Source organism: Cavia porcellus, unplaced genomic scaffold (genome assembly GCF_034190915.1).
Source record: "Cavia porcellus strain 051 isolate PalLab524CR breed Dunkin Hartley unplaced genomic scaffold, mCavPor4.1 scaffold_27, whole genome shotgun sequence".
NCBI classification, from domain to species: Eukaryota; Metazoa; Chordata; class Mammalia; order Rodentia; family Caviidae; genus Cavia; species Cavia porcellus.
This window is the reverse complement of record NW_026947510.1, coordinates 25,417,655-25,542,962: the sequence shown is the minus strand read 5'-3', so window position 1 is coordinate 25,542,962 and position 125,308 is coordinate 25,417,655. Positions and strand designations below refer to the sequence as shown.

The following is a 125,308-nucleotide window of genomic DNA, read 5'->3' as shown; positions in this document are numbered from 1 at the left end:
ACTGCATTTCCATAGTAAAGTTCCTTCACACTGGCACCATGACGGTTTACAGTTTCTTTGGCAACCCAGACACAAACTGAATATGGTCAGATGTTGTTGGGGAGGGGCGTGGCCACAAAATGGGATGCTTCTTGAAGAATCATAATATTCTGCTCATTCACCTGTCTGCTGGTTCCTGCACTCTCCCTGTAGTCTACCTGATCTTCCTTCCTTCGCTCATTGGGGCAGGAGGGGGCTCAAATTAAAGGTTAGACTCCGGCTTCCTACTTTCACTGGCCACTGAGTGGACACATGTCAATCTAATTGTTCTCTATTGTCCTAATTGGCTCTTTCTGGGGAAAAAGAATCCAAGTTTTGGGGAAATTCTCAGTAACATTCGGCTCTCCTTGAGTGCCCCCTGGTAAAGCCAGGGGTACAGAGAGAATGATGGGGACCTGTTCACTGGGGTCCTCAGTATCACCAAAGGCTTGTTTCAGGATGATGTTATAAACACATCCTTCTGGATAAAAATTTATAACTGGAAACTGGTCCCTTGTTACTAGGGACTTGACATGCTGTAGAAATTAGTATTATCTGTATAGATCCTGTGACTACCTTATGAAAGCACCATCATATTGTATCCCATTTGTATATGTAAAAAGTATCATTTTGCTTTAAACATTTAAAACAGACCACCAATTTTGCAGCCAACTCTACTATTCCCATTTTATAATCCACCTGATGCTTTCTTCTCCCAAAGATGTATGTTGCCCAGACTTCACTCGCTATGCAAGCCCTGGCTGTAGCCTCAATCATGGTCTCTGCCAGGGTTTGAGGATGGAGCTAATTCAACTGAAATCCTGGAACACATCTAGGGAGATCAGAGTCGATGGATGGAGAGGGGAAGTTGGTTCCTGCTCATGCCCAGGACCTATTTGGTGCCCCTTTCCTTGCCCCTGCCAGCAGATTGGAGCTGACCTGCATTTCCTTCTCCACACTGCCTCCTTCCTTTCTGTACTCACCACCTTGTCCTGCAGCACACAGACTACCCAGTTGGTGCCAGGCCACCTTTGGCACTGAGACCTGGGGTAGAAGGAGAGAGATGCAGTCCTGCCTCTCAGGAACTTCCCAGCACGGTCAGCGTAGGAGAGAGTGACCACAAACAAGGGGACAAGATGCCATGGGGAGGGTGCTCTGGGACTTCCTCCCATCTTAGAACCATGAACCATGCACGACACTGCCTGGGATCTGCTGATTCGTGGGACCTTGAGCAAAGGAGAAAGTCACAGTGCCAGTGATCCCAGAGTGTGGCGGGTATGACCTGTTTCTCTGCTCTTGTCAGCCCTGTCCCTGTGCTTCTGTGCCATGGGCACCAGGGACACTGAGTGAAGGGATGACCTCAGCCTTGCCATCTGTCTTGATTTACTGGTTTTCCTTGACCTCTATTCCTGCATGCTGGGTTGTTGCAGTTCCAGCAAAATCTCTGGAGCTGAAGGTCACAAGATTCTGCCATCAGCTGAGAAGCCACAAAAACTAGTCCTCCTGCTCATTGGTGGTGGTGAAGCTGGGGACAGTTGGCCCCACCAGACTTGGGAGGCCTCTTACTCAACAACCATGGACGGCTCATTGATGGGCATCGACTGGCCAGTCCCTGGAGACACCAGGAACAATAGACTGGCCTCTACCCACTTAGAATTCTGCTGGGGAGACCAAAGTGGATAAGTGAGTGGACCAGCAGGCACATGACACAGAAGTCTCACAAGGCCCATGCTCAGAAGGATCCATACTCGGGTCAAGGCTCTGCTGTCTGTCTTGACAGTCTCAATTTCTGAACAAGAGACACGGCGTTTTTATTTTACACTAGGTCTGCCAGGTCGTGAGACCAATCCTGGAGAACAATAGGGTGCTGGTGAGTATATAACAGCAAGGAAAGCCTGGCACAGTCATGCCTACCTGTTAATCCCAGCGTTCTGGGAGGCTGAGGCAGAAGAATGGTAAGTTCTACCCAAGTCTGCAAACTTTAGCCATTTGGCAAGACCTTGTCTCAAGATAAAAAACTCTTGAGTAGGGGGATGTATTTCAGTGTGAAAGCTCTGGGTTCCACTCCCAGTACCACAAAAATAACAACAAAACAGCAGAAATTAAGCACTACTGTCGTCCCGTTTGCATGGTGTAGGTGTGCTCCACCATGCCCAGGTTTCCAGCTGTGGTGTGACTTCAGGGACTACGGGTGGTGGCCATCAGAGCCTACGCAAGCAGACTCCAGACCCCAGTGATGTGGGCAGAAAGCAAGCAGTGGGTCCGTTTGAGATTCAGACAAAACCTGACAGGGACAGTAATGCATAAGTAAAAACATTTCCCTTGAGTAAATAAGAGGAAGGGGCAGGAAGCAAAGGTTCCAGCTGCACGCACCTCCCTGCTCTAGGTCAGGGTGTGTACCTTCCAGCACCCTCCATCAGAAGCAAGGAAGTGTCTCCTTCCCCACATGCCACACCTTGCTGGCTTGGCCTGACCCACCATCCACCTGGTTCTGTGAGCTCTGTTGCCACATCCTCTGGCATCCCTGGCTTTCATCCCCACCATCGGCCCCCAGATGTGCTGAGTTCTTGAACCTTCCTCCCAGACTCTGACTCTTAGCCACTCAGCATCTCTCAAAGTCCCCTATATGGAGCCTTTGATTAGGCACATGATGATCAGATTGGGCAGGCGGAGGCAGGAGGGGGTGCTTTGGTCACACAAAGGAGTCAGAGAAAACCGAGGCTGTCTACCTCAGACGCTGTACCTGTCTAAACTCCACAGTGCCTGATGAAAGAACTCGAGCCTCTGGGTTCTCACCAACACTCTGGAGATGTTGTGAGATGGACCCTGTCTCCTCACGCCCCTCCTGGTGCCAGGCCAAGAACACACCACAGGGGACCCCTGTATACCAACCTCAATCTCTAACTGTCCCTGAGAAGGGACCTAGGACTCATTCCCTCTTAGGGACAGGGCGTTGTCATGATGTGTCCTAGCACCCGATAGCTCACAGCTCAGACTGTCCTGGGAAGCTGCCGGTGCTCATATGCGCTGCCCTGGAAGATGCAGGCGATGCTCCCCTGCACAGACAGCCCTTGTCCTGGGACTGGGTCTGCACAGCCATAGCACAGCCTCTCTCTCTGTCTCTCTGTCTGTCTGCCTGTCTGTCTCTGTGTCTCTCTGTCTGTCTCTGTCTCTGTCTCTCTCTCTGTCTCTCACTTTCTCTCTCTCTCTCTCTCTCTCTCTCTCTCTCTCTCTCTCTCTCTCCCTCTCTCTCTGCCAACCGTGCCTCCTCACGCCCCTGCTGGTGCCAGGCCAAGAACACACCACCGGGGACCCCTGTATACCAACCTCCATCTCTAACTGTCCCTGAGAAGGGACCTAGGACAGCCCCTTTCTGCTGCTCTTCCATCCCTGTCTTCACCCCATTTCCTTTTTACCTTCTTTTACTGGATACGCACTCTATTCTGTGACTCTAGTTAAGGTCTCCCTATGTTGCGTACAGAGAGATTCTAAAATCCAGGAGATCCATTAACTGCTTTTCCAATATTATACTTACCCACATTCAAGACCAAGTACTTTAAATTTAATTGCAGGGGGAAAATATATAAAAGAAGATCTTTGTACCTCAAAGGAAATAAAGGTAACAAAAACTTCAAGAGGGGACAGAGAAAAAAACAATATTACGTATAAATTAATTTATTCAGGGTCTTAGTAAGAGCGCCATCTTTTCACTATTACAGTCTATTGTAGGAAATTCATTTCTTCCTCCTTACAAATGTTCTCCCCAGAGCTCTTCCACTTGCTTTTGTAATCTGAGCTGGCTGCTTCCTGGGCCCACTGCTCAGCTAGCACCAGGGATTTCTTGGCATCGCACTTGCGGACCAGGTCCACTATTCCTTGGACCTGTGAGCTCTTGTTTGAGTCCATTTTCTATTTTGTAGAGCACCTCCTCAAGCAATTCTCCCAGTGACAGGCGGGGAGAAAGCCTTTGAGTCCTTATGTGCCTGAAAGTATGTATTTTGCCTACATACTTCATTGATACTTTGGTTGGGTATAGAATTCCTGGTTAAAAATCACTTTCCTCAGAGCTTGGAAAGGTTTTCTTGTTTCTCCTCTCTCTCTTAGTGCTGCTGATGCTAGTTTATGTCTTGTTCCTCTGAGGAAGAGATTCTCTTGTGGGTAGAGTAGTGTCCCTGATGGTGGATATTTTTGGTCATCCCAGTGACCAGGGAGACTGTAATATTCAATGGGCAGATCCGAGGGGCTTAGGCTACAACACGCAGGGAGGTCCCATCCAGGAAAAATTTTCGTACCAATTTGTGTAATATTACCTTATGTGAAGATTGTGATATGCAAGACTAATAGAGACAAGGCAGAACCATGAAAACATAGATGCATAAATTAAGAGCAAGGGAGAGTCTAGAAATGGACTCCCACTTCTCTGGCCACGGAATTTTTGACAAAGATCCTAAGCCAACTCAGTAAAGGAAAAGATAATATTTCAGTGTTAGTTTTGAACTTATATATCCATGTACAGAGGAATGACCCTTGACCCAGACAGTACAAAATCTATAAAAGTAAACTTGGACAAGATTGGAGACCTAAGAACTAATATATAGAACTAAATATATAGAATTCTATGATAAAAGAAGAGAAAGTCTTAATAATCTTGAATCTAACAAAGATATCTTAAACACTTCAGCAAAAGCATTAACTTTAAAAGACAAAATCAATAAATTAGACTTCATCAAAATAAAAAAACTTGCTCTTCAAATGATGCTCTTGAGAAAAAGAAAACACAAGCTGCAGCCAGACAGAAAATATTTGCAGACTGTACACCTGACAAAGGACTTAGAACTATCCACAGAACCCTTACAACTTAATAATAAAACAACTAAATTAAAATGAGTATGAAATTGTGACATATTTCACCAAAGAATATAATACACAAATGGCAACTCGGAACATAAACACACCATTAGTCATTAAGAAGATGCAAATTAAAACCACACTGATCTATGCAGGGTATCAAAAGCGCAAGCAACAAAAGAACAATTTAATAAATTGGACATTATCAACCTTAAAAAAACTTTTGTGCTTTAAAGGACAAAATCAAGAAAAAAATGCTAAGACAACCCACAGAATGGGGGAAAAATTTTTGGCAATCATCTGATTACATATTGCATCTAAAATATAAAAGAATGGTTGCAACTCAATAATAAAAAAGACAAATAACCCAGTTCAAAAATTGGCAAAGGATCTGAATATACCTTTCCTAAAAGAAGATATATAGTAAGCACTAGAAAGATGCTTACTATCATTAACCATCAGGAAAATGCCAGTGAAAACCACTTGCATCCACTAGGTTGGCAAGAATAAAAACTGAAGACGGTAACAGGGATTGATAAGCATACGGAAAAACTGGAACCTGCACCGCTGCTGGTGGGATGGAATAACGGAACAGCTGCAACAATCTGGCAGCTCTTCAAACATTTAAACATTTCAACCATATGACCCAGAAATCCCACTCCTGGTTACAAATGTACAAGAACTGAACACATCATGAATCTTGAAGACATGTTGTGTAGAAGAAGCTACTCCAAAGAGCTACATATTGTGTGGTTCCATTTATATGCCATGTTCAGAATAGATGAAATGATACAGACAGAGGAAATGAATGTTGTCAAGACTTGGAGAGATGGTCGTACTGGAGGATAATGATTTCTCTCTGGGGTGATGAAAATGTTCTGAAATTGATCATGTGGTGATGGCCTCATATATCCAGAGATATTAAAAGTCATTGAATTGCACATTTTTAAAAAGTGGTGAATTTTATGTCATGTTAACTGCATCCCAGTAAAGCTGTTGAATAGCAAAATTCACGAGACACCACTGCCTGCCAACTAGAATGGCTTAAATTAAGAATATCTGTGATCTCAGCACTCTGGGAAACTGAAGCAGGAAGACTGCAAGTTTGAACCCAGCCTGGACAATATAGTGACTTAGCAAGATCCCCTTTCAAGAAAAATGTAAAGAGCTGGAGATCTAGTTCAGTGTGAAGACCTTGGATTCAACCCCCACCGCACGTGCGTACACACACGCACACATGCACATGCACATGCACACGCACACACACTGAGCTGCTTCTCCAAACTTCTTCAGGCTAAGAGTCTAAGCCACTGCTCCTCCTTTCCTTGCTCAGATAGGATGGGAAATGGAGCTGGCTTTGAACAGAGCCAGTTTCCCAAGACTGTCTCCAGCAGGCAGTACGAACCTGAGTGATGTGCAATAGTAGAGGGACGGTGAGTGAGGAACCAGCCCTCCCAGGCATCCTGGGCTGGACTCGAACCCTGGTCACAACTGCCACTGGCTTCTCACTTGGCCACCTCCAGCCAAGGGCCTGGCCCAGAGAAGCCACAGCACATGTGTTTCTTGCTGAAGGGACCAAATGCGTAATCCACTGCAATGGAGACAATTGAGACTGGATTCTCGGTCCTTATCACTGAACTGGACCCCGGACAGAAGTTACAGAGAGGGGTGGCTCTCTGTCCCAGCACAAGATGGGAAGTGTTTTAAAATAATGAGTGTCAGCTGTCAACTTTTTTATTTTTAACCAGGGACCAAATACACCAAATGCCTCATGTTTGGCAGGTAGGTGTTGTGTCCCTGAGCTAAATCCCTTGCCTCAGTTGTCAACATTTTAAAGGCAGACTTCACATTTTAAGAACAGAAAAAGAAAAACTACATTTGGATGGTGGTGCATGCCTGTGATGCCAGCAGTCAAGGAGGCTTCAGCAGATGGAGCTTCTCTCAGCATAACCGAGGTAACCTTATGAGACTCTGTGTCACAAAATAAAATAAAGCTGAGGGTGTAGCTCAGCTGATCCTTTCGAGCCTTCACATCCTTGGTCTGATGGGAGTTTCTCAATTTTCTACCCTAGATGCCTGTGAGCCTCCAGACCCTGGAGCTGGAGGCTCTAGCATAGTCCTGACCCTCACACGTGGACGCTGAGCCACACCTGTGTGTGGGACAGGCAGGATGGAGAGTTGAGGCCACTTTACTGCTCGTGTTACAAGGGCAGAACCAGCCCCTGCAGCTGGCTCTGCCCCAGGCTGATTAGAAGCCACGAGGCTGGAGGGGAAGTCCTCCACAGAACACCCGAGTGTGGGACTGCAGGATATGCTTGGGGACCCTAAACATCTCCTGAGAGACATGGGTTTGGGACTTGGTGGTGAAATCGTTAGCAGGTGAGGGCAAGTGGATAGAAGTTAGGTTACTGAGGGTTGCCTTTCAAGGGGACATTGGGACCTTGGCTGCTACTTTTTCTCTGCTTCCCAGCAGCAATGAGGTGAGCACCTTCTGCCATGCTCTCTGCCATGACATGTTTTCTCACCATAGGCTCAAAAACAACAAACCTTTCTTCTATTTAATTGATCATCTCAGACATTTTGTTATAGTAATGGAATACTGACTCCCACACTGTACAAATGAAGAACTGAGACCAAAGTTGCTCAGAGCTTTAGGGACAAGAGGGGATCATGGCCTTGATTCCTGACCCTGGTTGAGTTGCTCCCAGTGGATTAGTGAATGCCTGCCTTGTCGTGAGCAGTTCTCACATGCTATCATCCAGAAAGGGGTACAGGGAATGTCTGGCAATGCCCTTCCCTGGGCACTCACAATCCCCCCTCACCATAACCTACATTTTCTTGTCTTGGACACCTCGTGTGTTCCCACATCTTTGCATTTTCATACATGCTAGAGGTGTGTGGGAAGGTGACTAACTCCATAGCCTTGTATAAGGTTTTATATTTTGTTTCATACCTATGGGTGATCTTTGCAGACTATAACCATAATAATAATAAGTGGACAGGCAGCAACCAATCTTGGGCTCTTTTCTTTCTTTCTTTCTTTCTTTCTTTCTTTCTTTCTTTCTTTCTTTCTTTTTCTTTCATGTTTTCTTTTCTTCTTCCTCTTCCTCTTTTCCCTTTTCCTCTGCATTTTCTTCCTCCTCCTCCTCCTATTCCCTCTATTCTTCCTCCTTCTTCTCTTCCTTTTCATCCCACTAACCCCCTCTCCCCTGACCCTCTCCCTGGAACCTTAAGGCTGAGACCATGATTGTTTATTCTCTGCAGCCTCAGCTCCCACTCAGGCCCACCAAGAAGAGCTCAGCATAAAATGAATGAACGTGGCAACAGATGGCTGAGAAACCCATGATGTTACCAAGCTGGAATGTTCCTTACTTCCTGGTACAGACCTGAGTCAGCAAAGCTATCCTTTCTTCCCAGAGCCTGTGGGCAGGAAGATACCTGCTCAGAGCTCCCAAGGATCTCAGCACTCTGAGCACACAGGGTGGAAGCCCAGATCAAGGATGACAGAGGACTCACCTCTTCCCTCATACCCTCCCTGCTGCCCCTGGTGGTCCTCTCTTCAATTTTCCTGAATTTGCCAAGAAGGCATGGACAGCTCTTATCTCTGAGCTCCAGGTTTGCTTCCTGTAAACAGGAAGTTGAATTCTCTTTGCTAGATTGCTCTGAAGATAAAGTGAGGTTACCCACAGGCACACAGAGGCAGTACCTGGCACATGGTAGGGGCATAGGACATTGGTCCTTCCTGGCCTCTGAAGTGGGATATATCAGTGTCCACCCCACCGAGAAAGAAGACAGATGCTTAAACAACACAAGGAGGAAACTGAGCTAACCTGTTCAAAAATGTGGAGGGTACAATAGAAAAACAGAAAAAGAAAATACCATTTCCAAACCACTAGGGGCAACACACACACATGGACAATTTGATCAATTATTATTATTGTTATTGGTTCTGAGAATCATACCCACAACCTCACGCTTCCCAGGCAGATACAGAGTCTGCTGAGCTATATCCCCAGCCCAATTTGATCAATTTTAAAAGGACAAAAAAGAAACATGATTAATGGATAAGGAATAGTAAGATTGCTTAGTATGTCCAAACAGAACAAAAACTACAATAAATGTAAACTTTTCCAACTTGCCTATGAAAAGGCAGAGACTCTCAGATGGCAGGTGATTTCTTTTTTAAGTTTTTCAATTTCCTGCAGGGCTGAAGATTAAACCCCAAGGCCTTGGTATCTAGTCCTTTTTATATTTTTGATTTTAAACCAGAGTCTCGCTAATTTGCCCATTTGCCTAGCTGGGCTTGAATTTGACATCCTTCTGTTTCAGCCTCACAAATTACTGGGATTATGAGCTGACTTTCCTTTAATAGGAGGGGAAGAGGTTCATAAAAGAAGTCATCAGAGTTAGAACAATAGCTGGAGAAATCTGGGCCTACATTCCCCCTTGGTATAAATGAGTAATTAATGTCCAGAGTTAATGTCCAGAGGTTTGGCTAAGGACACATGGCATGCTAGTGGCCAATTTCCCCATTGGAAGCTTGTTTGTGGCCATGTAAATACTGACTCCATGAATTTTGTTATGACTGTATACACAAAATGTGTGTTTGATTTATTTAGTTTTATTAAGAATTTTTGGCTTTAATGGGATTGAATCCAGAGCTTCACACTGAGCTATATCTTCAGCTTTCTTTCTTTTTTAATTTAGAGGCAGCATTGTGTTAAGTTCCCCGTCAGGGCTGGAGCTTGTGATCCTTCTGCCTCAGTTTCCCAAGTGATGGAATTAGAAGTGTGCACTACTGTGCCTGACTACCATGTACAATTTTTTATCATATCAGTTAAATTTAATTATATTAATAATGCTACTAAAATTTTTCTTCTAAAATGCTCTTAGTCTATATTGAAGTTTTAAGTCACTCTCCATAAATTGAAAGTAAGCCATAAAATGAAATAAAAAGAAAAATACTTTCAGTTGAAAATTTGTCAGTCTAAACGATGGGTCTGATGTCTGCTCTTTCTCCATGAAAAGTGGAGACTTTAAAGAGCTAAAATGAAAGACCTGTGGGCCCCTAAGACCTTTCCTTCCTCTAATCAGAAGGACAGAAGACCGAGAAGGGTGACCCAGCCTCTTCCTGTGCCCTGTGTCCTTTAATGTGAGTGGTCCAAGCACCATGAAAGTTTCAGACCTGTATCTCAGGGTTCCAGGCCCCATGAGGCTTGTTCTGATAGAGCCTCATATCAAGTCTGTCTACTGCGAAGGCATGGGAGCCATGGAATTAAAGAGAGGTAACTTGTAAGTCACTGAGCACAGCATCCTCCAGTGAGACATTAATGACCCTGAAGCGGGACAGCTTTAATTAGCCCCTCCCCCAAATGCCATCCAGGCAGCCTGCGGCCCAGGAGTGGCCTGTCCTGGACTTGATGTCTCCATCCATCTCCTTGTGGGCAGGGTCCTCAGTGTGCACAGTGAAATTGAGCTCTAGAGGGGGTGGGATGGGCCTAAAGGCCACACAGTGACTGGCCAGGTTTTGCACCCCCAGGGACTCTCCCAGGCCTGCATGAATATTCACAGGCCTGACCCTGCGCTCCCCCTTCCAGAAGTCTGCAAGGAAGCCCATTATGGATTCATGCAGCACCTACTGCATTTCTAATTAAGAGAACACAGTTATTCTAATTTTAACATCACTCTGGTACTACCTCCAACCACCTCCTTCCACTTCATTTATGTGAGGGATGTTTTTGCCTTGGAAGATCAGGAGACACCCCCGGCTTTCTTGCCTATTGCTTAGTATGAGTCATCTTCGGAGGGTCCTCTGTAATGTGGGTGACTCTAGCTGCCTGTCTGGGGTACCTGACAGATGTTTCCCCCATTAAGAAAAAAACAGGCACCCAGGAGTTTCCAGACTGGGCTGCAGGCTGGAGGGTTCAGCCTCTAGATGAATGAATTCCCACTGCCTCCCAGGCCTGGCAAGCCCTGCTACTGACGCATCTTCCTCCTCCTCTCCCTCTCCCTGCTTCAGTTGAGGGCTGTCGGATAAAACACAGGGCATCCAGGTACAGTGAAATTTCAGGTAAACAATGAATGATTTTTTTTTCTCCCTTCCCCCACCCTTTTTTTAAGTGCAAAAATGTCTTAGAAGTTGAACGGAATACATTTGAAAATTTTTATCTAAATCCTGGCTTAACTGCATACCCTCTGCCTTGATTTACTTTGGCCCCCACTCCAGCCACACTGCCCCTTGTTTAAGACATAGTCACACCTACAGCTTGCTGTGGCAGTCCTGTCCCTGAATCCTACAGTTGTCCCTTGGTGCTAACTTCTTTGACATTGAGATCTCAACTCCAGTGGTGGCTATGGAGGAGGCTTCCTGAGCCCCAAACAGAAGTGGGGTCCCCGACCACCATCATCCTCTCCTGCACCTAGCTTTACGTTTCTCATGGCATTTAGCAATGCGTCTGAGACAGATGTCTTCTGTCTCCCCTGTTTGAATGTCAGCTTGGGAAGAGAGCTGAATCTTTCAGGCAGAGAGCGGGCACAGAGTAAGTACTTGACATGTTCGTCTGTGCACAAGAGGTTTCAGTCTGCCTACACTGTGGCTGGGGAAACTAAGGCTCAGAAAGAGGATGGGGACTGGCCCGAGGTCCTGACTGGCCTTTTCTGCACAGTCCCTTGTGACCCACGAGTAAGGAGCTTTTCTATGAAGCATGAGGAGAGAGAACAAGGTGCAGAATCAAGTGTAGGCAAGTGAGAGGGCTGGTTGGGCTGCCGAAAGAGGAGAGAAAAGCTCGCAGGAAGGAGCTATGTTTCCTTATTGGTGGTTCACCTGTGATGACACAGGTACAACTAGGTCCTCAATGGCGCATAGACATCACTTTTTGTAATTTTAAATTATTGTGCGTTTAGTTTGATACGCATCAGAGAAAAATATGTAGTGGATCACTAAGTTCGTGATTTCTGGGATATACTTGCTTAGGACAAGGCCAAGTTGAAAATAAATCAATTGTCAAGAAAACATTAAGAAGAACAGAGAGGGGCTGGGTATTTAGCTCAGCAACATAAGTGCCTGCCTTGTAAGCACACAGTTGTGAGTTCGATCCCCGGTACCGATAAAGAGAGAGAGAGAGAAAAAAAAAAAAAAGAACAGAGAATATCCATGAATGTAATAGATACTATAGAGATAAAAATAATCATAGTGCTGAGATTAGTAGTGATAAAAGTAATAAAAATGTGAGCTCTTGTGTCAGTCAGCTTTCTGTTGCTGTGACAAAATATCTGAGATCATGAACTTCTAAAGAGGAAAGGTTCATTTTGGCTCATGGTTTCAGGCTTCAGTCCATGGTGGCTTGGTTCGGTGGCAAGCAGCACATCATGGTGTTTGTGTGTGGAAGGGGAAGGTGCTTACCTCATGGGGTCCCCATATCCAACTCCCTCCCACTAAGTCCCATCCCCTTGGAATTTTCCCAACCATGCCACAGGCTGATGACAAAACTATGAACATATAGCTCTTTTAGGAACATTTGTCCAAAGATAGCAGGTCTTCTTTATTCTGTGCCAGCCCTGTTCTGAGCACTTTCCATGAATTTATTCATATATTTCCAAACTCATCCATGAAAGGTGTCCTTACTGACTCCATTTCCCAGGTAAGGAAATAAACACAGAGAGGTCATGTGACCCACTCACAGTCGGTCATGTGACCTATGAGAAGTGGAACTGAGATTGGGACCTGGTGTTCAGGCCCCAACACTTGAAGACAGAAAATGGTGGCCAAGGCACCCCTCACCTTCCTCTCTTTAATGCTGTGAGCATAGCCCTCTCTATAGCAGGGAGCCTCAGCCACTCTTACATCCCATCCTCGAATAATTCTGTCCCCCTCCAGCTGTCAACCAGAGTGGGATATCTCTTAGTGGGCTGAACAGAGACAGCTACATCAGGGTGCTGCTGCCAAGCAGGCCCTGCAGGAATTAAATCCTAGTGAGGATTCTGACTCAGCAGCTCTCAAAAAATACCCCAAAGAAAGTAGAGGACCAATGACATAATCAGTTAGCTCACAGTCGACTGCACAAAGATGTCCCTTTGAGTGTTGTTTATTACTGAAACACTGGAAGGGAATAAAGCTAAACACCCATCACCTGAGCACTAGTTAAGCCACTTGTGCTACACCTGTACAATGTAGCTGGCTTGGCTCACACCCATCACACCCTTCTCCCCATGCTCTCAGCCCGTCACCGACTGCAGCCAAACTCTCTAGCCCAGAGCTTGTGCACAGGCTGGCCCTGCCACTGGTGCTCCCTCCTCTCCTCTCTTTACCTGGTTAACTTTCATTCACTCTGCAAACCTAGCTGTGTCATAGCTTCCCTGAGAGCACCCTCCCTTCACATGTAGATTTTAGTTCCTCTATGAGGAGCCAACGTGGGCCAAGTCTCTCTGAAATGTGAATCTCCCAGGAACAGTTTCTAGGCCCATATACTAGAATGATTCTTGTTTTCTCTTTCTCCCTAGTTGGGCTCTAGGCCTGTTAAGGTAGGAATTGATGTTTTGTGCCCAGTGTAAGTCTAGAACCTAGCACAGGGCCTGGTAGGCATTGAATGTTCACTGGCTGACGTACAAAGAATGACTGCTGGATACAGATTCAAATGCACTGATATGGCAAGGTGCCCGGGATACATTTGTATGCATGGAGAGTGCAGGTTACAAAATCTCTACAGCTATATATATACACACACGTAAGAAAAAATCTTGGAAGAACAAATGACAAACTTGTGCAGCCATTATGGAAAGCAGCATGCAAGTTCCCCAAAAATACCCTAACTGGGTTCAGGTGTATCTGCCACCTACTGCTGTGATAATGCTGCTTAACAAACAGTCCTTAAAGTCAGGGCCTCTAAATAATGATCTGTGTTATGGGTCTGCAGGTCAACTGATCTGGGATGGGCAGATATGTTTCCTTTTCAGACTTGGGTCCTTTCTAGGTCTCTTTCTTTTGGCCAAGGAACATATCACGGCCAATGCAACTTCTGTGGGCTGGAGGAGCTGTAGAGCCTCCTAGAGAGGCTGTGAGGAGCTGGGAACAGGGAAGCAGCCTGCCACCTGCCCCCTGCAGGAAGGCACTCTGGGTTGTGGGCAGGACAGATGGCAGGAAGGCCTCTTTAGTGGCAAGAGAACTCCTATCACCCAGAGAGGTAAGACACTTTCTCTGTTGCCCCAGGACATGGTGGGCCATATTCACATCCCCTGATCTCTAAGTTCCAGTTCACCAGTCTAGAACTGTGCTGCTCAGACCCAATTCTGTGCTCTTTCTGAGTCAGTGTGTCAGACTTGCAGGTGGAAGGCTTCCAAGGTGCCCAAGGTGGCAGGACACACATGTGTGATGATGGAGCGGAGAGACAAACATGAGGCCAGGGACAGGGAGAGAGGGAAAGGCAGGGAGAGAGAAAAGGAAGCAAGGAGGAGTCAGTTAAATTTTTATCAAACTTGGGGATCCTAAACTCTCCACTCAGTACTGTATTTTTAGCGCTAAATGGTGCTAAAAGCGTTTGCTGGCACCCTTTAGAGCAGGAGAGCTGCTTCACTAGGGAGCAGAAGCTAGGCTCTGCTGTGTCACTGGATTCTCACTGCGCCTCACTGAGTGAGTGCACTTGCTGGAAAGATCCACCACTTTCCCCAGCAAGTGCATTTGTTCCCACTTTAAAAGGCTGCTTGCCCCTGGGGAGAGCACCACAGCCTATGACCTGCCAGGCTGGCTAGGCTGTAGCATCCGAGATGGGGAAGGGAGGACGCTGAGCCATTTCTATTTCATCCAAAAGGAGCCAAGGCACTCAGCTCCTGGGAGTCCAGAGGACCTTGAAGGTTTCTGGTGCACAGGACTGAGATGTCCTTATTCCTAAGCAAGATACAGGAGAGCTTGTCTCTACACCTCCTTGTGCTTCTGAGGGGCCTCGCCTAGGGCGATGCTGACATCTAAGGAGTGTGCTGTGTGCCAGGTGGCTGTGTGGAGCATCTGGCATTGGCTGAGGGTGTTGTGGGTGGTCTGGGAACAGTTACAATCAGGCCTGTTTTACCAGCCGGCGAGGGAGGTGGAGTTAGAGGATGGTGACACTGGATGGGAAGTAGTACAAAATCAGGGACCTGTGGGGCTGGAGGAAGCCCAGTGGAGCTCTCGCTGCACCCCCTCTTGGGGGTGAGAGCCTTCCTCTTGGGGACAGGCCCCCTCATCTTCCTCTTCATCTGTGACAGTCTGGCTGGCCACTTCCTCCCCAGCCAGTGGCGGCACAGTGGGATTCCTGAGGCGGGTTACCAGGGCAGGTCTGGGAGACCTCAGAGCCTGGGGTGTGGGAGGGCTGAAGGGATCTGGGACGAGTACCAGCTGGCAGAAGGGACAGAGCCCAAGAGAGAGGACTGAGGTGGCACTAGGGCAGGGCCCTGCTGTGACCTAGGATTGAGCTCTTGGAGGTGAGAGGGGAAACTCAGGAGCCAAAGATGAAGGAAGACTGTGCTACCCCAAGAGGTCCATCTGGCAATGATCACACTCCTCCTAAGAAATTATACAGAACCTTAATAAATAAAACAAGGAGAAAGGATCTTATGGACCTTCAGGTTGTCAGTGTGAGCTCAAGTAGTAGGCAAGGCACAAGTCATCTGCCCTCCAGCTTCCAGACATCTTTACGGCCTGGCTGGAGGCGGAGGTGGTTCACATTTGATTCTGAGAGGCACATGGGCCCTGTGGAGTCAGTATCACAGTGGTCCATGTGGCCAGCTCTGTGCAGCCTCCAGGTCTCCCTGGGAGTGGCATGGCTTTCTGGCTCAGAGGAGCTCTATACTCCCCGGAGCTGACAGGAGCTGGGCAGAGGAGGGCTCCCGACTGTCACCTCCTCAGGGTGTCTTTTCTGGAGGGCAGGCTGCTCCAGGGCCTGCTGGCAAGCTGCCTGGGGCCTGGACTGATCAAGGAGAGGACATCTCCTTCTGAGACTGGGCGGCAAAGGCTCAGATCTGCTAAGGTACTGCAGCGTCCCACCTATCCAGGAATGAGTGACTCTGGGTCTTTGTACTGAGGCAGAACATGGCAGCTTCACAGAACAAATTGGTGGGAGGTCCCTGCTACCAGCCAGAGGATGTCCCTTGCTGCAGAAGAGCTGAGGTCAGAGTAGATGGATCCCCACTGGGGGTGGCTCAGTAGGCATGAAGCCACATCTACCAGCTGTTTGTACAGGTTCTGAAGCACAGGCCCAGAGGACAGGAAGCTTTTCACAGTGGTCAGGAGGGCTGAGTTCTCCAGGGGTTCCAGGTGCTGCAATCCTCAGGCTAAGGCAGGCAGGCCCAGGGGAGTCACATCCATTGGCTCCCACATCTCCCAGCAACAGCCAGATGAGGAGAAGTTTTCACAGGGGGAAACCCACAACAAGGTTTGAGAGTAGCTCAGTGGGAGAGCACTTGCCCAGAATGCCCGAAGCCCTGGGTTCCTTCCCAGCATCACATACACACACCCATGCACATGCACACATGTACACATGCCAAACTCCCAAAGCAACTAGAAAGTCCTTTCCCTGAGATCACTACATGAACATCATCCTCAGACTCCTTCTAACTTGAGTTTTTAGCTGCTCCAAGTATTTAGGAGGGAGTGACTTATAGCAATGCTAAGAAAATAAAAAAAACACAATTGGGACAGTGTCCAGAAATCCTAAACAGCCAGGAATGAAGGAATGAGCCAGCCAGTCCTAGCTTTGCAAGACTTGGAAGGGAAATTCTGTTGTTGTGTGAGACAGGGTCTTGCTCTATGGTTCAGCCTGGTTTTCAATTTTCTATCCTCTTGACACAGTCTCTCCAGTGCTGGGGTTATGAGTGTGTGCCACCACACCCAGCCCTGGAGGGGAAATTATAAAAAACAAACTTAAAATTCCAACATATGAGAATTAGCTAAATAGCAAAACAACACTTCCATTCTGCAAAAGCAAAGGGACAGCGAGGGTGGCTGGGGCACAGGTGTATGGGCCTTGAGGGCCTTGTTCCAGCATGAATGTGGCAGGGGCGTTCCTGACACCAAGGCATCTGTGGGGAGCTGCCATCAGCACCTACTGAGCACTGGCTAGCAGGAGGCACAGGCTGGGCTCCAGAGCCCTGAGGGAGGACTGGCTTTGAGAGCAGGAAGCAGTTCATTGAAAGGGGTCGGTGACCTGGCAGTGAAATCTAGGGAGGAGACAGGAAAGGAACAACTCAGGTCACTGGACATTTCTCCGATGCTCATCAATCAGTTCTAGTGTCTCTGAAGTGCTAGCTACATGCATGGGACACTTTCCTAACCAAACCTTTTTTTTTTTTTTTTAAATAGTACCAGGGATTGAACTCATGACTTTGCACTTGCCAAGCAGATGCTTTGGCACTGAGCTATACCCCTGGTCCTAAAACTTTTTTTAAAAATATATTAGCAAATCTGCTTTAGAAAGTACTATACTAATTTACAGTGTACTTGGGCACAGCAATTTGGCTTTTTAAAAAGTAGCTTCATTAATTGGATCATCATTACTCCTTTTTGATAGTGCTTACTATTATAAAATGGTTCATTTTTATATTTGCATTGTTTTAACTATTACTAGTAAAATGACCATATTTCCATATATTCATATATATCAATTGTTTATCTTTGCTCTTTTATTAAGGTCTTAGTGGTAGTCATTTATATTTGAATAAATTGTTAGATATTGAATCTTCATATTATATTTATTTTAGTAATTTTACTGTTGCTTTGCTTCAGAAGAACAGAAATTACAAGTTTCTTTTTAAAAAGCCAAGGATTTTATTTTATTTTATTTTATTTTATTTTGAAAGTATACAACAGAACAAGTCAGAATAAAGCCAACTAAGAATTGTACAGTGAAACTGGTACAGAACTTCACAGCAGGTTACCGGGATAACAGTAATACGTATCATAGTATATTTTGTTATCTTTATAACAGTTGTTCTTTCAATCACGTATATCAAAATGAGATGAAATATAGAACACTATAGAACTTATCAAAACAAAATACTGAATAGAGCAGTACCATTAATCAGAAAAGAGCAAAACAGTAATAAAAATATTTGCCTTCAAAGAAATGGTAAACGGAAGTATTTGCTATGGTCAACCTCCCAGGAGATGCTCAGATTTCTGGTTCCCATTTGCTAATGGGCGGGGGGGGGGGGAGCAGGAGGATAGGGGAAGTGGGATATTTGACTCTAGGCCATGTAGCAGTAGGTCACTATTGCTAAGCAGGGAGGCAGGATGGTCATTTGTTTTCACAGCATCCTCAGTTCCAGCATGGCGTGGATCTCAGGAGACACTGCTGGTTCTCCCCCTGGAAGGGCTACAGTCTGCCACCCTGCCTCCGCTTACCAGGGAGGGGAGGTGCTGGCTTGGCTTCCCAGAGTCCTAAGTTCCAACATGGCATGGATCTCAGGAGACACTGCTGGTTCTCCCCCTGGAAGGGCTGCAGTCTGCCACCCTGCCTCCGCTTACCAGGGAGGGGAGGTGCTGGCTTGGCTTCCCAGAGTCCTAAGTTCCAACATGGCGTGGATCTCAGGGGACACTGCTGGTTCTCCCCCTGGAAGCGCTGCAGTGGGCCACACTGCCACCACTTACCAGGAAGGGGAGGTGCTTGCTTGAAAGCCAAGGATTTTCAACAGTCTGAAAATTTAATAGTGGCCATTCCCATTTTTGATTATCTACCTAAGTATCTGTGCTAGGGATCGAGCTCAAGGCCTCATGGATGCTAAACATGTAATACTGAGCATGTAAAACAGTATTTTACACTTTTAGTGGAAAAATGACGCACTTACATATAGTCTACAAATAAATATTGAATTTCATTTAGTATAAACAAAAAAATAACAATGTAAGTTAGTGAAATGTATTCTCTAAAATTTTTTTTTTCTTGCTGCTGTTCATTGTTGCAGGACCATTAAAAAGGTACATATTTGGTATTTTTCTTACCTCTATTCAAAGTCACTTTGGAAAGACCAAAATTTGTCAATTTAATATGACCCTCATTAAAAATCAGTATATTGCCTGATGTCAAATCCCTGTACATAAAACAAAAGGCAAATAGATAACTAAAGAAAAGACTAGTTTTATTTTTTAAAATTTTTTTTGTTTTTTTTTGTAACAAGTTCTTGCTATGTAGTTCAGGCTGGTTTTGAACTCACAGCAAACCTCCTGCCTGCACCTCCTGAGTGCTCAGATTACAGGCATGCACCACTGCGCCTAGTGAAAATCTAGGTGTTTTGTTTTGGAGACAGGGTTTCACAGTGCAGTTCAGTCTGGCCTTGAACTCACTTTGTGGCGCAGGCTGGTCTCAAACTTGCAACAATCCTCCTGCCTCAGCCTCCCAAGTGCTGGGATTTCGGGCATGCACCACCACGACCAGCTGAAAATCTAGTTTTAATATTAAAATAGCTGAGAAAAAAAAAAGAGTTATAGAGGAGGCAAATTCTATTTATTTCCTCTAAAATAAATGTATTTATTAGTGGCTTTGCAAACAATGGGAGAACTTTCAAAAGAAGCTCTTTGGTACATCTGAATCCACAAAATGTTAAATGATTTAATTTTAGATTATCTGTGACATTGTTATATTTTCCATGAAAAATAAATAAATCACATTACATAAAATAATCCACAAGCCAGTTCAAAATTGTGTATCTTCTTTTCTGTTAATGTAAGATTAAGCTTTAACAGAGCAGAGTAACTTAACCTTTCTTTGCACAGAACAAAGTAGTGTAAATCAGCTAGGACTATACAGTATGGAACTTTTGTATGAGGGCAAAAGAGTGGAAAAGAACTGAAATCTTTCCACTGAAATATTATGTTCATATTCAAAGTAACATAATTTCAAACACAGGGAGACAAAACAGTAGGTAAGAGAATTTCTAAACTCACACAAGTTACTATTAAACCTTAATCTGGAAATATGGGCAAATGGTTACAGTAAATATTTGATATCCAAACATTTAACACATAATTTGATTTACCTCTGGATGATTTCATGTCTATGAAGTTAGTTGAGAGCCAGCCCTACTTCAGAAATATACTTCACAGCCATCTCTTCATCAAAATAAGCATATATATGAAGAAGAGACTTGACATCTCCACCAAAAAGATATTCCATTACCTATTAAAAAGAATTTAATAGCATGAAATAAAAATATGCTTACTGGGCCAGGGATTTAGCTCAGCAGCACAAGTGCCTGCCTGGCAAGTGCAAGGAGGGTCATGAATTTGATCCCTGGTACCAATAAATAAATAAATAAATAAATAAATAAATATGCTTACTTATAGAGTATTTGGGCATTATAGTATAGTTGTGTAACAAAGCACATTGGGGGGGTCTTTTCTTGAGTCAGTGTTGCTGTGTGCAGTTCAGGTTGGCTTTAAGATCACTTTTGTAATTGAGGCTGGTCTTGAACTCACAAGGATCCTTCTGCCTCAGCCTCCCAAGTGCTTGAATTATAGGCATGTGCCATCACTCCTGGCTATAAAACACAAAGAGTGGACAGACAGCTTCAAATACACTGCTGCAAAGATGAAAAGATTGACATAGGACATATTTCAGCCTGCTCTTTAAATAAAAGCACATTCCAGATTTCACAATAGAAAATGTGAAGAGAAAAAGGAGGCTTGTTTAATGAGATCATTGGTTGTACAGCAGCTTAAATACTGATTTATTGCAAATGGATAGAATTAAATGTAACCAGCAATCGTGTGTTGCAAACTTAAATGAAAACCCTAAACTTAAGCCTGGTAAAGGTCAAATTAGTGAAAAGGGTCCAGAAGATACATGAAATGAATAGATAATACTAACGTTTAAAAATTTTAGGAATGAAATTATCAGAAAATAATGAAGTTCCCGCCTGGTTAGGTCAAACTTGAAATCAGTGCTGACAAACTAATCATTTTGCTGTGATAGAAAAATTTCAGCAATCTGTATTTCGAAGCAAGCGACAACCACCAACTACTTAAAACTTTTTGGATTTAGAAATATCACTCTGCTGTGGGTTAGACATGAATCAGAGCAGCGGATTCAAAAGTTCCTTTGCACGCAGTTTGCTCCTTCGTTAACACTGGACCGGGCGAATATGGTCAGGTGTTGCTATTTTCCCTGGGCAGTGGATGATTCCTAAGATACGGAGAGAAAGGCAGGGCAGAGGCCAGACACCTCACCGACTGCTGCGGCCAGCCCAAAACAAACAGTCGGCTCTGCAGGCTTCAGCAAGCCCTGCGGCCCCCAATCAGGGGGCAGAAAAGAAGACGGAAGGACCTAACTCCCTTTCTCACCTCTTCCCACACTTCCTACCTTGACTGCGTACAACTTGTCGCCTTTCTGCCCCAGATACACTTTCCCGAAGGCACCACGACTAATGGGCTTCACTATGGTGAATTCTTCAATGGAGGGTGGTCTTGGAACCGGGATTGTATTCATCCACTCCCCGGTCGCCGTGCCTTCTGTATACTCCTTGCTCCCGGAGGAGGGCTCCATCGCAGGACAGCGCCCTGGACTCGCCCTCAGCCTCGGCTCCCGCCAACTGCGTTCAAATTTAGGCCACGCCTACAGCGCGCGCAAGAGTGACGTCACCGCGGTGCCGCGCGCGACCCAAGGCAGCCCCGTCCATGCCGCCCCAGAGCCGCGCGAGCCGATTCCGCGAGCGCCGAGGTGCGGGCTAAGCCGCTGACCTCTCGAGGGCGGTCGCCACGGCCCACTGACATCATTTGTCATGAGGGACGAGGCACAGACAGTTGTTGGAGAAGAGTGGGGCAGCTGGGACCCCCGAGACCCGAATCACGGGTTGTATGATGCGATTGCTGCGCGACTGCGGGATCCGTCCGGGCCGGAAGTTCCCCCTCCCCGGCGGCTGCCAGCCCCGCCCCGCGAGACGCCCGCGTCAGCTGGGCTGTCCCCCAAAGCTTGGCCGCTGCTGTGCGAGTCTCGGGAGAGGGAGACGCTAGACGTGCAGGATGCGTTGACCCAGTCTAGTGTGATATTCCAGGATAGAATTCGCCTGACGTGAACGGACAAAGGCCTACAGGGAAACCTCCGATTTATCGTGAGGAAAAGAGTACACTACATTGTAGCAACCAAACGCTGTTAGCTCGCGGCTCAGCTGTGACGAGGAAATACGGTGAGAATGTGATAAGGAAGCTGGAGGACGTCTGAGAAAGGAGAAGTAGGGTGAAGCCCTTTCCTTAAAGTGAAAACACACAGCCGAGGGGCTTGGGGATCCCATTGCTTGCCAACACAAAAGCTCGGGGCCGCCTGCAGACGTACGGCTGGCCCGTGCCCCGGAAGTGATGTTGCCTCCGCGCGTTGGCTTCCGGGGCAGCCTGCAGTGGTAGCAGCCGTAGCGGGAGGCGGCCATTTTTGTTGCTGGGTAGGGAGAGGGGCTGGGTAAGAAGAAAAAGGATGTAGGGACGGGCGCAGCGCCTCCCTGCCGGGCCGAGGACGGAAGGACAGTTTCGGCTGGCGAGAGGGGTTGCTGAAGCCCGGAGGACATGTTTTCCCTGTCGAGTACGGTGCAGCCTCAGGTGAGCCCGGCCCGTGGCCGGTTTCCAGTTGCTTTCGTAGAATGTGTTTCGGAAGCGAACCGAAGAGGGAAGTGATAATCCCACGCGAGTTCTGCGGGTGAAATTGGATAGAGCTGAGAGTGGGGCCTGAAAGCTGCCAACGAAGCATTTGGGGGCGGAGGCGTGATATAAGCGTGATGGGGACCGTGGCCTACCAGGTTGATCGCGTGAGATTTCTGCCCGAGAATCCGTCGAGCATTGTCCCAATCACGATTTCCGGAGTGGGGGTTGGGGCTATGGCTGTGCCTTGTTTACAGAGGGAGCATGTAATGTTCTTTGTTTCCGACTCTTTTCCTTTTCAGTAGAATTTTAAACCGAATATTCTGTAATTTGAATAACTACCAAAAGTTTTTCTCTTTTTGGTTTGAAATAATATGAAGATTAGTAAACTTCCCGCATTTTGAATTTGGATTCAGCTTCATCTCCATCTTTTTGTAAAGCAAAAAAAAAAAAAGCAGGGAAAAATGATTTTTGGGAGCGCTCTATTACCCTTTTCCAAGAATAATCACTTGTGACAATGCTTTGTTCTTAATTCACTTCAAAAGTCTTTTTGGGTGGTACCATTTTGATAGATTTCATTTTTTCTTGAAAGTGCTCACAATTAGCAGACAGGTATTTTTTGAAACCCTTTAAATTTTGTTGTTTAAATTGACACCATTAACTTTAAGAGTATGGTTGTGTTTCTTTGTTTAGAACTCTGTGATGCTAGTAGAGTAATGACTGGATAATAGAAAACGTTGTGTTTGTTGGGTAGTGGGTGAACAAAGCAAATGTAGAATCTTTTATTAGTTAGTTCAATGAAGTAAAGAGGAGTAAGAACTAAGTGACAATGAGCAGTTATCTTAGACTTAGAGCAGGGTGTCAGAAAATCCTCCGGGAGCAAAGAGTTTTATAGATTGGAGGAACAAAAAAGACTAATTTCGCTGGAACGTTAGTGATTAAAGGTAGCAGTGTCAGGCATTAGATTTGCAAAAAGCCTTAAGAGAGTTTGCGTTTCTGCTTCATTTTAAGCCCATTAGTTACGGAGAACTGGTCTTGCTGTGCAGTTCATGCTGGCCTTGAGCTTACAATGTAGCCCAAATAGTTTCAGACTTGAATGATCCTCCTGCCTCAGCCTCCCTAGTAGTTAGGATCACAGGCAAGATTTTCAATTTTTACTAGATCACTCCGACTTCTTCCCATGTGGAATATGAGAGGGCAAGAGTGGAACTGTTAATTAAGGATGGTATTGCAAGAATCCAAGAAAGGAATCTTGCCCTACTCTTCGTGGCAATGATTATGAAAAGAGACAGTTTCATGAGAGACAGATGTTTCTGGTTTGATCATCTGGCATACAGAGGAGAAGGTGCTGTGTACTGAGATGATAGTGTCTTGAGGAGTCTTGGCATTTGAGAAAAAGTGTGACATGGCCTGTTCACATCAAGAGTGCCCAATTTTCTCTCTCAGCTGCGTGGAGAGTTAGTGCTTTGTGGTATTGATAGCGATGGCAAAGTGAGTTTGTGTCCTCTTGGCAATCTTAACTAGGCTTTCATTACCCAAAGACACATATTTTACCATAAATTTTATACTTTTTCCTCTTCTATAGTAACATAGGTATTTATAATTTTAAAAAGATCATCTGATAGTTTGTTTTGTTTATATAGCAGTATATCAGGGGTTGAAGAAGGCCTGTGTGATGAGGTGCCTTTTAACTGGAATTTTCAGTTTTATTCCCTGGGTTAGAATTCTTTCTTATGCCAGCTGTGTGACCCTAGATATGCCACTAATTTTACCTGCATTCCTACAGTCTTCCTCTGTTAAATGAGAAGTATCTTAGTCTGTATCAGCAGCAGAATACCTTAGCCTAAGCAATTTAGGTAATGTGCAGAAATTTATTGCTTCCCAGTTTTGGAAGCTAGGAAGTCTGTTACCAAGGTGCCAACGTCTGACAACATGGTAGAAGAGTACCAGAGCAAGAAGGGAGAATCTTTCGGTGATAACTCTTCTTAAAGATTTTAAAAGCAGGATGTGATGGCACATGCTTGTAGTCCTAGCACTCAAGAGGCTAGGAGAACTGGTCTTGCTGTGCAGTTCATGCTGGTCTTGGCCAGCCTGGGCTGCAAAGTGAGTTCAAGGACAGCCTGGACTGCATAGTAAAACCTTGTCTCAAAAAGACCAAAAAAAAAAAGTCTTAAAGTCTTCTTAATATATTTAAATCACAGGAAAATTATAATGGTGACTAATTTTTATGATTATTATGACGATTAAATGAGATGAGTAAAACATTACAAGACATGGTTTTTAGATCCCATTTAGCTTACTCGGTTATGCAAATATTGTTTCTTAAACATTGCTCTGTTTTGCTGGGATACAATATTGAATAAAATTGAAAAAATGTTACAATATAGAAAAATTCTTATTCTGCATGGAATTTACTTTCTAGTTGGAGACTGGTAAAATAAAAATAAAATGTTTCTCCATAATCTCTGTGGTCTTCCTGGCACAGAGTTTCTAAAATTGTTACAGTTACTTGAATTACTCCTAATTCATGATCTTTTGTTGATCACATGAGTGTTGAAGCAAATTGAGATGACTTGAACTTTAAATAGCCTCAGAATGGGACTAGGAACCAAAAAGACTAAGTAACTAGGGAATGTTCTTCCATTCTCATACCTGGAGAGGAAGAAGGGCAAGGCTGGAGTTTCAGCTGTATTAGAAACTATTTTTCTATTTTTGTTTTGAGACAGAGTCTCTCTGTGTAGTTCAGGCTAATCTTGAACTCACTATGTAGTCCAGGCTGATCTTGAAGTTAGCATGATGCTCCATCCTTAGCCTCCTAGTGATGCAACTACAGGTGTGTGCACCATCATGCCCAGCTTCCATTAGAAACTCCTACACCAGGAGATGGAGCTGGTATGGCGAGTTGCTGGAAGCAGGAACCTTGTACAAGAGATTGTTTTATAGTTTGCCTGATGTACCTTTTCATTTGGCTGTTCATTTCTGTTTTGTAGTGTAGACTGGTAAATGTAGTATTTTTCTGAGTTCTTTGAGCCAAGTAATCAAACTGGAAAGGATTGTTTATAACTGGTTGGTCAGACATGGTTGGCCTGGGAATCATTGCAGACATTTGAACCCGGGGCAGTGTTGTGGAACTAAGCTCTAACCTGTGGGTGGTTTGGGTGCCATCTCCCAGTGGTTAATGTCAGATAACTAATGATGTCAGACAGACAGCTAATAATAGTGTACAGATAATTAAGTAAATATATGTGAAATATTACTGAAAAGTGTCAAGAAGATAAATAGAGCCGAGAAACTAGGTAGGAAATAACCTTTTAGGAGAAGATTGTTGAAATACTAGGGTGGGTAGGGGACTTTAGAACATGAGCTGAAGGGAAAATGAGAGCAAGTTGTGTTCTGAATGGCAGTGCAGAGGCCTGGGGGAGCCTGTTGGTGTTGCAGGAAGAGCAAGAAGCAAAGAAGAGAGAGGATTTGATGGGTCACATTTGTTAGAACTGGCTTTTTCTGGAAGTAGAAGAGAAGCTGTTGTGGGGTTTCGAGCAGAGGAGTGATACAAACAGATTGGTTTAAATATGGTCTCTTTAATCTTGCACTAGGAATATACGCAGCCACATAAGGGCAGAAGCAGCGACTTTGGAAGAGTTGCAGAAATTCACATGTAGATGGTGGGGATTTAGAACAAGGTGGTGATAGGGAAGGAAAAGCATAGAATTCAGAAAGTGTTTATGGTTAACTTTTTTTTTAATATTAGGGAAGTATTTCACTCTGTGACAGTGTCATATATTTTACAATTCTTCTAATGGTATATTTCCCCAGCTATTGAAGAATAATATTGGTTGGGCATGGTGGTGCATGTCTGTAATCCCAGCACTTGGGAGGGTGAGGCAGGAGGATCTCTATGAGTTCAAGGCCTGCCTGAACTGTAGGCCAGTCTGCACTACACAGTGAGACCCTGTCCCCAAAACCACCTCCTCAAAAAAAAGTATTAATAAAAATTACTTCTAGGGGCCAGATGTGGCTAGAATTACTCCTGTAATTCCAGCACCTGGGAGGTAGAGGCCAGGAGGATCTTGAGTTAGAGGCCAGTTTGGGCTACATAATGAGTTCAAGGACTACATGTTTATGATAATACTTTTGATTCATAGATCAAAGTTAATAAACCTGAAAGTAGTAAATGAGTGCTTGTTGTTTTTAACATGTAACCTGTATGCTTGTGGAGGAATAGTACTGGGATCAAACACAGGGCCTGGAGTGTGCTAGGCAAGTGCCCCACCACAGTGCTATACCTCCAGCTCAAAATACAGTTTTACTATTTAGCATATTTTTAACTTTTTTTTTTAAGAGGGTAAAACAAAACAGAATAAAGCAGATCAGAAGAAAGCAATGTAAGTGACACAGGATTTCAAAAAAGAAAACAGGAGACAATAGTGGCCACCATAAAGTCTTGGCATTTAGCTAGTTGTCTATCTTGATACACAGTGAATTCATACAAAACAAAATAGTAGAAAAGTGATCAAAACAGGATAATGAAAGCATTACAGGCCTTCAAAACCAGACAATAGGAAAATCAGCAATGGCTTCCATAATGTGTCTTGTTCTCTTCAAAATAACTGTCGCTACCTTCATATATGTTCAAATTAAATAATACAAAACAGACTAAAACCACTCTAAACAAAGAATAGAAACATTACTGGATTTCACAGCATGACAATAGGAAATCAGCCATTGTTACCATAATGTCTCTTTTTCTTCAAAGTAGCTGTTTAGACCTTCACGTATAATACAATCAGTGCTGGTAAACTGCTTAGTAAAAGTTCTAGGAATGTATAAGCCTCTACATGTACATCTGTCCTTTCTGCATTAGAGGGAAAAACAAAAACAAATTACTAAGGAAACAGGAAACAAAAAGGACAACAATAGCAAAGAGCCCAAAACAATGACCTTCTAAACAAGGTGGTAGGAACATAACTAAGTATCTTAGTTACCTTTTACTCCTTGCTGAAACAAAATACCTGATGCCCAAAGTTAGGGAAGGAAAGGTTGGAAGTTGCAGTTCATAAGGAGTTGCCTCCAAGGCAGCATAGCATGGTGGGACAGGCATTCATGGCTGCTACAAACAGCAAGAGCCAAAGCAAAAAAGACACCTTCATCCTGCCAATACTTTGTATCTTGGCTCCACCCATGGATGGGTGAAACACCACGAATCAAGCACTAGACAACAAACTAGTCATAAATGCTAGACTTGGTCACATCCATAATTACATGAGGCTTGGGGCCACTGACATAAACCATGACACTAAGGTTATTTTCATAGTAATCTTCAAGGGCCGAGGATTTAGCTCAATGGCTCAAGTGCTTACCTGGTAAGCGCAAGGTTGTGAGAACCTAAAACAAAACAGTACATATTAATCTTCAAAAGAGTTCCTCGGATTACCAGACGAAAACGTGCAATGTTGATCCAATCCTATGAATGTTAACTGTTTTGTTCCAAAACTAATAGAATCGTAACACAATCATCTTAGCTATGTTAAGTGTATTTATACAATTTATATGTTTTTTCTTTTCTCTTTTTTTTTTCTCCTTTTCCCTGGGTTGTTTTTTTCCCCTTTGAGTGGATTCTCCTTTTACAGTATTTATTGAGGATTTTGTATCTTATATATTCTTAACCTTTTGTACACTAGGGAGGCAATATGGTATTTACACATGTGAGTTTGATTTATTTCACTTCCGAGTATGGTCTCAGGTTGCATCCATTTACCTATAAAAGTCTCAATGAGGTCACTTTTTTTTTTTTGTACTGGGGATCAAGTTCATGACCATGTGCGTGCAAGGCAGGCATTTATGCCACTGAGCTAAATCCCCAGCCCTAATGTGATCATTCTTTATAGCTGAGGAATACTCCATTGTATAAAAGTGACACATCTTTTTTATCCATTCCCCTGTTGATGAACACTTAGGTTGTTTCCAAGATCTGGCTATTACAAATTGTGCTGCTGTAAACATGGGTGCACATATATCATTGTGATAGGATATTTTCACTTCTTCTGGAAATATGCCCAGAATTGGAATAGCTGGGTCAAATAGGACTTCCAATCCTAGCTTTTTGAGAAACCTCTAGATTGATTTCCACAGTGGTTGTACCAGTCTGCACCCCCACCAACAGTGCAGAAGTGTTCCATTTTCCCTGCAGCCCCTCCAGCATTTGTTGTTGGTTTTCTTTGTCCTGGCCATTCTTTCTGGAGTTAGATGGAACCTCAGTGTGGTTTTAATTTGCATTTCTCTAATGACCAATGATGCTGAACATTTTTTCATGTATTTATTTGCCATTTGTATTTATTTATCTGTGAAGTGTGTATTCATCTCAGATGCCCATTTTTGGATTGGGTCTTTGAATTTCAAGGGGTCTGATTTTTTTAAATTCTTTATATGTTCTAGACATATAAAGAATTTTTAAAATACTTTATATGTTGTAGGAGTCCTTTGCGAGACAGTTTACTAAGATTTTTTCAAAATTCTAAGTTTCCTTTTACTCTGTTGGAGATTTATTTTGACATGCAAACACTTTTAATAAGACGTAATTCCAGTTATTGATTCTGGGAAGTGTTTCCCATGTGGTTTGATTTTTGTTCATGAATTCTCTTGCCTGTCCCTGTGTCTTCAAAATTTCCAACTACTTTGTCATCCAGCATGTTTAGTGTTTCTGTTTTAATATTTAGATCTTTGATCCATTTTGACTTTAGTTTTATGCATGGTGCTAGGCATGGGTATAGTTTTAGTTTGTGGCATATGGAGAGCCAGTTTTTCTAGCACCACTTATTAAAGACATTATCTTTCTTCTGGTGAATGTGTTTGGCCCCTTTGTCAAAGATAAGGTGGCTGAGTTTTGTGTAGTTGTAGTTCTATCTTACAATCTATTTCATTGATCTTCAGGATGGAATACTCTGTGCTCGACCACTAAGTGCATTTGTTCACAGATGTGATTCGGTTCTGTTATTTCTTTGTTGATTTTCTGTCTAGTTGATCTGTCTCTTATTGTCAGGGGGTGTTAAGGTCTCCCATTATAATTGTGTTATTGCTTATTTGATTTTTCATTTCTGTTAATATTTGTTTATATAGCTGGTGCTCCCGAATTTGTTGCATAGATGTTTAAGATTGTTATCTCTTCCACTTGAAGTTTTCTCCTAACTAGTACGTAGTGATTTTCTTTTTCTTTTGATCATTCTTGATTTGAAGTTCACATTGTCTGCAAACAGAGTAGTTACCCTTGCTTTTTTTTGGTGGGTAGTTCCCGTTGCATGAAGTATTGTTTTCCATCCTTTGACTTACAGTCTATGAGTTTCTGTTTGGATTAGATGTACATGATATGATTGGATGTTGTTTCTTGATCCATTCCACCAGTCTATTTCTTTGAATTGGTGACTTGAGTCCATTTGCATTAATGGTTATAACTGATATATATATGTATATATATATATATATATATATATATAGGTTTATTTTTGTTGTGTTATCTTTCTGCTGTTGATTCTTTACTTTTACCCTCTATTTGTTTGCCAGGCTTAGTGCTTTTTTTCTTGTTGGCATTCTTGAAGTTATATATTTTATGTCTATCTAGAATATCTTTCAATATTCTTTGCAGAGTTGGTTTGGTGGTTATGAAGTTCTTCAGCTGTTCTTTGTCATGGAAATATCTTATTTTTCCATCAGTTTTGAAGGACAGTTTTTCAGGGTACATCAATCTGGGTTAGAAGTCAGTTTTTTTTATGATCTGAAATACCTCATTCTGTGTTCTTCTTTACTTCATTGTTTGTGTTTAGAAGTCTGCTGGGCTTTTGCTGGGCTTTCCTTTATAGGTGATTTGTCTCTTCTCTGTAACAGTTTTTTTTCCCCCATGAATCATCAGCAATACTTTATTTTTTTTTTAATTAAAAAAACCAGAAAAAGTAGATAATACATAATTTTTAAAAAATAAACAGAAATCACTAGTTGACAATTACATATTGTCTTAGAAATAGTTGTTCAAGTTACAAAGTAAAGCATACAAAGTGGGCATTCATACAGTGAGACTGCAAACAGTTCTGTTCAGCTATCCAACAAAAACTTAGTAATATGGTTATCAATCCTATACACTTAAACATACATGCAGTTATATCCTTGGAACACTTTCTTTTCCTCTCTGTTTTATAAACACAAGTACACATTTTGGGTTTTATTACTCCTACATTTCTTATTACTTTTTATACTAGAGATACAATGTGATATTTATAAATATGATCCTTATTTATTTCACTAATAAGGATAGCCTCAAGTTGTCTCCATTTGCCTATGAAGGCCTCAAGATCATCCTTTTTATAGCTGAGTAATATTCCATTGCATAAAAATACCACATCTTTTTCATCCACTCGGTGGTTGATGGGCGTCTTGGTTGTTTCCAAGATTTGACTATTACAAATTGTGCTGCTATGAATATGGGTGCACATATATCACTGTGATATGACCTTTTCAGTTTTTCTGGGAAAATACCCAGGAGGGAAATAGCTTGATTGAATGGAACTTCCAATCCTAGTCTTCTGAGAATTCTCCATACTGATTTCCATAGTGGCTGCACCAGTCTAGTCTCCTACCAATAGTGGAGCAGTGTTCCTTTTCCCTTCACAGCCTTGCCAACATTTGTTATCAGTTGATTTCTTGATGGCAGCTATTCTTTCCGGAGTGATATGAAATGTAAATGTTGTTTTAATTTGCATTTCTCAAATGACCAGTGATGGTGAACATTTCTTCATGTATTTATTTGCTATTTGTATTGTCTTCACCTGAGAAATGTGTGTTCATCTCAAATGCCCATTTTTAGAGAGGATCTTTGAATTTGGGGGGCTTGATGTTTTTCAGTTCTTTATACGTTCTGGGTATAAGTCCTTTGAGGGGTTGTTGGCTAAAATTCTTTCCCATTCTGTAGGTTTTTCTTTTTACTCTGTTGGTGATTTCTTTGAAGTGTTTCCTGTGCAGTTTGCGTGTTGTTCATGAATTCTCCCTATATCTCCAAGACTTCTACCTACCTTGTCTTCCAGTAGATTTAGTGTTTCTATTTTAACATTTAGGTCTTTGATCCGTTTAGACTTTAGTTTTGTGCATGGTGATAGGCATGGATCTAGTTTAAGTCTTGGGCATGTAGACAGCCAGTTTTTCCAACGCCATTTATTAAAGAGGCTATCCTTCTTCTAATGAACATGTTTAGCCCCTTTGTCAAATAGCAGGTGGCCGAGTGTCTTTGAGGTTGTGCTCAAATCTTTTAATCTGTTCCATTGACCTCAGGTCTATTTCTTTGCCAGTACCATGCTGATTTTATCATTGTGGCTTTGTAGTATAGTTTCAAGTCAGAAATTGAGATGCCTCCTGCCTTGCCTTTGTTGTCCAGAATTGCCTTTGTAATTCTGGGTTTCTTCTGTTTCCAAATGAATTTTAGACGTGTTTTCTCTTGGTATTTTGATTGGAATTGCGTTAAATCTGTGTAAGAGTTTTGGGAGTATGGCCATTTTCACAGTGTTGATTCTTCTAGCCAAGAGCAAGGAATATCATTCCATTTTCTAATGTCCTCTTCAATCTCCTTTTTTAGTGTAGTATAATTTTCAGCATATAGGTCTTTTACATTCTTAGTTAGGTTGATTCCTAAGTATTTCATTTTTTTAGATGTTTTGTGAAGGATGATATTTCCATAATTGGGCTTTTTGTGTACAGGAATGCTGTTGATTTTTGAGCATTGACTTTGTATCCAGGTACACTGCTGATTTGTTTATTAGTCTTTTAATGGAATTTTTGGGGTCTTCTATATAGAGTATCATGTCATCTGCAAATAGTGATAATTTAGCTTCTTCCTTTCCTATCTTTATTCTATTTATTTCTCTCTTTCTAGTCTGATTGCTCTGGCTAGTGTTTCCAGAACTATATTGAATAGGAGTGGTGATTGTAGACATCCATGTCTTATTCCTGATTTTAGTGTGAAGCTTTCAGTTTTTGTCCATTTGGTATAATGTTGGCTGTTGGTTTGTCATACATGGCCTTTTTAAGGTTTGGTAGGCACCATGTATTCTGGGTTTCTGAAGGGTTTTTATTATGAACATGTATTGGACTTTATTGGGAGATTTTTCTGCATCTATTGAGATGACCATGTGGTTTTTGTTTTTGGCTCTATTGATGTGTATTACATTTATTTATTTGCGTATGTTAAACCATCCCTGCATTCCTGAGATGAATCCCACTTGGTCGTGTTGTATAATCTTGATGACTTGCTGCATTCTCTTTGCCAGTATTTTATTGAGAATCTTTGCATTAGTGTTCATTAGTGAGATTGGCTTATAGCTCTCCTTTTTGGTTGGGTCTTTCTCTGGTTTTGGTATGAGAGTAATACTGGCCTCCAAGAATGATTTAGGGAGGATTGCTTCCTTTTCCATTTTATTGAAGAGTTTAAGGAGTATTGGCATCAAATCGTCTCTAAATTTCTTGCAGAATTCAGCTGTGAACCCATCAGGACCTCACTCCAAGCTCGTCTTAACCTGAAAATTTGTGCTGAAAAGTCTGCCGTATTTCTAATAGGCTTTCTTTAACAGCTTTTTAGTGTCCTTTTTCTATGCTATATGTCTGAGATATATGTCTGGGTGTAGATTTATGTTGATTGTGACTGTTTGGCATTCTGTATGCCTCACTTATTTCTATATCACATTTTTTTCCCTATTTGTGAGAAATTTTCTGCTATTCTGTGAATAGTTTAGTTACGTCATTTGCATTGAATCCTGCATCTTCACTGATGCCTATTAGGCTTATATTGTTTCTCTTGGCATCATCTTGAAGCTGCTGGATTGTCATTTCATGCTGCTTTGTTTTTTTAAGTTCTACCTTTTTATGATCTCTATCTGTGATCCTGTCTTCCAGGTTTGAAATTCTATCCTCAGCTTCATTTAAATGGTTTTGCCAGCTTTCAATAGTTTTTGTTTCTTGGCTATCTCTTTGAATTTGTTTAATGGATTCTGCTTGTTTTCTGCATTGTTCATTCAAAGTTTCAATCAATTTCCCAAGCTCCTGTATTTTTTTTTTGTCTATTTCTTGTCTAGCTATGTTGAGCAATTTATTTACTAAGGTTACTTCTGTCTTTACATAAGACATTATTTCTAATTTGGTTTCCTCTGTAGTCTCATAGATTTGTTTCTTTGCTTCATTTGCTGTCTTTTCAGAGGTTCCTGGTGTATGACTTTTTTATAGTCCTCTATTTCAGTGTTGCCTGGACTTGCTCCTGATGGACTAGATGTTTGAGATTACACTTTGCCTTTTCGTTTTGTTATTTTTACCTTTTGGATAAATATTTGGTCTTTCAGTCCGAACAGTTTCAACTGTCTATAGTATGAGTTTTTGGGTCCTACTGTGCGGGTGTCGTTTGTCCAGTTGTTGGATAAGACAATGTAGAGGAGAGCCAGTCACCTGAATTCCTCCTACAGGGCCTGTTGGGTGAGTCCTATATTCTTTCTGGGCTAACTAGCCTAGTAGTATTGATGTAGTTCAACTCTTGGTTCCTGCTGTTGCTATGTCTTCAGGTTGTTGCAGGTCAGCAGCTCTCCCTGCCTATAGTATTTGTGTCAGCTGAGGCCCTACTGTGTCACTGGAGGTCTCATAAGCTCTTTTAATTTTCTGCAAGTTGGCGGAGGCCTTATTGGCTCACTCCTCAATCTGTTTGATGTTATCTGTATGGAGGAGGGGATTCCCACTCTCTTGCCAGGTTTGTCAAGGTCTTATAGTTGGAGGGAGTTTCACTTCTACTCTTATTTACCCTCTGCAGATCTCTATTTTAGGAGCATACTCACCACACTGACTGGAGCCTGCTGAGGTCTTCTGTTTGGGTAAGGGGTTCCTGAGTCTCCCATCCATCCAGCACTGTACTTCCTTGTAGTCCAAAGTTCTGGGAGAAGGGGTTGGATACAAAGATCCTCTGCAGTACTAGGTCCAGGAGGTGGGTGGTTTCCCTAAGGGATGGGCCCACAGTGGTAGTCCTAAGTGATTAGGTTGTGCTGGGGCATCCCAGGTGTTCATAGGTAAGGGATGGGCCCAGTGGTGGCAGTCCCAGGTGGCTAGGTCTTGCCAGGGCTTCTCAGATTTTCACAGCTTAGGGTCAGGCCCAGTGAAGGCAGTTCCAGGCAACCCAGGCCTGCTGGGCCAGCCCACTGCGGAGGGGCGGGCCCTCTAACAGCTTTTAATATTCTCTTCTTATGTGGAATTTTTCGGATGTTGATTATTATACGTCTAGGTATCGTTTTATTTTGGTTTTGACTATTTGGAGTGCTGTATGCTTCACTTTATCTGTATGTTCAGTTTCCATTCCAATTTGGGAAATTTTCGGCTATTGTATAAGTAGTCTTTTAATATCATTTGTGTTGTCACCTTTTTCGTTTATATGTATCAATCTTATGTTGTTTTTCTGTGCATCATCTTGTAGCTGTTGAATTGTTATTTCCTGACTCCTTGTTATTTTTAAAAGATCTTTCCTTTGCTGTTCACTAGCTGCAGTCTTGTCTTTGGAGTCTGAAAGTCTATCTTCACTTTCATTGAGGGGGGGTTTTCCCAACTTTTGATGGAAGTTTGGTTTTCTGGATATCTCTTTGAATCTGTTTCATGCATTCTGTTTGTTTCTTATATTAATTGAAGGTTTACATCCTTGTACAGGTTCCTCTATTTTTAAACTATGTCTTCTTTAGATGTGGCCATCATTTCTTTTACCTGGGAGATTATTTCTGATTTGAGTTCCTTTATAGCTTTCTGGAGTTATTTCTTTACTTTACTTGCTATTATTTCGAGTTTCAGGTGTATGGCTTACATTTTCTTCTATGTCCATGTCTCCTAGGCTTGCCTGGGATGGGCTGGAGGTTGAGATTACATTTTGCGCTTTCATTTTGTGATTTTCCTATATTCCCTCAGGGAAGCTGAAGGCAAGGTCTATCTCTACTGTAGGAATTTCCCCAGTTGAGTGTAGGTCCTTAGACATACCTTACCAGGTGGCTCCCAGCCACTTGGGGTTATTGGGCGAACCCCAAGTAGACCCGGAGGGACCTTCCTGAGGATCCTCTAGTGATGGGGGATGCTGCACAGTCCTCCCAGTCTCCAAGTGATGTGCACAGGCTGCCCAAGGGGATAGAGATCTCTCCGGGGGCTTTTGGCTCTCAAGGCAGAGTGCAGGCAGCTCCAGGCCACTTGGGGGTCCATAGTTTTAACTTTCAACATATCCTAAATTCTGACAACACAAAGGAGATTTAAAAACATATGCTACTTAATTAAAACTTTTCTTTTTTTCTAGGTTACAGTTCCTCTCAGTCATCTTATCAGTGCCTTCCATTCACCAAAACCTGTGTCTGTTTCAGTCAGTGCATCAGTTTCTCCAAACAAGCATCGAGATGTAGTTCCAGAGCATGAGGCTGCTGGCAGTGAGGTAAGAGTTTTTACCCTGGTTGTGTGAGGAAGTCTTTCTGATGCGATAATTTATAATATTGTTTGTTGAAATATCAGCCAGCTATCACTACCTATTGCTCATGAGTAACTCACTACTATTACCTTCCAAGTCTCAAGGAAGTCAGTATAGTAAGACATCATTTGCTAACTCTCAGAAGCTTTGAGTAGATTAATCTAGGTTTTGTTAAAAATTTTTTTCTTTTCTTTTGGAGATACAGTCTCGCTATGCAGTTCAGTCTGGCCTTGAATTCACTTTGTAGCTCAGGCTGGCCTCAAACTCCCAGAAATCCTCCTGCCTCAGCCTCCCAAGTGTTCAGGTTACAGGTGTGTGCCACCACATCTGGCTTAGTCTAGGTGTTTGAAAGTAAAATACACAAGGTAGAAAACTGTACTTCAGTATTCATATGATTAGAAATCCAGTGATTTCTGGGATATGGGGAATTATGAACCTAAGAACCTTCCTGTTTCCAATTAAGGTAGTTACTTACAAACTCTGAATGTGGTCTATTTCGGGGGGAGAGGAGGGTACTGTGAATGGAACTCAGGACCTCAGGCTTCAAGCACTGCACCACTGAGCCAAATCCCTGGCCCCAGAATATGTTTTTAAGAAAAGATACTATGGGGGCTGGGAATTTAGCTCAGCAGCATAAGTGCCTTCCTTGCAAGTGTGAGTTAGATCCCTGGTACTAATAAAAACGAAAAAGACCAAAAGAAAAGAAAAGATAGTATAATAGTTGAGGTTCTGAACAGCCTCTTTAACCTGATGCTTTTAATTCTGAAGTCAGGAGTTCTGGCAGAGGACAGTGGAGGAATAGTAGAAAGTGAATTCTAGGTACTTTTTAAGGCCTGTCTTAGAAAAAAAATTGTGATTAGATGAAAAGGTTGTCGGGGCTGGGGATTTAGCTCAGCGGCATAAGAGCCTGCCTTGAAAGCAGGCAGTCATGAGTTCGATCCCTGGTACCGATAAAAAAGGAAAAAGACAAAAAAAAAAAAAAAAAAAAGATGAAAAGGTTGTCATCTTTACACTGTCTTTTTTTTTCTATTTGCCTGTTTACCATTGTTTTTCTTTTTTCTTTTTTTTTTATCGGTACCAGGGATCAAACTCATGACTGCCTGCTTGCAAGGCAGGCGCTTATGCTGCTGAGCTAAATGCCCAGCCCCTTACCATTGTTTTTCTATAGGCAGTCCATTGTCTCTCTGCTGTTCTGACACCCTTCACTCAAATTACAGTCCAAGTGCAGGGTGGTGTGGTGGTGCATGCCTACCATTCCAGCACTCAGAAGGCTGAAGCAGGAAGATTGCTACCAATGGAATGCCAGCCTGGATTACATAGTGAGACCTAATCTCAAAAAACAAAATCCTCAAAACACAACTACTCATAAAATAGAGTAGTTAAATCAGTGTAGTAAAATGAAAATTGTATGAATGTGGTGTTTCTCTCAAAATAACGTATTGCATGTTGTGTAGTGGGATAATAGAGTGGAGGAAGATTGCAGATCAGGAGTGTTACATATGTCAAAATTGCTATGTACAGCTGGGCAGCATAAGCAGCTGCCTAGCAAGCACAAGGTCATGGGTTGGATCCCTGGTATCAAAAAAAAAAAAAAAATGCTACATGCAGCAGAATTACGCTCACTAGACATTTTGGAAAATATTAGTGTAGGTGAAATAAAATTACTCTGTGGTTGTATTCTCCAGAGATAATGCTGTTAACATTTTACATTTATTTTCAGGTCTGTTGATCTTTTTGTACTTGGTGATAGTTAAATTAGACTGTACATGCTGATATTTAAAATTTTAAAGTTTTATGTGTCACGAGGTTTGAATCCAGGGCCTTGATTGTGCTAGGAAAACATTTTATCACTAAACTACTCCCCTAGCCCTTACAGGTTGATTTGAATTCCTGTTTGTTCATTTAGAACTCTCTATGAAATTGTTTATGCTAGGTATTTTCTATATTTTTATTTATTGATTTTTTTTTTTTTTTTTTTTTTTTGAGATGGGGTTTGCCTTTGTTGCCTAGGCTTGCCTCAAACCAGCAGTTGTCTCCTGCCTCAACTTCCTAAGCACCTGGAGTTACAGGCATGTGCTACTGCACCCAGCTTTTTTTTTTTTTTTTTTTTTTTTGTCTTTTTGAGACAGGGTCTCGCTATGCAGTTCAGGCTGGCCCTGAGCTCACTTTGTAGCCCACGCTGATCTCAACTCACAATGATCCTCCTGCCTCAGCCTCCCAAGTGCTGTGATTATAGGTGTGAGCCACCACACCTGGCCGTCTCCCAGCTCATTTTTAGTAGTTTTAATGACTGTAGTATAAACTTAGTGTGATGTCTTATGTTGGGTATTGTTATGGATTAAAAACTGGTGGTCAACTTAACGCCAGCTGGATTACATCAGCATGGTGTTGAGTGTAGGTGTCCCATCTGAGGAAAGTTGCCAGCATAAATAGAGACGTGGAAAAGGAGAAACTAAGCGTTGAGGCGTTGAGGTGTTGAAGCATTGTGGGTTCTCCTACATGTTGCTGTTTGAGCCATTGGTTCTCCTGGAGAAGCTCTGGCCCTCACATTGAGCATTGCTTCCTGGCTCCGGAGAGAAAGACGTGTGCTACTTGGTCTCCAGGATGGACTCGTCTTGCTGGATTCCTGGCATGTACCTGACTGTGCTTATGGTCAGAAGAGCTCAGGGCCTCTGTGTCGCTGAGGATGGCCATGGTGCTTTTCAGGAGAGCCCTGGTCTTTGTTGTGAGTGTGACTTCTCGGCTCCATTGTGGAACCCTCAACCTACCAGCATAGCTCCTTTACCCCGCTGGCATAGAATTTTCTTCTAGCTTCCACCGCTGACCTTTGGGCCTTCCCAGCACAAATCTGTAAAAGAGACTGGTGTGAATCCTTCTTGTGGGCTCTGGACCTCCAGTTGGACTCTTTTTTGTTTTTTTTTTAAGGAGAAAAAGGAAAAAAACAGAAAAAGGGTACAAGTAATACAAAATTTAAAAAATAAACAGTAAGAAATCACTAGTTAATAGATTACATATTCTCATCTTAGAAATAGTTGTTCAAGTTCCAAAACTGAAGCATATAAAGTGGACCTTCAGACAGTGAGAGTGCAAACAGTTTTGTTCAATGATCCAAAAAACACTCAGTAATATGGTTATCTATCTTACACACTTAAACATATATGCAGTTACAACCTTTAGAGCACTTTCTTTTCTTTTCATTTCTTTTGTACAATGACAATTACACATTTTGGGTTTTATTACTCCCACAGTTCTTATTTACTTTTTTTGAAGAGAGTAAAACCAAATGCGACATATCAGAACAGAGTCAGTCAAATCAAAAGGATGCACATAATAGATAATGTAAAAACAAAATATAAGTTGATCAACAGTGGTTACCATACTGCCTCTTGCTATTTTAAGAAGAATTGGCAGTTATAATAAAATTGAACTAAACAGTAAAGAATAAAACCAAAGCATTGGAGACATTACAGGACTTTAAAAGAAAATAATAGTCAACCGGAATGGGCATCATAATGATTCTTATTGTCTTCACAGTTTTGCCTATACTTTCGAACTTGGTACTATCAAGCAAAGCAGAATAGAGGAAAATCAGTCAAAACAAGATGGTGAGGGCAATACATGATTTCAAATCAAGTTAATAGGAAATCAAAGTAGGTTACTATAATGTGACCTGCTATTTTTTATTTATTTTCCCTTAATTAAAAAATAAAATAAAAAAGTAAATAATTAAAAAATAAAGGGGGGGGGCTGAGATAAAAGAGGGCATAACAACAGAACAGCGCAGGTCAAAACATAACCATTTAGGCATAATAGTGTTTCACCACAAGATATCCTGACATAAAAATAGTTACCATAGTGTCTCTTTTCTTGAATTCTTTGAGCGTAACTTCTTATACTGTAGTACCAAACATATCAAGACACTATAAAACCATTCAAGAGAATGACATTATTGCAGGGTATTTAGAACCAATTAACAGAAAATGAACAATGATTTCTATATAAACTCCTTGTCTATAAAAGTTTTTGCTTATATTATCATATATAATAAAATCCAATAAGATACAACCTTTTAAGACCAATGGAGACAGAAGAATACCAGTTTGATGGGACTTCAAAGCCAGATGATACTAAATCAGCAGTAGCTATTATGATGTCTTGTTTTCTCCAAAATAGCTGTTTCTACCTTCCTATCTTCTCTGCCTCATTTCTGTTGAGCTCTTTTTCTGTTGTTTGTTGTCAGCTTGTCTTCTTCATTTTGTTTTCTGCCCCATTCATTGTAGCCTCTCTGCCAATTTTTCTGGAATCTTGGTATTTTCCTTTTTTAGACTATCCTGCAGTATTCTCTGTAGAGTCGAATTAGTGGTTGCAAATTCCCCTAGTTCCTCTTTAACCTGGAAGCACCTTATTTTTCCATCAATTTCTAGGGACAGTTGTGCAGGATATATCAATCTTAGCTGGAGGTTATTATCTTTCAAAGCTTGAATTATTTCCCCCCACACTCTTCTTGATTTGATGGTTTGTGCCGAGAAGTCTGCTGTAATTCTGATGGGTGTTCCCTTGTAAGTGATCTGTTTCTTGTCTCTGATGGCCTTTAATATTCTGCTCTTATATTGGATTTCTGAAATTTTGACTATTATATGCTTGGGTATAGCTCTTTTTGGGTTGTAGGTGGCTGGAGTCCTGTATGCCTCATATATCTGAGTATCTTTGCCATTTGCTAAATTAGGGAAACTTTATTGGATTATTTCTGTGAATAGTTTTTGTAGTCCATTTGTTTGTGTCCCCACTTCTTCTCTTATGTTCTTAATTCTTAAGTTGTAGATCCTCTTATCATCTTCTAGTTTTTGTATTGTTGCTGTTTGTTTTTTTGTTATTTTTAAGAAGTTTTTCATTTCATGCTCCCATATTACAAATCTGCCCTCCAGTTCAGATAATCTGTCCTTAGTTTCTTTCAAGCTGTTATGCCAGTTTTCGATAGAGTTTTTAGTTTCCTGGTAATCTCTTTGAACCTGTTTTACGTATTCTATGTTTTCTGTATTTTCTCCATCAGACAATTCTCCCCTTTTTTTCTGTTCTTCCATTCCACCATCTGTTTTTTCTTGGGCAGTGCTTAGCATTTCTCTAACTATTCTGCTTATGTCTTGTTTCAGGTCATTAATAACTTCATTCCTGAACTTGTCTATGAGCCTCTGGAGATAGCGCTTTATGTCTATTGGTGCCGTGTCTGCTATTGCATGTTTCTCAGGATTGGGGGCCGAGGACCCTTTCTTGTTGCTCCCTCTTCCCATATTCTTTGTTCCTTATATTTAAGCATTTATAGGAGGCCCAACTTCCTTCCCTGTCCACCACAATCTGTTTGAATTGCGTCGGCTAGGTGTTCCCGCCCACCGCAACGGCACCAGGGAGACACAGACCTGGGCAGTCTATGCCGGGCCCGCCCCTCCAGGTCAACCTACCAAAGGCTTCACCGCTAGTGTGCACAGGGACCTGAGTTGGGCTAGCCTGTTGGGTCTCAGCCAGCGGCGTCTCGCAGGCCAAGCACTCCCCACCAATCCCGCTTGAGAGGGAGATATGTGACTGAAGTCAGTGCAGCATCTCATTCTGGGAAGTCTGCCTAGTCCGAGTATGTCCTCTGCTGAAGCCTCTTTCTCTATGGAAGGGTCCCAATTTGCTCACTCACCGCAGGTTGATGCAGGGCGCCCGGCCAGTCCCGCTCCCAACTCCTTCCGATGCTTCTCATTCTCCGAGCTTTCACGCCTCTCTCCCCGCTGTGCTGACAGGGACCAGGGATGCAACAGCTACTGCAGGTAATTCAAATCACAGTTTCCAGTAACGTGGGGCCCGGCTTCCATGCTGAGACCTTATCTGTTCCTGCTGTATCACTGGGATTACGTTTTCAGTTGGTTTCTCTTAATTTAGTTCATTCCTGGGTCGGCAAAGAATTTCCCCCCTTGCCTAGGGCTTCCTGCCCGGCACCATTCCTAGATTTCAAGTGCGGTTTCTCAGAGACCCTGCGAGGCTGCTGCTATCTATCTGCCATGTTCTTCCAGTTGGACTCTTGGGAGACACTGTCGTGAGCTCTGGGTTTTCATCTGGACTCATGTGAGACATTGCTGTGGAATTCAGGCCCTGGGCTAAATATTCTATGTCTTTGGTGTCATGGATAGATTTCCTGCATTTTCTTGTGTTAACTGTGAGTGACCATCACAAAAGTAATATTAGAAACTCTGTGTCCTGATTCTAATTGTTTTCTGCACAACCCCTGACTACAACAGGTATTATTTCTTTTTTGTTGTTGTTGCCAGAAACAATACCATTGTTTCCATCCTTCATTGGTAAATCTTTATTTTATCAAGTGAAATTGCTGAGTTGATGTTAAAGGGCATTTTTGGTGCTTGAAAAGTAACTAGAAGCCTGGGTGCAATATAAGACTAATGGTGTGAAACACAGATTGATATCCTTCAGGACCTCGTTAGTCCTTGTATTTGTCTTTGGAAAGTACCATGTTATGTCAAAACCTTTCATATTGCTGAACACCCTAGTTGATCTTACTTTCTTTACTATGTGATGACTTCTTTGCTTTCATCAGGCACTGCTTACCCAAACATCCACTCCAGAATGGTAACAATAAAACATAACAAAGTAAAACTTCGTGGCAGCAGTGGTGCCATACCAGTGATACCAGCATACTGGGAGGCTGAGGCAGGAGAATCACAAATTGAAGCTTAGTTGGGCAGTTTAAAGATGTAGAGACCCTCTCTCAAAAAATTACAAAAGGGCTAGGAACATAGCTCAATGGGAAGCACTAGGTTCATTTCTCAGTAGTATAACAAAGAAAAACAGTAACTTTTAAGTTTCTTTTCCCTTTGTATCCGCACCCCCCAACCCTCCTCTTGTTTTTTTTCATCACAGGACACTAGGCAGGTGCTCTATTACTGAGCTGCATCCACAGTCATTATAAATGTTTGGCTGATTGTTGATGAATTAACACTAAGTGAGAGTACCTTAAGTGATAAGAAGGGGAAACTATAAAACACTTAACCTCATTTGTGAATTATAATGCTTAGTTCAATGATGATACTGATTTGAATAAAAAGGTACATTTTTTCCTCATTCATACTGAAATGTCATTTTCTTATTTAAGAATACCGTTAGGGATATACTTTTTCAGCCTTTTTCAAACTTCACAGGACCTCAGTGAAACTAGAACTTAAGGATATATGTTATTTTTATTTTATAGAAAAAATAACACAATTTTGTAGCAAAATAATAGAATAGGAATAGTTAATACATTACATGGTGTTATCTTTAAAGTAATTACTCAAAGTATAAGATACGGGTATAAAATTTCTCCAATATTAGCACATAAGTTCCTTTTTTAATGAGCTAAGAGAATCTTAATAGTACAACTGACTTGCATCTTTCCCCTTTTACCTCTCATCCTTTCTCTTTCCCCAGCCTTTTTCTTTTTCCATTTGAACAGTTTCTTCCCATTTCACAGTATCTATTGTATATTTTAGACCTTATTTTACTCTTTTGATTTCTTATGCAAGGGATCCAGTATGATGTTTGATTAATTTCACTTATGAGTGTGGTCTCAAGTTGTATCCATTTACCTATAAAAATCTCATGTGTCCTTTATGGCTGAGTAGCACTCCACTGTATAGAAAGACTACATCTTTTTTATCCATTCTCTGGTTGATGGGGAGCTTAGTATTTTTATCAATTATATTTTAAATATTAAGAAATTAATGTCTTCGATTTGAAAAATTTTTTTAGGTCATAAATACTCTTCAAGTGTCTCAATAATGTTACTGTTTGGTTAACTTCATCTTTTACAGCCTGCACTTAATTTAAGGGACCTTGGATTGTCTGAATTAAAAGTTGGACAGATTGACCAATTGGTAGAAGATCTACTTCCTGGATTTTACAGAGGCAAAAGTATTTCTTCCCACTGGCACACATCTCATATCTCTGCACAGTCCTTCTTTGAAAATAAATATGGTATGTTTATATATTTTTGGTTCTAATGAAACTAAGCCATGTAAGTATTATTAAAAAAATAGTTAGAAATCATTTATTAGCATTTACTATGGACCAGGTTCTTAAGGTTTTTTTTTTTTCCTTTTTCTGGTAAGTTTTCATATTCAAACAATGTTAGATTTACAGAAAAATTTTAAAGGTAGTGTCAAGGGTTTTTGTATACTCTGCACCTTACTTCCCTTTAATTTTGACATTTTCCATAACCATGGTACATTTATTAAAACAAATTCACATTTGATATATATGTAGTATATATGTTTATATATTATATGTATATATTTTACTTATTTAGTTGTGAAACTGGCCTCTAACTTGGGATCCTCTTGTCTCCCAATAGTGCTGGGATTATAAGGTGTGTACCACCATGACTTGTAACAGTGTTTTTAATTAAGTGTGAATTGTTTGGATTTCAGCAAAATTTTCTTTAAATCACTTTTTTTTATTGCTGATACTCTGTTCCTGGATCTAAAGCACTATACTGTATCACATTTAGAAAAAGGTGTTTTATTTATTCATTTGTTTTTTAGAGTGGGTCTCACTCTGCAGTTCAGGCTAGCCTTGAACTCACTTTGTAGCCCAGACTAGTCTTAAATTTGCAATGATCTTTCTGCCTCAGCCTCCCAAGTGCTGGGATTACAGGTGTGCACTACCACAACCAGGGAAGAATGTGTTTTTTATTGTCCTTATTTAAACTTAGTGAGAATACATTGATAAAGAAATATTCTTTGTATGAGATGTCTGCATCTTTTTGAAGCTTTTAACACGCTGACATAATAAGTAGGTTTGCACTGCAGTCTGTCAGGTTAGCTTCCAGAAGATCTTTTTGGATAGCACAGAAGGAATATTGGGGCTTCCTCAAAGGTTTCAGTAGTTGATGATTTGATTCGAAGCTATACTTTGCATAAACAATTCATTTGCTAATTCTTTTCTTTAGTCTTTCATGCAGTATGAAGATACAAAGAATACAAGAGTGAGGGGAAAAATAGTTTTGAGCTTGGAGACTCAGATTGACAGCCCCCTTTTATTGTTTATATAAAACTCTTGAAACACTTGCTCTGTGTTGTGTTCAATAGGATAAACTTTTTAGTATTTATATTATTATTGCTCTTCTAATCTGCAGCATGTAATTCTAATTGGTATATATCAATAATAGCTACTATTTATTGGCTACAAAGCAAGTCCCTGGCATCTAAAAAGTAGGAAAGGGTTGACATTACTTAAGAGGAGGAGTTGGAAAGGATCACTGTATTCATGCTCACAGCTTTGGAGGGAACTGTTTACATACTCACTGGTTATGAAAACTTGAAAAGGGAAAGATAGCAATAGCTGTGGTTTGCCTTTTTTTTTTTTTATCACTAAAGCTTTTGAAATTGTCTCTACCGAAGAGCAATTTCTTATCTTTATGTTCTAAAGGTAATTTTCACTTGAACATATATACCTTATACCTGTATTGATTAGAATTTATACCTCATACCTCTATTGATTAGAATGATAGCTGTATATCAGATGTAAAAGTAATGTGTTAAGTGAGTGTAACATGAAGAGCTCTTAAACTAATGATACTTTAGATACTTTTATGAAAGCAAGGTCATATCACAGACCAAAAATTGTGAAACTTACATTGTGACTTTTCTGGGGCTTTTTGTGGTTTTTTTTTTGTGTCTTTTTCCTTTTTATCGGTACTGGGAATCGAACTCACGACTGCCTGCTTGCAAGCCAGGCGCTTATGCCGCTGAGCTAAATCCCCAGCCAATATGTGACTTTTCATAGCATTTGATAAAAATTCTTAATATTTCATGTGATTTTTATGTTTTTGGTATGGAAAAGCTGGAAACTTACCTTTAACAATTTCCCTCCAGGTCACTTAGATATGTTTAGTGCTTTACGTTCCACTTGCTTGTTTCGACAACATCCAAGAACTCTTCAAAGAATTTGTTCAGATCTTCATTACTGGCCAGGTATGAAGCAACACTTGTAATTGTTTTGAGAAATGTAATAGGTTGCTTAACATTTTAAAATTTGTTTTAATGATGCTAGTGATTATGACCACTCATTTGCAATAGACAGTAGGACTTAAAGAGTGTTTGAAATCTATCAGTTTAGGTAGTTCTATGTTATTTTAGATCAGGAAAATGTATAATAGGAGGTATAAATTTTGTGTGTGGGTGACAAATATCATAGTAAATCCAGCTCCTAGATATATATCTACAACTATTTCACAATAATTGACTAAAATTTGTTTACTAGCCCTCATCAAAAGCCCATTGAAATGAAAGAAAAAATATTAAAAGGAGATAAAAAGTCTAGAGGAACACCAGAAGAGTTTTAGTAAATTAAAATATGTGAAAATAAATTGAGAGTAAGATCAAATTTTATTTGTTATTCATCAAAATTTTTTTTAATGTAAAAGATGATTTGAAGAAAGGGGAAAGAGAGAGATGGCAGACAGGTACTCTGAATGAGTAGGAAGTGTTCAGAAGAGAAATATTCATCATTCATTAACTGGTTGCGAGGCAGTAGCAATAGTTGTTAAGTGATAGTGATAGCTATGAATGAAAAAGACGTCTTCATGGAATTTAGGATCATGTGTCATGAAAGATGTGTATGTTTCTAATTCTAGTAGAACTCAGGAAAACCTCTAGACTTGGAGTCAGTAAGAGTGAGCTTTGGTTATAAACAGTTGAAAGATTGCCAAAAATAGTCTTTTCCTTCTCTTCCATTTCTTTTTTTTCTTTTTTTATTTTTGGTACTGGGGGATTGAACTCATGACCTCACACTTAACAGGCAAGTGCTTGAGCCACTGAGCTGAATTCCCCGGTCCCAAATTGCTGAAATAGGAACGTGAAGAATCTCCATTTCTGTTTTTAAACAAGATAGCAGTGATCAGTACTCACAGCAGATGGGTTTCTTCAACAGTACTATGTAGTAAATGTATGTGAGCTACAAATCACAGACTACTGTGAATGAGCATGACACTACAATTGTGTGTGTGATTCATGACTGAAGCAACCTATTTGTGTTTGTCATCAGTGCTCAGTCCAGGAATTTCCAGACAGGTTCCCGTAGACACATGCACATTCACATTTACTCCTCACTGCAATGTGTTTTTTGCCAATTGTAGCCTAAAGTTAAGCCACATCTGCTCCAGGATTGGCCCATTCTTGAGATGGAATTTTGTTTAAGTGGCTCATGCTGGCTTCACACTTTGTCTTTTTGCTCCAGTCTGCTGAGTATATGGAATTCTAGGCATGTACCACTGCATGCAGCTGTGCTGATTTTTTTTGTTTGTTTGTTTGTTTTGATTGAGACAAGGTCTTACTGTGTTGTGCAGGCTGGCCTTAAACTTGCTTATGTAGCCCAGGCTGGCCTCAAACTCATGGTGATCCTCCTGTCTCAGCCTCCTGAGTGCTGGGATTATTGGGCATGTGCCACCAATGCTTCAACCATGTGAAATAATAAAAATGTGTTGAAATAATTAGATGTAAGTTGACAAAACTGACCCAAGAATAGGTAGGATAATAACTGTTGATTGAAGAATAATAATTTTTAAAAACTTCATTACTCCAAAGTTCAGGTAATTTTTGTTTGTTTGTTGAGACAAGGTCTCACTATGTAGTGCACGGTGGCCTTAAACTCAGTTGTGTACCCCAGGCTGCCCTCAAACTCGCAGTGATCCTTCTGCCTAAGCCTCCTGAGTACTTCAGATGATTTTATAATTAGATTGTTTATCTAGAATGATAAATTTCCTGTTGTTTAAAAGATTTTCTTTATATGTGAGTATGTGTATTTATGACTAGCTGCTAGGTAGTCTGAAGCAGAAAAATTGAATGATTGTATCCTGCTTAGGGTACATAGTGAGACACCATGCTGAAAAGCATTTTACCGCTAAACTATAGTCCCAACCCTAAAAGTTTAGTAAAAAGCTGGGCACAATGGCATGTGCCCTTGGTCCAGGCTGCTATGGGAGCTGAGGTTGGATCATCACTTCAGTCCATGAGTTCACGGTTACTTAGGGCAACATGGCAAGACCTCGGTCTTCCCTATTTAGGTTGTAAAGTTGCTGCTGTTACTAAAATTGATCATTAGCAGAAAAAAGAATGCAGTATGTCAGTTTCTTAATAAATACCAAAATCCTAAGTAAAATCTGACAAAACCAAGTCTAGACTTGTGCTAAAAAAAAATGATCAAGGAATATAGATATAATTTTACACTAGTAAACCTGTTAATTCATGTTGATTGGAGACGAAAAATGCTATGGATTTTGTGTGATATATTTTAATTGCTGTGTTTTGTGAAAACTCTTAGAAAAGTTAGAAACAGGGTAAACCTTTTAAAAGTGTCTTTTTTTTTTTTTTTTCTTCCGGTACTGGGGATTGAACTCAAGACTGTGCTTGCCAGGCAGATGCTTATTCCGCTCAGCCAAATCCCCGACCCTTTTTAAAATTTCTTAACATCTCTTATGTTGCCATCAGTGTGAGAAACAAGATGGCTAGTGCCTTGTTTTTAGACAGGATTTGGGAGTTCTGAACATTATGATTAATGAAAGAATTGAGTCATTAAAGGAAGGAGCAAAGTTTCAATTTGTAGAACATACAAGTATTTGCCAGAAAATCAAAGGGTGTTCAGATAGTGAGTTCATTTTTTTTCATACAAATAGATACATGAAAACAACAGCTTTCTGTTAGCAGATTTTAGTAACAGTTTGTTCAAAATCCAGTGTTTATCCTGACAAGAAATATATGTTTATACATATATACATGTGTGCATGTAAAGCTTTACTGACAAAAAGAACTAAGAGACATTCTCTAAACAAAAGAGAATGTCAAATGAATGGGAAAGCATGGCATTATAGCAGTATCCATTCATGTCAAAGTTTATAAAGTTAGCATATGTCTAGTAAAATCTCTAAAAGACTTGTAGAAATTTGGAATCATAATTTTTAGCAGTAGAAATCAAAAGAATAGTATCATGAATAACTGTAAAACTACAGAATTTAAACTGGTACTGGCCTATAATATAAAAAAATTAAGAGTTTGAGTCAGTGAACAAGTGGTAGGTTATCAATAAATGTGTTAGGTTAGCTGGCTATCCATTTGGGAAAAAAGATAAGTTCTTATTTTATATTGTACCAAAAAATAAATTCCAGATTTTAAAGTTTTGAATGCAATAAATAAATAAAAATCTTAGTTTGAGAGTGGGGACTCAAGACAAAAATAGAGAAAACGTTACATATTTTAAAAGTATGGTTACATTAACATATACATTCTTGTGTTATATAATTGAAAAACATAATTAAAACATGTTTACAGTGTACTTCTCTAAATATATACCCATACATACTGTATATATGAAATATATGTGCACTATAAAAGATTATTACCTGTAACATCTATAGTCTACAAAGAAATAAAAATGTGAAGTGTGCAAAGGACATAAATGGTCACTTAAGAAAAATAGTAAATAAAAATACAAAAGGATCTTTTTAAAATTTTCTTAGAGTTTTAATCTGGAGTTTCTAAGATACCAATTTTTTTTCTTTTTGCCAAATTTATGTAAATTAAAAAGGTTTTATGACCTAGTATTGGTGAGAGTATGAAGAAAACACACTTGTTCATAACTAGGCACATACAATAACAGCTTCTTCAAAGGCAATTTCTTAGTGTTTCACTTCTAGTAATTTGTTCTGCATGTGTTGAAGGATGTATGAAAATGTTCACTACAATGTTGATTTTAGCAATAAAAAGGTAATGAGTCTGTAGCTTGTTGGTAGAACATGTGCTTAGCATATGTGAGATGTTGGGTTTAATCTTCAGACCAAAGGAACAAAAAGAAAATAATAATAAAAGAATAATGCCCATAAGTGAAAAATGGTTGAGTAAGTTGTAGTTAGATAAAACAGAAAACTGTTAACTGACATTTAAATGGAATATACTGTCTGTCCTCTTCTGAGGTATATACTATTAAGGAAAGAAGTTGGATTAAGATTTGAAGAATTAGGAAACACTGATTTTTGACACTTTTTTGTTTTTAAAATATTTTGTAATTACCAAGAAAATACCAAATTAATTTTGGATTTGCTACCTTTCAATGATCTACATGTTTTAGAAAAAGCATTAAAGTTTGAGTGATTCCTGGTACCAGAAAAGAAAGAAAACAAAAGATCAGAAAAAAAATTATCAGTTTTGTGGTCCTGTTTTCTAAATTATACTATGAAATAACTATTTACTCTTCTACCATGAACATGAAATAAAATATTTAAAGTTCTTTTTTTGTTTGTAAAAAAGGTTGATAGAAAAAATGTGAAGTGTATTATTGAAGTGTTTGGCAAAAGAAATATAAAAAACAAGATAAACTAAGACATACTGATAAGCTTTTTAGAGTCCTAATTAAGCATTTTAGTTTCTTTTAGCAACTTACAAAGTAAATGGTACTATTTTGTTTAGTTTTTATACAGTCTCGGGGTTTTAAAACTTTGAAATCGAGGACACGACGTCTGCAGTCCACCTCTGAAAGAGTAGCAGAAACACAGAATGTAGCACCATCCTTTGTGAAGGTAATTAGAGCTTTTTTAACATTTCAGAAAGGAATAATTTTCAAATTATTAAGACAGCAAGGACATATAATATTTTATTTCTTTTGTTGACTGATTAATTTTCTCTTGGTATTTCCTGATAATAAGAAATGAATGACTTACGTAATCATTATACCTGTTGTAATTCCCCTAAGTATGAGCCTTGTCTCTACTTGCTTATTACACAGCTGCTTTTATTTTTCCTACCAACCTATGAATGCTTTTGTGTACCTTGTATAAATAAAGTTAGAAATGCTATGGTCAGTCAAAATCTTCTTCCTTCTAGTCTTACTATGTTGTTTTTACCTCCAGACCTACCCATCAGTCTTTACAAAATAATCTAAAGTCAAGTGCTGGGGATATAGCTCAACGGCACAAGTGCCTGCTTGGTAACTGTGAGGTAGTGAATTCAATCCCTGATTAAAAAAAAATGTTAAGTAATAAAATGATGACCCAACTCAGTCTGATTTACAGGGCATTTCAAACCTTTACTGACCATTTTTTTTGGTTCTCATTTCTGGTATGCCACTTAGTCTTTTCCCTGTCCCATGCTTTTGACTGCAAGATGTGTCAAATTACACACAGTTCTTAAATGCTGTTCCGTGGCTCTGTCATGTTTTTCCTCTATATAGTTACTATGTCCATTCTCTGTAAGGTCTTTGTGGTTTTCCATATATAGAATTTCTTTTGCTACGATAACTAGATACCAAAATCTTTTTTCTTTCTTTGCACTTTATTTTTTTCAAATCCATTTTATTCAAACATAAAAGTACAATAAAATTTCAAAGCACATCAATCAGAGGTAGTAATAGAACATACATTGTACGTTGTCATCCCCAAATCATTCACCCAGAGTACAAGACATCTGTGTTCAGTTGTCCAAACAATACCAATACAGATCTTTCTCTTCAGCGAACTCAGAGAAATCAGTAGTCTAACTGTCTTAACTATTTTTATATACATATACACATATATATGTTTTTCTTTCAGCTTGTCACACTAATGAATATGTTCTCAGGGTATATCCATTTACCTATAAAAATGTCCAGTTTATCATTAATTATGGCTGAGTAATATTTTATTGTATAAAAATACCACATGTTTTTTATCCATTCCTCAGTCAGTGGCCATTTAGGTTGTTTCCAAGATCTAGCGATTATGAATTTAGCTGCTATAAAACATGGGTGCACATATATCTCTGTGGTATGATGTTTTTAATTCTTTTTGGGAAGATACCCAGAAGGGGAATAACTGGGTTGAATGGGTCCACCAATCTTAGTTTTTTAAGGAAGCTCCACACTGCCAAAACCATTTTTTAAGAAAATATTTATATATTTTTTCCTAGTGGGCTAGAAACTTTAAGAAGAATGACTTAATTATCTTTATATTTTTAGAACTAGGCTTAGTATGTGCAGGGCAATATTTTATTTTCTTATTGTCTTTTTGAGACAGGGTTTTGCTGTGCAGTTCAGGCTGGCCTTGAACTCACTTTGTAGTCCGGGCTAGCCTCGAACTCACAGTGATCCTCCTGCCTCAGTCTCCTGAGTGCTGGGATTACAGGTGCATGCCAGTACGCCTAGCCATGCAGAATAATACTTTAATCTTAATAAGGTAATGAAATTTTTCCTCCAGCAGAGATAAAGTACGGTGAATATCAGACCATTATAATCCTAAGCATTATGTGGCAGTGTTTTCAGTATAGTGTAGTGCAGAGTAGTGATACTTTCTTTATGTTAATAATTGATTTGTGTGCGTGTGGGATCTAGAATTAGTATCCTGGTCAGTTGATTAATTTGATGTTGAATCTTAATTTCTTCACATTGGCAATAGAAATGAAATTTTAGACTTGCAATTAATTTTTAGTGGGTGATCATGACATAAATGAGTATTATCCCTGTCTGTACAGTTGACCAATAAATACTGTTGTGTTATTTCATGCATGTAGGGGTTTCTTTTGCGGGACAGAGGATCAGATGTTGAGAGTTTGGACAAACTCATGAAAACGAAAAACATACCTGAAGCTCAACAAGATGCATTTAAAACTGGTTTTGCAGAGGGTTTTCTGAAAGCTCAAACATTAACACAAAAAAACAATGGTAAGTTGATTTGAGAAAAATAACTGAAAAGATGTCATAGGCCTACATTTAAACTATTACAAATGACTTTTCTGAAATCATTCATCCTGTTTCCCAGCATTCAGGAGGCTGCAGCAGGAGGATAACTAAGAGTTTGAGACCAGCCTGGGCTACATAGTGAGCTCAGGGCCAGCTTGCAATTAAATAGTGGGGTCCTGTCTCAAAAAACAAAAGTTCATACATCTTCTTACATGGGTGTATTCCATTATAAGTTAAACTATGTTTGAGTAGAAATATTGGCAGTTTACTTTCTCAAGAGATAAGTCAAGAACAGAAAGCATATGTGGTTTCGTGAAGTTTTGAGGAAGAAGATGCTGAAAGGCTGTGGCTGTGCACAAGAATGCTAGCTTCCAAAATTGCACATTATAAAAGTATAATTATCAGTATCCTGATACTTGCATTTTGTTTAGCTGCAATATCTCATTGGTGGTATTCAGCTTAAGCCTTTCTCTCTCTCTTCCAGATTCTTTAAGGCGAACTCATTTAATTCTTTTTGTTCTGCTTCTGTTTGGCATTTATGGACTCTTAAAAAATCCATTTTTATCTGGTAAGGATGCTTTTATTTATCTGCCATGTTAACTTTTTTCTTTCTTTCTTTCTTTTTTTTTTTTTTTTTTGTGGTAATGAATCAAACTCATGTCCCCGTGCTTGCCAGGCAGGCACGTGTGCCCCTGAGCTAAATCCCCGGCAACTTTTTTATTTCTTTAAATATTCTTTTCCTTTTCACTGTTTGTAGATTATGTAGGCTTTTTGTGTTTCAATGATGAAATACCCAAGGCTGACTATTGAGTACTTTTTCTAAAAGAAAGAGGTTGATTTTAGCTTGTGGTTCCGGGGGTTCGTGGGTGTGGCACCTGGTAAGGAACTGCTGGTGGATTGCATTACAAGACTTTTCATTCCTAGTGGTTAGTTTTCTAGGGTTTTAGAAAATGATACATGTGGGATGATCAAATTTTAGCATCATGTAGGATGTTATAATAACAATGTAAAGCAGTCTTGTGCTTCAAAGACAAGCCCATAAATTGAATTTTTTCTTAATCAGATGAATCCAGTATCTTTTCAGTTTGCAGTTCTGAAATAGTTATAAATACCACATGTAGGTGGTTCTAATTACTTTCTCAGCTATCATTCAGTTTTTACCATATGTTCATTCTTTGTAATTATTTAAGATCCTTAAACAGTTCATTAAAAGGCTCAAACTGTTAGTGTCCATTCTAGAATTACTGTTTTATATATGTATTTTTCCACTTGTGTGTTCCTGTTGTGTTAGGCATTTCTTCTGTTAGAAATTTTTTTTGTTTTTGTCTAAGAAATTGAACCCAAGACCTGCACTCAGCTATATCCACAGTCCTTTTTACTGTGAGACAGAGTCTCACTTGAGTTGTCCAGGTAGGCCTGAGCTTGAGATCGCCCTGCCTCAACCTCCCAAAATGTTGGAATTACACACATGTACCACCATACCGAGCAAGCATTTCTTTCTTTTGCCTTTAAATTTCCACTATGTCTTAATGGCAATCTTTTAGTTTCATGAAGTTATTAGAAATCACTGTACTCATTTGTAACTGTTCCACTTGACCTGGGGAGCAATTTTTAAAAACTTTGTAACAGTTGCTCAGGGTAGCTTTGAAGTATTTTATCCTACCAAACTCTTCCTCTCATATGCTTAAAGATGTCATTATTGAAGAATACTTAAAAAGTGAAATCATTTCTTTCCTTCTTTTAATTAAATGAATGGACTGGGTTTTTATGCTGTGTTTAAGGCAATATTTCACAATGTAGATCTGTAACCAGTTGTGTCAGAATAATTGAAGGTGCTTGTAAAAAATGCAACCTCCTGGGCTCTTTCTCAAATCTGCAAACTATTAGTGTGTAGCACGGTTTTGAAGATTTGCATTTTAACACAGTTTTCAAGTGGTTTTTCAAAAATTCATACTGAAATTTGATAACCATTGATTTTAAGCTTTCTATTATTAGTCCAAGAACAGGAAAATAATTTTTGGTTTTAAAGGAAAATACAAAAATATGTGTCTTTAATGTGAATCACTTGCTATTTGAACATGATCTAGAAATCAGAAGACCTATTTTCTGTTCTGTACTTTGTTTCGGTGTATGTGAACAGAGATTTTTCCGATGTTTAATTTTGGAGGCTTTGGTTTCTTACATCTAAAAATTAAGATGATTGAAATTTTATTAATCTGTTAAATATTAACATCTGTTTTCTTCCATTTAGTCCGCTTCTGGACTACTACCGGGCTTGATTCTGCAGAAGATCCTGTTCAGATGAAAAATGTCACTTTTGAGCACGTTAAAGGAGTAAGTTTTCTTTGCCTTCTTTGTACATTATATAATTGATACTCAAAGGACAGCATTTGATTCTAAAAGTTGTTCTGAAACAGATAAATTTAAAAAACTAGCAACCTTAGAATCTTTATGGGGACCAGGTTAAAGAAGAGAGGGAGAGGGGCTGCGTTTTTATATAAGGTTTTTTGTTGTCCCCCTTTTCTTGGTCTTTTTAAGACATAGTTTCACTATGCATTTTAGCTTGGCCTTGAACTCACTTTATAGGTCAAACTAGCTTGGAGGTCACAGTGATCTTCCTGCATCAGCATCCCAAGTGCTGGGGTGACAGGCATGTGCCACCACATCCAGCTTTAAATAAGGTTTTTCAGGTTTAAGTATGGAACTAAATAGGTAAAAAGATAGTAGGAGATAAGGATTTGTGTAGGAGCACTTTGGATAGTGTCTTAGAAGCCATTATAAACACAGCCTTTTAGTCTGTGAAAATTGGTTCCATAAAATTTTGAACAAAGATATGGTGTGGTTTAACAGTGTAGTTGTTGTGTTCATAGCCTCTAAAGTCTAAAAAGTACAAAGTTAGATGACAGCCTGTTGCTGTCATCCAGATAAGAGATGATGCTAAGACAAACATTAAAGTGAAGTTGGTAAGATGTAGTTAAGTCTTGAAGGTAGGTACAGTAGGATTCCCTGATTAGAAGTTAAAAGTATAAGAGAAATACAGATCAAGAAGACCACAAGGTATGAGCAGAGCAGTTAGAGGAACAACATTCCCATTTCTGAAATTAAAAAATTAGACTGTGGATGGAAGCAATATTCAGAATAAAGATAAGGAATTCAGTTGTAGTAATGTTAAATGTGAGGTGAGAGCACTGAATATGCACTTGAATACATCTTTTAGGAATTTTGGGGAAAGTTCAAACTGAAATGAAAAATCCTGAAGTTTACATTTAAGATATGAACTCTATGTGTTTAAATGAGATTACCAAGGAAGTGAGTACGTCTAGCAATTTCCTCACCAGGGAAGATGGGCCAGCTAGCTGTGTGAGGTGATGTTGATGGTTCCAGTGATAATTGACTTTCTTTTTAGCAGTGTGTCATTGGTGTACTTGATAATGAACAATTTCAGTGTGATAACAGGTGTTAAATTGTGAATGTTCATCAGCAGAAAATAAAGTGGGGTATTAGTAATGTAGTAGGTGAAAGCTGATTGTGAAACCAGAGTCAGGATCATCGACTGAGAATATGGATGGAAGAGCAATGTGTAATTTCTGAAAAAGGGAGTTTTGTGACAATGGGAGAATGAGTGGATTAAGGAAATATGACACTTGGAGCCACTCAAATTTGGATCATAAATTTATATCAAAGACCAGTCAACATAAATATTTCTGATTTTAATTTTTTTCTTCAAATGCAAATTCTGAAATTTTAGTTCTATACTGTGCTTTATTAATAAATCTGATATGTGTTTGATTTTATGAGTGATAGAGACTGAGTAATTGCCTTTCAAGGAATGTTTAGGGAGAAACTTTCTATAAGAAAAATTGAAATTTATGACCTACAGCTTCCAACTCTGATGTGGAATTTTAATAAGGGCTGTTAGCTGGGTGTGGTGGTTCATGCATGTAATCCCAGCGGCTGAGTCAGAAGGGTTACAAATTAGATACCCTGGGCAATTTAGCAAACCCATGTCTCAAAATAAAAATTAAAAGGGCTGGGATGTTCTCAGTTTAATGTAGAGTTTAATCCCTTCTACAGTAATCAAATTTTTAAGAAATTAGAAAGGCCTAGTACCATCACCACACACACACACACACACACACACACACACACACACACACACGTGTGCAAATTAATATGGGCTCCTTAAAATAATTCATTTTTTAATCCTGTTTAGCACCATTTTCTTGAATAGGTTTTATATTCCATTGGTAATACTTTGCCAAAAAGATTGAAAGAGAATTTGAGAAGTAAGTACTCTCTTGTTTTACTCTTTCACTTTAATGTTGGCATTATATCCATGTGGAATGTGGAGCGCAGGCTGACCTCAAACTTGAGGCAATCCTTCTGCCTTCTGCTGGGGTTTCAGGAGTGCACCAGCACACCTGGCTGATTTTTTTGACCAGTTTTTTTTTATCAGTCTTGTTTTCCTAGGTGTCTGCCTTTGAATACTTTTTAAAAAAATACTCTCTTTTTAAGTTAATCAGCCACTAGGTGAAATTTATTGCAGAATAATTTGTATGTTTGTGTATGGAAAGAAGAAAAATAATTACATAATCTAAAAATGCAGTTAGGAAATTAAGGAAGAAAAAGACAAAGTTAACACTCTTGCAAACCATATGCCTGTTTATCTTCATAGTGCTGAGATTTCAAGTGTGTGCCACTACATCTGATCATTATGTGGGGAAAAAATATAGTCTTTTAATAATGCAGCCAGAACATTTGAAGCATAAGTTTTTTGAAATGTGACATGTTCACATAAAGGTGTCCAAACCACAAATCATCACAAAGTGAGCACACCTATGTCAGTAGTGCCCAACTCAAGAAACAGGGAGATTATTAACAGTCCTCCAGAGCCTCTTGTTAGCTTTTTTCTACTTACTGTTTCCTCCTCTCTCTGTATAATCATATTCCTGATATTTTACATTAGTTTTCCCCTGCTTCTGAGGTTTTTTTTTTTTTTTTTTTTTCAAATAGTTGTAATACCTGTAGAATGTGCCCTTTCAGGTTTGGCTGCTGAGCTACATTCCCTGCCCTCCTCACCCCGTTTGGCTTAGACACAGACTGCAGAGTAGTCACAGCCGTGAGCAGGCTGCCTCCCTTCCAGCTCAGGAAGGCAACAGCGCCAGCACCATGGGAGATGGCAAGTGACACACAACCTCGTGGTCAGGCAGACAAGGGAAGTGGGGGGCTGTTGCAAACAGCAGTGCAGGGCTCTGCCAAGGGCAGGCTCTGTCTTATCACTGGATGATTCTGCCACAGGGCATAATGCCACACGTCCAAGGCATGCTGTCCACTGATTTTCACATGGGATCTTCCTGTTTTTAAATATTGGCAACTAATCCTAGTTGTTTCAATGGCTGGAGTGAGCCAAGCAGATCCCATCTGGGGCTGGACCAGCTCCCCCACTTCCTGATTTCCTCCAGTTCCACCTGCTGTCCTGCAGTCAGGGACCCAGGTGAGACTGAAGAAACTGGAGGCTGCTGTCATTCTCAGACAGCTCCTGGAATTGACTGTTTTATTCTTAAGCAGGAGCAATGTGCGATTGTGCACGTGTGTGTCTATGCAGGACTGTTTCCCTGTGTCTCTCTGAGGATGCACATGCCTGTGTGTGCCTGTGTCTGCATGGATAAATGTGAGCCTCTGGCCTCTGTGCATGTCTGTTTAGATGTCTCTGTGTAGCACACACAGGCACACACAGACAGGCCAGAGTTGGCAGATACATGTTTCTGTCTTTGAAAATCTGCCTTTCTGGCCCTGGCTTGGTGTCGCTCATGTTGGAAACGGTTTATTTTGGCTGGAGGTAGTTCAGTGGGATATGCACAAGGCCCTGGGTTCCATCTCTAGCATCACCACCAGAAGAAGAGAAGGAAGAGGAAAAGGAAGAAGAGTAAGGAGGAGGAAGAGGAGAAGGAGATGGAAGAAGAGAAGGAGGAAGAAGAGAGGAGAAGGAGGAGGAGAGGAGGAGAAATAATAAGCCCCCTCCTCCCTCCAGCCCTCCCTTCTTCTACTGGGGACGGAACTTGGTCCTTTTACTTTTTATTTTGAGACAGGGTCTTGCTAAATTGCCCAAGTTTGCCTCAAACTTGCAACTGCGCTGCTTCGGGCTCCCAGTAGCCTGCATTTTAGGCTGTGCCACTTTTCCCAGCTGTCTATTTCCTCTTAGCAGGGCACTCAAAGCCACTGTTCCTTCCTTGCCATGTTTCACAGATGCTCTCTTCTTTCGTAGTACAGTGTGACCCAAGGGTTACCAGAGATTTCAGAGCCCCGTGAGCAGAAAGAAGTTCTAGGAGCTCAAACTGCTTTTCGGAACCAATTTACAACTCCTCTGCTTTAAAGAGGGCCTACAGGGCCGTGGTCTTGGAGGAGGACAGGATGGAGGGAGCTGCGGGGGCCCCAGCAAAGCCCCACCAGTGTATGGTACATAAGTGCAGACTGTCACATGACTGGTACAAGTCGGGCACCATGAGCTTCTTCTCGCCATCAAGGCACAGCCCAGCACACAGGCGCAGACCAATGCCATTTCTAGAAGGTGGTGAGTCACTTCCGCCTATTGCCTGGCTAGCCAGCTGGCCCCGCCGGTCCTGGATCTTTCAGCCCATCTCTCAGTTCCCAGCATCACATGCACCTGTGCTTTCTGTCCACTCCTGTGCTCCCCACATTTGGTTGAATTCCTTGAGTCTCCCTAGCAGACCGGGCAGGAGAGTCCTCCTCTACATCATTGCCCAAGGCCTGAGCTTGGGGCCAGCAGAAGGACTGCTGGGAACCAGGAGGAGAGGGGCCCACCCTTGACAATCGCCGATAGACATAGACAGCTGCCGTTCTCTTGAATTTAGACTTGGTTTTTTAAATTGTGTTTTTGGTTTTTTTGGTACTGGGACTTAAAGTCATGGCCTCGTGATTGCCAGGTAGGCATGACACCACTGAGCCCTATCCCTGGCTCTGTTTTTTGTTTTTGAGACAAGATTTCACTGTGCACTTCAGGCTGGCCTTGAACTCACTTTGTAGTTCAGGCTGGCTTTGAACTTGCAGTGGTCCTCTTGCCTTAGCCTCCCAAGTGCTAGGACTGCAGGCATGTGCCTCCGCACCTGGCTATTAGACCCATTTTTTTTTTTAACTTGGATTTGGATCTCACCTGACAGCTCTCTGGCAAGGCCATGCAACTGTCTAGCCCTGGGCTCCTGAGCCCTGACCACCACCCAAAGCCCAGTCCAGCCTTTTACCAGGCCATGCACAGCCATGGCAAAGTTGTACTGGAACTGGAGCCAGATGGATGCCTAGGGAAGACATCAGACATAGTTTCAGGAAACAGCCAGTACCCCCAAAGGGGCAGACAGATGGAGGCTGGCCTCAGATTTCAAGGTCCTGAGGCCTCTGTCCCTTGCCCACCCCCAGCTTCACACACGGCTGTCATCCCAGCATGGCATGCTGCCATTCCCTGAGGCACAGGGATGTGGAAGCCCCTACGATTACCCTCATGTAGCATCCTGACACCCTCAGAGGGCCTGGGGCAGAGTCTGCGGTCTTGAGGTATCTGTAGATGAATCACATGGCCAGTGTCCCATGGGAATATCTGGGAAGTCCCTAGTACTGAGGACAACACCGTGGCCCCACCAGTGGGAAGAAAATGAGATTATCCTGTGTGCTGCAAACTCTGGTTCACCTTTAGGAAATCCTGTCCCTGTGCTGGCCCTGTTCCCAGGATGGCAGCCCTATTGTCCATAGGCTGCTTCTAGCCTCACAGAGTGTGAAGTGAAACACAGAGGGTTTGCCTGCCTTCCAGCTCGAAACCTGAAGGGCCAGGAGCCCTGAACAGGGCTAGCAGCAGGGATCTTTGCCTGCATGATGGAACATGAGGAACAGTGATGCCTGCTCTCACACGTGCTCCCACCTGGGCCCACCCGCTGAGGCACCCTGAGGCTGGGGCCATCCTCCTGAGTCTCCAACATAGAGCTCAGAACCTTGTCTTCACAGGGCCCCTGCTCAGGTATTCTGTTATGGCAGTGCCACCCAGACTCCCTAGGCCTCCTCAGCCACCTGCAGTGCTTGGTGAGGGGAGAAGGCAGAAAGGTGCCAGTGGTGCCCAGGCACCAGAGTCCTGTGAGACAATGTGGCAGGAACGCTGCTGGCCTCAGGACACTGGCCTGGCAGAGAGGACGGAGGGGTCCTGATGGGCTGCTTACCTCATGATAGTGCCCTCAGAGGTCCAAGAGTCTCACTTGGTGATAGACCAGTGGAAGGTCAGGCCAGGCACAGCATTTCCAAAAGAGAATGGGCTCTGGCTGTTGGTGATCCCGGTGACATAGACAGGCATCTAAGGGAGAAGCCAGGCCTGGTAACCACTAGGGGGCCCGGAGCTGGGGATACCCTCTCCCCCAGGAAGCCTCCCGCTGCTTTATGCAGGGTGCAGGTGTGGAAACTTCTGATAAAACACCCCACAGCCCAATCAGCAGCAGGCCCAGCCCTGGCCCACCCTACCCCTATCCTGTCATGGGTTTGGTGCGTGCTGAGGCCCAATTCTGAAAGGATCCCTTTTGGTTCTGGGTTGTCCGCAGTGACCAACAGCAGCACAGCCCATCTGTGCCATGTGCTCCCCTGGCATGGGAAGGTGGCCTTGGGCAGTGGTTAGGAAGGGTTTGAAAATAGACTCAAAAGGATGAACACCAGGCCTTCAGGAGAAGCCTCGTGGGCACCCACCTGATGTGGGGTGGGGAGTAGGGCCTGAGTCAGGCTGGCAGACAATTAGAGCGGCTCCACAGATGAAGTGGGAGGAGAAACCTCTCACACCAGAAACCCTGGTGGCTCATTCCAAGCCAGGGTTGGGAGCCCAAGACCTCCAGAGCCCACAGCTCCTGTCTCACCTGAGTGCCTGTCCTCATGTGTGTGATGGGGACCTGGATCCTCACTGCCTGGAGCTGCAGCACCTCCACTTCCACAAGGTCCTAGGACAACAGTCCCAGGGATCAGGCTGGCTGAGGGGGCTGGGGCCCCTATCACACAGGCTCTGTCACACAGACCCTCCCATGCTCATCTGCTCTAGGTGCAGCTTGTCCCAGGGAACTCCCTGCTGCTCTGTAACCTGTGGATGCATCTGACCCAGCTGCTCGAGGTCAGCACTGCAGACCTGACAGAGAGACCAGGCAACTCTTCCCAGGCTGGGCAGCACCCCGAGGCTGGGTCCCAGATCTTCCCACTACCCTCCCTCATCCCAACCGCTGACTCCTAGTCAGCAGAGACCAACTTTCCTGGGGTTTCCACAGTGCTGCTGACACATGCTGAACTCAGGATACTAAAACCTTTTAGCCTTTTCAACATGTGTGTACACGGAACTCATCTCTGGGCCTCATAATGGGGCAAATGCCCAGCACTCAGCAGGCACTCAGTGAGCATCCCTTCCCTTCCTGCCCTCTGCTCCTCTCAAGGCTTTGTCCCCTCCTGTCCTGTGGTCACTGCTGGTTCCATGACCTGGCTGGATCCAAGGCACTGGAAACCTCAGAATCACATTCTCAGCTGGTGGCCCTGGAGTTGCCGATCACTCTCCTGGGCCGGACAAGGTCAGATGCAGAGAGCAGAGGACCACAGGAAGCTCAGGCTGGGCACCTCTGGCTGAATTTCTAGCTGCCTGCCCTTTTGGCCACCTGGGGAGGTGGAAGGCGAGCCAGTTCCTGGAGCCAAAACTGTTTGTTTGGGGTTTTGAAAGAATCAAGGTACGGCCTTCCAGGCTCCTGTGCTTTACTCTCTGGGCCACCTGTCTGCACGCTGCCACACCACCAGGACAGATTTATACACTCAGTGCCTTTTTGTCATCTTTGTGACACTGATACGCAGCAGTTGTGGCATCCAGCCCAACCACTTCAAAAGCCTTTGTGGTTTAACCGGGATACTTGGAGGCCAACGCTGGAACAGCTGGAAAAAAGAGTCAGTGAGTGAACTCCACGTGGAATCAAAGTCAGGCTGGGGACCCCTCGGGCCCCTGTAGGGCAGCACATTCACCCACACCTGCAGGTGCAAGGCTTAGATGCTTTGAGTGTGGAGACCATCTGGGTGGAGGAGGGCGAGGATGGACAGCTGAAAGGGCTCTTGTCAAAGGTGGTTTGGGTTTGGGTGAGCAAAGCCAAGTTCTGGAGAAGGGCTTAGAGGGGAAAGCAGCTGTCAGGTGGCAGGGCGAGGAGGGGGGCTTTGCGGCTTCCTTTCAGGAGCAAGACTGCATAACTCCTGGGAAGGCTCTTAATGAAAAGTGGGACAAATACAAACCGCCAGAGGGGAAACCTAAGTGTTGTGGTGGTGACAGTGCACAGCTTATCAGTGTCCCTGGAACCTCTCACCAGGGTTCTGGTGACTCTCTTTCTGCCACCAGAGCCATCACTTTTTTGTGTGCCTGACAGAAGCTGAAGATGAATCTGACAAGGCAGTGTTGCACTGACACCGGCTGTTAGAATGTGGCTTACTTCTATATTGACAAGGTTTTACTTGTTCCCGGTTTTACGGAGTGTGAGGGACTCAGCACGCATTATCATGTAACACTCTAGTTTCTAGAAGCTATGGCTGCTTCTCGCTGCCCTTACTTTCCCCCTCTCTCCTGCCCTCACCAGCAGGCTCACATCACTTTTGTCAAAAAGACTTGATTACTGCAGCTCTGAGCCATGGGAGCTGAGGCGGCAGCAGAAACACCACTAGAGGAAGAAATATGCTCCCACGCTGACAAAATCATTTTGTGCCCGTCTTCTGGTCTTCTGTCTAATCCTGATGAGGTGGTACTCCATGATTATAGGGCTTTGATGTGACAGCCAGAGATCCTGCTAAGGTGGGTGTCAATGTAGTGAGAACAGATTTAATTTTTCACTTTAAGCATTTTAAAGAAACACTGTTTGACTTGGGTTTGGCCTTTGATCAGCTCACCTTTCCTACCTGGCCTGCCTTTCCTTCACCTCCCCTGGTGTTTGCTGAAGCTCTGCTGGGGTGTAGTGGTCTTTCTCTGCTTGCCCATCTTGGCATGCTGGGAGGTGGAGCTGGTGGTGAGTGACAAGAGGAATTCTGGGTTTAGTCAGTAGCTGGAAGATCAAAGTTCCCCAGCTGAGCAGCACAGCTTGGCTGAAAAGTTAGGATAAAAGCTTCGAGGGTGGACTGTGGGTCTAAGAGGAGGGAGACCAGCAAGAGGGCAAGACCTGACGCAGAGAATGAGTTGGGAGAGGCAGGCACTGCACTCTGGTGGAGAACACTATACTCTAGGCCAGGGCCTGCTCAGAGGTGGGCCAGCTATCTTCATCATAGTCCAGTTTTGCCTTGTTTTGGAACGGGAAGGTCTCCTACCACAGGAAGGTGCTTGCCTGGCACTGAGCTTCAGTTCCTTCAGGCCTCCCTGATGGGGAGTGCACATCACACCCCTCTGCCTGTGCTCTGCAGGGGTGGACCTGGAGCACTTCAGTCTCCAGGTCAGGAGATAGAATTGAACTTGCCCAGAGCACACTGATTGCTGCTGGCACAGGGAGTGTGTCTTCAGCAGGGACTGCTGAGGGTTCCCTTGGGCCTGTGGTTAAGTGGCCTGGATGGTGGAAGGGCAGGAATGGTAATCTGGAATGAAGGGCACAGTGTTAGAACCACGTGACTGGAGAGTACTGGGACGGGCAGTCCCGGGGTGGCGGGAGCTGGCTTAAAGATGGACCCGAGACATGCTGGCTGCAGGTCAGGACAGGTCCTCTTGTCATCATCCAGCAGCACTGACCACTTCATCTGGAAATAGTCCCTATCTTTATTTTGTGTCTTCTGATTCTCTGGCTTCTCCTTTGCTGTCACTTTTGCAGCTACCTCCTCTCTTACTTTTAAAAGTGTTGGTGTTTCTTAACTACTGTTGCTTTCGTCTCTGACTTCGTGTCGTTTCCTTTTATTCAATACACGCACACTTCTGGAGTAGTCTCATTTCTTGCCAAGGCTTTAACTGTCCTCTGTCTGCTCGGGTCTTCTAATCTTTTCCTCCAAGTGAGAAGTGAGAACTGAAAGGCAGAAGAGGTCCCACTTGAGAGATCGAGTCCATCTGCCACCGGAACTCCAAGCCTGCTTACCTGATGCCTTCCCTGTGTCTTCACCTGGATGGCCCTCAGGAGGCCCTTGCAGCTGTCACCTTTCTCCCAGGAGCTGTTCATCCCTCCAGCTTTCCTTGCGATCATGACTGATGCTGGCTTCTCTGCCGTCCTGTCAGAAAACAGGGAATCATCCCTTTGTAGTCACAGATGGTGACTTTTCAAATCCTCTTGATGGTACCTCCCAGGAATTTCTTGAACTGATTCCCTTCTTTCCATTTCCACAGTGACTACCCTGGTTAAGATTGCTGGATTTTTCTTGGATCACAACGGAAGCCTTTCATCCCAGTCTCACTGTTTCTACTCCTTTCTTCCAGCTGGAGCCAAGTGCATCTCATTTCTGCTTAAGCCCTGGCCAGGTTCTCTCTTGCCTTCAGCTCGCATCCCCGCTGTTAAGACTTTCAAGGCCCCCTCCTACCTGCTAGTCTCACTCTGTGTGCCCTGTCCACACCTCATTAGCTAGCGGCTCTAGCTGGCTGCTTCCTAACCCCCTTCTCCAATGCCTCCCTCTGTGCTCCTGGAGCCCATGTACCTTTCCATGAGTAAAACTGTGTTGTGGCTGTCTCCGCTTACCTGCCTCTTTCACCAAATTCTACACACTCTTACAATCCTGGGGCAAGGCTTAAAGTGTCCAGCTGCTTATTTACCTGCTTGTTTCGGTGCTAGAAACAGACACATATGGCCTCAGATGTACATTCTGCCAATGAGCTAAATCCCCAGCCCCAGGTTTGCTGAATAAAGGGTGGGGAAGCTGTGGAATGTCCCTGTGGAATCCCTGCTCAGAAGAATGACAAGACTGCTGGTACTATCAGGAGCATTAGTTGCCAGTCTACAGGGCAAATGGACAGAAGGGGAGACCTTGGGCTTTGTGGGCTCAACTTGATGTGAGCAGTTAGAGATCTGAGCTCTTAGGTAAGGGAGCCTCTCGGGTTTGTGACGCCAGTACCGATGGAGGCTGGGTGACATGGCCCAAGGCATAAACCAGCAGGGTGGAGCTTGGTCCTGGGCACAGTGTGAAGTGCTTTCTGTGAGAGATTGTGTCTCCAGAGCTAGAGGCTGGGACTCCTGTAGAACTGTGAAAGTCAGGAACAAAGATGGTGTTTACTGAGCATGTATGACATGTCAGGAGCCCTGCTGTGCTCCTTACACACACTCTGTTAGTTCTTTTTGTGTTTTTAGTCCTTCTCTTTTAACACTGCTTTAATAAATGGAGGAACTTAGACCCCAACAAATAAATAATTTGTCAAGGCAGATTTTACAATGTGTTTGTGGTGAGGTATGAATTTGAACCTAGGCAGTCTGACTCAGGAACCACAGTTTGAGCCACGGTGCTGTCCAGCCCTCTGTGTCTGTCCTTCATTGTCTGGGGCTTGCAATCTTGTAGGAACGCCCTTTCCCTCTCCTTTGTTGGCACTGAGCCTAGGGTGGTCTCTGGTACCATAAGCTGTTGAGTTTTGGCCTGGTGCTTCTGGTCTCCACTTTAATGTTCATTTTGGGATAGGGGCACGGCTGGCCAGGAGATGTGGCGTGGGATGAGTTGAGGTTGCCCATCTGAGATCTATCTTAAAGAAACCTTCAGTCAACATCACTTTGGACACCTCTAACCCGTACATGTATTTGAAAGCACAGGGGCACCACATCTCACCACTATGGGAACTGTGCCCCTTGCCCACGTGCCAGGGAGTCTCAGTACGGAGCTGTATCACTTTGATTAGTGGTCTGTGGGGGAAGGGGCTGGGGGAGAACTCCCTGCAGTCCTGACTCGTCTCATTTCCCCTTACTTTTATCTGTCACTGCAAACACTTTGCTCCCCTCCCGAACTAATTCAGTTTGCAAGTATTTAGACGCATTGCCAAACAGGGCTTCACAGAGCAGAACTGAGTCGCATCTCTTTCTGAGTAGGAAAGGAAGGGTATGTGAATGCACCTCTGCCTCCTCAGGAGCCAGGGAGAGGCATGGCTGACATCCAGTGAGTGTGGACCTCTCCTTGTCTCCTGCCTGCAAAGCAACCTTTTGATTGGCTGACAGACAGTGGAGGGCCCACCCTCCAGTGTGGTCAGTGATCTGGGCATCCAAAGGGGGTGAGAATGGAAGGAGGGGGTACTGAAGTGTGCTTTTTCCCCCCATTCACAGGCAAAATGGAAAGTCAGATTTGGTAGCCTCTGCATAAGGAGTGAGTAGGTCTGTGTGCTGTGTCTGCTGCCAGCCTGGCCCATAGTGCTTCTAGATCTGCAAGTGGCCAGCAGGTTGCTCGGCAGCCTTCTTGGGCCTGTGCCAAGTCCATGAGAACCCGGACTGCTGAGGGCTCATATTTTCTTTTTTGTCAGAAAGACCCTGTTTCCCTGCTCAGTCTCCTGTGACCCCTGTGAGATGGTGGCAGGGAGAGTGGCAGGAAGAGTGTTCCACTGGTGGTGGAATACAGCTCAGAGATCCCTCTGTGAGGTGATGCTGAGGGCATGTTTTTATGATAGCCTCCAGACTGCTTTTTCCCTTGCTTTGGCTGGCTTGGGATCTAAGGTGCCCTGTGGCAGCTGCAGGCGCAAGCCAGTCTGTGAACACTTTCTCTGAGGTAGGGAGTGGGGGTGCTGCTTGCCACAGAAGGCAGAGGAGCCAGCTGAAGGCCATGGTCAGGGCCTCCGTCCTTTAGTTGGGGGCCATTGAGTCAGATGAGTGTCAGCCAGGCTACCAGTGCTCACACAGTCCGGAGGCTGGCAGGAGAGGATGTTGTGGAGGTTGTGTAAGAATTGTAGATGTTTCTTAGAGCTATAGTCTAAGCTCAGAGAGGGTGGGACCCAGACCTTGTGCCCTCCCTTCAGTTTCCCTGGAGCCCTCTGATCAGCAGAGGTACATTGGATTAGCCCAAGAAGGCAGCTTGCGTGGACAGGGTCACGTTTCAGCTGCAGCTAACCCTAGTCACTGGACACAAATCTCTCCCGGCTGCATCTTCCTGCCTCCCATCCTCCAGCCACAGACAGGGAAATGAATCCTGGCCCTCACCCTGAACACCTCATGGCAGGCTTGTCTCTATTGAGAGAGGGCCATTCCTCGTGGAGTGAAGCTTCCTGCAGAGCCTGGGATACTGTTAATTAAGGAAGAGCCTCTGCAGCCAGTGCAGCACAGCCTGCCATGCTCAGATGCAGTGGCAGTGTCCTTAACCTGACAGCCCCCGCCCCCCAGCTGAGAATTCTTAGGCTTGGCAGAGAGAAAGGTGTTCCCACTCCTTGCCTGAGAGCCCAGATGCTGCTGGGGCCTGTCTGCTGGAAAACATCAGGAAGCCCCTGCTGTGAGTCCTGGGGCCTAGAATTGGTAATACAGGGGCTCCTGATTGGGGTCTTGGCTAGAGATTTTGAATGTCCTTATATACAGTCCCTAGGGCAGAAGCAGCTGCCCTAGTCTGCTGCCCAGTCTTTGTTCCTACAAACTCTAGATCAACAAACTCTCACACTGTGACTTTCCTCTGAGCTTTTATTTGACTTTGTTCCTGGAGGAACACTAGAGGCAAAGCTACAAGTCTGGCCTCTCCTTGACAGCAGAGTCTCTTTGTGAGCATTTGTGGGCTGGAACCCAACTTCATCTCCTCACTCCTGCTAGAGGGCGGAGAGTTTAACTCATTGTGGTAACTATAGGAAACCTGGAGGGGAAAGTTTACCCTTTTAAAGCATCAATTACAATAAGGATGTTTGCTCAGTGATGCATCGGGCTGTGAGGTGTTAAGGTGGTGATCACCTCATTCTTAGGCCCGAGACAGAGCTGGGGGCAAAATGGTTTGTTACTGCTTGATTCCCCATCAAGTACTGCTGCTTAGAGTCTGGCACCCAGGTTTTGATGGACAGAGCTCCTCTGGGCCATCTGTGAGGGTCTCATCACCTCCTCTCTGCTGGCTGGAGTGGCTGGATGTGCTGGGACTCTTGCCTTAGCCTAGATTTGGGCTGGCTCAGCCAGTCCCTGTCTGGCTTGTCAGGAAGACACATTGAATCCTGTGAATCCATTGAATGCTGTGGCTGTTCAGCAAGGTCCTTGGAAATCTGGTTCTATGCTTCATGGCAGAATCTGACAGCCAGACTCAGTCTCAGAAGCAGCTGGGATGGACTGTGTGATCCATGTCCACCTCCCTGGCGTTTCCCTGGCATGGAGCAGAGCTTCAGTGGAGCCTCGAACTAGGTACCACCCCTCTGATTTAAGACCTGGACTGAACTCCTTGGTACTTGGAACATCTTAGTTTTGTCAGGTCTTGGCCATTAGAGTGTGAAACTAGAGGGGTCTGTCTTCCCAGCTCCAAGAAGAAATCCCTGGTGCTCCTGGGAAGTATTTTCCTTTGTGTGACATATTTATGTATGTATGTGTGTATTTGAGACAAGATCTTGCCATGCAGCCCATTCTGGCCTTGAGCTCACAGCAGTCGCCCTGCCTCAGCCTGCTGAGGGCTGGGATGACAGGTGTACACCAGCATGCCCAGTGAGATGTTTTTGTAAATCAGTTTTGGGGTCCTTTTTACTCTTTGTGTGAACCTCAGTGTTTTTGATATTTGAGGTCTGAAATAGGTATGAGGGAGTATATATAACATACAAATGTGAAGTGTATAGTGTGATAAATTAAGGATATCCCTTTGTTACCACTGCCTAGCTCAAGATCCAGGACATCATTCAGAGAAGTTTTGTTCTGTTGAAGGGACAGTTTTGCCTGTTGCTGACTTTCGTAGAAATGAACTCATACAAGATATACCCTTCTGTGTTTGACTTCTTTTGGACAAAATAATATATGGAAGATTAATCCACGTGTCTGTATGTATCAGTAGTTTAGCCTTTAAATTTCAGCACAATATTCCACTATGTTGTATTTTCCTTTATGCTTGTATGTTGTTGGAACATCTACCTTCCTTGCTAGTACATGTTTGTTGAATGAGTATGTGCATGTTCATTTTGAGGTGGGACTTCCTTAGGCTGCTGTAGCTTGCCAAAACTCATCCTTCAGTAAAACCAGATTCCAGTCTTTGGCCTTATGGTCTTCCCTGTCTGTTCTGGAAGTCTAAGGTCCTGTGGTAGGAAGAGGCTGGCACTAGGTCTGTGGAAGTGGCCTTTGAGCCACAGTGGCTCATTTATTTCTTCTCCCAGCCAAGGTGTGTTGACTGTGTGCTGTGTACTCCCACTAGTCAAGGTTCTGAGGACACTGCAGTGAGCAAAGGAGAAAACCCTGCCTTTGTGGAGTTTGTGTTGCAGCGCACGCAGCTGGCACTGTCTTCAGCCTTTTGGACTCTGATCCTGGAGAAAATCTTGTCCTTGTCCAGTCTCTTCTGTTTGGTGGGTTCTGCGGAAGTTAGGTGGCAGTGGCCTGGCCACCTTGACGAGGCTTCTCCAGGGCTGGTGGGCTTTATCTTCCTTTTCTGCTCATAGTGATAGAGGCGGTGTTGGTGGTCACTGCTGCCGCTTGGCAGGGAAAGGTTCTCTCGGTGTCGGTGCTTCCCTCCCACTCTCCTGGAGTCTGATTGCCTCAGCGAGGGGAGAGAATTATTCTCCAACTTTCCATGCCTGCTGGGGGAAGGTGAGTGACCTCCATTTTTCCAGTGCTTGCCAATCTGTCCTCCAATCCCCAGCCAGGCTAATGCAGACATTATCTTGTAGTAAAGCAAACCACTAGTTCTCCTGTGCAGACAGATGCTGTCCAGCTCCAGCTTGCGGAAGACAGGTCAGCTCCGTGGGTCACTCCTTGCAGATGTATGGGCAGGTGGGGATGGCAGGGCTCTGGCACCTGAGCCACCGAGCTCTCGAGTGGAGGTCGGTGGATTCCAGAAGAGAGGATGCCCTGCCGTCATGTTCTCCCTTACCTCATCTGTGTCAAAGGGTGGCTCCTCCATGACAGTTTGGTCTGAAGTAGGTTTCATTTGCCAGGTTCCTAAGGGCACCCTGGAGACTGCCAACGCCCCACCGAGGAAAGTCAGAGAGTAAGGGCCTTGGGAGTTGAGGTCCAGGGAACTCAAGAGTCAGCTCGCCTGGTGGCCCATGCCTGAATGGTGTGTGGACTTAGCTTTGTAGGGCTTTGGGAAGGGCAGGTTGGAGTGGGCAGGAGCAATTCTAAGTGTTCCTGGCTAAAGGGTGCTATGACTCAGACTTGATAGTGCTGTCAGACTGTTTCTTCCAAACCCTGGGAGGATGTTGGTTTGGGGAAGAAAGCCAGGCAGCCCAGAGAATCCTGAGAGCTGGACAGGCCATTTTCTCTGGATTCTTTCTCATAGGCAGCAATGCAACATCATGGAAATAATTACTAATAAATAACAGTGATGACTACAGACAACTCTGACTTCAGAGGTGCGCCAGGGTGCATTAGGGAAGGACTGGAGAGCAGTGCCTGGTGGGCTGGGGGCAGCCTGTGCTCAGACACTCTTCTCTCCCCAATCCTGACCCCTTTTTGTGATGCCTGACTTTCTTGCTCTTGACCTTCCTCATTGAGTCAGCCAAGGCCAGCAAGTGGCATGTGGTTGGTCTACTTTCTTGGGGTGAGTAGCCGAGGCTCCCATCTCTGCTGTGCAGCACATGGGTAGTGACGAGATATGGAAGTTCTTCGTTGTGAGGCCCCAAAAGCTGGAAGTGCACTCCTTTCTCTGGTTTACACTCTGCAGTTGAGACAAGCTCCACCCATCAGTGCTTTGGGGTTTGAGGGTGACAGGATCGGCTTCAGCTGGACCCTGAGTCGGGGAAGCCCCACATCTGTGTTGCTCAGCTCCATCCCCCACCAGCCCTGAGCTCTGCTTCAGTGGCCTAGTCAGTTTCAGATCAGCCTACTTTGTCCACTTCCTCTTGGTTAGCAGAGCAGACGCTCTGCCTGTCAGAGCTGTGAATAATGTCCTGGTGTGTGTGACTGGAGGCAGGGTGTGGGGGGCTCCCTCACCCTCCCCTCCCCTCCGCTCCAATATTTACCCAGGGATGGGAGTCAGATGCAGCGACCTCAGGGGTCACCCAGTTAAACAGCTTCTGCACCCCGCTGCATTCTAACTGTTGCCATTGTGCTGTGCTCCGGAGCCTGTTCTTCCCCACTGTCCGCTGAGGCCCATGCTAATGGCCGTCCTCTCTGGCCCTGCTGGGAGGCATGGTCTGGGGAGAGTCTCATGCTACCTTCTTTTCTCTAGAGATCTTGGGCCTATTATCAAGTGGCTTTAGCTATGAGGAGCACAATCTCCTGCCTCCTCCTTCCCCTGCCCCAAATCTGGCTGGTGAAAGAGGCCCAGGCAGTGGGCTTGATTGTTGAGACTGAGGGTCTTCATCCATCTTGAGCCCTATGACCAGAGTAGTGGGGCTTGTCCTTCTTCTATAGCTGCCCTATAGATTTCCGAGTACTCAGCCAGTGAGTGTCATACTGTGTTCCCTTAGTCCCACATTTAGGGCCTGGAAGCTTCCAATATATCCTGTTGGGTTATGCGTGTTTTACCCAAAGATTGGTCAAATGTGAAATCAGTTTGGTCCCCTGGAGATCAAGTGAGATAAGGTAGCAAGTGTGCTCCATTTGTTGATTTAAGAGTCACATGTGCCACTAGTCAGGTGCATGCCTGTCTTGTCATCCTGTACTGCCAGTGCTTGGCAGGCTGATGCAGGAGGATCACCATGAGTTCAAAGCAACCTGAGGTATATAACAAGACTTTGTCTCAAAGAAACAAATAACTGAGGAGAGCGATGTAACTCAGTGATAGAGTACCTGTACCATGCACAAGGTCCTTGGCTTAGTCCCAGTACTGAAAAAATTGTACATGTACATGTGTCTTCATGAAGCCCCTCTTATAAATGTTACTTACTTTCCCCTGCAGCCCTCCCCTCTTGAGGGACACTGCTGGAAACTGCTACTGATGGTGCTAACCACCTAGTGCATCTTGGAGGTGTTGGCATTCAGCAGCAGCCTAAAGTCAGTGCCTGTTGAGGGCTGCTCTTGGCCTGGTAAGTACTGTGCTGGTGACTGTAGTGACAACCAGGTGGTCAGAACAAAAAGATTAGGACGCGCATACCTAATTACATGGAAAGGTAGATATACAAACACTATAAAGAAGACACAAGACAAATGAGAACCTGAAAAACAACATAGAGAGACAAAATAGGTAGCATTTGATAGCATTAATATTTTTGAAAGAAAATATTAAAGTCAAGTGTTAAGTTGAGCTGTTCTACTTGGAACTGGTGTGAAACCCTGCCTACGTTTTCCCCCTAATTCATGAGACACCCTGTGTCTTGTCTGAGAGCCATGAGCTCTGTAGAGCACACTTTAAGAAGCATTGATCTATTTTGATTCTTGTAGGCCAGGAGTGTGGCCCCAAAGGGCCGAGTGCTTACGGGGTTTGAAAATCAGGGGAGCTGGGATCAGGGTACAAACCAGCTAGAGGGTAAGGGAAGCAGCTGTGTCCTGGAGTACTTGTGTCAGAGCAGATGTCAGGCTGCAACCCAAATCCTGAGTGCTAGGAGGATGCCTCTCTGCAGTGACTCCAGAGGATGTTGCAGGCTAGCCACAGGTCACAGCAGCCCCAGCCCGGCTAGAGACTGTGGTAGGGCAGCAAGGAATCTCAAGGACAGCTCAGATTCCAAGAGCTCCTTGTGTGCCTGACCAAAATGTGAAGAACTCTCAGCAGAGGTAAGACGGAGTGTCCGGAAACCTCCTGTTACCTGCTCAGCTTCCTTCTCCTGCCCTGCTCCCTGCTGGGACTTCTGCCATTTTAGCCCGGAGAGAGCTCAGGCTAGGTCCTGGTAGTGGATACAGCAGTTTATACACAACCAAGTGGACACTGCCCCTCACTCCCACTTACAGGAAGAGCTGGCATGGGGGCATGGAAAGAACACAGAAGAGGTGTTTGTCTTCTTGTTTCCTTAGATAGAGACTGAGCAGTGCAGGCCATAAGGTTTATAGGGTCTCATGGTGCCAGGACAATTCATGTTCTATTTTTCCAGTGGGTGTCTGTGGTACCTGCATGCTTCATGTCAGTCTATGGGGGAGACTGGGAGCAGAGAGAGCTGGCAGAGGGCTGAAAAGCTGTGGGGCAGTCCGGCACTGTGGATGGCAGACAGCATCTTTTGGAGACTTTGAGAACCTGCTTGACACTAGAAGTCTGAGGTTGATTTTACCTGAGAGGACCAGCAACCTGACCTAAGGGGCATCCCTCTGCCCCCACTGTGCTCTGGTCTCTGTCGGGAACTCTCCAGAACAGCATGAATGAGAACACTTCCAGCTGTGCTGCTAGATCCAGATGCAGGTGACAGCTCTTCATCTATACCACAGGGAAATCAAGAGGAAATTACATGTCATTTGCCCCTTGCACAGAAGTAGTTGCCAAATCAGACATTGCTGATCAGACTTGTGCAGGGAGGACTCAAGGGAAGACTTATGCTGCATCCTTGTCCTCTGAGCTGTGGAGACTTCCAGATGATGGCCTGGGTACCCCCAAGGCTTTGTCCGCCTGGCTGGGTCTTGAGCCAGGCCTTGGCCTTGAGCCCAGCCCAGTGCGACATGGCAGCTGTGGCCCAGGCCAGGCCTCAGAGGCATGCGTATAACAGGCGGGAAGCAGTCAGCTGTGATGCACACTCAGCAATGAATTAAAGAATGAATGAATTAATTCATTCAGCTGTGATGCACACTCAGTAATGAATTAAAGAGATGACGTTTAAAAGGGAAGCCCATTCATTTGTAAGGAAGAAAAAGCAGAAACCAAAAAGCTGCACCATTTGAGGTAAGGGAAAGGGACGTCAAGATGGATTCCTCAGGTCTTTGTCCCCAGCTTCCCTTGATCAGTGAGAAGGCCCCTCCCTCCCAGGTCACTACCTGGAACTGGTCACCTCCTGATTGGCTCTCCGGACTTCACAGGTGGACCCCAGGTCACAGCACCCTGCCCCTGCTCCAGTGCCTATGCGCATGCCCCTGGGTAGGCTTTGTGTTCTCACTGCCTGCTTGTCCTTGGCAGGCCTTGTGCCTGGGACTGATGGATTGGTTAGGAGGAGCCTCACAGACAGACTTCCTGGAGCTAGTAATTAGGCAAGGGGATTTGTGTGTATCTAGTGCAGTCATGTAGTGACCCTAAAGTGAGAACATTGTATGTTACATAGGAGTTTTAGGATAGATGCCCACTTTTGCCTTCTTTGCAGCTCATGGGAGGTTGTGAGGGACAGCTGCCTTGGTTTGAAGTCCCTGGCTCCCTTTGTGCTCTGTCAGCTCTTCTTCAAGTCTTTTGATGTCAGTTTCTTTTAACTGCTTCCAAGGAATTCCTCTAGGCCAGCTTTTTAACTCTTTCTATTTAGAGTTAGCCAGAGAGACTAGTGAGGCCCTTATTCTATTCTGCCTTGTCTATGGATCCTTTCCTCTGTACAGTCAGGCATTAAGGCTCAGCCTTGTCTGCTGGGAATCTCCACGGTCCTCTGACTGCATCCCAGTACCAGCTTCATGGAGGCTGATGCACTAGCACATTGTGAAGTTCTGTGTTCTCTCTAGGTCCAGTTTTGGAGGCAACGGTTTGCCTTAAGTCTTCAGATTTCTGACAGAGACAAGACTTGTGGATCTTCATTTCAGTTGTTTTGTTTTATTTTTGCTTTTGCTTTTGTTTAGGTGTTATGGGGACAGAACCCAGGATCTAATGCATGCTGGCAAGTTGCTGCCACTGAGCTACAACCCCAGGCCTGTTGGCTTGTTCCATGTTGGTAGGACAGAAGAGCAGTGTTCAGGCTCTTCCAGACGAATAAAGAGGAGTCCTCCCATTTATTGTTCTTGGTGAGTATGTAAGAAAACCTAGATCTTGGTGTGCGCTGTTCCTGGGAGTAGTTGCTTCTAGGCTCTTAACAGGAATGTGTGTGTGTTTTCACAATCCTCTGTGTGCACATCTTTAAATAATTTTATATGTGTTCATGCCAGTTTTTACTAAGATAAATATGAATTTATACTGATTGCTCTAGCTCCATTCAAATTCCATATTGTGACATTACTTTTAAATTTCATTCTCTACGTATTCCTTGCTGCTGGATAGGATTTCAGTTGATATGGATCCTTGTCCGGCGCCGCGTCTGTCCCGCAGAATGAGCCACACGAACACTTTGTCTCTGCAGGCTCCTTTATTGACTGGGCTACAACCTCAATACACGTCCGTCCTTGACGGCTTCCTACATGTTGTGCGTGGGGCACTTCCTACACTTGGGCTTATATAGCTAATGTTATCCAATCATGGGATTACACGTGGGGACAGGCGATTGGGCGGCAACAAGGAAGCAATCAATCATTACCATATATGGCGAGGACAGTAAGCCGAGCAAGAACCAGGAAGCAGGATGTGTGCGCCATCTTGGGCACACGATGGGCGGGGGAGCAGCGAGGCGGTAGGCGGACACCATCTTGTGGCTATATTCTCATGGGTAATACGGCAGGCTCCCAACAGATCCTTATTTAACTTTGACAGTATTTTTTTTTTAATTGGTTCTGGGGATTGAATGCCTGACCTCGTGCTTCCCAGTGAGGCACCTATGCCGCTGAGCTAAATCCCCAGCTTTCATGGTATTTTTTGAAATTGAACAACATCTCATTGCATTTTCTTGATTCATGACCATGTAGTGCATGGTGAGGAATGATATATTTGTTTCCAATAACTGAATTTTATCTCCTTTAATTATTCATTGTTTTATACAGCAAAATCAATATAATCCTAAAGGAAAGTGACCTTGATAGGGCCCTGAGAGAAATCACTTCTCTGCCCTAACTCCCAGACACAGTTACCACCACCCACTGCTCAAACAAGTGCAGGGAGGATGAAAAACAGCAAAATGGTGATCATCTGTCAGGAGCATCAGTTTCATTGTAAGACTTGAGAGAAACAGCAGTCTATGAGGAACCATCTCCTCTACTCAGAAATATGGGAGAAAGAAAGCCAGTGCTGACCTCTCACCTCCCTGGTCAGCAAAGACAGAGGGATAGTGGGTCTTTCAGGCCCACAGAGTCCCCCAGAGTCAGCTGACCTGTGCAGGGCACTGCACCCTCCAGGAACAAGTTCCAAATGCCTTGGCACATGGCCCTTTCCTGCACAAAATGGGCTCTCCTTCCATGCTCAGGAATCCTGGCACCCCAGGTTGAGCAGAGCCCCAGGCATCCAGGATGAGGGGCACCAGGTACAGGACTCAGGACAGAAAACACATTGGGCAGCGCCAGGGTCCTCTGGGGAGACTTCAGGGCAGAAAAGAAGGGTGAGAGTGGGCACAGCTCAGCATGGTGGGTGCTCCAGGTGCCATGGCCAGATGCTTCTTCTTAGGCAGACCCAGCCCTTCCCCTGGAGGAGGATGTTGGGGATCATAGTTGACACTGGAGGAGCTCCCCCACAGCAGCCAAGGGCTTGGTGACAGTTGGGGAGGGCAGCCACTTGAGAGGGTCACTGGTGAGGCGGCTGCAGGGCAGGCTTTACCTGAGAGAGTGTCCCGCCTCCCGGCATGGCAGCTGCTCCATAAACCCTGGGCACCAGGACCTTGTTGCAGAAGCAACTCAAAGGAAGCTGAGTGGAGAATATGAGTGTGTTGGATTTCAAGGACTGTGGGAGGGGTGCTTTTCTTTTCCCCCAGTTCCTGAAAACTGCCATTGTTATATAAAAGAACATTTTAAAGGGAATATTCCCCAAGTGTATAAAGACTGCAGTCTCAGGCATCATGGCCAGGATGGGGTATAACCCATGGAAGGTCACTGACTCTGCAAGTCTCAAGAAAATGATCACTGAATGACCACTGTCCTGCTGCTACAGCCCCACCTGCTCCAGGGGGGCGGGTTTCATATTCAAGGTAAAGCTTGCAGATATAGAGGAGGTGCCACCATTCTCCACAGATCCAAACCCCTCATCTCTCCCTCCAAGTGGTGGCCAGTGTGCCTGCTTCTTGCACTGAACTTTTCTCCCTGGGATGAAACCCCCAGGGAATCATGGTGGGAGAGGCTCCGTGTCCCCCAGTTCCCATCTGCAGTGTGTCGTGCCCACCTAGTCCTGCTACTTTCAGAGTGTCCTGCCAGCTTGGTCCAAGGAGCTCCCACTCCAGCTCCTGCACCACCCCAGCCCCTGTCAGCAGTAGGAGGTGGGGCTGGAAGGCTGTGAAGAGGAGGATCAGAGACTGCCTGCAGGCCATGTGCTGCCACCGCCTGCTAGCCTGGGAGCCAACACAAGGTGGCCCCAGTGTAAGTGCTGCACAGCAGAGAAGCAGACCACATTCAAGGAGGCTGAGTGCTCCGGGCACTTTCTCAAGTGCGCTGCTTGATGATATCATTTTCAATTGTCAGGGTGTAACTGTAGGGAGGAGATGAAGGAGGCAGGAAGGGCACGTGTGGGCAGAGGGAAGAGCCTCAGGTGGCAAGGAGGAGTTGCTGTGGGGTCTACTGCAGCCACCACCATCTGCCATGTTTCCTAGTGAGCGTCCATTACACATGTCTGCTTGCATTTGTGGACATGACAGTGAGGTCAGCCACACAGGTGGAAGCCATAGTGAGTCATCTTGCAGCCCTTTGTCTAGTGAGCTGCAGGAGAGAGGAGGGGGAGGCAAGACCACTAGTGCATCCTGTGGGAATGAGGGCGCACGCCCTGGGAAGGCTGTGCGGGCACCAGGAGCTCAGATCCTGTGGGAGGAAGACGGCAGAGGAGCAGGGCGGAGATTCACCTGCCAAACACTCTGCACCTGCCAGCAAGGCTCTCCCTCTCCTCGGCCTCCATGCACTGCCTATCTCCTGAAAGGGCTTGCCCTTGGCTAACCTTGCGGGAAGGGACAAAACCAGGACTCTGTTCCAAACTCAGGGCCTAGCCACACAGCCTCCTGTGTCCCAGCCTCAGTTTCCCACTTGTGGAAGCACTGGGGCTGAGGTTGGGGATCGAGATGTTGCTTATTGTGCCCTTATTGTGCACAGCTGAGAAGGTGGCACGCCCTCTTTCTGTCCCCTGAGGATCAGGGTGGCTTGTGCTGGGCCTGCTCCAGGTGGGGGATGCGGGGATGACACGGGCTGCTCTGTAGCTGCGTGGCTGCATGGGCTGTGGCTCCAGTGGGAACCAGGAAAGGCTTGCTCTTCTCATCTGGTTTTGAAACTGGAGACCGGAGGTGACCTGAGGGCTGTGGCCAAGTGGACCTACTGCCACTCACATGCCAACCACCCAGATCCCCAGCTGCTGTCCCTGCCCAGGTGTGGACAATGGTGAGGACATTCCCCAGGAGACACTGATTGGGATCTATGAGCGAATCCAACAGCAGGAGCGGAAGACAAATGAGGACCACATGTCCCAGCTGCCCCCAGAAGGTGAAGAAGCTGATCGTGGGGAAGAAGCCCATACATGCTTGGCCCTCAGGCATGGGGCCGCCTGCCCACCATTCTGGCCTCTGGCAGGCAGAGCTGGCGGGGGACTCCCAGGCACTCAAAGCAGTGCCTGCAGGCTTGAGGAATCCTGGCTGTTTGCTCGGGTTGCACTTGAGGCCCTCAGGTCCTTAGTGATGGCCCAACTCTGCTAAATCTAGGCTCTTTCCTTAGTGATCTGAGCCCCCTGTCCCTGACAGGGCACTACAGTGAGCTTTACACCTTGGCCACTCCCTGGTATCCAGGCTGGTGGAGCTGAGGACCTGGCGCCCTGGCTGGGCATTGCTGTGCACATCCCCAATGTCCCAAGGTGATTGTGGACGTTAACATCGGTCCCTGTGCTGTTTTGCCACAGATCAGATCACTGTATCACCGGCTTGGCTTGTGAGTACCTCTCTGCTTCTCCTTCTGGCCACTGACCACCCACCCTGGGGAGCCTCCATGTGTCCTGACGTGTCCCTAGCCAGTTCCCCGTGCTCTAGGAGCCAGACTTCTGGCTGCTGAGTTCATGAGTGACCAGCATTTTCTGCTTCGTGGTTCCCTGGACTGACCTCTGGCATCCCTGAGACCACAGCCACAAGGGTCAGGCTTGTGGTGGAGACACAGCTTTCAGCCCTTGGGGTGGCCTCTGTGGGCGTCCACACCATTGCAACAGCCTGCTCTTGGCCTTGCGACCCAGGGTCTATTTCTCCTAGCTCTGTCTCCATCATGCTACTTGTGACTGCTGCCTGCTCTGTGACCGCCACTAGCCTGGCAGATTGAGGCATGTCCCCATCTCTGTCCCCATCCCTGGTGCCCCAGCAAAACATCCAGATCCCCTCCAGTCCTCTTCCGTCCTACTTCTGCCTTCACACTTCCATTCTCAGGCACCAGGGTACACAAGTCCCCTTTGCCCTGTCTCCTAACAGTAGGTCTGTGTCCTTTGAGAGCCAAGGTGCTCCCCAAGGCAGGCCCAGGCCTTCCTGATGGGTCCCCTAGTGCAGGGCCCCCCATCTGGCAGGTTGGCTGCAGGTTTCAGGGCAGCACCACTGCAGTGACAGTAGGGTGCCTGAGCCTGGTGAGCTTCTCAGAAGGGGCCTGCTGCTCTCAACCCCCAGCCAATTGCTGTGGCTCCTAGGGACAGTGTGTTCTGATTGGCTCACATGAGCCCTGCCCCCTGGACCAGAGGAGGACCAGAGAGTTCTCTCCTCCAAACAAAACTAAGGGCTGTGAGGGTCTCAGGTGCAGGCATGGCAACTGTTCCCCAGCACAGGGAAGGCTCATGCTGGGCCTGTGCGTGATCTGGCTTCTCTCCAGGGTTAATTCTTTAAAGAGCAAGGGCCCTTACTGCCCGTCCAGGAGGACAGGCACTTCCTGCTTGACAGGGCCCTAAGGGGGCCATGCACAGCCATGGCAGCATCTCTTTGCTATACCATGGGACTGAGGTGCCAGCTGGAATGACACTGAGACTCAGATGGATAGGAAGCACTGTCCCCAGCGTAGTGTCTGCCCAGATCAGCTGAGCCCAGACTGCTGGCCTCTGGGCCTGATCGAGGTTCCCGGGTGCCCTGCAGTCCTTGGAGTGCTGAGACTTAGTGTGCCTCAGGTCACTAAGACCTCTCAGAAAAAGAACTTGATGACATACAGCTTCCAGCAGTCCTTGTACGGCCTACAGATCTTGCTCTTCCAAAACCATTGTGAATCTGTGCTGAGGGTACCTGTGTCCCCTGCCCTGAGGCATCTTCCTCCACTCTGTGCCCACCTCAGTACAGCAAGCAGCTGACAGTGTGACTGGCCATGGGTCCCAGGTTCCCAGGCACAACCCCAAATCCTGGAGCACGGTTGAGCCCATATTTAAATCTTCACATCAACATTTAAACATCTCGTACTTCAGTCGAAAAATCAGAAGGCTTGGTGTCCCTGGAGTCCCTTCCTATGTGGCAGCAGGAAAGCTGTGGTGCAAATGGACTGGTACACATATCCAGCACACCACAGTGGCTTGCAGCCCCACTGGGCCAAGACCCCCAACATATCCAGCAGGAGATGCTCAGCCAGGGGATTCCCATGACAAGAGCCAAAGTCCAGATGGCACTAGGAAGGCACCACTGGGTGTCCCAAGAGCTCAGGGAGAACACTCAGGGGAGAACAACTCCCAGCCTGTGGTCCAGCACTGCCTGAGTGATGGGATGATGCCCCACCCTCTCTGTTCTGCTCTGGGACTCAGATCCTGGCAGTGGGTGAGGGTCCCAAGGTGAAGGCCATCTTCCTGACCCTCAGGCAGGCCTGGGCACCTTCCCTTGCACTGGGCTGTCACCCTCACTTGGTGTGCAGGCAGGGCCCAGGTCAGGGACATGTGACCATCCATGCTCACCCTGATTCTGCTGCTGAGGCAGAGCTTAGAGCACTAGGCTCTAAGGCTACCATGCCCCAGGCCCTGTGACCAGCATGGCCACTTCATGGATGTACTGCACCCATGCCCACCCCTCTGCTTTACAGACTACCCCAATAGCATCTGGCTCACAACTGCCATGGCCGGGGAAGACCCCAGAGTGTGAATCACCTCCAACACCCCTACCTGCAAGCCCAGAAGTTCACCACTGACCTGTGGGAGTCTGTGGAAGAAGTGTGGGAGATGGAGAAGCAATGGATAGAACCACAGGGAGGAGGTATCATCCCTCATGTCTCCTGGATTCCCCAGGCCACCTGTGCTCCTGACTTGGCCTTTCTGTCTCTGACCGCAGGAGAGGTGCCTCTTGTCCTTTCTGGCCTCCACAGCCACTTGGAGGGACAGCAATACCAGGTGAGGGGCTGGGAAGGGGAAAGGAGAACCCGCTTCCCTGGGGACACAGTCCTGCCTGTGTGAGCACAGCCCTTGCCTAGGGACACTTCCTTGCTGGTCAGTCACCCATGGACAAAAGCCAGCAGGATCCGAGGTCAAGAACTTTGCCCTCACCATGATCCTTTGCCACTGGTCCTGAGGGTGCAGCCCAGATCACTCCCCAGAGACAAGTGCTGTCCCCACCTCTGTCCTCTCTGCAGAAACACCTGACTGAGCTCTGCTTCCCTGCCTGACCTTACCAGCCTTGACCTCTCTGCCTGCCCAAACTGAGCCTGCCCTGGATGCAGCCTGGCCTGCCCTGTGTCCTGCCCACGTCTCCATCTGGTAGATTGTGATGTAGGCCAGTATCAGCCCCGAGAGAAGGCCATGGTCATCTGTGTCTCCTGCCATGACTGCTCTCCCCAACAGTGACCCCCTCACTTGCCTGTCACCCTCTCTGTTCCAGCACAGCTCAAGAAGCAGAAGGCTGTTTTGCAGGCCAGCATGTCCCAGTGCTCCAGCCTCAACAAGGAGCACAGTGGGCCAGGGGTTTAGCTCAGTGGTTCAAGCTTCTGCCTGGAAAGTGTGAGGCTGTGAGTTCAATGACATTACCAAAAACAAAAACAAATAAACAAACAAAACCAAGCAGCCCCAACACAGGAAGCTAAGCCAGGCCTACCTGGATGACAGCTACATGGGTGGCAAGTGCAGTGTGCTCAGAATCTTTCTGTGCCACATCTTAGAAGCTGGTAGGAGCCTGGCCATAGCTGCCTCCTGCTGTAGCACTGGCAGTGGAGTACAAGATGAGGCCACGTGACCCAGCAGCCACATGGCTCTCACAAGGGTGTCTAGCCAGCCAGCTTCCACTGGGGGAAGAGTCTCTGGAGAGTTGTTGCAGGGAACTTTCCTTTCTGATGGCCTGTGAGACCGTCAAAGGCTGATATAGGCCTTGGCCACTGAGATACTCAAAGGCTGATACCCGCCCTCTTCCCTTCCTGGGGCTTTCTGCCACTCTGCCCTGGCCTTGGCCAATGTGGGACCCCCAGAGTCTGCTCAGGGTGCCATCCCATTCCCCACCCATGACCCTGCCTCCCACAGTTTACTCATTTCTCAGAAAGGTTTTATCCTTGTTTTTCAGTGGAAAGTTTTCTTTGCTTTTGTTATTTTTTCCCCCATAGCAAACCCCAAAATTCATTGCCAGCATGAGGTATAAGGCATGGCTTCTCAACTGGGTACTGTGGGCATTTTGGCTAAACAACCCTAGCTTTGCATGAGACTGTGCAGCACCCCTGGCCTGTCCTCACCATCCCTGGCATCTCCACAAGCAGCTGGGTGATGCTCAAGCCTGGGTTGAGAACCCCTGGCTATCCTGGTACATGTTGTGGGACTGCTTGGGCCTCTGCTGGTATGGTCTGGCTCTGTTTGAGTTTGCACAGTGTGGTAGGACCTGCTCCCATTACTTAGGAGCTACTAGAAACTCCTGTGCTCCACCCAGGTGTCAGGGGCTCCGTGGCTAGCCACAGGCTCTCCACTTGATTCCTGCTGCAGAGGTCTGTATGCTGTCCCAGGCACCCCTGTGCCTGGAGAGCCTGGAGTACACCGAGGAGGGATCCTCGGAGGCTGCTGGACAGCCAGCTTGGAGGCTGCAGGACTCTTACTCTGCATGAGCACCATGCGGGCAGTGTGATGCCCTGGCACCCTGTGATCCTCATCATGCGGAACCTGGGGAGTGACACCATGACAGTTGCTGCCTGTGACCTTCCTGGTCCACATCCTTCCAGGATATGACACGCCAAGGACCCAGCTTTAGCCCACAAAAACTGGACCAGGGAGGGTCCCAGTCTGCTGAGCCTGGGAGGAGCCACTCTCACTCCAAGCTGCAGATGGAAGGGTACTAGGCTCTGGCTTCAGCAGCTGCCTCTTATCCAGGGACACAATAGCCAGCTTTGAGTAACAGTGGCTCCTCCCAGGGAGGCAGGAGGGAGAGGATTACAGGGAGCCATCATGGCCATGGTCACAGGGAAGGACTCATCAGATTTTGTATAAGAGCTGGTGTGTTTCACTTTGACACCCCGATGACCTGCACAGTATGGACTGTCCTGGAAATGCTTGGTTCCCACTTCTGCCACAGGTGCTCCTGTCTTTCTGGGGTGATCCACTTCCTCCATTTCCTGTGATCTCACTTAGACCCCAGCCCACTGGACCTCATCCTCCCACAGCAGGCCACAGGGTTGGAGTGGGGCAGTGCTCTGTCTGGTTGTGCTGTAGTGAGGTTCTGGTCCCCGTGGGGGATCTCAGCCAGGCCTCCACGGGATGGCAGGATGGTTAGCAGCATCGTGGGCCTCCACCTGCAGGATGCTGAGCCCACTTCCCACCCCTGGGTCTCCACACCCCAAACCAGAACTCCCCAGGCAAGGGGGTGAGATGGGGCCTCGCTGGGAATTGTTGCTCCAGGGCCGGAGAAAGAAGGGTCAGAAAAGTCTCACAAAACCCAAGGCTCCTATATTTTCTTGCTATTACTTTTCCACCCCTGACAGCAGCTCAGCGTCTGACCAGCACCCCCAGATAAACTCACACAGGCTGGGGAGTGGGGAAGCTCTCAGGGATGGTGAGGAAGGCCTGTCATTTAACAGCACGGACACTGCAAGGACACAGGCAAACACCCAACCCAGGCACCATGGAAGGTAGTCAGGCAGTGCTGATCTGTCCCAGCTCCCTCTTTCAGCCCAGGCCAGCTCTAGGCTGGGCACCAGTGGCCGAGCACTCACACAGGGATAGGGTTGTGACCCTGGAGCCAGCCCCTGGTTTTGAACAGTCAGCCCAGGCTCCCATGGGTCTATTCATAGTTAAATTGCTTTCCCTTTTGAGTCTCAGGAACATGGGTTCACAGTGTGTGTGGTCTGTGTCTGGTCCCCTTCTCTCAGGGCAATGATTCTGACTCACACATGTGTCATACAGATATATATCTCCCAGGCCTGCCAGCTGCTGCTGTCAGCACAGAGGCCTCTTGTGATGGCCTCAGACACATGGGTGGCCAGGGTGTCCCTCCTCAGCAGAGCTGCTCAGCAAGGGAGATGAAAGGAAAGCTTCCCAGGAAGGCAGTGATATGAGTGTGAGGATCACCAGGAATGGAACAAATGGCGGTCATAAAAACTCAAGTTTATCATTCTCCCAATTACTCATGAAGTCAAACCAACACTTCATAGAGGATAGCAGTCCTGTGACACAGGCCCTGTGGAGGTGCAGGCAGAGATGGTCACCCAGCACCCTGAGGTGCCCAATGCCAGGGGCTGTGCACTTGAGGGCAATGAGGGTGAGTTCATGTTAGGCACCTTCTGTCACAATGGAAAGAAGAATAATGGCCAGGTACAGTGAGGTCCACGGTGAGCACAGAAATAAAATGTAGGAAACAGCAGCACACAGCCTGGGAAGGCAGAAATGTCGCACTGTTTCCCTGCACACACGTGGCCTGGTGGGTCACTGCTGAAGGGAGGCCTGGCTGACCAATGGCACACGCTGGAAGGCAGCAACATACATGCAACAGGATAGAGGCTCAGCAGGGTGAGAGACGAGAATACTAATCCAAAGGGAGGAGGAAAATCAGGGAAGAGCAAACAAAGGGTGGGTAAAACAGAGCTGGAAGATAGGCTGGAACCAGCTGAGTGAACACAGGGCAGTGATTTGCATTCATCACCAATTTCAAAGCACAGACTGTCAGGTGAGATTAACCATTGCACCTACAAAGAAGCTGCTTATTAGCTTTATTTTCCTTTTATGTAGAAATAGTTTCAGATTTTAAGAAGGTCATTGAGTTCCTATACACTGATCACCTGGCTTCTTCAGACAGGAGGAACGTAAGAGATCCGAGGGACGATGAGTGACATTAGGAAGTGGACGTTCCTGCAGTACTGCTAAGTACAGTGGACAGTTCACCTGGGCTTCTCCCATCTGTCTTTTACAGGACCTATCTAGGACTCCACATTGTGTGCAGTGGCGGGACACCGCTGTCTCCTCCCATCTGTGGCTGTCCTCTGTCTACCAGGAACGCTGTCCTTGTTCCTGTGCACAGGTCACTTGACTGCCTGCCTGTCATTCCCTCATGCTGAGACTATGGTGATGTGTTTCTGTCAAGAGCACTGCAGAGGTGACGGTCCCACCCCAGGTGTCTCACTAGGAGGGTCATGATGTCCCTAAGCCCAAGAACTGCTGATGTGATGCTGCATCTTCTTGATGGTAGTGTTTGCCAAGATTTGCACAGGAAATTATTTCCCAGCTCTGCTATGGATACCATGGGCTGCTACTTGGTAACTACCTACGTAGACTACCTCACTTCCAACTTCTGCTCAGTCAGGGCCCTGTGCTCTACTGGAATGTGCCTGTCACACTTCAGTCTCTACTGTGTGCCTAAGGGGAATTTTCTCCTTCCGTGTTGCTATCTCTACCTCAGTGGACCAGAAATCCCCTCTGAAGATAAGAGTACAATTTGGTCAAAAGAGGATACACAAAGCTCTGGCCAGTTCAATGCCCAAGGCAGTTGCAGTGACAACAGGAGTGTCAGGGAAAGTCAATTTCTGAGTGAAGACTGCATTCCCAAGAATAAAACAGGTTGTTTCAGGAGAAAGACACCAATTGACCACAAGTGTGTAAGAATTCAGAACACGTGTGCACAGAGCTTCGAAATGTGCAAAAAACTGATAAAAGGACAACTGAATACAGAATTATAGTCAGACATTTCAACGTCCTCACAATTTAATAGAAAAATTAAACACAATTTTTAGGGATCAAAAGATTGCATGTTATGGACAAACTTGTACCAACTGCCACTGACTGAAGCATCCCATCCAAACAACAGTGTAGTATTCACTGCTGCCAAGTGTACATGGAGGAAATGTTTCCAACACAGTCACAAAATAAACCCCAATAAATTTAAAAGAATTTCAATTATGCAGAGAATTTTCTCTCACTATGATGAAATACTATGATGAAATACTATGATGAATACTATGATGAACACTATGGTGAACACTATGATGAAATACTATGATGAAATTCACTATGATGAAATTTAGAAATTAACACTAGGGACAACACTATTTACCTAGAACCTGAAAGAATAAACAGTTAAGAGGAAGCATGGGAATGGAGCTCAGTGACAAAGTGCCTGCCCAGCAAGCGCAAGGCCCTGAGTTCAATTCCCAGGGCCAAAAATATAATCTAAAACAAAGGAGAGAATGTTAGCGGATATGTTTGAAAGCTTTGATGCAGGGAAAAAATTTCCTGAAAGACAAGAAGGGCCCAAGTCTATGGGCCTGTGCCTCATTTCCATGGAAGACACTGAATTCGTTAGACCTTTCTGAGTAACTTCAGGCTTGATTAGCTTCACTGCTGAATTTTACCAAACACTGAAGATAGAAGAAGTATCAGTTTTATACACTGTCATAAGAATTTGAGGAGCAAAATTTCCCAGTTTATGAGGTCACTGTTATTGTGATTATTCAGAGCAGACACAAGTATCAGAGAGATAACTACACATCAATACCCTTGAAAAGAACAGACACAAGTGTTCTTAAAACTTAAACAATGGAGAGAAACACCTCTTAGAGCATCACTGAAAAGCACTAACTAAAGAGATTTCCACAGTAGTGACAGTGAATTATCATCTGAATTATTCAAGGTGATAAAAGCTTAAATTCAACAGAATGATCAGTACATTTACAAAATACACTACTACAAAATTACCTGAGCTAAAAAAAAGACATGATACACAACGTAAATGAGTGACTTAGCAACGAATTTGAGTCCATAAATGGTACCAAACAAATCCTAGAGAATTAAACTTGTATCCAAAGTGTGGGCAACAGAAATGACCACAAGGACAGAGCCCTGGAGTTAGAAGACAGGGCTGGTGTCAGTGCCCAAATACTCAGGGACACCTTACAAAACTGGAACATGGACAGTAGATCCAACAGCTATTAGACGGTGCACAGACAACTAGAATAAGTGAAAAACCACAAGACAGCACAGATGGCATAAAAATCTGTGACAGAAACAATAGCAGAAAACTTTCTGAATATGGGGAAGTAACTTGACATGCAGATAAGAAAGACAGATGAAACCCCAAGTAGCCACAATCAGAAAAGGATCTCCCCATGACATATGACAGTTAATACCTGGGAAGTCCAAGGTGAGAACAGAATCTTATAACCTCATAAAGAAAAGCAAGGAATCACTTATAAATGTAAAACCATTAGAAATACAGCACACTTCTCAACACAAACCATTAAGACCAGGAGAGCTTGGAGTGAGGTATTTCAACACATAAAAGAAAGCAACATCCAACCCAGGTGATATATCCTACAAAACTCTCTTTCAAAACCACTCTGCAGGACTTCAGGGCAACCACTTCCCTCGCTGGAGCCCAGCCAGTCCTGTCTGAAACACACTGTGGATGGCCTGGCTGCAAGGCCTCTCTAGCTTCCCTGGCCTTGAAACTGTCAGATTGTTTGACATTGTTAGTGTAGAAACAGGAGAAGTGACTGGGAGCCCCTGGTTTAGAGGGGCAGTGATCTCAGTGCCCAGGGATTTCCCTGAACTCTCAGAGGACGAGCAGGAGTTCTCCCAGGGCCTGGCACATGTATGACCATCTTGATGTTCACCTCAGAGACAGAATACTGAACTCCAGTTGCAGGAGGTGTGTTGCCTCTCAGGATTTGGCAACTGTAGATAGAGAGCTTGTCTGCATGGCAGGATGTAGGTGAAACCTCCAGAGGAGTCTTCAAGGTTAGATGATGACACTGTAAACAGCATCCCTGCAAACTTTCCTGGTCTTGACTATTTCAGGAGCATAACACTAACTTTGTCATAAAGGTGCAGAAACATAGACACATTCATTACCAGACACACATTCATTCTTTAGAATATTTCTATTGATGAGTTATTAACTTTACTTTTATAAGTGTTGTTATATTACACAGTGGCTTACCAGGAAAAAAAACAAAAAAATATAAAGTATTGAATTTTTAATATTTATTGAGTGTTTATAATAAAGCATCAAAATTTAAAACATCAACAATTTTTTGGCATAAAGTCTACAAAAAATAACAAAAATATTCCTATACAAATTACACTGAAAATACCAACAGCAATTTACAAAAAAGTAATCTTCACTTCAATTATCACATCTAAATCAGTCTGTGCACATGACCACAGCGTATTCCATAGACACATAATACTCACACTGGGAGCACACGTTTTGCTGTCCTACTCTTTTTGTAGGATATACTTGATATCTCAGTTTTGCTGTTTTGTCAAGGTTATTGTGTTACAGAGTGTGCAGCCAACAGGAACATAAAATATCAAAAGAAGTTCTTAAATTCTTACTGTGTGTTGTGCCTTTAGAATACACATCAATGGGGCTGGGGGTTTAGCTCAGCAGCATAAGCACCTGCCTTGCAAGTAGGCGGTCGTGAGTTCAATCCCCGGTACTGATAAAAAAATGAAAAAGACAAAAAAAAAAAAAAAAAAAAAAGAATACACATCAATATATTTTCACATCAAAGATAACATCAAAAATAGAAACCTATGTGAACTGCAATGTAAACAAAAACAAAAATCTACCACATAAATAAGCTTTGCTTCAACTGTCATATCCAAAGCAGTCTTTGCACTTGTCATACCCAAGGCAGTCTTGCATGTTCCATATACGAGGGACACTTCCACTGATAGCATGTTTTGTTTTCCTGTATTTTCTTGTAGGACACAGTTGAGATCTTTTAGTTTTCCTCTTATCATCGTGGATCTAGGAAGCTGTGTGTGCCTATTCACCTGTCAGCTCACCAGTGCACTCCACAGTACTTCACATAATTCACTGACAAGAAAAGCTGGATATTTCTCTGCTGTAAATAACCTCATATGAACTGTAGTCCCAAACCTTAAGAACATTTCTGTTCATAACATCATCTGGTTTATTATTCTATGAATAAACACCTTGTGGCTAAGTTCAAGGCTAAATGTCTAAATTGAAAGCATAAAAAGTCCTCACATGCACAAGGGCATGCATTATGCCAGAGTTGACCCATCATTTTCCATGAGGCCTTTACATTCCTGCAATCACTATGAGAAATCCCTCCTAAGCACACAGATCCATAAATGCTTTCAGTTCAGCACCATGTCATAAAACGTTTTTGAATATGGCTAATGGTGCATAGAGAACACTTTACTTGAATTTTAACCTCTGTATATTTCACAGAATCTTGTAACATTTCATGTGCTAAAAATTTCCAACTTTGAATAGCAGTATCAGCATTCGTCCAATACATTTCACTCTTGCCAAGTCCCTCACTATATTTTGAACTTAGTATTAACATTAGATCATTTCATTTGGTTATGTGGCCATTTTGCAACATTTTCACTAGTCAAATATGTATTCACATTGTTTTGTCATCTTAACAAAGGAGGTCGGTATCAGTATCAGTTGATCTTTGCTCCACTTCACTGTCCCAGGAAGTTTGACTCACATGGCCAATTTCAAAGTCCTCTTCCTCCTCTTCATCAACATCCATCCATCCACAACACTCTTCTGTTATGAAAGTGTTTTGTCATAATGGATCATCTTCATCATTCATGCATGAGTAATCTGATGATTCATTCACTTGTGACCTCCTCCAAGATATAGTTTTCACATGCCATTGTACAGAACTGGGCTATTTCCACCAGAAAAATCAAAAGAAAGCTTTTAAAAAGACAAATCCTGGAGTAATGGGATATTATTGAACCCTCTTTGATGCTTGAATAAACACACAAAAGCAGTTAGATGGAGCACAACGTGGGTGAAAATCCCATTTTGAGACTTTTGCACTTGCTCACACACCTCATTGTTTGACACAGCAAGTGGATAATCACATAAACTGCTTTCCAGTGTCCCTCAGGGGAAGGTAGTGACATGCCCAGCTGGCTATTGCACTAAAGTAAAATTTACTGGTACAGGATAGGCCTGCTGCATGTAGTTATGTTGCTACCTACACTCTTAATATGTCCCTGTGTCTCCTGAAACCTTTTCTTAACCAAAGACCCACTCCAACAGTAGAGTGGCCAACTCTTCTGTATTTGGCACAGAGGACTTTTACTTTGTACTTTTTCTACCTTCTTGCTTTGCATCTAATTGGGTGAGGTTTCCCATCACGTCTCCCAGTCTCTGCTTTTGATTGGGAAGACACTGCCCCTTCATTAGAAGGGAATTAGAGCTTGCAAGAGTTTGCCTCTGTCAGGTGGCTGTTTCATGAGCCTTGCAGCATCTTGTCCTTGCTCTTTTTTGTCTTCTTCTTCTTTATTTTTTAAAATTTTATTTTATTTTATGTTTTTCGTATCAGGGATCAAACTCAGGACCTCACACTTGCCAGACAGATCTTATGCTGCTGAGTTAAATCCCTGGCCTAAAAAGAGGATAAAACCAAGGAAAATAAAACAGAACAAAACCGATCAAGATAAACCAGTATAAGTGATACAGGTCTTTAAAACTTAGAAAATCAGCAATAGTTACCATAATGCCTCTATCATCTTCAAAATAGCTGCAGATACCTTTGGACCTGGTAAAAATCAAACAACAGAATAGAGCAGAAACAACAAACACAAAACAATGACTGCAGTAAAGGACTTCAAAACAAGCTCACAGTAAGTCCAGAATGGCTACCATAACACGTCTTGCTATCTTTTGAACAGTTGTTCATGGCATCAGATTTAATATAATCAAACAAAATGAAAGAATAAAACCCAACCAACAAAGCAATGAAAATGACATGGTTTCCAGGCAGGGCCCACCCCCTTGTGAGGCCTGGTTCTCGCTCCACAGTCTGCGAATGCTGCTGACTGGGAGAGAGGCTTGGGCGTGGCTGTCCCCACTCCAGCAGCAGCTGTCCCGCTCTTCTGCAGGAGTCATTCGTTTTGGAGTGAATGGGCTCGTCACCTGTGTAAAAGCTACTTATGTTTTCTTTGAGGATGCCGTGGATATAACTTTGAAAATCCCAAGGCCACCCCAGGGTGGTATGAATCCGTGGCAGTTAAACATAGCCATATATAGGATGCTGCCCCACATCTGGGGAGTGAGTTTGTAGTTTCCTCCACGTATGCCAGACTGTGTCTCAGGAAATACAGTACTACAGGGTGCATTGTTTTCTTTTCAATATGTGAGCCTCTAACATGTAGAATACAAAACCAGTCCTGATTTTCATAAAGGTCCACGTATTCAGTTTTAACAGACTTTTCTTCAGACTTGAGTTCCTGCAAAAAAATTCTCCTTTGTGAGCCAGGGTCTTGCTCTGTAGCCCATGCTGGCCTTGAACTCACAGTGATCATCTTGCCTCAGCCTCCTGAGTGCTGGATCACAGGCATGTGGGACCAGAGCTGGTTCTTCCATTTCAACCTAAGGGACTCCTCTACCCAAGGCAGGCCTACTAGGAAGGACGGACATTCTTCAGTGCTTGCATCTAAGAATGTCTGAGCTTTCCCCCTCATTTTAAGGACAGTTTTGCTGGATGTGAAATGCTTAGTTGAGAGAGCTTTTTGTTTTGTTTCACTGTTTCATTCACACAGCACATGTCCACCTGTTTCCTTCTGTCCTCCTGTAACAGAATATCCTGCACCCCAGTCAGTATACTGCAGTTTCTTAGTTGTCCAGGTAACAGTTCTGTCTCTAAGAAACGGCTGGTCACTGTGATGCCTAGCTGGTCACTGTGATGCACACTGCATAAACCAGCCCCAATCAACAAGCCATTTTGCCCCTGTACTCCCCACTTGCTTATCCTATACAGGCCTCAGACCATCAGAGATCAGGGCCTGATATTCTGGGAATGTACCAATCAGTGCCCGTTGGTGTAAATAAATGTGTCTCCAACTCTTGGGTGTCCTTTCTGTGACTGTGCTTGCCGCTGCTCTCCAAGGATTTTGAGGATAAGTCTAATGACTATGTTTTTGGGGAATTGCTGTCAGCTGCACAGGCATTAATTTATTTGTCATATTTTATACACTGACCGTTACGTTATTCTAATGTAAGTGAAGTTGCAGCATCACTTTGACACCAGTAAGAATTAAGAGCAAAAGGAACTGGAGATGCTGAGTGTAGACATCATGGGATCTCTAAATGTAAGAGGTATTACAGATGCTGAGAACAGATTCTCAGAACAGAAACAAAAGGGATATTGAAGCATCCTACAGGTTTGAATTTCAAAAACTCAAGTGTCAATCTCCATAACTCACATTAGTAAGACATTTTGTAACATTTTTCTGTTAGAAACAAAAGACCCTCATGGCCAAGAGTGTGAGGGGTGAAGTTGAGGTGACCAGCTCTGCCTGGGCCCACTGGCACCATGACTTCACAAGATCCCCTGTGAGGTCACAGCAGATAGCTGTATAAGGTAGGGTTTTCAGCCCAGAGACCCTTTGTGGGTGAAGTGGAGTGGTGTTTGGAGAGGAGTTGGTGGTTGGAGATTCGAAATTTTGATAATTGATTTTATAATGTCTAGTTCCATCAAGGCATCCTTTGTGGCATGTAAAACATCTTTGCTGGACGTCATGTCATCGTCCACAGAAATGTCATCGTCCACAGAAATCTTCTGGGAAGACTATGACATGCTGTTGCCCCTTAGTGAGGGTAACTTTGCCACAGTAGTACTCACTGAACATGTGAGCACAGGGATGCTGGTAGTTGTGAAGGTACTTCACAAGAACAAGTTGGGGCCTACTGCTGTTAAACAGGAGGTCAGCATTCTAAAGGACCTTCAGCACCCCAATATCATTCAGTTGCTGGAAGTGTCAGAAAATAGTACCTGTATGTTCCTGGTGTTGGAGTATGCGCGCGGGAAAGACCTGCAGCGCTTTATCAAGTTTGCTGAGACACAGAAGCTGGAGGAAGAGAGGGCCCGGCTGATATTCCGAGAACTCCTGGAGGCTGTGTGGTACTGCCATGACAGGGGGATTGTCCATGGGGACTTGAAACCAGCAAACATATTAATGGACCGTGAAGGCCACCCCAAGCTCAGCGATTTTGGCTTGGCTTTCAGGTTCCATCCTGGCCAGGAGGTGACCGCGTGTGGAGGTACCCTATACTATTCCGCCCCTGAGGTATTCTTAAAAGAGAACTACCAAGGCCCACCACTGGACATTTGGTCTTTAGGCATAATTTTATATGAAATGATCGCTGGGGTAAACCCATTTAATGGGAGCCAAGGACAAGGGATAGAGAATGCCCTGAAGGGGCGATACCAGTTTCCCCAGCACTTCTCCAAAGAACTACAAAGTTTAATAAAGGGTCTTCTCAACCCTGACCCAAGCATGCACCCTACCATCGAGCAAGTAAGGCAGCATCCATGGCTTCGGCTGGAATCTGTCCCTCGTCATCCTCCTAAACTGCTCCCCAAAGCCACAGAAAGGGCAATACTGCACATTATGGATGGGAAGGGGTACAACCCGCTGAAGGTGATCGATGCAGTGAAGTACAGAAAATACGATCCTTACATGGTGCCCTTCCTGCTACTACGGGGCATGGCACTCCGGAAATTCCACTTCAGATCTGAGGCGAAGCCCACACACAAACATAAGGCTGAAGATCTGTTTGAACAGCCCACAAACAAAGATGAAAATCGGCTATCTTCATCTCCTCCCCCTGTAGCTTCCCCACCAGCTAGGAGGGAGAGTGAGCCCTGCCTCTTCACTGGCCACTTCCTCCCCGAGGTGAAGCCTCTCGGCCAGCAAAGGAAGACAGTCTCCCTGCCAATTGACATCAGCAGGACTCCCCCTGCTCGCACATCCTGCCAGCGCGGTCCAAACTTAGTTGGTACCTCTGGCCAGCCAGGCCCCGCTAACCTCATAGCATCCCACAAACCAAGTTGTGCTGCTGCTACTACCAAGGCCTGCCAGCCCAGCCATACTACTACCATCAAGTCCTGCCAGCCAGGCCCTTCTACTCCCAAAGCATCCCGTCAACCAAGCCCTGCTTCTCCCATCAAGTCCTACCATCCAGGACCTGCTACCCCTAAAGCATCCCATCAACCAAGCCCTGCTTCTCCCATCAAGTCCTACCATCCAGGACCTGCTACCCCTAAAGCATCCCATCAACCAAGCCCTGCTTCTCCCATCAAGTCCTACCATCCAGGACCTGCTACCCCTAAAGCATCCCATCAACCAAGCCCTGCTTCTCCCATCAAGAAAATCTTCCGTGCCTCTACTAGGCCATGCTGGCAGCCCAACCCTGCCTCTCCCGGTGAGTCCTTCCAGCACAGCCCTGGGACTCCAAATGCTGCCTTCACTGCTGCCCCAGCCCCTGTCAGCAGTAGGAGGTGGGGCTGGAAAACTGTCAAGAGAACCATGAGAGACTGCCTGCAGGCCCTGTGCTGCTGCCCCGTATCGACATGCAAGTGTCACAAACACAAGGTGGTCCCAGTGTAAGTACTGCACAGTAGAGAACCAGAGGTCACTCAAGGAGTCTGAGTGGTCCGGCTGCTTCCTCAGAATGTGCTGTGTCTCGATATCATTTTCTTTTTTTTTTTTTTTTTTTTTTTTTTCTTTTTCCTTTTTATCAGTACCGGGAATTGAACTCATGACTGCTTGCTTGCAAGGCAGGCACTTATGCCGCTGAGCTAAATCCCCAGCCCTCGATATCATTTTCAACTGTCAGGGAAGAACTGTAGGGAGGAGAGGAGGGGAGGGAGAAGGGCAGGTGTGGGCAGAGGCCAGGTGTGGGTAGGAGGAGTTGCAGTGGGGTCTGCTGCAGAGGAGGCTGGAGTGACCACAGCCACCATTGTCTGCTGTGTTTCCCAGTGAGCGTGCATTACACATGTCTCCTTGCCTTTGTAGTGCAGATCCATGATCCCTCCTATGGACGTGGTCATCCTGACAGTGAGGTAAGCCACACAAGTGGAAGCCACAGTGAGTTGCCTTGCAGCCCTTTGTGCAGGGAGCTGGAGGGGAGAGGAGGAGTCAAGATCACTAGTGTATCCTGTGGGCGAGAAGCAGAGGGAGGGGTTGGTGCACAGCATGGGAAGGCTGCACAGGCACCAGGAGCTGAGAGCCAGTGAGAGGAAGACAGGAGGAGCAGGGGGGAGAGTCACCTGGCTTGTATCCTGCTGTCTGAGGGAGGCTGCCCCAGGGACAGGGAGGGCTGGGCACCATGGACCTGACCACAACCTCCCATGAGGATGCAGGGAGACCTGGGTACCATGGACCTGACCACACCTGACCACAACCTCCCATGGGGATGCAAGGAGACCTGGGTCTGTGTCTGGGTGAAACTTTCCTAGTACAGCTTCAGCGTGATCCCACAGACTCGGGCCTGGGGCATCTCTGTGTCTTCCGTGCTCACCTCTCAGCAGGCCTGCGTGAAGGCCATAGGCCAAGAACACACCTAGTGTCACTTCGAGGATGGTGAGTCCAGGCAAAGAGAGGCAGTGCCATGTGTTCCATAGGCCAGAACCTTGTGGTCAGCCCTGGTCACCACACAGAAGCCTTGACTTGTGCATGTTGTGAGCAGCCCGGGGACATGCCAAGGCTACTCTGAGCCTCCATCCACCAAATTCATGATGGCAACCGCTGCAGCCCTGCTCCTAGGCAGGAGTGTGACATTGCCCCTAGATCCCAGGCCCAGCCATCAAGTACCCTCTTAACTCTACAAACCTCTGTGATCATTGCAGCATTCCTTTGGGGTCCTCCCTTGTCCCTAAAAAGGGTGCTGTGCTGTCCACTGCCACCGTGTGGTAGCAAGATGGAACAGCAGTGGCAAGGAAGGGCTGGGTTCCAAGGTCTTGGGAAAACTTTGTGCCCTCACCTTGGGGCTTCTGGGCCTCTTGAGAGTTTGAAGATGGGGAGAGGGGCAGGCACCCCAGAAAGCCTGAGATTTCTGACAAGGTGAGTGTATGTGTGAAGGATGCAAAAGATCTGAGGCGTCTGAGCACTGCCCTGGTTTTATCCAGAGCCCTGCTCCTGGCAAAAAGGAACAGCCTGAGTAGACCAAACCCTGCCTACATAAGCAGTGCTCAACCGCTCTGGCCTGTTCCACACCTCTAACTTCACACTGTTTCTCTGACTTCATGGTTTTGATTCTTATTGTGCCTGGCAGTAGGGTGTGTTCTGGGAAGAGCAAGGGGTCATCTACCATCACCCCCACACATCCCCATGAAGAGACATGGACCCAAACCCTGGTCTTCTGAATGCTGTCCCCAAGTCTGTGTCTGCAAGCCTTTGAAAGGAGCACATTGCCAAGTCTTGTGTCACTGAACAGAGACTAACATCCAGCCTCGAGGGCACACAGGCATGCATGTTGTGGGGACAGAGTTTGGAACAAGGAAATCTCCACACATGGGGGTGTTGCTTGCCACCGTGGGAACAGTGACATTTGGTAAAGAGAAGACATTGATGACTTCCAAACTGTGGTCTGTGTTTGCAGCATCTGGGGCAGGATCTGAACCAGAGTGTTCAGGGCAAGTTGGAACATGCACATAACACATGTCATCATGCATCTTGCTTCTGTATTTTCTCACTTTCTATTTTCGTACTTGCTTTGTGCCTTGAGGCTTGTAAATTGCTTATAGTCAGTAGCTTATTGCCAGCATTGCGACCTCTTTAGGAAATGACTACTTTTTCAGAGATGTTCTGTATGGGTAGCTGGCTTTGGAGTCTATTTTCCCAAGATTTTGCCTTTTCTTTTTTCTTTTTTCAAAACAAGAAACTATGGAATTTCTTTTTTGGTACTGGGAATCAAACTCAGGGTCTTGTGGTTGCCAGGCAGGAGCTGTGCCACTGAGCTCCATCCCCAGCTCTGCCTCTTCAGTTCGGTAGGAATGAAGGGCTGCTGCCTGTTTGGCCCAGCAACCAGTTCTTTGGTTTTGGACTACAGGATTGTAGACAACCGAGGTGGTGTTGTTCAAAGAAGATCAATTGATGCCAATAACTCTGCCACTTTGGCTAAAATAGTACAGTCTGCAATAACAACTGCATCCAGCACAGGCCAGGAAATGATAAGCTGTTTTGACCAAGAACATGCCTGCTTTAACCACAGGTATGAGATTTATAGTTACACAGCCAAATCTAAGGCAAAGCAGAATATTATATACAGTAAATATATATACTCAATAGAGCAATTTACCCTAAAGGGAGAAAATTTATTAGGGATACCAAGAAAATACAGAAAAATAAAAGAGAGATAAGAAGACTGAAGTACAAAGGGAGATTACCAGGCCTTAGAAAACGAGTGATAAAACAGGAGCAAAAAGCAGGACCAAAAAAGAGAGAAAAATACAAAAGCTGAGAACAATGTACACAGGCAGGAAAAACAAAACACAAAGACAAAAAGTTCTCTGACTTTAAACCTGTGGCAGGCCTCTGCGGTCTGTGGTCTTATTGCAGTGTCCAGTGCAGAGAAGACAGTGGAGGCACTCCGAGCCCAGCTGCGTGCTGTCAGATCCCAGCAAGCCTGCAGTAGTGTTTCGGGCCCCTGAGTTAGCTAGAAATACTATAGGCAGGGAGACAGGGCTAGGTCCTGGAAGCAGCCAGTGCAGGAGCTCAGATACCTTGCAGCTAAGGGGAGACAGGCACCTCCTGCTGTGGGCCAAACCTCAAGACAAAAGATCAAACAAATACATCCATAAGGACTGATGTTCTAAATAGCTTCTTAGCACCCCGCGGAAGTCAGGAGTCACCATTCCAACCCCCTAGGGAAGATTCACTGCTCTCTAAGAATGCCTGCTTTCTAAGTGGCTCACTTCCCCATTTGTCCCCAATTTAATGAATTTACCTGAACTATTAATCTTATTGGTTAACTATAGTTCTGCCCTACCTTATGCCCATCTGCCTTGTGAGTTCCCAGTTTTGCCCACAAGTCCATCTCATCCCATGATTTTCCTCTATAAAAGTCCCTGGGAAAGACAGAGTCCCACTGCTTGGGACTCCTCCTGTCTCTCTCAGACAGAAGCTTGCTTTCTCTCAATAAATATATTTTACTCTTTACCTCTATTGTTCCTAAAATTTACTCTTTGATTTTAGAGAACATGAATTCACCTTCAGCCGGTTGTACCCCTTCCCAGCCATAATGTGCGGTATTGCCCTTTCTGTGGCTTTGGGGAGCAGTTGAGGAGGATGACAAGGGACAGATTCAAGCTAAAGCCATGGATGCTGCCTTACTTGCTCCAAGGTAGGGCGCATGCTTGGGTCAGGGTTGAGAAGCCCCTTGATTAAGCTTTGCACCTCTTTGGAGAAGTGCTGGGGAAACTGGTATCGCCCCTTTAGGGCATTCTTTGTCAACTGTGTTTTGCTCCTCCTGACATAGTAGGTCAGGAGTTTCACTCCCCTATATCATTTGGAGGTCTTCCACTGAGATCATTGGAAAGAGGTGAGAATTTGCTTTTGCTTCATAGACTCTCAAGTGGGACTTATTTAGGTAACAAATTTTTATGCCTCCAAATTTGCTTTTATATTTGCCAGTTACTTTTGATAATTGCTTGCTATTTGCCCGTTGTTTTAAAGTGCTTTGTCTCATATAGTTTTATTAAAATAATGTAAATCAGCTGGGCATGGTGGCTCATATCTGGAATCCCAGCACTCAGGAGGCTAGGGCAGGATGATCCTTGTGAGTTCCAGACCAGCCTGGGCTACAAAGTGAGCTCAAGGCCAGCCTGAACTGCATAGGGAGACCCTGTCTCAGACAAAAAAACAAACAAACAAACAAAAAAAAAATGTAATATAAATCCAAGTTTAAACACAGGAAAATTAAAAGGTCATGATATTTCTTTAATGCTATATACTAGCAAAAAGAGCTTCCTTATGTTTGTATAATGCCAAAGTACCTGTAATGCTACCTACTGTTCTGTATGTGACCCCCCCCCCGCCCCCCTCTGGGTGACCTCATATGTTAATCAATACTCCCTTCTGTAAAAAATTGTAAATCCCTGGGAACCTAACCTAATTGATATGTTAACCATTGTTGCCCTCTACAAATAACAGATGTGGTACTAAAATAAGCTGACAAAGGTTTATTAACTACTGCTAGGCTACTCTGTCCTCTGCTAAGGAAAACATTTCCTTAGCAGATTTCCTGATCCACCCCCATAACCCTTTTATAAACTGTGCTCTCTACAAAAGAGCTAGAAAGCTTTAAGGGGGACACACAGCTTTTGCAAGCTCCACCTGTACTGTGTCAGTGGGCCTAGGATAAAATAAATCAGCGCTGTTTTTTTAAAATAAAAATATGTATGCCCATTTTTGAATTCAAGTTTGGGCTTTGGAGGGCTTGTTTGTGGATTACAAGATTAAGGGGCTCACCTGGGAGTACTGGGGGACCCCTCCAAATTATTTTTTCACCGATCGATTGGCTTAACATCTGTAAGTATTTGGTTTTTTGCCTGTTTGTAATCTGAGTGTGCACATTTGTAACTGCAGATAAAATGAGACAACTTCCAGGGGCCTTTTTGCCCATTTTGTAATTTAGGGCTTTTGGGGCCCATTCGTAACTTTGGGTTTCGGCCCGTGTAGGGGTTTTTGCCCATTTGTAATTTGAATGTGCACAGTGACTGCAGACAAGCTCGCGCTTTTTCTGCACCGGATTCTGGGGGCTCTCGCCTACTTGTAATGTGTGTGGCCTATGCCCGTGTGGGGGACCTAGGCCCATGTGTATGGCCTAGACCCGTGTGGGGGACCTGGGGCTGTGTGTATGGCATAGGCCTATGTGGGGGACCTACGCCCATGTAGGGTGTTGGGGCCTGTTTGTGTTTTAGGGCCCGTTTTCACCCAGCAATCCCTGGTACTGATAAAATTTTTTTTTACTAACTTAGGGGCTTGTTGTCCATTTCTGTTGCAGGATCAATGTGGCTTATTGGACTCAAGGTTCATAACAAAAATTATTTCCTTTAGCTTGCCAAACTGGGGGCAGAAAAACCTTCATTTATGTCTTTAATGTTGGTTTTATCTTTTGTGGCACCTTGTTTAATGTTTTTATCCTCAACTGATTACTTGCAACCTCGGCATGCCTTTTAAATATATTTTTCTTTATGGTTAAAATGTGAATATATGTGCGCATATATATGTATATTTATGGTTTTTAAAAATCATATTAACTTTTGCAAGTAAAAACCAGGTCATACTATAATTGAGCCAGTTAAAAAAGTTAGTTTTTAAAATGTAGCATTTTAATGTGGTGAAAAGAAATAAAATGATTACATAAGTTTTAGACTATTAAAAGAAAGTCATTTCAAGCATTTTGTTAAAGGTTTTAACAAAACCTAAAAATCAAGAGAAAAAGTAATTGACTGATAATAAATTTTAAAAAGTGGTTTTGTCTTAAAATAAAAATGTAAAAGAGAAAATGCTTTTTGTGCTATGGCTATCAAGAGCAAAGAGCTCAAGAGGATGATTTGCAATATTGTGAGTTTGGGGGAGGGGAATTTCCAGGAATGCTATAGATTATAAAGACAAAGTTGAGATTTTGATTGCTTGCAAAAAACAGAGAAAAAAAATTCGTCTTCTACTACAATAAGCTGATCTAAATTTAAAAGAAATAACTATTATGCCTAATGTGACTGGTGATTATAGAGATAAAATACAAGTTCTTGCATGTGCTGTGGATATCTGGGAGATTATGCGGCACAATTACTTTTGTTACCTATGAAAAAGCCTTTTTTTGTTAAGTATGTACTTTCAGTAAAACAGTGGCCTGCCATGTGGGCAATGGCCCACCCTGGGACAAAAAAACAAAAACAAAAACACAAAAAACAGTGTGCCATCCAGATAAAACCTGCCTCTGATCCAGAATGCCAAAACCATGTTTTCCTTTTGTCCCACCCCAATTGGACAACCAGAGGTGAGGAGGTTCCTTATGGGTATTGCCAGTTGTTCTCAGTAGCCATTAGGGCACCCCAGAAAACCTACCTTTTTCCCAAGAGAGCAGAGGTGAGGCAATTGGCTCAACAGAGACTTATTAGTCTCCCTCGGGGTTTTCTGAAAAGAGTGCAAAAGGCCTATCACATTTATACACCAGTAGTGCCTAAAAATGCAAGGGCCATTAATATTGCCTTTGTAACCCAGTCGGCCACTGATATTAAGCAAAAATTGCAAAAGTTTGAGAGATTTGAGGAAATGCCCTTCAGTCAGTTATCAGAGGTTGCTTAAAAGATATTTGACAACCGGGAGGACCCTAAAGACCAGGCTTAAGAGGATTCTGCTGGGCAGAAAAACTGCATTGGTTGTTGGACTTTCCATAAAAAAATAAAAATAAATGACTCTTTCCTCCCAGCAGATGCAAGCCATCCAACAGATTCCAGTCCCTGTGACTAAAAACCGAGTGGAAAAATTTCTAGGAGCCATAGGACTGACGCAGAGTTTGGGACCCTGGCAGAGGCCTGTTGCCTATCTTTCCAAGAGACTTGATTATGTGGCAGCCAGATGGCCACCTTGCCTGTGGGTGTTTTCCTCTGTAGTCATCCTGATAGAGGAGACACAAAAACTGACTTGGGGACCAAAACTCTTATTTTGTCTCCTCCTATTCGCTGGAGACTCTCATCAAAGCTACGCCGGACCAATGGCTGCCCAACTCCCAAGTCATGCATTATCAAGCATTACTTCTAGATCTGACTACCATCAGTTTCAAGGGGACAGCGGCTTCAAACCCTGCCACTCTGCTGCCTGATGATGCCCCTCCTTGCCCTTCCACATCTGTATTGGGGACCAGACTTGACAGATGAGCCACTATTCAGAGTTCCTTTGTATTTCTCTGATAGAAGCAATTACATTTATCCAGGTAAGTGGGTTGTGGGAGCTGCCATTACTACAGACTCTCAGATTCTATGGGAACCAAGCCTGGAGCCAAAAACATTGGCCCAACAGGCTGAACTCATTGCCCTCACTGAGACCTCAAGTTGTCAGTATGCATTTGTTACTGCCCATGTTCGTGGGACCATTTATCAAGAATGGTGCTTATTGGCTTCTGGGGCCAAAAGATTAAAAATGTTTCCCAAATTTTGGACTTGTTGGCTGCCAACTGGATGCCAGGAAGAGTGGCTATTATCCACTATAGAGCCCATTGAGCAGGAGATGGCCTTGTTATATGAGGAAATAATTTGGCAGATGCCACCACCCACAAGGCAGCTGTAGAATCAGTGGGGATTTGAGATAGCCCTGACATCACTGCATTCCCACCTACTTTGTCAGAGCCTATTTGCACTTGAAAAGACTTGCATTTGGGGGCTAATATCAAAGCTTGCCCAGTCTGTGAGTCTCAGATTCCCTCAGTGCCATTTGCTGAACCCAAAGCAGCCACTCACTAAGTGGGACTATGCCTAGAGAACACTGGAAGGTAGACTTTACAGAAGTGGGGAAGCCTGGACTTCAATGATATGAGTATTCACTTATAATGGTTGATACTTTCACTGGATGGGTAAAAGCTTTTTCTACAAAATCTGAGTCAGCTCTGATAGTAGTCAAAAAACTCTTATATGAGGTTGTCCCACAATTTGGCCTCCCCTTATCAATGGGGCCTTACAATGGGCCGGTTTTTATGGCCCAGATAACTCAAAAACTAACCAAAGTCTTGCAGATCAATTGGAAACTCCATTGTACTTACTGCCTCCAAAGTTGAAGACAAGTAGAAAAGATAAACCAGACATTAAAGATGGTAATTACTAATGGCCTTAGAAACTGGTGAGAACTGGGGAGTCTCCTTTCTTTTTTGACCTCTTGTATGCACAGTGTACCCTCTATGTTACTGGTATTTCCCCTTTTGAGGCTTTATATGAGAGAACTCCTCTTATACCTAAGATTTCTGAGGAAAAATTAGCTGATTTAGCTAATCAAGATCTTATTAAGTCTCCCTAAACTCTTTAGCCAGTTCTGACTTCCACCCACTGGTTATTTTGACAACAACATCCTCCACCTGCAGCCCACTGAGAGAACAAACACCCTGCTGTAGAGCCTGAGTCACCTGTGCTCATCAAGAGGCTTCACCGTGGATCTCTTGAGCCACTGAAAAGGTCTCTACATTGTAGTCCTCAGCACTCCAACTGCTATCAAAGTAGCCAGAAAGCCTGCCTCGATGCATCATTCCCACTTCAAGCAGGTCCTGGCTTCCAAAGGTGATCAACCTACAGATAAGTGGACTGTCATTCCCTCCAAGGACTCTTTAAAGCTCAAGACTGCCAAATGTAACTAATAATCTTGTGTTCTCCCTTATAGAAACCCCAAGGAAACCTCTATCTGGCTTTTAAAAAAATTGTTAATTATGTGACAAAACAGTGAATTTAAATGTTGGTTTTCTTTCTCCTTTTGGTTAACAGCTTTAATAATGACAGCTGCAAGAAATTTGTTAATCTTCCTATTGGGCCTTGTATTATACTCAGATTGGAAAACTATGTCAAAGATCAGGTTCAAACTATACAGCTTACGATTTTAAAGATGCAAGGTTATAAACAGATACTTATGTCTGAAAACCCCATGAGCCAATGATTTGGTGCACTGACTAAAATCAGTGGGGAATGCTGTACACTAGCAAAAAGAGCTCTGTTACGTTTGTATTATGCCAAAGTACCTGTAACGCCGCCTACTGTTTTGTATGCATTTTCCCCCCTCTGGGTGACCTAACTGATATGTTAATCAATGCTCCCATCTGTAAAAAATTGTTAATCCCGGGGAACCTAACCTAATTGATATGTTAAACATCGTTGCCCTCTACTAATAACAGATGTGGTGCTAAAATAAGCTGACAAAGAATTAACTAATGCTAGACTACTCTGTTCTCTGCTAAGGAAAACATTTCCTTAGCAGATTTCCTGATCCACCCCCATAACCCCTTTACTTTGTAAACTCTGCTCTCTACAAGAGGCTAGAAAGCTTTAAGGAGGACACACAGCTTTTGCAAATTCCAACTGCACTGTGTTACAGGGCCCAGGATAAAATAAATCAGCGCTGCTTTTTGAAAATAAAAACATGTCTTGCCCATTTTTGAACTTGAGTTTAGGCTTTGGGGGGCTTGTTTGTGGATTACAAGATTTAATGGCATATTTTTATTATTTTATTCTTTCACATGTTATATTAGTTGCTAAAGTTACTGGTATTCCTTGCTTAACTATATTTAGACAATAGCACCACAGATAATAATAGAACACCCTGAATAGTCTTTAATATAAATTTCTATTAAATGGTTTTCTTAAATGAAATCTAGTTCAGACTTAGAAAACATACATGCCTGCAATAAAACATGGGACTCGTTCCACCATTTAAGAAGCACTAGGCTGGTGGCCATGCTTCCGGATTTGGAGCACAGGTTTCATTGAGACAGACTGGCTCTGCTCCTCCTTTATACTCCAGAGGAATGTCAAGCCTGTTCTGTTTCCTTTGTTTCACTTTATCTCTTACTCTCTTGCCACTTTACATTTTCCTAATAAAGGCATATAAAAGTGGGAAAAACTCTAGATTATTCCAACCTTTTCCTTTTGAGTTAAGCCCATAGAAAATGAGCATTTGCTAATGCCAAGAACAGGGAAGTCATCTTAGATGAGGGACACATACCCCATCTCTGGGTCAGATGAGACATCAGAATTGTGCCTATTCAGGAGAATACACATGAGAGCCGTGTCCCAGCTCAGTGTTCTGGGCAAATCTCCTTTGGAAATTAAACCTGAGACACAGTGGGGAGAACCAGTTTCCATGTGGCAATGGAAGCAGCTATCCTTAAAAGCAGCACACATAGGGGACGTAAACCTATTTAGAATAAGGAGGCTTTCCAACCTCTCAAATTATGGACTTAAAAACCTTTATTATAAATTGATAAATGTGTAGGTAATGATCTTGCAGTCTTTTAATTATCCCTCATAGAATTTTGACACACAGTGGTCACTGTGCCAGCTAATCATCCTTACAGCAACTGCCACCCTCAAAATCAGAGGCTAGCTTTCCCCAGCATCTGTTAGGTGAATCCCCATTGAAGCCAGTGGCCAATGGATTCAACAGAATGTTGACCAGACAGGCAGCTGGATTCCTTTTTGGAGACTGATTTCTGGTTATCTGAGGCAATAGAAACTGAGAACTGAGGGTTCCTGGCCAGAGCAACACCTTGGTTGGCACCCAACATTTCCTCAAAGGACATTTGCTCATGACCACTTAAAATCTCCCCTTTTCTATTATCCTTATTTCTCTGCTAGTAGACTAAAAACATTCTAAACTTTTCAATAGATCTTTAGATCACTTAGACTACCCATCCCTTCAGAGATTATACTGAGGTAGCTTGCAATGATTGCTTACATTCCATAGCAGCTAGTAGGGAAATGATTTACCTATGTTAATTAAAACTAAATAGACTTGAACAATTATTTATAAGATGACAATATGTAATCTATTAACTAGTGATTTCTATTTTTTTGAAATTCTGTATTACTTGTACTCTTTTTCTGTTTTTTCTTTTCTCTTTAAGTAAAAGTTTTTTCTTTTGTCTTTAAATAAAATTTTTTAAAAAGTAGGACTTCCGGGACAACATGGTGGACAGATAGCAGATACTACGGAGGCTCTCTGAAAGGCTTGGTTCAGAAGTCAGGAATGGTGCGGACTAAGGAGACATAAGCCGGTAGAGATATGCTCTGCTGACTCAGGAACGAACTGGGCTGAGAGAAACCAACTTGGAATGCAGTCCTGGTGCTAAAACAGGAACAGAAAAGCCTCGGTGTGGAGTCTAGACCCCGCACCAAAGGAAGCCATGATTTGGGTTTCCTGGCGTGCTGCGGCTGGCTGCCTCTACATTGGCTCGGCAAGGAGAGAGACGCGCAGAAGCTCTGAGAACGGGAGTCTGTGAATGGAGTCGAAAACAGGATGGCCAGGGAGGCGTACACTGACTTGTGGTGAGGTGAGTGAGAGAAACTGACACTCTACCACAGTTTGACTCCAGTGGAGGACTTTCTGGGCCCGGGCAGTCCTGCGGGAGCAGGGCGCGGTGGCGACTCCAGCCACACATTCCCCTCTCGGACGGGATTGGTGAAAAGTGCCTGGCCTGCGTGACGCTGCTGGCGGACTAGGTAGGCTGGCCCAACCCAGATCCCAGAGCCTGACGGTGGCCCGGAGGGGCGACTCCCACGTAGGCTGCCTAGTCCGTAACTCCCTGGTGCGCTGCGGTGGGTGGGAACACCTAGTCAGCGCAATTCGATCAGGCTGTGGCTGACAGGGAGGGAAGCTGGGCCTCCTGTGTAAACTTGCATATATAAGGAACAGAGAATATGGGAAAAGGCAGCAACAAGAAAGGCTCCTCGGCCCTCAATTCTGAGAAACAGGCAATAGCGGACACCGCACCAATAGACATAAAGCCCATATGGAGAGCCTCATAGACCAATTCAGGAATGAAGTTATCAATGACCTGAAGCTAGAAGTATGCAGAATAGTTAGAGAAATGCTAAGCACCACCCAGGAAAAAACAGATGGTGGAATGGAAGAACAGAAAAAGAGGGGAGAATTGTTTGATGGAGAAAACAGAAAGCATAGAGTACGTGAAGCAGGTTCAAAGGGACTATCAAGAAACTAAGAAGTCTATCCAAGACTGGCATAACAGCTTGAAGGAAACTAAGGACAGACTATCTGAACTGGAGGGCATGCTTGTAATATGGGAGAATGAAATAAAAAACTTCTTAAAAATAACAAAGAAACAAACAGCAATAATACAAAGACAAGAAGATGATAAGAGGATCCATAACTTAAGGATTAAGAACATAAAAGAAGAAGTAGGGACACAAACAAGTGAACTACAAAAGTTACTCACAGAAATAATCCAGGAGAATTTTCCTAATTTAGCAAAAGGTAAAGATACTCAGATGTATGAGGCATACAGGACCTCAGCTACCTACAACCCAAACAGAGCAACACCCAGGCATATAATAATAAAAATTCCAGAAATTCAATACAAGAACAGAATATTAAAAGCTGTCAGAGACAAGAAACAGACCACTTACAAGGGAACACCCATCAGAATTACAGCAGATTTCTCTGCACAAACCATCAAATCATGAAGAGCATGGGGGGAAACAATTCAAGCTTTGAAAGATAATAATCTCCAGCCAAGATTGAGATATCCTGCACAACTGTCCCTGGAAATTGATGGAAAAACAAGGTGCTTCCAGGATAAAGAGGAACTGGGGGAATTTGAAACCACCAATTCAACTCTATAGAAAGTATTGCAGGATATTCTAAAAAAAGAAAAATACAAAGAACCCAGAAATAGTGGTGGGGATGCCACAACGAATGGAGCAGAGAACAAAATGAAGAAGACAAACTGACAGCTACTGACAGAAAAAGAGCTCAACAGAAATGAGACAGAGAAGATTGGATGATAGGAACAGCTATTTTGGAGAAAATGACATCTTAATAGGTAATACTGATTTAGTATCATCTTGTTTTGAAGTCTCATCTAGCTTTTGTTCTTCTGTCTCCAATGGTCTAAATAGGTTGTATCTTATTGGAGTTTATTATGTACGATAGTATAAGCAAAAACCTTTTAAAGACAAGGAGATTATACAGAAACCATTGTTCATTTTCTGTTAGTCGATTCTAAATACTCTGTAATGCTGTCATTCTCTTAAATGGTTTTACATTGTTTTGATAAACTTAATGCTACCGTATACGAAGTTGTACTCAAGGACTTCAAGGAAAGAGTCAATATGGTAATTACTTTTGGGTTGGAATTATCTGGTGGTGAAACACTATTCTGCTTAAATGTTTATGTTTTGATCTGCGCTGTTTCGCTGTTATGCCCTTTTTTATCCCAATCTCCACTCCATTATTTACTTTTTTATTTTTATCCATTTAATTAAAGGGAAAAAATAGCAGGATATATTATAGTAACCCACTTTGACTTTCTATTATCTCGATTTGAAGCCTTGTATTACTCTCACCATCTTGTTTTTGACTGATGTTCCCCTATTCTGTTTTGCTGGATAGTGTCAGGTTCGAAAGTTTAGGCATCAGCTGTGAAGATAATGAGATTCATTATGACGCCCATTCTCGTTGACTTTTATCTACTTTTGAAGACCTACAAAATCTCCAATGGTTTGCTTTTGTCGGTTTTGTTCTTTACTGTTTTGTTCAATTGTATTATAACTAATGATATAGGCAATTCAATTAGAGATAGCTGGAGGCATTATGGTAAGCACTGTTGATCACTGTGTATTATGTTTTTACACTATCTATTATGTCCACCCTTTTGACTTGACCGATTCTGTTCTGTTATGTCACATTTGGTTTTACTCTCTTCCAAAAAAGCAATAAGAACCGTGGGAGCAATGAAACCCAAAATGTGTAATAGTCATTGTACAAAAGAGAGGAAAAGAAAGTGCTCTAAACTATATAACTGCATGTATATTTAAGTGTATAAGTTAGAAAATGATATCACAGAGTTTTAAATCATTGAACAGAACTGTTTGCAGTATCATTGTTGGAATGTCCACTCTACAAGCTTTAATTTTGTGACTTGAACAATTATTTCTAAGATGGCAATATGTAATCCATTAACTAGTGATTTCCTACTGTTCATTTTTTTTCTGTAAATCTGTATAACTTGTACCCTTTCACTGTTTTTTTCTCTTTTCTCCTTAAATAAAATTAAAAAAAAATTAACTAGGATTTTCTGTGTGACTAGAAGACTGATGTACCTCTTTCTAACTTAAAATGTGACTGCTAGATGATAATTTATAAATTTAACCTGTGAGCTTCAAAGATATAGAAATTTAAGTGAAGTATAGCCTTGTCCTGTTACTAAGAAAAGTTACCTAGATAATTAAGTGAGAGACAAATGTCTGGAGACTCTTTTGCCCAGATTAAGGAGTAATGCTCCTCCAGTCAGTTGTTCTATCTATCTCTAGAGGAGAGTTACTCTAAAAAACCTGAAAAGTACTCTACCACCAACTCACCTTTTAATGTATGCTCCCTTATAATACATGTTTACAAAGTCATGCTTCCTTCGCTAAACATTCTTTATGGAAACAAAGCTCACGAGCTATCTGGGAATATAGGATTGTGTGCCAGTTCCAGGGTGGATAGGCTGACAGAAACTATGGTCCATTCTCTCCAGAAGGCATTCACCTGCCCTGGAGCAGTTTCAACCCAAGAGACACGTGGGGAACATCTATCAAATAGGAAAAAAAAAGGACACCTTATTTTAACTCATTTTATGCATAACTAGATAGCTCAATATCACTCATAGCTCATCAAACGGTTCTTAGTTCAATGCCTGGGTACAGAAAAGGTTTCATACTTATGCCTTGCTTTTACATTATAGACATGGACAACAAAATGTCAAAGCCCATTCTCCTTTGGAACACATTCTTAGGCACTAGATGTTCGAGCCTTCCATGTTGAAAAAGATCCAATTGGTATTTCTCTGCATGAGTGTGTGGCCTACCTACCCCCAAGAGCCTTAGTGGAATACAGAGGTAAGTATTAATTATGATCCTCTTTTACAACTAGAGACATACAATAAAAAGGAGGGGAAAAGGTCAGTGCTGTCCTACATTCAGACTTTCTATGCATTGGGAAATACTTCTTATTTATATTCTAAATGTAAATGTGAGTAACAGGAAAACTCAGCACCTTGGGCTCTTAAGGCATCTTCTACCCAAGAGCTGAAAATTGCACCTCCTGAACCTTTAGAACCTGAGGACAAAATAGCCTTAATCAAATCCTCCCCCACTTTTACTGAACCTAAGTTTTCCCCCACCTGCCCTTCCAGCCTTAAGGATAAAGCTTCTAGGCCAGCTGTAATCCAGGCCTTTCCAGGACTATACCCATCCTTAGCTGAGTTTAAGCAAGCTCCTCAAGGGTAGTATCCTTTGCAGGGAGTACATGGATGATCTGGAACTTCCAGAATTCATGTACCTTTCTCTCTTGGTGACCTAAAACAAATAAAATTAGATCTTGGGAAATTTTCAGATGAGCCTGACAAGTACATTCAGGTCCTTAGAGGACTTACTCAGGCATATTAAGTAGATTGGAAAGATGTAGTGTTACTCTTAAATCAGACATTCATTTCTAGTGAGAGACACGCAGCATTACAGGCTGCTATTGCCTTTGGATATGAATACCATATTGTCAATTTTAGAAGGCCAGAAGATAAAGGGAAATAACTTTAGCAACTAGTTTAAATTTAACTTGTGCAAGAATAAAATAATAAAAATATGCCATTAAATCTTGTAATCCACAAACAAGCCCCCAAAGCCCAAACTTGAGTTCAAAAATGGGCAAGACATGTTTTTATTTTAAAAAAGCAGCACTGATTTATTTTGTCCTGGACCAGCGACACAGTGCAGTTGGAGTCTGCAAAAGCTGTGTTCCCACTGGATCACAAACAGTCCCTATGCAAGACTCTTACTGGGCCCACAACCAGGTGAGTGATTGGATTAGAAATCATTTCCAGACATGTGTTCTTGAAGGCTGAAGAAGAGTGAGAACTAAATCATTCAATTATTTTAAGTTATCAGTTATTCAATAAGAAAAGAAGGAACAATTTTCTGCCTCCTTAGATGGATTATGAGAGGCATTGATAAAGCATACTTCTTTAGATTCTGATTCAATAGAGGGACAAATTATCCTTAAAGATAAGTTTATTACACAGTCAGCCTCAGCTATTAGAAAAAAGCTACAAAAGATGGCTTTTCCTCCAGATACTCCACTTGATACTTTATTTATTCATTCATTTTGTGTGTGTTGGAGTTTGTGGATCAAACACAACACACATTTGCCAGGCAAGTGATTTTGCCACTGAGCTAAATCCCCAGCTCACTTGATACTTTAGTAAAAGTTGCCTCCTCAGTATTTTATAACTGTGATGAGAGGGAGGTCAAAGAGAGAAAACAAAGAGACTGAGAAAAAGCAGCTGCTTTTGCACAGCATTAAGAGAAACAGACCCTAAGTCTGATTCTCAGGTCTCTAAGAAGAGCTCAACGATGACTTTCACCTGCCATCACTGCCACAAGCCAGGTGACCTTAAGAGGGACTGCACTCAAAAGCCCCCTGGGCCATGCCCTGACTGCAGAGGTGACCACTGGATGTCAGACTGCCCTCTCAGCCCAAGGCCCCACCAGGGTTCAGATTCATCCTACCTTTACCTCTTATCAAAATAACAAATACACCTCAAAACCTAGGCCTCAGTCCGCTTGAAATGCCTTATGGATGCCCTTTCCTCACTGATGATTTTCTCTTTGTCAGAGAAACAGATGCCTTATAAAAAGACATCACCTCATTGGCTAAATTCCAGCAAACTCTTCAAGAGCTTACAGAAGCTCAGCCTACAGAGAAAGGAAAACCTATCTTCCACCCTGGAGATTTAGTGCTGGTAAAATCCCCTCCCTCATCAGCCATTGGGAAGGACCTTACACTGTGATCCTGTCAACTTCTTCCATGTTGAAGACAAGAGGCCTGGACACTCGGATGCATCACACCTGACACAAACCCTGGAAACTTGAGACTATCACTGGACGTGAACAACCACCCACATACTCCTGTGAACGCACAGAAGACCTAAGATTCCTCTTCAAGAAGAAAACAAAGACTTCAGGTAAGTAAGGCTACTATTAGCCCTTTTACTGTTCCCTTCACCACTGAAAGGAGGATGCAACTCCTTTTTAATGTGGGCACAAGCATATGCAAAATCATTACAACACACCTCTTGCAGGATATGTGGCTCACTGCCCTTGTCCAGTACATCAGGACTTCCTTGGTGGGTGTCTCCACTTCAAGGATGTGATTGGAATAAATTACAGGACTATAGTAATGATATAACAAAGAAGTTCAGTATTCATAGTTCAGCCCACAATTGCATAGTAATAAAATGGCCTCTGAATATTATATTCTTAATGATCCTGTAAATTACATTGCTAATGATCCTGGACATAATCAGATTTTTTTTCTTATAATGCCACTGGAGCCTCTCTACAGGCCTGTAAGGCCCCTGGTAGATAAAAAGAAAGCTCCTATCCTAAGGGCCAACAACCATAGATATCAATATGGCTATTTTCAAATATGGGATGAGTATCTATGATTAACTCCCACCATAGGACATCTCAGTAGAAAATCCCCCTTATGTTGGGAGCAAAAACACCACTTTTATTCTGGTTGGCCTAATGCCACTACCCACCTTGGGTGGACACCCCTTGAACAATGTGGACACACAAGTAACTTTTCAGGCTAATGACTGGTTTGCAACAGACTGGTTTAATGGCCCTGGAATCAAATGGGGAGCTCCCAATGGCACCCATTGGTCTTGTGGAGCCAATCTGTGGCCCTGCTGGCTTCCTGGATGGATAGGCAGATGCACAGTAGGATTTGCATGGTTGCAAGGCAGGAGTATCAAAAATATCGAAAAACCGGCAAATTTACCCACGTACAACATGGATGGTCCAGAAGTGTGTTCCACTGGTATGATCATTTGGCCTCTGTCTTTATCCCTTCCCTAGGATTAGAAGACATCATGCAACATACTGAGGCCTTGACTAACTATACTGAGTGGGCCTTAAATGACACTGCTGCTGGTCCCTATTAAATAAGGGAAAAAATTAATGAGACAGGCTGCCTTCAAACTCCGATGACATTAGACATTGTAACAGCAGCACTAAGAAGCATTTGTGCCGTTGTAAAAACTGAATGCTGTGTATATATACTCCTGACTCTTCTGCTAATATCTCAGTAGCTATTCAAGACATTAGATACCAAATTAACAATATGTAAGATTCTTAAGACTCCTGGACCTTGTCTTTCTCCTCCTTATGGAAAGCTATTACTAGTTCCTCTTGGTGGAAATCTTTGTTACCTATACTCATAATTGTCCTACTGGTTTTATTCTTTGGCCCATACATACTTAGCTGATTCTTTGTCTTTGTCTCCTCCAGACTTAGAGCTGTATGCCTACCCAAGATGAAAATGCCTGGTATCTATTGAGGGCCTCTAGACAGGATCTCTGCAGAAGTATCTCTGACTGCTGGTCACCACTACAACCCTCTTCAGCCTGAAGAAGCCAGACCGGTCATCACCCATGACACCCTCATGGCAGTTCTGGTTACTTCTTCAGAGAGGGGACTGTTATAAGCAGCTGAGTTAGTTAGAAATACTACAGGAAGTGAGACAGGGCTAGGTCCTCAAAGGAGCCAGTGCAGAAGCTCAGATACCTTGCAACTAAGGGGAAGACAAGCACCTCCTGCTGTGGGCCAAGCCTCAAGATAAAAGACCATACAAATACATCCATATCCTAAGGAGTGAAGTTCTAAAGAGTTCCCTAGCACCCTGAGGAAGTAAGGAGTGGCATTCCAAACCTTTAGGGAAGATTCACTGCTCTCTAAGAATTCCTGCATTCTAAGTGATTCCCTTCCCCTTTTGTCCCCAGTTTAATCAATTTTATCTGAACTATTCATCTTATTGGTTAGTCATAGTTTTGTACCACCTTATGCCCATCTGCCTTGTGAGTACCCAGTTTCCCCATGTTAAACTCCTTTTTAATGCCATGATTTTACTCGAAGAGTCTTTAGAAAAAATAGAGTCCCTGGCAACCTGCTTGGGACCCCTTTTGTCTCTCTCTCAGACAGAAGCTTGCTTTCTCTCAATAAATATATTCTACTCTTAACCTCTGTTGTTCCTAAAATGCATTCTTTGATTTTAGAGGACATGAACTCACACTGGACATAGTGGGTTGGGAATTTCATTCCCTATATCAATAGGATCAGGGCTGAGTGCTGATTCTGGTGTTTTCAACTCCACGAAGGTTAGGCTGATCCCAGCCTCTGGCTGTGGAGCTGACTGAACTGTTCAGCCCAGGACACTCTGGATGTGTCTCACCAGGCTGACTTCAGCTCTCTGACCCTGGACATCTCTTGCACTTGTCCCTCACCCAGCCACTGTGGGATTTCAACACTACGAGGACTGAGATGAAGCCAACCTGCAGCTGCTCAGAGTCTCAGATCAGTTGAGCTGTCCCTAAAATGGCTTCTAAAAGGTAGTTGATGGCAGCCCACTGAGGTACTGTAAGTGTGGAGAGCAGTAGCTTATATGCTCCAGCCAGCTGCTGAGATCCTTTGGATTGAGGGAAGGGATGGTCATGCCAGTGTAAACCAGCAGCCGTTATTGAGATAAAGAACAAAGAAACATATTGTGCATACTTAGATTATGTAATTTGTTTGCTGCTTGTCCTTACAGGACCTCCTGTTTTTACCTTGGTGGGGGAATGTTTGAAGGTCTGCACCTTCTACCAAAACGCCATCAACCAGATGTGTGCAGGACAAAATGGAGTCAGTGTGGCTTCTTTACAGGTGGCCATTGCTCCCTTCTGCTGCTGAGGTCTCGCAATCCTTCTATAGGCACTGTGGATTAGTCCCTTCTTGTAGCTTTTCCATTAGTTCTTAGTTCTGTAGTTAAGAACTACAGTACCTAGAGTGCATTGCAGTTGTTTGTATATCTCTCTCTGCGGCAAGACTGTCTTTTTCTTGAGATGCAAAGTTTTATATGTTCTTGTCTTCTCTTGTTTCTTTTTGGCTGTCCTGGGAATTGGACCCAGGGGCACTGTATCACTGAGGTACAACCCTAGCTATTATCATCATCATCATCATTTACTTTGAGATGGGGTCTCACTAATTTGCCCATGCTGGCCTTCAACTTGTGATTCTCCCACCCAAGTCTCCAAGTTGCTGGGGTTACAGGACTGCATTACCATTCTTGGCTACATGTTTATCTTTGAATCTCTGCCTACTGTATAATTCCCTACTGTTAATGCCCACCAGAATGTTTTCTTTTTTTTTTTTTGAGTAATGAAAGGAGTGAATGAATTCACAAGGTATGAGCCCTAAAAGCAGGTTCTGGATGTGGAACGGATAAATCAGCAAGCAAGATACCTTTAATATGAACTCACCTCAAACACTAAATCAATCTGTAGGCAAGAGGACTGAGCATCAGATTTTTTGGGTTGGGGTGTAATTTGTTGGTAGAATGCAAGGCTGTGGGTTTGATCCCCAGAACTCAGAAGAAACAAAAAGAAAACAAAAAGCAAGGTATGGTGTGCACACCTGTAATCTCAGTGCTCTGCAAGGTGGAGCCAAGAAGATTCTAAGTCTGAACCTAGCCGGGGCAATTTAGCAATACCCTGTCTCAAGCAAATAAAAAATAAAAAAGGCTAGGGATGTATCTCAGTGTGAAGACACTGGCTTCAATTCTTTGTGCCAATAAAATAAAATAATAATGCAAGTTCTATAGATAGTGTATAGCCAAGCTTGAGGTTGACAAGATTTCATTTAGGTGCTTTGGAAATGAGATTTACAGATAATTGGTCTTGACTGCTGTTAACAAATAGATTTTGTGTTTTGGTGGGCCAGGCATGGTGGTGCACATCTGTAATTTCTGCACTTGGGTAGTTGAGGCGAGAGAATCGTTGCAAGTTCCAGGCCAACCTGGGCTACAAATTCAGCTGACGGTCAGCTTGAACTCATAGTGTAGAGAGTGTCTCAAAAAAAAAAAAAATCCATGGAAGCATACATAATGCTCTCCTGAATCCTTAAACAAAAAGTGCTGAGCACAGTTGGGTAACGGCCTTGAGAATTCAGTGCTGGTGCCATGACCGCCCTCCCTCCCCACCTCTTACACCTCCCACCACCTTCCAAGAGGGCCACAGGTTTTTGGACAGACATATACCCAGCAGTATTGCATGGTATGTGAAATGACAATCAGTGCATGTTTCCAGCAGTATTATTTCTCCTTAACATAACATCAACTGATGAGTGGAAAGGTAATATTTCATTTATTATTCAAAGGACTTCTAGAAAGTCTCAAAAAAGTCTACAGATTTATCACTGCCTTTGAAAGCATATTGCCATGATCCAAATCCTAAAAATGCTACGCTTTCTCCATCCTTCCCTGAAATCACACTTAAATTCAGTATCACCAGTGCTGGTTTACATTCAATTCAAGGCAGCAAGGCTAAAAATAGCCTCAATGACACACACAATGCATTTTCCTAGGAACAGTCTATGGGCTTATTAGTGTCTCAGCCCAACAGGCAATTCTCAGCTGATGCCAGAAATGGGTACCTTTTCCTATCAGGTACACAGACAACTGATGTAATTTGCCTTAAATAGCTAAAGTGGGAAGGGGACTGCTGTTACAGTTGTTCTGACTTCTTAAAAATGCTTATCTTTTTCTGGCTGTGGCATATCAATTAAGAGCTGCCATCTAAAGTTAAAAGTAATTTGCACAGCTTTCACTTGGGCTTTCATGTGTGAAGCCAGGGTCAGGTGTAACTGGAGAACGCACTGGACAAGGAGCTGGGAGCCCCGGGCACAGCTCCTTGCTGAACTGCTGCTGTGACCTCAAGCAAGGCACAAAATTACTAAGCTTCAGTGTTTCATTTTTCAAACGAAAGGGCTGGATTTTCTGGCCAAAGATTTTTGTAGTTCCAATAGTCAAGAAGATGAAACGATGTTTCAAGATATTTCATTGAAATTGCTCACATAGAGAAAGGGCCTTCTAGGAAGATATAGTTATGTTTTTAGATAAGAAGCGCTCATGGTGGGGTAGGGGATTATTGCAAATGTGAACATGAATGCAACCTGTGAGATGATCAGTTAGAATGGAAGGGCACTCTGTGGATTCCTTATCTAACATACAAGGAAGCCAGAAGCCTGAGAGGAAAGGCATCTCTGGGACTGCAGACTCTGGTTCCATGGTCGTCTCGCTCTTGGCAGCAAGCCCAATGCTTCCTTGGGTTCATAAAACCAGATGCCATTAGTCAGTGTGAGTTTTTAGGCTGTGCAGAGGTGAGGAATTGTTTTTCTGGAATTGTGACCACCTCCTTCATGTATCTTACAATGGCTTATAGGACAGAAGGCTGGAGTGGATCATCTTGTAGCTATGAAACACAATGTAGTAGTACTGTGGTTAGTCAGCTTTTTCTTGTTTTGACAAAATACCTGACATAAACAACTCAAAGATTTATCTTGGTTCCTGGTCCCAGAGGTCTCAGTCCACGTCACATGGCTCCATTGCTTCTAGGGATGCAGGGAGGCAGAAGCACCTTGGCAGAAGGACATTGAAGAGGAAAGCTGCTCACACCATGGCAGCTCAGAAGAGAGAGATGGAAAAGCCAGAGGAGAGGCAGGAACCAGATACCATGCCACTGTCATGCCTGTAGTGTCTGCTCCCTTCAAGTCATCCTCATCTCCCGTTTCCACCACTTCCCAGCATTGCCATTAAATTATGATCTCATCAATAGATTAATGCAATGATTAGGTTAGAGATCACCTGGTCAGTTACGTCTCAAACCCCCACTTCTGGGCGAATTTTTTGGGAGACACCTGAGATCTAAATTGTGAGAAGTATCTAACTTGTCTCGTGAAAAATCAAACTGAGGATTGGCTTCATTAGCTCAGAGCTAGAAGAAAAACTCTTGTTAACTCTTACTGTCCTAATACGTTAGCTACTTTGGCACCAGATTTTGATTTTCTGCACACTAAACAATTCTATAGTTTCCTATAGGTAACAGGACTGTGTCCTACAATTTAATTCAAGTCTGATGCTACCTACCTAGAGATAATACAGACTTTCCAGTTGAAAAGCTCAGGATCAAAAGACTGACTCTGCTTCAGACACCAGTCCTGTCTGGTGGGTTTCTAGGTTTCCCACAAATTCTGTCTGACTTGACTGTAAATCAGAGGTTCCTACAACTCCTTCCTCAGACCTGATAATTTGTAGGATGGCTCAAAGAACACAGTTTACTGCCTAGGTCACCAGTTTTTGTAAAGGGTAACCACTCCAGAACACCACGTGGAAGAATGTGACACTTCCTTCTTCTCCCTCTTGGGGGCACCACCTCAAGGTGTTCAACTCTTGGAAGATCTCTGAACTTTACTTTTTGGGATTTTTAAAGAGGTGATCTTACTGCCATGACTGGTTTAATCATTGGCCACAGGTGATTAAATCAATGTGATGGTTAACCCTGATTGTTAGTTTGAAAGTTTTCACCCACCACTCTCTGCTTTCACTGATCCTTGCAAAATACTTTGTTACTCTGCTCTAAAAACAAAACATTGTGAAAAAACTGGTAATAGAAACACCTTCAAACTTGAATAACTTTTCATCACTAGAACTCTGAACTTACCTAAGATCACAGCAGCTAGAGCAGCGATGAAAGCAGATTACTGAATTAACACAACATACAGTGTACCTATCCATGTATGTCAGCATGTACTTTGCAAAGGCTTTCCTTGAATTTGTTTAGAATGCACCTTTGGAAATTCTTTGCAGTGTATGAAAGAATACTGCTCTTGATTCCTTTTACTTCTTCCATTCACATCCTTGTGATAGACTGAAAACTCTGCTTGGAACCATCCATGGTGACAAAGTGAAAGTATTCAATGTTTACCTCTATGTATCTAAATAAATATCTATCTAGAGATATCAGTATATAGGTAGAGCTATAAACACATATGTATGCCCTTAGCCGCAGTGCCATAATTCATGATAGGCATGGAAAAGGAGTAAAATAGAAATGTCTTCTCTCAGAGAACTAAAAATCTACTGGCAGACCCGAGGACTAAGAAAGAAAAATTAATAAATGATTAAGATTATGTTGACTGTGAATAAAACATTCATACTTGGGCCCCTGACTTCTTAAACATATCCAGGTAAACAAAAGGACCCTAGTCATGGCAGGCTGTGAGAAGGCAATCAGTGACCTGCCTTTCTAGAACAACATCCTAGTTAAAATCAATTTTAGAACTCTCTGGCCTGAATACCAACATATAAGAAGAATTCAAGTGCTAGTGAGGGGACAGAATCTTCATCACTTAAAGAGAAATTAGTTTCAGACAAGTAAATCATCCTGCTTGCTTCTGTGGCCCTGTGTTTTTGAGCACGAGTGGGCCACAGAGAGTGAAGACTTCCACATGTACCCTGTGCTGTCCTCACTTTAACACCTGACCATGGAATTTGTTTGATCTATAAGATGAATCTCCTTGAAGCTGACCTATATTCACTTCTAATCTCAGGGAGCAAGTTGCCCATCCTATATTAACTATCTAAGAAATTGACTTGAGGGCCATGTAAAAACAATTCTGAACTGTAAGTTACTCAAATCCTTACCTCTGAACACACTTGCACTTCTAACCTATACTACTTTTTTTCAAGCACAGTCATCTCACCTTCTCATAAAAGTTGTGATTCTATCAATCTGATTGTCTTGAAGTATGCTAAAATCTATCATAAGCTTTTTACAAAAAATCTTGAAAAGTGAATCACTTCCTAATGAACTACTGTGAAGCTTGGACCATGTCAAATTGTCAGAAGTTTCAGACATCTCTGCCAAATTTCATGTCCCAACTGTGCCTCATTAACTTTTGAGAACAGGCTTCTTCCTGTACTGTACAGATTTTTATCCCTTTTTACATCTCTTCTACCAGACCATCAATGATTTTCAGCCCTGAAATTCTTTTTTGCACTGCCAAGCCCTTAGTGATACCGGTTCACTTTCTGGTTGACACCTGTTAATTTTGACACCTGTTCACTTTCTGGTTAAGCATTCATTGCTCAAAACGATTACATGTGGTAACACACACTTAAAAGCTGCCCAAGACAGTCTGATAACAGAAAAGGGTTAAGCGGGACACATAAGCATGGGCAAGTAAAAACAAAGGTAGCTCATGACCCCTTGACCCTCTCCCTCTTTTATGAGGTAAGGGGGCAGGTCCTGGCCTTAAGTCTGCCTCTGCAGTGTTTCCCAGCACAGGAGTTGTTTGATGTGATTTTGGATGAGAAGCAGCTTGAGGACACTTGTGAGCACCTGGCCAACTAACTGGAGGCCTACTGGAAGGCCACCCACCCTCCCAGCAGCATCCTCCCCAGTCCTTTCCTTAGCCACCTCAGCTCTGCCCATCAGTGCCGCCCTACTCTCTAATTCACAGGTAAGGGCAGTTCTTTCTTAATCTTCACAGAGAAGCTACAGGTGACACCACTGGGTTCCAAGCCCAGACAGCCAGCTTGGTGCATGCTCCAGTATCTTAATAGTATTGAAAGTATGGCTCACATCATGAGTCACTTGGTAACAATATTCACAGTGTGTTGTACATCTAAGAAAGCACAATAAATACAACATATTATGGACTTTTTTTTTTGTCCTAGAGATCATACTCACGACTTTCAGTTGTCAAGCAGGCACTTGTGCCACTGAGCTAAATCCCCAGCCTGATACTACAGACTTTTAAAACTAACTGTGTGGTCCTTGAGACAGTAAACTGTCTGCATTCAAGGTCTGGTTCCACCTGAAACTGCATGTACCATTCAGGTGAACTTACTTCTTGGCTTGCTGGCCTTAAGAACAGTAAGGATACCCTAGCAATAATTACAATCTGTTGTAACTGTCTCATCTTTTGTCTTTTTTTCCCTTGAGATCACCTTATCTCCTAGGTTACTGGATTAAACAGTGTATGTAAAGGTCCTGGAGGAGTGATGTTCCATGTCAAGTGTCACACATGCATTTTATTTTAGTTGTGGTTTTTGTTAATCTATGTTCAAGCAGAGGTAGGAAAGTTTATGTTCACGTATAGAAAAATCTCTTGCATGTGTATTTCAACAAAAGAATATGTAATAGAGCAGTAACCCTTCTTCACTTATTCTTAATAATAAAATAAACTGATTAGTATGTGTACTGTTTCAAGCACTTAATAAAGCCCAATATGACACAATACAAACTGTACTGATGCCACTGGATATTAAAGGAATTTAAGCAACTGAGCTACACTAGACTTCATTTCAGCATTTTAGATCCTTTCAAAGGACTACACTTGAATGTCTTTGCACAATGACCACTTAGTTCTTTATACTCTGACCTTGGTTAAGCCCAAGGTCAGCCCAGTTATGTTCCTTTTGTTACCAGGGTTCTCCAGGTGATCTGGTGACTGATTGCTCCACTCCTGATTGGTCAGCTTCCCAACCTGACAAATCTTGCTTGGAACCTGTCAAAAAATCCCACCTCCATTCCTCCTCCTCAGCCCCACATCACAAACATCACAGCAGTATGAGTCAATGCCTCTCCAGGCAAGAGACATTTGACTCTGAAACTCAGGAGAGTGGAGACTCTGCCTACATGCAGCCAAAAGATTATTCCCGTGAACACATGGACCACTATGCCCCACATTGTGATCACAACCACCGAGATGAGACCCACGGGAGCAGTGACCACAGACACAGAGAATCTCGACACCACTCCAGGGACATAGATCGAGAGCAGGACCACAATGAGTGCAACGAACTGCAGAGCCATCACAAATCAAGGATCGCTACTGTGACAAGGATGGAGAAGGAATATCCAAAAAACGGAACGAGGCTGGGGAGTGAAATAGGGATGGTTACGTCCGCCAATGACCTTTGCCTTTTTGTGCTTTTTCCTGAGTCTTGTATAACAGCACATTCAAACAAAACTTTTCAAGTCTACCCTCAGTCATGTGACCCGTCTTGTATATTTTGTATTGCTGTTGCTTCAATAGCAATGGCATGAAATTAAGAGCATTAATTTCCATTTTGATTTTCCTAAGTGCTATACACATTTGCCTGGTGCAGCTGCAGTCCTCTGGTTTTACACTAGACCCTTCAGAAACTGGTTTGGGTAGCTGTTACTTGGGAAAAACCTGCCATCCCAACAATGTTAGTGTTTCAAGAAATACAGGTTTATCCAGCAATCGAGAAGCAACACAGATCAAAAGTGGAATTTGTTTCTCCAGATTTTTAATACTGAGATACCTGATGAGCATATTCATTTATTTATTCATGGACCACTGTTTCTTGCTTGTACCTCTGGCTGACTAAACTAGGAACAGATTCAGTCTTGCCTTACATAAATGGGATCATAAAGTTAGAATCTATTTTCTATGTCCTCGTACGTGTACTGTACAGTTTGTAAATGTTATTTCTGCAAACCTATTACAATATATATTTGATCACAAGATTTTAGTCTTAATGCCAAGTCAGCAGATTTACTTTATGAATTACAGGGACTAGAGATGCCCACATTCAGGAAAATCTGTAATAACATTGCCTAGACATTCTCTCTGCTCCACTAGAAAGCCTGTATATATTGTAAATATGTGTGACTGCTTGATTTGAAAAGTTTCCATTTCTGAACATTGTACCATCCTTGTGTTTATAATTCTAACCATACATTATGTTAATATAACCAAACTCCTCAGATTGTTCTATTCCATGCATTTCACACTGATTGTGAGAAATGTGTTCTTAGTAGCTAGTGCCTGATAGTCACAGCACTGGCCCCAGTGTATGCACGTGCATGTGTGTCTGTGCATAAGTGTGTAAGTGGAATGCTGAAGATTAATGAAGAGCTAAGAGACTGAAATCTAGAATTCCGCCCTCCTGGCTTTGTAACTGTGCTGTGTGCTGTTTTGCCAACTTGTTGAGCAGTCAGAGAATGCAAGGGAGCCTTCTGCCACAGGTAACGAGGAAGGTTTATCTGCTGTCTCCTTGTTATTGTGTAACTACAGGTGATTTGTACCGTGAGGGTCTCACTGGAAAGGTACAATCTTTGTGTTCAAGTATTTGTTTTAGTAAGAGACGATTACACGCTTATGGAATTGTTTCCTAACTCCTCCCAGCCCCTTCTCTAACCTTGCCTACTGTTCCTGCTGCGCACCCCCCAGTTACCTGCTGTTCCTCCACATCACCAGCTTGACCAGCTTCCCTGTCTGTAAGAACACAGAAGTGCTTCTTCTAACCAACATTTCTGCTCTTCAGGCGGTACCAGGACAAAATGGGGAGACTTAGAGTGAGTCAAATAATATTTTCCAACATCACGCATCTACTCTGAAGGGAAACCTAGAACACCATCTCCATTCCTCAAATAACTGCTTATTGTGTCACCATGTCTTGCTTACTCTGACTGCCCCAGGTTCTTGTCCAATATTCTTGGACCTTTAAAAGTAAAAGCTTCACATTTTTAATGATTTCCCCACACTGAAGACAATAACATTTAAAAAGTGAGTTATACATAGTGTTTTACAAGCTAATATATGAAAAATTTCTCTTAGAACCAGTTATCTCACTACTGTCGATATGACTACAGAGTATAAAAAGTCATTAATTTCTGGCAAAATTTTACCTCATCAGAGAACTGTAACATCTCAACTAAAATTGCTTTTATAAAACATTTTGCATAAACTCTCACCATAAGATGTTGATCATCAGTCCAACCCTTCTCCTCATGTTATTTCCCATCTAAATACAACCAGTATTGATCCTCCTTGCTGCTACTACTAACCCCTTTCAAAGGGCCGTGCTAAGAGCCAGGGATACAGCTCAGGGGCACAGCGGCTGCCCGGTGGTGCAAGGTCCTGAGTGTGAGTCCCCGTACCAAAAAACAGAACAAAGCAAAGCAACCACAGACAGTGCTAATAAGAGTCCATCTTCTTAATTTTGTGCCTGATTCTTAAGTTTCTCACATTACTGCAGACGTGTTAGTGCAAACCAGACTATTCACCAAATAACTCCATGAGGGATTTGATACAGAACATTTACGCCAGCATGTGAAGACTACCAGTTGGTCAGTGTGTAAACAGGACGTAGTGAACCCACAAAAGAAGAAATGACCCCAAGCATATGTGGAATGACACACAGTCTTCACAGGGCAAAGGCTTACTCTTCAGATACTCCTTTGTAGAAGTGTACTTAATCGTTTGTCAAAACCACTGCAGTTCTTCCTACATTCTTTCTCTATTTCTCTTTTAACTTGATGTTAGAAAGAGGTGCTGCTAAATGTAGGATGCCTTAGTCATACTGTACTTGTGGACAATATTATGAGAGCCTGGAACGCATTCCTGCTAAACATTCACTGTCAGCTACAGTGAGCTGTTTAACAAACCTGGTTTCAAGTCACTCACATAAAATGAATAAAGAGCCTTCTGCACTGTTTATTAGTAGTATTAATTCTCAAGGAGTGACCTTTAGATTCAGAATGTGACATATTTCCCAGCACCTACGACTGGTGGTTCATCTCACGTATAACCAGCTGATGTTCCTTCAGTAATCTTCTCATAGTTAACCTCAAAAGATTTTTTAAAAATATGAACTTCAGTTACCTTTGTTCCACCTTACCCATGCAACAATTATTTATTCATATTTTGAATTTTCATTTTTAAAATGAAGTCCATCCTAGTGACAATTCAGCTCATCCTCTCCCCTCTGTTCTGTGATGTACTGTTACTAGTTTGGGATGCCTTAGAAAAAAGCAAGATGTGGGATTTAATGAATTGCTCCCCCCCAACATGCACACATATACATACATAAACTAATATATATGCGTAGGCATGTAAACACGAACACATTTACATCTATACACACATTTACGCATGCATCCATTGATACATATTAATAAATACACATATATTTACATATAA

General features: G+C 43.7%; 1 protein-coding gene, 1 long non-coding RNA gene and 1 pseudogene across 33 annotated transcripts; 2 read left to right on the top strand and 1 right to left on the bottom strand.

The window, feature by feature from the left end:
- Nucleotides 1-19,418: 19,418 nt before the first annotated feature.
- Nucleotides 19,419-21,554, bottom strand: LOC134473523 (uncharacterized). Its single transcript, XR_010043807.1, has 3 exons — nt 21,186-21,554; nt 20,165-20,364; nt 19,419-20,003 (listed from the first exon to the last, which is right to left on the bottom strand). It is a non-coding gene; the product is annotated as an uncharacterized LOC134473523 (long non-coding RNA).
- Nucleotides 21,555-21,686: 132 nt separating this feature from the next.
- LOC106026067 (sperm motility kinase 2B-like) lies at nt 21,687-114,495 on the top strand. 32 transcript variants are annotated; one of them, XM_063238065.1, is made up of 18 exons: nt 22,167-22,411; nt 35,781-35,912; nt 43,787-43,949; nt 45,848-45,946; nt 50,432-50,541; nt 52,505-52,655; nt 53,158-53,241; nt 54,925-55,007; nt 72,579-72,705; nt 75,350-81,872; nt 85,852-95,323; nt 95,736-95,782; nt 98,916-99,063; nt 102,157-102,660; nt 110,164-110,317; nt 111,178-111,267; nt 112,089-112,437; nt 113,768-114,495. In XM_063238065.1, the coding sequence occupies exons 11-12, from the start codon at nt 93,399-93,401 to the stop codon at nt 95,746-95,748; spliced, it is 1,938 nt and encodes a 645-aa protein (XP_063094135.1). In that variant the 5' UTR covers nt 22,167-22,411; nt 35,781-35,912; nt 43,787-43,949; nt 45,848-45,946; nt 50,432-50,541; nt 52,505-52,655; nt 53,158-53,241; nt 54,925-55,007; nt 72,579-72,705; nt 75,350-81,872; nt 85,852-93,398; the 3' UTR covers nt 95,749-95,782; nt 98,916-99,063; nt 102,157-102,660; nt 110,164-110,317; nt 111,178-111,267; nt 112,089-112,437; nt 113,768-114,495. The 32 variants fall into 32 exon arrangements, with proteins under 32 accessions (XP_063094158.1, XP_063094145.1, XP_063094135.1 ...); XM_063238066.1 differs by lacking the exon at nt 111,178-111,267; XM_063238063.1 differs by having other exon boundaries at nt 111,178-112,437.
- On the top strand, nt 96,130-122,560 carry LOC101789306 (voltage-dependent L-type calcium channel subunit beta-2-like; annotated as a pseudogene).
- Nucleotides 122,561-125,308: the final 2,748 nt, after the last annotated feature.

What these genes read in the sequence shown, in the direction of transcription:
- LOC106026067 (XM_063238066.1), top strand. Translation starts at nt 93,399, where the DNA reads ATGTCTAGTTCCATCAAGGCATCCTTTGTGGCATGTAAAACATCTTTG.